The sequence below is a fragment of the Colossoma macropomum genome, unplaced genomic scaffold (genome assembly GCF_904425465.1).
Source record: "Colossoma macropomum unplaced genomic scaffold, Colossoma_macropomum, whole genome shotgun sequence".
Lineage (NCBI taxonomy): Eukaryota > Metazoa > Chordata > Actinopteri > Characiformes > Serrasalmidae > Colossoma > Colossoma macropomum.
Genome location: NW_023494786.1, coordinates 33084082 through 33228260, shown reverse-complemented (window position 1 = coordinate 33228260; position 144179 = coordinate 33084082). Strand labels below are relative to the sequence as shown.

Sequence of the window (144179 nt, the reverse complement as noted above, 5' to 3'; positions counted from 1 at the left end):
TAATATGTGAACATTAAAGTTTCAAAAAGTACCATTCGTCCCCATCCATACAGTCCACATACTGAAACTAATCTACAAAAACAGCCCGTTTTGAATTCATTGTTTCTGTAATGTCATGAAAACCAGACACGTTTACATTCATCCACCTATTCAGCCTTCAGCCCTTTAGCCACAGCCATTAATACTGTAGTTTATGCCAGAGCCGGTTTATAAGGGGCCTGGCCACTTCTTATTTATACCAAAAACAGGACTGCTAAACAGCAGAGGGCACCCACGAGCAAGTCCTCAATAAATGGGAGTGAATGGAGCTCAATGGCTAAAATCGAAAAGTTTAAATAGTTTCTAATCACTGAACCAGAACTTTCCTCTAATTTTAGAGAGTAGAAGGATGGATTTCACTAAAAAAGCAAAGAAATCTCGCCTGTATGTTTCCTTTTTTCTACAGTAAACGGGTTTTGGGCAGCAGGATGCTAACATTACTGCTACTGAGTGCTGATTGGTTAACATTACTGCTACTGGTTGGCGAGCGGAGCAGCTCACTGGCTGTTTGCACTCACAGACATCATAGACGTACATGAGGCGCTGTTTTAAACTCGAGTTTAAAAGTTCTTAAAAATATAACAGCAGTGTTAAAATGTTTTATGCTGCTCTGTGTTCAGGAAATTAATGAATTCTTTCACATTAAAAATGTTTAAGCATTTATAAACTATGATTTTGCTCTAATTCTCCATATTAACCCGTTCATTTTGGACTCGCTTGGGAGCGCCCTCTTGGGTTTGAGAAACCCAGAAGACATTACAGAGTGGAAATTCTCCTCTCTACAAGTTCTCTGGTTTCAGGCATGATACAGGCCAGCCAATCAGAACAGAGCTCATTTATCGCACATCAGCCTTAAAGGCACAGTAACAAAAACAGCCTGTTTAGTTGTACGGGTTAAAGAGAGGCTGGAAAACAGTCATGTAAAAATGATTCATGACCATTTTTGGTACATAAAACTACTCAACTGTTATAAGTGGACCTCAAAAAAAATGTAGGTTGCTGGGTCCTTTAAGAGAAAGTTTCCCAGAGCGTGTGTCCCTCAGGACTGGAGTCATCCCTTAAACTCTTGTCCAGAAGTTTTGTATCTGCATATAAAGCTGCAGTGATCAGAAGAGATCAGCAGTTGGCTCTCGCTGCGTCCTCTGCGCTCTATTGTTAACTGAGGTTATTTTTACGGTCTCTCCCGGCTCTTATTATTGGGTAGTAAGAACAGCGGATTGGAATGGAGCTCGCCCCTACCCTTTCCTACGAGTGCTTGAGATTTTACTGGCTTGTCGAGCGCCGACAGTTCTAAAAATACTCCACAAGGGCCGGCCAGGTTCCATATTGAGTTCCGGCTGAATACACTGGGAACAAAAACGCAGGGCAGCTGCGGCTGTGCGAGGGCTTGGGACGGGAACGGCTGGGACGCACTCTTATTTCCCTGCGGTCTGGAGGGATGGGGGAGCCGAAGGTCGAGGTGAAGGCGGTGGAAGAAGAAGCAGGTAGAGAAGCTCTGCTGTTAGGAATAACCTTTAAGACGAGGGATGATGTTAACTGCCTTTTGTGTGATTATTATGAATCATTCAGGGTTTTTTCCTAATTAGGGCTAATTTGTCGGTCAAGTTCATAGTTTAGTCCACTTGATAAAGAAGCAGAATTGTTGGGAGCTCCATTATAAAACTTCATTTTCAAAAGAAACTTCAGATGAACAGGAAAAACGGATATAAAAACAGCGTCTCTTCTTTTCGGTGTTGCGAATACGTCCCCACAGCTGGTGAACTGACATTTGTGTGCCAGATTTGACCTAGTGGAGAACACAGCGGACGTGACACCTGTTCTTTCTCTTTCCAGACCTCCTCCTCCTCAATGCAAATGTATTTATACCATGGCTCTAGGAAGAGAGTCAGCGGCACCCAGAATAACCTGTTAAATGTTTGAGCCGTCCACTTACTATCGTTACACGTAAAATAGCAGCGAGTTTAGACATTTCAGTTTTTTGTCTAATTCAAATCGAGAAATCACATACTACACTCTTAAAAAGAAGGTTCTTCGAGGGCTCGTTAGTAAAGACAATGGTTCTACATAGAACCATGAACACTCAAAAAAACTACTTGAATGATTAAATGGTGAAACTGTTCTTCAGACTGATGGATAATGTGTTGCATTTAGAACCCTTTTGAAAAAAGGTTTACTACACACTTAAAGTGGTTCTTTAGTAAAGAAAATGGTTCCATATAGTACTATGAACACTTAGAGAACCCTTTGCATTATTAAAGGGTTTTTTGCATTGTGAAAGCATTTTTTTTTTCAGATTGATGGAAAACATGCTGTAGATCTTTCTATATAGAAAGAGGGTTCTATATAGCACCGAAAAATTTTCTTCTATTGTTACAAGATTGACAGTAGAACCCTTTCTGGTGCTATACAGAACCCCCTTTCTATATAAAACCATCTACAGCACGTTTTCCATCAATTTAAAAAAGAATAATTCAATGATGTAAAGAACCGTTTAATTATGCAAAGGGTTCTTTGAGTATCCATAGTTCTATATAGAACCAACATTTTTTAAGAGTGTAGCTTGACACTGTAACAATAGAGAAATTTCAACCCTTTCAAATAGGTTCTGTATAGAACCATACACAAACATTCTACATCAACCTGAACAATTCCACCAAGCAAAGAACTACAAGCATGCAAGTGGTTTTTAGAGAGTTCATGGTTCTATACAGAACCACTATCTTTACTAAAGAACCCTTGAAGAACTATCTTTTTTAAAAGTGTAGGGAAAGTGTTGAAAAAGCACTGAAGTCCCTGAATAACGTATATCTGGAATGTTCTCTGGTGGTGAAAATCTGTGCTGTCCAGATTGTCGTCTCTGCGGGTGTAACATTCAGAACCAGACCTGCTGTTGCCTCAGGTGAAAATTCAAAAACCATGTCTTTTCTCTTCATTTCAGGGCGAATATCTTCCATTCTTCTTCTTTTCTTCCCTGCAGCCCACAAACAATGTTTGTGTAATTTTATACGCCAAAACCAGTCCTACTACTTTTACGTGATCACTTTCCGTCCTCTTTTTATCCCTCAGAATTAAACAGGCTGTTTTGTTACTATGCATTAAGACTGTTATAAATATGTAAATGAGCTCAGTTCTGACCGGCTGCCCTGTACTGGACTTCTTTCAGAAAGCAGTTCAGGCTTCAATATACATACCGAATGAACAGAGCAGACGATGGTTTGTTTTTAAACGTATACACTCTTAAAAAAAGATGGTTCTTAAAAGGCTCTTTAGTAAAGGTGGTTCTATATATAGAACAATGAACACTCAAATAACCCTTTGCATGACTGAAGTGTGCTTTGCATGGTGAAATGGTTCTTCAGATTGATGGAGACTGCTGTAGATGGTTCTATACAGAACCTTTTTAAGAAAGGGTTGTTCTATTGATATGATGCCAAGCCTGTAACAATAGAAGAACTCTTTTTGGTGTTGTATAGAACCATTTTCAAACAGGTTTGATGTAGATCCATGTTTTGAGTGTTCATGGTTTTATACAGAATCATTTTCTTTATGCAAGAACCCTTAAAGAACCATCTTTTTTTAAAGCGTGCACCACATTGAACTCTTACTTCTAGTGAAAACACAGAAAATTCAGTTTTCTGTGTTTTTACCCCACAAAGGTTGTGATTTCAACTCTTAGCTGTTGAGTTACTTCTGTTGTTTTTGCTATACTGTTACATCTAATTATGTAATTTATATTACAGGTGTGCAGTGAATTACATTTACTCTCTGTATATGGACACATTCGAGTGTGGGCTTCGTAATTTGTTTGTTTCAGTGTCATGAAGTGACAAATGTGAGAAAAATGTGAAGCACGTCTTCTTTTTCCAAAGAAGACGAGGCACTGCAACAGCTTCATATTCAAACCAGCATCACCTTCCTGACAGAAATGTGGTGTGGAAGTTCATCTGAAGTTTAGATCCTGCAGTTTTTTAATGGAACTGAACCTGTTTGTCAGTTTCGAAGGAGAAATAATATCAAATTACAAGATGCTGCATTACTATTGATAACTGAACCCTAAAGGCTGAGCTACTCTATCTAGTCCACTGCATGTCTTTGCTCCTCACTTTGCTCTAATGTGCCTTTTTGCTGAGTCTAACTCTTACACTCATAAAAAGTATGGTTCTTCAAAGGTTCTTTAGTAAGGAAAATGGTTCTATGTAGAACCATGAACACTCAAAGAACATTTGCAAGATTAAAAGGTTCTCTGCATGCTGAAATGTTTCTTCAGATTGATGGGGAATGTGCTGTAGATGGTTCTACATAGAATCTTTTTGTAAAGGGTTCTATACAGCACCAAATACAGTTCTTCTACTGTAACAAGTTTGACATCGTAATGATAGAAGCACCCTTTTTGATGCTATAGAACCCTGTACCGCACATTTTCCATCAATCTAAAGAACTCTTAATCACACAAAGGGTTCTTAGAGTTCCTGGGTTCATAGAACCATTTTCTTTACTAAAGAACCCTTGAAGAACCATCTCTTTTTAAAGTGTGTACCACACCAAACTCTTACTTCTAGTAAAAAACACAGAAAATTCAGTTTTCTGTGATATGGCCCTACAAAGGTTGTGATTTCAACTCTCACCTGTTGAGTTACTGCTGTTGTTTTTGCTATACTGTTACATCTAATTATGTAATTTAAATTACAGGTGTGCAGTGAATTACATTTACTCTCTGTATATGGACACATTCGAGTGTGGGCTTCGTAATTTGTTTGTTTCAATGTCATGAAGTGACAAATGTGAGAAAAATGTGAAGCACGGCTTCTTTTTCCAAAGAAGACGAGGCACTGCAACAGCTTCATATTCTAACCAGCATCACTTTCCTGACAGAAATGTGGTGTGGAAGTTTATCTGAAGTTTAGATTCTGTAGTTTTTTGATGGAACTGAACCTGTTTGTCAGTTTCGAGGAGAAATAATATCAAATTACAAGATGCTGCATTACTATTGATAACTGTGAACCCTAAAGGCTGAGCTACTCTATCTAGTCCACTGCATGTCTTTGCTCCTCATATTGCTCTAATATGCCTTTTTGCTGAGTCTAACTCTTACACTCATAAAAAGGATGGTTCCTCAAGGGTTCTTTAGTAAGGAAATGGTTCTATGTAGAACCATGAACACTCAAAGAGCATTTGCATGATTAAACGGTTCTTTGCATGATTAAAGGGTCTTCAGATTGATGGGGAATGTGCTGTAGATGGTTCCACATAGAAGCTTTTTGTAAAGGGTTCTATACAGCACCTAATAAGGTTCTTCTATTGTAACAAGCTTGACATCGTAATGCTAGAAGAACTTTTTTTGATGCTATAGAACCCTGTACAGCACATTTTCCATCAATCTGAAGAACTCATTCATCACGCAAAGGGTTCTTAGAGAGTTCATGGTTCCATATAGAACCACTTACTTTACTAAAGAACCCTCAAAGAACTGTATTTTTAAGGAGCGTATAATACTGCTTGATTGCTTTTGATTTTCATGGTGTATTTCTTTTCTGTTCAGAGGCGAAACAGCAGGCGAATAAGAATGGGAAGAAGTCAGACGGAGCAGGAGGAACCTCCTTCTTCACCTGGTTCATGGTGCTGGCTCTTCTGGGAGTGTGGACCTCTGTAGCCGTGGTCTACTTTGACCTGGTTGACTATCAAGGCGTCATTGGTGAGCACGTTTGACAGTGTCGCAGCGTAGGTTCAGGACTAATGTGTGGATAAATATCTGCTGCGGTGTGATTTCATCCAGCTGAGCTGCTGTTAGATGGAAGTTTACTTCTATATAAATACTTTCATCTGTATTTTCTTCCTTGTCTGCTCTTAATTTTGCATGCAGCCAAGGCAAAGGACTTGCGTTATAATCTTTCAGAGGTGTTACAAGGTACGAGATCATACCTGATGATTGAGCTCACTGTCATTAACTTCATTTCATTTATGAAATGACTCATTGTGTGTCAGTACACAAGGTCACCCTAAACCTTATCCCCTTTATTAATGTAATAATGTGTAATTATCTTATATACAACTTCATTTCCTAAATGATGCAGTACTAAAATTCTACTCATTGAATAATGCAGATTGAAAAATGAACCAAAGACTTTTCTAGTTTAATTTCCCTAGGATATTACTGTGTAATAGCTGCATTATTTATGTCTCAGTGACATTATAATCATTTATTTATGTACTGAACTCAAATGATTTATGCATTTATGCAGTTTGTAAAGAAATATTTATTAATATGTTTGATTTTAGCTACAGTGACTACCCTAATGATTAGCAAGACTATTCAGTATTATTCATGAACATTATTGTCCAGTAATCAGCATAACTGTGACCTTATATACATGATACATGATACACAAGGCAAACTTTTGGTGCCATCATTGTTCAGCTGAACTGAATAAGACCAATGCAAAGAAAATACTCGTCATCAGCAAAAAGAAGTGCCATGAAAATAATGAGTTAATAATAATGAGAAACAAAATACTTACCATTAAGTATAATCCACAAGTATGCGACTCCATTTTTTCATTTTTTTAACACGTCAGTAAATATGTTGTGTTTTAACAACTAAAATCATTCATCCTCATCTTTTCATACTTGCTTTCTAGACTCAAACTGCTCAGTAAAGTTACTGTCTGAATTACAGAATTAAATTACTGCGGTTCGTTTTCCAGGTAAACTTGTTTCCTACGACGCTGACGGCGACGGTGACTTTGACGTGGAGGATGCCAAAGTACTCCTAGGCAAGTGCACTAACTTTTCTCTAATTGTCAGATTTGGGTTTTTATTGCATGACTGACTTTGGTTCACTTTTGTTCCTCGAAACAATGGCGAGGGAAAACGGAGGAATGCATGTGCATGGGACTGCAGGGTTTTCAGTGTGTGTAATCGTTACAGTGTTTAAAGCCACAAGCCTCAAACCACAAACCTAAGGAAACTATGTGATGAGTGAAAAAGAGTATTTTCAGCATGCCTTTACAGAATGTGTTTCAAACTGGATGCACAGGGATCAATGTGGAAAGAGAGAGGGTTAGCATAAAAACCGTTTCATTGTTGTAGGAGAGAATGTTTTTAGATCATTTTCTTTACTCCTTTATAGGACACTACAGATTGTTATGATTTTTTTTATGAATATTCAGTGATACAAGCTGCTCCCTTTATTCACGCGGCTGCCGTTTTGCTCATTACATCATACACACTGTCACTGTCCTGCTCCCTTATTGGTGATACAGGGGCAAACTATATTGCTTACTAAACAGCAGTAAAAGTGTAATAATCAGTAAATGAATTCAGACTCTCGGCAGCATGCGTCAGTTGCATAAACAAAACACCATTAGCTGCACAAGAAGCTGAAAATGGCTTCTTATTTGTAGCCGTACACAATTGGAAAAATGCTTAAAGTGTTGTATGTGTAGTATGTTGGTACACGTTCAGCTTGTGTAGTGATTTAGTGTCCACTACATATTCGGTGTTGTCGGAAAGAAAACCTTGTATCTCCAAAATGGTAACTTTACAGGAGAAGGAAAAAACCTACTTTACTTTTAATGTAAGTCAATGGAACCAGACTTTTCATTTTGGGTCGTTTCTTTTAGTCCATTCATAATGAAATTTACACACAATGTTAAGAGAAACAGGCATTTTCAAATTATGTCAAAAACTGAAAAAATGTAGATACATGCAAATTACAAGTGCCCTGTGGGAGACTGTAGTGCACTAAAGCAGAAAGATCAATCATTTTATATTGAAATCGCAATTGGAAAGAGTGCAATTTTTATTATATAATTCATTATCAACAATGTTTTCTTACCTTTTAAATGGAAAAAAATTAAACTAATAACACAGCTTGTAAGCTGCCTGTCTACGAGACCGATCAGAAACAACAAAACACCCATGTTCTGTATATGTGACATCACAGCCATCACAAATAACTCTTAGTCCGAAGCACTCAGCCTGCAAGCTTCATGCCAGAGAAAGTGGACATTCTGGTCTTCTTTTATATTATAACTATATATTTATAATTATAATTTATAGAAAATTACTGCATTTAAATTGCAATATTGGTCAGAAAAATCACAGCATTTTTCCCAAATCGTTTAGCCCTGTGATGCACTCAAAATCACTCTGGAATTTTGTAATTCAGACAAAACATACACTCCACACACCCCGTCTCATCTCCAGAATTTTTATTTTACTGTTCTGTTTTAAAACATTCGGTTATGAAAAGGTACAAATATGTATTTTTCACCTGAAAAACTTATTTAAGCTTCACAGTCAGACCTTAAAACCACTTTTGTACCTTTTGAGGGAAAATTTACACTGTTTGTATCTTGATGAACGAAAAATGTACCTGAACAAGACCTTTATTTCTAACAGTGTAGCGCCCTAAAACAAATAGGGATCCGTCACAGCTACAGTGTTTTGAATAGAGTAGTCTATCAGCACCTAAGACAAAGTGTCTTTTCAATGCTTTCAAAATGCTTTGCATCAAATTTGTGCTCCACTTTCCCACAGCTGCTGACTAATCGCCCCGTTCCCACCCAGTGTGTGACATAATAAGCAAAACGGCTGCCATGTGAATCTCAGTTTGGTATGGAGACAGATTTTACCCTTCAGTTTTGCCCAGTCACGTCAGCCCTGCAGGGTGTCGAGGCCTGTAAAACGACCTAATTTTAGAAGCCCAGTAGTGTCTATGCATGTCCCTGTCCTCTGCTTCCTTTTCACACTCAGCTTTGCTTTAAGCTGCCTTATCTTTAGCTTCTCTTAGATGGCACTAGTTTCCTTATCTACTAAACCTTGCATACAACTTCCACTCCTTTCTTTCTCCATTTTCTTGCTCTACCGCTGTTTTTTCTCTTTCTCTCCCTCTCCCTCTCTTTTTTCCTTTCTTTGTTTTCCCATTTGCGTAGGGCTGAGCAAAGATGGCAGCAAAGAAAACTCTGACTCCCTCGAGGAAGTCCTCGATATTTTAGCAGAAGAGGGCTCTGATTGGTTTCAAGGCTTCTTCACCTTCCTATATGACGTAATGAGTCCGTTTGAAACGCTAGAGGACGAAGAATCCGAGGCAGCAGCGGAGGACGTTGCTGGCACATCACAGACTGACGGGGTTCAGGGTCAAAAGACGTGCGTGATTTTAGGCCTTCAAAACCAGTAGCCACGTTTCCTTCGGCATTAATGGCAAACGCACTTTACCGGAGGAGAACTAATTCCCTAGACTCAGAGATTCCGTTCTGAGCACTTGACCAGGGAAAAAATGCTTGGGGGAGTTTGCCAGCAGTTGCTTCAGAGGACCTAAGAACCCTTAAGAAGATGTTACTGGGAACATTCAGCTGTAAATTTCTTGTGTAAATATCAAGGCTGTGTCGTTTATGCATTTATGCAATTCTTTTTGTAAAAAATTTCAGTATACAGTCATATTATACACCGATAAGCCATAATATTATGACCACCTCCTTGTTTCTACACTCACTGTCCATTTTATCAGCTCCACTTACTATATAGGTGCACTTTAGTTCTACAATTACAGACTGTAGTCCATCTGTTTCTCTGCATACTTTGTTAGCCCCCTTTTAACCTGTTCTTCAGTGGTCAGGACCCCCATGGACCCTAACAGAGCAGGTACTGTTTGGGTGGTGGGTCATTCTCAGCACTGCAGTAACACTCACGTGGTGGTGGTGTGTTAGTGTGTGTTGCGCTGGTACGAGTGGATCAGACACAGCAGTGCTGCTGGAGTTTTTAAACACTGTGTCCACTCACTGTCCACTCTATTAGACACTCCTACCTTGTCAGTCCACCTTGTAGATGTAAAGTCAGAGACGACAGCTCATCTGCTGCTGCACAGTTTGTGTTGGTCATCCTCTAGTCCTTGATCAGTGGTCACAGGACGCTGCCCACAGGACGCTGTTGGCTGGATATTTTTGGTTGGTGGACTATTCTCAGTCCAGCAGTGACACTGAGGTGTTTAAAAACTCCAGCAGCACTGCTGTGTCTGATCCACCCAGACCAGCACAACACACAAACACACCACCACCACGTCAGTGTTACTGCAGTGCTGAGAATGACCCACCACCCAAATAGTACCTGCTCTGTGAGTGTCCATGGGGGTCCTGACCACTGAAGAACAGGGTAAAAGGGGGCTAACAAAGTATCAGAGAAACAGATGGACTACAGTCTGTAACTGTAGAACTACAAAGTGCACCTATGTAGTAAGTGGAGCTGATAAAATGGACAATGAGTGTAGAAACAAGGAGGTGGTCATAATGTTATGCCTGATTGGTGTACAGTCATATTATATACTGTCCTCATTTAGCATACCACCTCTACTATGTGTCACTGCGGAATTTATATAAAAAAAAAAATCACACGTTTTACTATATCGCACATCGGGTTTAAGTATGATTGTCATTTTCTTGCCGTAATGTTAATGTGTTCTCGAGCCCATCTGTTCTTGTGGTCCAGATAATTTGCCTTCACCATTAACACACATCTACACAACATAAACTGTACACCGAGCAATAATCGTGGATTCAGGTAACTCGCTCTTTCAGCAGTCTACTTGTAACGGTACTATTTTTGCTATGTGTTCCTGACCCAGCTTTTAGTAAAGATGATTACACTGGATAAATATGTTGATAAGAGAAGTTGCCACGTCATGCTTACAGCGGCCTTTGCTCTGGTTTACCATTCTGGCCCTCTTTTATCTGAGAAATGAAACCTACTAGCACATACTGGCTACTTTGAGAGCTGACAACAGCATTTTGGCAATTATATCCAATATTGTATCAGATAATATATTTGACATATAAAGGAACGTGCACTGAAATCGTTCACGTAAAGACGAAATCTGACCTCAGTTTAGCTGTCGTAGTATTTAGTATGCGGCAGCACTTTATCATCCTGAACCCCAGATTTCTGTAACTGTCAACAATGAGTTCCTACATGCCAATAAAATAATACTGTCGGAAAAATACAAACATATTGGATATTCAGTTTAATGTACATCACTTGGAAAGAAGCTGAAGTATGATGGGCAGAGCTTTGGCATGATAGGCAGCTAATTTAGCACAGCATACTGTGCTTATTTACTATTTCAGCTCCTTATTCGGGAAATAATTTGCTATAAGGGGCCTTGCAACCAAAAATTTTGTTTTCTTTAAGAATGACCATTAATTTTGAGACAGCAATTGTTCATACAGACTGTTTCCATATTCTACAGAGTATAAAATGCAGAAATAACAAAGAACAGCCCTATATAGTGGATTTTGTAAACTATAAATTATACTCCAAAGTATATCTAGAACACTGGGGGATGTCATCAGTGTCTTGTCTCCTTGAATCCTTTACTGCTTTAAAGCAATTTTAAAAGCTGTTTCTAAATGTTCCATAGTATTAAGTGATTATGCATAATTGCTCAGCACATAAGTACCTTAATCCCAGGCTCAAAGCAAAATATTTAGATGTGAGAACCGAGGTGAATGCATGTGTTCCTTTGATAAGTAGCAGATAGCTTAGACTAAATTAACGGACAAATTCAAGTCTAACTGCTTTGTTGTCATTTTATAGTTCATTCTTTGCTTACTGTTCAAGACCAAAGAGGATACCTTTTTATGTGGGAAAACAATATTGTTAATATGGCTGCTTTTGAACAATGGGACCTGTGTTACATATGGATGAATGGAGTACATACTCCTCACCCCTCGCATCAAAGGAATGCATGGAAAGATGAAAGACAGGAGGATTAAGTTGTCTGAATAGTTGGCTTTGCTCACTTTTTAGGAAAGAAGCTGCTTGGCGAAGCACACTAATTGGGTTGGCAGATCTAAGATTATTATTATATATAATTTGATGTGTTTTTTTTTGTTTGTTTTTTGCGTATACCAGATGAGAAGCCAAGAGAGTTGTCCACAAAAAGAGGTATTCTGTACTACCACTTAAATCTAGCTTGCGATGTGGTATGAGATGAGAGAAAACATTGCAAGTATGACAGATTTTGTTTTACTGCATGGTGGGTTTGAGTTAAAAGCTTTGTAGGTGTAATTAATAGATTTTATATATATATATTTTTTGGTTGTTCACTGATTAATGTAACACAGAACGCCAAAAAGTGCATCAAATTTTCTCCAGTAACTTTTCCACGTGGTAATATGAGAACTTGCAAGGTCGCATGGCTTTACAGACAGTCTTAGGCCCGAAACACACTTCACGCAAGGACGCGAATGCAAATGACAGTGGTGCGAGACCACTTGTTCAGGCTTGGCTGTCGTTATAGCGCCCCTTGCTGTAACGCTCAGATTGCAGCTTGCACTTGCGTCACGCTATGAAATGCGTTATGACACATTTTTCAACGCAACTACGTGTGAAACCGCGTCTGTGTAGCTTGAAGCATCTGCGTTTGCTTCCTTGCGTGAAGTATGTTTCAGGCCTTAACCTCAGAACTGAGAAAGGAGTCTACACTCACTTTATTAGAAACTTCTTGTGGTTCCACCTTGCTAGTGTACAGTACTGTAGTCCAGGGTTTCTCAATCTGTGGGCCCCCGGCGCAGCCGCTGGTGCGCGGTGCAGACAGTTAACCAGAGATGGAGCGGTTCCTCAGGGCATTTTCTCCTACCTTGCTCAGCACTGACCTATCAAACTTTTTACTTTAGTTCACTCCGTTGTGACGCGTGAACACTCCACCCATATTCAGGTCTGCAACCAAACCCTGTTCAGTTCACTGCTGGTGGGAACGCATTTTATGATCAAATGAGCCACAAGAGTATTTTCAGTGAAAACGTGATGGACTGCAGCTCCAAATCACAGTCCACACCTACAACTACCTTTTTTTCCCCCTGCCCTTTTTTGACATCTCTGCACATGATATTTTTTTAACGGGTTATTTTTTTTAACATGACTGCAAATTTAGATTTCTGTGATTGAATGAGAAGGGTCTGACTGCAGAGCTGTGGATTTACTCTTGCAGTTTCACTCCAGCAGTTTCAAGCTAGTGTAAAGCATGCGCAGTAGGACAGCGCAATTGTGCCATGTAAACAAAGTCCTTATAGGAAAGTACCATGCTTTATAGTTATAAACAGGTGGGCCTTGGAGTGGAAAAGGTTGAGAACCCCTGCTGTAGCCCATCTATTGATGCACAGTGTGTTCAGCCCATCATCAATGGTCAGTCACTGCTGTGCTGAGAGTGGTCCAAATAATATCTGGTCAGCTGTGGTCCTGTGATCAGAAACTGACCAGTGATCAGTGAGGGGCTGTTACACTGTACAGCAACAGATGGACTACAGTCTGTAACTGTACACCTACATAGTGGAACTGTACAGTAGATACAGGGTAGACTTTTCTAATAAAGTGGATTGTGGGTGTGTGTAGTTTGCTTTTCTAATATTCTGCTAGTTAAATGTGTAGAGTGCCTACACTCTTAATGACGGTTCTTCAAAGGTTCTTTAGTAAAGATAATGGTTCTATATAGATCTATAACACTCAGAACCCTTTGCATGCTTAAATGGTTCTCTGCATGGTGAAATGGTTCTTCAGATTGATGGAGAATGTGCTGTATATGGTTCTATATAGAACCAAAAAGCATTCTTCTACTGTAACGTCTATAGGAGAACCCTTTTCGGTGCTGTGTAGAACCCTTTTCAAAAAGGTTCTATATAGAACCATATACAACACATTCTCTGTCAATCTAAAGAATGATTTTACCTTGCAGAGAACCATTTAAGCATGCAAATGGTTCTTTTGAGTGTTACAGTTCTATACAGAACCACTGTCTTTACTAAACAACCCTTGAAGAACCAGCTTTTTTTTTTTTTTTAAACAGTGTATGGTAACTTGATCAGTGTGTATATTACATGTAATGTTTTCTTAGCCCTAAAAATAACTAAATAACTTTTAATTCTATATAGAACCACTGTTCTTTTTACTAAAGAACCCTTTGAAGAACCATCATTTTTAAGAAAGTATGGTAGCTTGCTGAGTGTGTTTACTACATAGTGTTTTCCTAACCCTAAAAATAACAAAATAACCTCGTACTACTCTTTGTAAGCCATTAGACCTTAATATCACATTAGAATGTGAAAGAAAGGAGTGTATGGTCTTCACATTGCGACGACTTTGATCTGACCAAACTCATTATTTAAACTAATGGCCTTGTGGCTTGAGTGGCTTGAGCCTTCAGTGCTTGCATCGTGGCCTTCTGAAATTTAGCTGCAATGATTACATCAGCAACCAGGGCTTTCACTCCCTAGACCATTCCCACGCCAAGGACGCCGGGCTGAAGCTGAGGGAAGCGCTAAAGCAGCAACTCACGATCATCCACGAGAGAATTGAGGCCAGGAAGATAGCCAAAATGGCCCTGGCGGAAGTGAGAAACATCATAGCCAAGGAGGAAGAGGAGAAGGCCTTGGACCGAATGAGAGAGGAGTCGGAGGCCAAGGCCTGGGAGAGGGCCGAGGCTCGTCTGAAAGAGGAAGGAGAGAGAATAGAGAAGGCGGATGTGGAAAAGGCCATGGAGAGGATCCGGAGGGAGAAAGAGGAGAGGGAGAAAATGGCAGAGAAGGCAAAGACAGAAAAAGATGAGGAAAAGGAAAAGCCTGAGAAGGATAAGAAGCCGCATGATAAGCCTGTTGATGCTGAGGGCAGAAAAGCTGAGAAGGATGGCAAGGGAAAAGAAGCCAAGAAGGCTAAAAAGAAACAGTAAAGCAGCTCTTAAAGGGGACCTGTTATGCTCATTTTCACGGTCAACTAGAATAGATTTACTCCAAATACGTTATTTCTCTTATACTGCTCATCTCTATTCACCCTCTGTCTGAAACGCTCTGTTAGAGCTCCTGCGTCTCTAAGCCCCGCCTCCCGATGAGCCCAGCTTGCTCTGACTGGTCAGCTCGCCCACTCTGTTCTGACTGGTCGACCTCCAGAGTGGTTCCGTCCTCCAGGTTCCGCCCCTGTCCTGCAGTCTGCAGACAGACCCTTCTCTCCTGAGCAGCTGTAAACTCAGCTGTGGCTGTTTCTCCAGCGGCGTCGGTTCTGCCGGATCAGTTTGATCCAGAGTGGATCCTGAAAGTCCGGTCAGTGTCTTCTCCACACGCTACAGCACTACACACTCTTCCTCCTCCAGTAGCTGCTGTGCGCTGTGTGAGGGTGTGCCGAGCTCGCCGGTAGGTGGGCAGTAAGGACTGTGTTACAAGATAATGTCATCTTGTAACAAAGGGAAGGGCTGGAATTCCAACGAGGCGTTTCAGGCAGCTGAGAAAAGAGGTTTCAGCTTTGTGACTGCAGGACGTTTACATGCACAAAAAACTATAACACACTAAAGGAAAGATTACGGAAAAGCATAATAGGTCCCCTTTAATGTGAAGAGCAGATGTGCCAGACGTTCTGAATATTTCAGTTCCATTAAAGATCATTTGGTCAGACATTCTGTATGCACATTTTTATGTTTTATTTTATATGGGGAAACAGGTTTAGCTGCTCAGTGCTGTAAGTGACCTGCACACAGCTCTCGAAGGATCTTAAGAGTTGGAAAAGAACAGGCAAGATGCTACATGCCAACGTAGTCCTTTTTATTGCTTCTGTTGAATGTTTTGCTATATTAGGGCGTAGCTGAATGGTTTTATTTTGGTCTTAGACTTATTTTGAGTTATTTGTAAATTAGGACATGCTCACTGATTCCACAGTTTTATGATGGTCAGAAACCTTATAAAGGATCAGCTTTTTGTGTTGCCAGTAAAGGCATCATCTGCGACTTGTTTTTCAACATTCAGCACCATGTTTTGACTACTGATTTTGAAAACCACAGAAAAACTAGGTAGACTTGACAGCTGATGCAGCCAAATGGTTATCATGCTTAAGACGGTTGACTTTTTTAATTAAAGGAGTACAGTATGCTCTTTCACTCTCTTCTCTATGTCCTCTCTTTCTATTAATCACTTTAATAAATAAATAAATATTATATATATATATATGCCTTTGCTACAAAGCTGTGAATAAAAAGACATGGAGCAAAAGTAAACCAAATGTCAGTCCATGTTTTAAAATGCACACAATTCAGATGGGGTTATGCAGAATACATTTATGAATGTGGTTATTATTGATTTGTATATGATTTTTTTTACACTGCATTTGGGAACCATGTATAATTACATAACAGCCATGCCTCATATATCTGCACATGCACATGTGAAACCTCAGGACTGAAAGAGAAGCCTACCGTTGTGACAAGTCCACCTGCTGAAGAAGAGCCCTCTACAGCACCTGTTGAAGAAGGTAAAAGTAACATCAAATTCTCTACATGGGTAGTAAAGTTCAGCTGATGCACATATTAATAGTTCAGTCCTAAGAATACTAATAATACTTTGTCAGAAATATCTGAAGCATAGTCTCCTATTCTAGAGAGGCAGCACTTCATTGTTTGGTTTATGCCAATAAAAGGGCACATACACTGACCAGCCACATAATTAAGTCCACTTCCTTGTTTCCACACTCATTGTCCATTTTATCAGCTCCACTGACCATACAGGTGCACTTTGTAGTTCTACAATTACAGACTGTAGTCCATCTGTTTCTCTGCATGCTTTGTTAGCCCCCTTTTACCCTGTTCTTCAGTGGTCAGGACCCCCACAGATCAGGTATTATTATTATCATTATTATTATTATATTATTATTATTATCCGTGTGTGTTGCACTGGTGCGAGTGGATCAGACACAGCAGTGCTGCTGGAGTTCTTAAAACACCTCAGTGTCACTGCTGGACTGAGAACCAAACATTCAGCCAACAGCGTCCTGTGGGCAGCGTCCTGTGATCACTGATGAAGGACTAGAGGATGACCAACACAAACTGTGCAGCAGCAGATGAGCTATCGTCTCTGACTTTACATCTACAAGGTGGACTGACAAGTTAGGAGTGTTTAATGGAGTGGACAGTGAGTGGACACAGTGTTTAAAAGCTCCAGTAGCACTGCTGTGTCTGATCCACTCGCACCAGCGCAACACACACTAACACACCACCACCACGTCAGTGTTACTGCAGTGCTGAGAATGATCCACCACCCAAATAGTACCTGCTCTGTGGGGCCACTGAAGAACAGGGTAACAGAGTATGCAGAGAAACAGATGGACTACAGTCTGTAACTGTAGAACTACAAAGTGAAACTATATGGTCAGTGGAGCTGATAAAATGGATAAGGAATATAGAAACATGGAGGTGGCTTTAATGAAGTGGCCAGTCACTGTATAAAATAAAGTAATGCACATATTGGTTGTGGTCGCAGTGTCTCCGAAGGTGCATTTGCTGCAGTGCTTAGGCCTTTTTATTGTTATTTAACTTAACTTAGTTGAGTCCGAGTTTAGACTTCTTTGGCTACTGACCACACAGCTTTGCTAGCTATTTGAGAGAAAGCGCTGAATGCTCTACTCTGCCAGACATCTGTGTAGATGTCCCATAAGCTGTAGCATCATATAGTAATGTGCATAAAATTATTCCTGCCATTGTTCCCTAGTGCATGGGATTTAGTGCATTTGTTTTCTCAGAAAAGTTACATTACACTGCTAGGACCCAAACCTGAATCTCTGGCCCATATGCATTGTTAAATAGGGCATTAAATGCTTTCTGCTATAATGTTTATACACTAAATATATACGGCACCTGTAATGCATATAAATTACAAAAACATTAATGTTTTGCAATAATGTATCAAACATTTCTGCCATAAGACGACTACATTTCAGACTTGTTCTTTTCAGAATACAGAGAGGAATCGAACCCAGTATTACTCAAACTGCAAAGTTGTCTATTACTACTGACCTTGGTGATTTCAACACCGACTGTGTCTATCAGACTGAAACAAAGAATTTGTGAAACTTTATCTAAACAAAAGTTAAACATTAACACTGTTCATAAGTGTGGTATAGACATGTGTGTGTGTGCCATCTGCTCTGTTAGTAGATTTTTCACTGATAGGTGTGGATTGGTTTGAGAACATGAGTCGTTTTATCGTGTGTACAAGCTCTGACAGTGCCGATAAGCTGGTCTTGCCACATACCACCAAAACTGTTGCGTAAATCAGCTATGAATGTAAACACTCCACCATCGTGCTCAGTGAACACGCTGACCTGATCAGTCAGTTAAACAACCTTGTTTCCAAATAAGTTGGGGCGCTGTGCAAAATGGAAAATAACAAAATGCAAAGATGTGCAAAGAGTTTCAACTCTTTATTTAACTGACAATAGTACAAAAACAACATATCAAATGTTGAAACAAATTTGTTTTTTGAAAAACAAAAAAGCCTATTTTGAATTTAATGTCAGCAACAAGCTTACAAAAGAGTTGGAAAAGGGGCAACAGAAGACTAGTAAAGTTATGTAATGCTACAAAAACACCTGGTGGTTAACTGTCAACAGGGCAGTAACATGACTGGATATAAAAGAGCATCCCAGAGTGGCTGAGTCTTTCAGAAGTAAAGATGAGGAGAGGTTCACCACTCTGTGAAAGACTGCACGATCAAATAGAGCAACAATTCAAGAATAACATTTCTCAATATAAAATAGTAAAGAATTTTTGCTTTTAATCATCTATGGTACATAACAACATTAAAAGATTCAGAGAATCTGAAAAAATATCTGTATGTAAGGGACAAGGCTGAAAACCAACATTGGCTGGCCGTGATCTTTGGGCCCTCAGACAGCACTACATAAAAACAGACCTGATTCTGTAGTGGAAATCGATGCATTGGCTCAGAAACACTTCTGAAAACCACTGTCTGTGAAAATGCTTCGTCGCTGCATCCACAAATGCAAGTTAAAACTCTACCATGCAAAGAAGGAACCAAATATAAACAAGACTTAGAAATGCCACCGCCTTCTCTGGGCCCAAGTCCATCTAAGATGGACTGAGAGGAAGTGAAAAAGTGTCCTGTGGTTCAAAAGCCAGTATTCATGATGGTGTAGGGGGGCATTAGTGCACATTACATTGGTGATTTGCAAATCTGTGAAGGCACCATTAATGCTGAATGATATATACAGGTTTTGGCAACATACGCTGCCATCCAGACGACGTCTTTTTCAGGGAAGGCCTTGATTATTTCAGCAAGACAGTGTAAAACCACATTCTGCACGTATTACAACAGCATGGCTCCGTATTAAGAGTCCGGGTGCTAAACTGGCCTGCCTGCAATCCAGACCTGTTGCACACTGAAAACGTGGTGCATTATGAAACTGAAAATACGACAAAGGAAACCTTGAACTGTTTAGCAGATGAAATCCTATAGAACAAGAAAACATTTCACTTTCAAAACTACAGCTGTTGGTCTCCTCAGTTCAGAAACACAGTGTGTTGTTAAAAGAAGTGATGCGGCACAGTGGTGAACATGCCCCCGTCCCAACTTTTTTTGGAACGTGCTGCTGGCATCAAATTCAAAGTGGCCATATATTTTAAAAAGAAGAAAACTTTCAGTTTCAACATTTTACTTGTTGTCTTTGTCCTGTCTTGAATTAAATATAGGGTTTAAGTGATTTTTCTCATCATTTCTGTTTTTATTTTACATTTTGCACAGCTGAGATGTGTGTAAGCAGGGGAAAAACAAAAATGTGCAATACATGATGCTCCCAGGACTGGACTCCCCTGAAAATGATCTTTTGGATCTGCACATTTTTCAGAGCTTGTTTTGTTTTCTCACAAAGTCTCTGTTCTCAAAACAGCTCCAGCACCAGAGCCTGTTGTAGAGGAGGAGATTCAAGCCGCCCAAGTTAAGGAGTCAGCTCAGCCTCCACCAGGTATGGGTACTCTTATACACGTTCTTGTATACACTTCAAGTTCAAGTTTATTTCCAATTAGTTAAGCGCAATGTTAAGAAAACGCAAATGCATTCAACACAGAGCCTGAGCCAGAGCCTGAGGCTGTGGAGGAGGAGCCTGAAGCGGCGGATGAGGAGCCTGAAGCGGCGGATGAGGAGCCTGAAGCGGCGGATGAGGAGCCTGAAGCGGCAGATGAGGAGCCTGAAGCGGCAGATGAGGAGCCTGAAGCGGCAGATGAGGAGCCTGAGGCTGCAGAAGAGGAGCCTGAGGCTGCAGAAGAGGAGCCTGAGGCTGCAGAAGAGGAGCCTGAGGCTGTAGAGGAGGAAGCAGCTGAGGTGGAACCAGAGGATGAGGACGACCAAGAGGTTCCTGAGGAAGAACCCGAAGTTGTAGAGGAAGAGCCAGAAGTGGAAGAAGAGGCTGAGCCAGTTCAGGAACAGGCCGCTCCAGTTGAAGAGGTAGTTGAGGAGGCTGGCAATGTAGAAGAAGCAGTCCAGGAGGTAGTTGAGGAGGTTGTTCATGCAGAAGAAGCAGTCCAGGAGGTAGCTGAGGAGGCTGTGCATGTAGAAGAAGCAGTCCAGGAGCTAGCTGAAGAGGTTGTCCATGTAGAAGAAGCAGTCCAGGAGGCAGTTGAGGAAGCTGTCCATGTAGAAGAAGCAGTCGAGGAGGTAGTTGAGGAGGCTGGCCATGTAGAAGAAGCAGTTGAGGAGGTAATTGAGGAGGCTGCCCATGTAGAAGACTCAGTCAAGGATGCTGCACCTGTTGAAGAGGCAGTTGAGGAGACAGTGGAGGAAAGAGCAGAAGAAGCTGCACCTGTTGAAGAGGCAGTTGAGGAGGCTGCCCCTGTTGAGGAGACCGTGGAGGAAAGAGCAGAAGAAGCTGAACCTGTTGAGGAGACTGTAGAAGAGGCAGCCCCTGTTGAGGAAGAAGCACCTGTGGAGGAAGAGGCAGAAGAGGCTGTAACGGAACAGGACGAAGCACTTCACGAAGAGGAAACTGAAGAAGAACCAGCGGCAGAATCAGAAGAGAGCGGTAAGAACCGTTTTAATATACAGCAAGAGGAAATCCACCAAGCCTGGAATGTTTTTCTTGGCTGTTGACACTAAATAGCTTCGTGCTTTTGGTCGCTTACTCTGCCAGGTGATTGTCCCAGAAAAAAATGCAAGAAGGGTCTGGCTGCAGACAAGCACTCTCAGCCGGACATGCACCGCCAGCCTATTAATGTCAGTGCTGCTCTGCCACGAGTGTTTTTGTCGGTTTTATGAGGAAAAACAAGGGCAACAAGAGTTACACTGATCATATATTAACATTGTCGTACTGGTAATAAGGTAATACATATGGAAACTTTCAAAATAAAACCACAACGATAAGACATGAATGTCGGGTTTATTCGCAGAAAAAACAAAAACGAACAGGCTACTGAAACTCATGAAAAACATCCAGAAAACTATTTGAACCATTAGTAATAAAACCTGATGGTTTTGCCTTCTAACGGGAATTGGCTTGATGGTTGCAATAGGGGCCACTAGGAAATGAACAAAAGTATGTGGAATCAGTCCCAAAACACCTGATTAAATGATATGAATTCTTTACACTGTGATATCAACCCATCAGGAAAACACAGAATACCATTAGCGACTACTGAAAACCACCAGACACTTTTAACGGGTTCTATGACTTTTTTCAGCAGGGAGGTACATTAAATGTAACACTCTAGCCGCGTTATGGATGGAAAATGGATGATGTCGCTAAGCAGCAGCAGCCAAAAGTTACTTTGCCGTTGGGCTGCTTCTGCCGTCGTGGCAGAGAGTGCAAGTGCACGTGACGTCACTGGGGCTGAGAGTGCATCTGTCTGAGAGTGCATGTCTGCAGCCAGACTCTATTGAAAATTGCTGGCATTCATGAGTCTGTCCTTTAGAAATGCATTATGAATAATCCTCTGGAAACCTTGTACATCTGTGATATAACGATTGTATAAAGTACATACTGTAGGTAGGTAAGTGTTAACATGTCAAGTGTTTAGTGTATGCACATTCGTATGTATCAAACAATGAAAATGCAACTGAAAAAAAACTGATTTTTCAAATACAAACAAGATAACGATAGTATCTTGATCCTGAAGTACAGAAGCTGGCTTATGGTCAGTCAGGATAACTATGACTTATTCATGTTGCTTTTTCGTTTATAGTACTTCAAAAACTTTACCATTTCCACGATGATACTAACTAAAAAAAATCTATTTTTTGAACAGAATATACAGAGGAAACAGAAGAGGACACAGATTTAGGAACAACAGAAGAAACAGGTAAGCTGAGAGATGTTATGCAACAAAGACCTGCTGGTCATGTCTGAGACTTGTGAGAAACATTGTCAGTTGTGCTTTGATTAATTTCTTTCTGCTGTTTAAACTTTTTTCTCAAACCACAGAGGCAGAGGAGACAGAATCACTAAGTCAATCTGAAGGTGTGAAACTATTTCAACAATATTTCTAGTGTTTACACATTTAAATTGATGCTGATGTTGGTCTCTGACACGCAGTGAACTTTGTGATGTTACAGATGAGGTAGCTGCTGAGGAGGAACAGCCGGAAGAAGAAGTTACAGGTCGGGCAGTAAATCAGTTTTGTACTTCTATTTGCTTGAAAGCTTTGCTTGGGGGTGTTTATACAGATATTTGCACAACATTTATACACAGACTTTTGCGGGTGCTGGTGCACAGGGAAAAGGTGCGCTCCGATAAGCTCTCTGGCCACACTGCTGATACATAAATGATTATTCGACAAAATGCATAAATGCCATGTTTGATAGTTACAGTTTTAGTGGAATAATCTAGCTATATTCTTCTGTCTACCCACTGATATTCCTCAAAATACAATTTTAAATGAAAAAGGTCAGTGTTTACTGCTCAATACACCGATCAGGCATAACATTATGACCACATCAGTGTTACTGCAGTGCTGAGAATGATCCACCACCCAAATAGTACCTGCTCTGTGAAGGTTCATGGGGGTCCTGACCACTGAAGAACAGGGTAAAAGGGGGCTAACAAAGTATGCAGAGAAACAGATGGACTACAGTCTGTAACTGTAGAACTACAAAGTGCACCTATATAGTAAGTGGAGCTGATAAAATGGACGATGAGCGTAGAAACAAGGAGGTGGTCAGTGTATAATTGTTGTTAAGACTATGGTCAGCTATGGCCATCCCTAATTTGCTATACAGTGGTATGCAAATTTTTAGGCGCCCCTAGTCAAAGTACATGTTTTGATTTTTTAAGTAAAAAAAGCACACAATGCACCCTCTACAGAGACCACTCTTCTGCACATTTTAATTCATGTATTTATTGTTCATTTGCTGAACCTAACATATTGGGGAAAATCAAAATTAAACATAAAATGTAGCCTGTGCACATTGGATATTTTATGTATTATTTTTATTTCTTCAATTCTACATGCTAAACTCAGCAAATAATTTTGCAGAAAAATGTTAATGTTTAAATGTTTTATTTAATATTTGTTTGTTATTTTCACATCAACAAAACGTGATTTAACCAGGGGTGCTCAGACTTTTGTTCACAACCATATGTCAGGTTTTTCGTACTGTGTAGGAAGGAACGTAGCATCTTTTCCATCACGTGTATTGTGGCCAGTACTTGAAATTACTTGGACTACTTGAGAGTCAACATAAGATGAATAAATAGAAGTAAATCAATTTTTTCCTCTTTGGTTTTGTAAAGAAACAGACAATCAATGTTTAACCATCTTTCTGCATTACCCAGATTCATCACTGGTTCACAGGGACACAGTTTAGGTAAGCCTGAACTTTGTACATGCTTGCTTTTAGTCTAATAGATTAGATAGCCACTGCCCTGAGCCTACATTCATGTTTGCTGTGCGTGGTCATGTGAGAATGTGTGATGGTTTCCCCTACGGATTAACCCTGCCTCCTATAGGGGAAAAGGGTTCTTCAGCTGTTACAAGCTTTATATCGTAACAGTAGCAGAACCATTCTGGTGCTGTATAGAGCACTTTTCAAAAAGGTTCCATATAGAACCACATGCAACACTGTGAAGGACCACATCCATCAAAATGAAGGACCAAAAACTCTTTGAAGAACCATCTTTTTAGCAGTGTTGTCCTGGACTAAAATCTACTGTCAATGCTTACTTTCTGCTCAAAATCCTTTTCTAAAATCCTGCTCTATGGATCAACGACAATGTCTACTCACGTATAGTCACCAGCTGCTTGTCTATTGTACACAGACTCAGTGATTTTGTATCAAAGAAGTTCATTCTTTGCTCTCACAGTGCAGTATTTGTAGACGCTAACTGTTTCAGCCGATACGTGGACAGATAGGAACATTTCTGCCCTCTTGTGGCTTCAGAAATACAACATGACAGTTCTAATGTTTGATGCTTCAAAATGGCAGACGCTGGAGCCCATGTTTATCAGTCTTTGTGCAGATTACACTCTTAAAAAAGATGGTTCTCAAAGGGTTCTTTAGTAAACAAAAAAAAAGTTTTATACTGAACCATGAATACTCAAAGAACACTTTACACGATTAAAGGGTTCTTTGCATCATTAAATAATCCTTTAAATTGATGGAGAATGTAATGTGGTTTGTTTTTTAAAAGGGTTCTATGTAGCACCAAAGGTTCTTCTATTGTTATAATGGTGCTCTCTCTCTCTCTCTCGCATGGTGTTTTTGGAAGAAAACCTCATATCTCCATTTTAGATGTTTTTCACTTTTTGACATAATTTGAAAATGCCTGTTGCTGTTTATATTGTGTGTAAATTTCATGATGAATGGACCAAAAGAAATGACTCAATTATTAAAAATATACTGGATTAAAACTATAAATTTTATTATTAAATGTTTAATTTTATTAAATAATTAATATTAAGGTAAAAAGTTTTTTCCTTCTCCTGTTATCATTTTGGAGATACAAGGTTTTCTTCTGACAACAGCTATAAATAAATAAATATATATATATATATATATATGTACACACACATTTTAAAAAGCTTCTGTATAGAACCATCTACACCACATTCTCCATTTTATTTGAAGAAGAAACATTTCTGTGTGTGTGTGTGTGATGGGGTCTGGTCATCTATCTGTACTTGACTTCATTTTGAGAAGTGGCACCAGCACTAGCGACAGTGTTAAGATTTAATGATACTGCGTATGAATATTACCATTAAACTTTACTAAAATTTACTTATTAGTTCTGTATTGATCACGTCCATGTCTGTACATGAAAATAATATTTAACAAAATCTTACAATCTACTGTTATGTAAGACCCTCTTCTTTCAGGAGCCTGATAGTGTTTCTTCTGTGTGTGCTGGATTCTTATTCTTATTAATGTCAACATTTATAAGTCATATTACAAGACATAAGTCACATTTTAATACAGTCACTGTCGGAGCAAAACTTCACATCTTCACATTAGTAACTTTACAGGAGAAGGAAAGCTTTAAGTTAATGTAATGAGATTTAAGTAATTTTGTACCATTTTTGTCAGTCCATTCATCATGAAATGTTCACACAATATAAAATGCTGAGCTTTCAAATTATGCAAAAAAAATTAAAGCTGACCCAAATGGAGGTAGAACATTTTGTCACACTCTCAGAAATAAAGGTACTAAACTGTCACTGAGGCAGTTCCCCTCTTGTCACTGGGGGTGGGACCCTCAAGGGTCCATCTCAGTACCTTTAGTCAGGGAACATAACTGTACCATAATCCACTGAAATGATATTTTCTAAGCTGTACTGACTCCACACTAGGGGTGCGGGAAAAAATTGATTCTTAGATGCATCACGATGCGGACGTTAACAATTCTGAATCGATTAATAAATGTCAAAAATCGATTTTCTAAATATTTAATTTATAACGTCATGTTGACGGAACGCAAAAGGCGGAACTTGGAAGTGGGTAAGTGCAGCGCCCGGACAGTCTGCGGCAGCACGTAACAAAAACACTACTGGATGAGCGAGAAATCCGACCGGCTCCCTCTGCATTAAAAGCCAGGTTAGGTCAGGAGTCACAACACAAATGATCAGAAGAGACATTTTGTCCTATCAACAAAAATCAAACCACCTTGGGAGCCACAACATTTAATGTCCAGTATGTGTCAGTATGTGCTAATGGTCTAGTATAGGCTAAAAATTATAAACGAGAGCACAGATTTACTTCGCTCTGCTTTAGCTTTAGCCGCTTTCCTCCCCTTTCCCTCAGGAAACTTTTATTCAAAACTAGAGCAGCTTATTGTAAAATGCGTTCGACTGTTTTACGAGGCTGAAGTCACTTCTTGTTCTCCAGCTTCTTGTTCGAATTTACCCGTTCCACCTTAAATTCTGACTGAGGCGCCGAATGTAAATGCGACACCACTTAAGTTGGAACGGGAGAATTCGAAAGAGAAGCGAGTTCATCTTAGTAACTGTTTAGTGTTTCACAGTCTCGCGTTGCAGATTTAACGTACCAGGAAACCAACTGCACTGCTTATAAATGCGAATAACGCATCGTTGCTAGGTGACCTGCAGTCGTTGCGAAACAGGGTTTTCGCGCTATGTATGTCTCGAAGATACTTTACTGACACAGCGATCCTCCCCGTCTCTACAACGAGACCGAAACCGAAGTTATAAAATCACTAAAGAAAACGTGTAGGACAGCTGTAACGTGCTGCGTGGTCGTCCATCACCACTGGATCTTATTTCACCGTAACTGCGCATTTTATCGCAGATGAGTAGCAGCAGCGTCTCATGTGCTCCAAACAAGAGCACTGAATGAGAGCCTTCTAGTTCACTTGCCACATCACTTCCATTTGATTTATTAATAAGATATTGAAAGTAAATTCATTACGGATCATTACAAATACTTTGGTTTAAAAGTACCAAGTCACTTTAAATAACAATAACACCAAGTCACTTAGTCACTTTAAAATGTATATTGTCTCTACATTCTGTGTATATTTTGTGTATATTTAATATGTCAGTTAGTTTTTCTTGTATTTTTATTTTTACTTATTTACTTTCTGTAGAGTGATTAGCTGAGCCTCACCACAAGCATTTCAATGCGTAAATGTCCTGACATGTTCTGCAAATGACAAATAAACTTGAACTCACACAGTGAGAAAATATAAATGCTGTACCGAAAAAAAGATGCATTGAGATGCATCGATAAATCGTTTTATAATCGCATCGCAGCCCTCTGTATCGTATCGATCGAATCGTGAGGTGCCTAGAGATTCCCACCCTTACTCCACACACCCCGTCTCGTCTCCAGGCTTTTATTTTACTGTTCTGTTTTCAAAACATTCGGTTATGAAAAGGTACAAATACGAACTTTTCACCTGGAAAAACTTATTTAAGGTTCACAATCAGACCTTAAAACCACTGTTGTACCTTTTGCACTGTTTGTACCTTGATGGACGAGAAATGTACCTGCACAGAACCTTTATTTCTAACAGTCTAGCATGGTGGGTTGTGATGCAGCTTGAAACTTGATGTAAAGTCTGAGCTGTGTCTAATTATCTCCGTTTTTTACAGAAACGTAAAGTTGCGAGGCTGCGTGTCCCGAGGCAGAGAGGAGCAGCCATGTGGCATTCCACTACGAGTGAGCAGCTGAGCGTTCCCACGACGGAGTAACAAAGGACAAAACTAGCATCCTGTTTTGTTTTTTGTATTTTTTTGAGGGTTTTTTTTTTTGTTGTTTTTGTTCCATTTAGACACTCAGATATTGAAATGATAATGTGGTTTTTTTGTGTATATGTTAAGTACACATTTTTTTTTTACTTTTAAATTGTTTTCTCTTTTGTTCTTTGGATTTTTGCTGTCATTTTTCTTCCCTTCCGAACATCTTAACTGCAATGCCCAGTCGATTCTTTTCTCCTTTCTTCCTTTAAAGTAGATGTGAAGGTAGCATTTTTTTTCACCACGTGGAGTGGTTTGGTTTGAGACTAGATTTTTTCTTTCCTGTGTATAAGAGCAGAGGTACATGTTGCTTTGTAAGTTTGATATCTTCACATTGTATCGTTTCTGATTTGTGAATTCATCGGTGTCTCTCCCTGTTGAGTTGTCTGTTAGAATATAAAGCAAACGTTGTTTTAATGTGAAGGTACTATGCAAAGCTGCACTGATCTTTGACAGTGGTTTCACTAAGTGTAGTATTACCGTTACGTATTGAGAAGACTCTTCTAACGTTGCATATCAAAGGCGAATTTATGCTGGCAGGTTAACTAAGACGATTTTCAGGCTGTGGTGCGAGTGCGTGCGCGAGTGTTGCTGTTAGTGTGCGTGTAAAAGTATAACCTTTGCGAAACAATCCTATGAGCCATGTTTTTTCGAATCTTTCCATGACACTTAATTCTCTTATTCTTAAATATTGTTTGTTAGCCTTTAGTACCTCCTTCGGTCCATTTAATCCAAACACTGCATGTGTTTTGCACAGAGCTCGATCAGAGGAAGGCGTGTCACATTTCATATTCTGTAGGCTGGCACTTATTTTACAAGCGTGTCGGGTTATTCGCGAGCACCAGTCTGTGTTGCCTTCTGATTGAATTCTTCTGAGAGATTCTTCTGTTGACTATGGCTCTGCAGTTTGACTTAAAAATGCAGTAGGGGGCGATCAAGAGCACATCACGTACCTCTTTTGATTGTAATGCTTTTACTGGCGATTTGACTCAAGCTAGGCATCACTGTTTCAGACGGACACTCCAGCTGCTGTGTTTGTGTACGAGGGTCTGTGAGACAGTAAGCCTGAGGGTCTTCCCAAATAGAACCGCTTGGTGGGAAAAGAAACGGGACAAAAAGAAAAGGGACAAAAACCTACATTATCTTTGCATATGCGAAGTTGTTTGTATATCATTCATTTCGACATCTAAATAATTTTGGCAGACTTCCTGCGATACCTGTGTCCTGATTACAGTAGGTCATTTATATAGTCTACAGAAAGTTGCACACCGAATGCAGCATGACAAAGCCGCATGAAAATGCGGAATATTTGGACAATTTTTTTCCCCCCACATCATGATACACACCGTACACGGTGAGATTTTTAATTTTTTTTGTAATTTTGCCCTGTTTTTTATATATCGCTGCTGTCGGAACAAAACCTTATCTCCAAAATGGTAACTTTACAGGAGACAGAAAAAACATACTTTACTTTTAATGCAAGTCAGAGTAACCAGACTTTTCCAGTTATTTTGGGCCGTTTCTGTTGATCCATTCATCATAAAATTTACAATGTAAAGGGCAACGGGCACTTTCAAATTATGTCAAAAACTGAAAAATGTCAGAAATAGAGATACAAGGTTTGTTCTGACAGCGATATGGGTGTATGTATATATCAGAAAGGGTCCTTTACTCTTCATAAAACAGTCAAACTGTGACGGTATGCAAATGTTTTCCGCTTTGGAAGAACAAAAGGAGAATGGAGAATTTCTTCACCTCATTTAGGAGCTGAAACTGTACGAGATCTTTCACCCACAACTGGGATCTCAGCTTTGAGCTGATTTTAGAGCCCCACACTAAACGAAGCACAAACCAAATGGGCTCAATGTCTTTAAGTGCAAATAAGATCCGATTATTTGCCCCCAGCAGAACGGACAAACGGTGACACTGGACTACTGTCCATTCTGGAAAAGTATAAGTAGCTTGAAGAGTTTCACCACTTCATTTAGAAAACGTTGAGCTCTTCCATATTTAAGCTGATGTTTGTAGGTCAGATTGAGCTGCTTTTTGGAGATTCTGATAGTTTTAGCTTTTCTAAAAAGCCCTATTTGCTGGAACACAGCTTCTGTCGTCTTGGTTGTTGTCATGCCAACACTAGAGATGGTCATGATTGGTCAGTGAGTTTTTGTCATCGGTGAAGGCTAATTACATGTCTCCAGTTTGCCATCTGAAAAAGCGCGTTTGGTGTGAAAGATACTGTCAGTAATACACATTTTCAAATTAATTCACTGTCGTCCGAATAAATCGCACACATTAATCGCATTTTGTGTGTAACAGCTTAAAGACTAAGAAAGGAAATGCTGTATTAGATCCGTTAGGGAATACGACCAGGTGCATTTGGTCACTCTTCAGTCTTAACAGGGCCTCAGTGGGCTGTGTTTACTCAATAATATTGTTGCTGTCATTATAATCATGGTTAGTCTTACAACATGGTTACACAAACAATAATGTAGCAAGTCCTGTTTTAAAGAAAAGTCATGTCAGTTTCAATTTTGGCTCTGTGTCACTGTGGATTCATCCTTTTTCTCATCCTCTTCTCTCCTCTCTCTCTGTTCTGTAGTGTTATACTGTGTGTACATTGCTGTCGTAAGGGGCCTGCCAGAATAAATGTTTTCAGAACAGGTAGAAGAGTTTGCAATATAGTTTTTAGGGACTATTTTTGTTTTTCTATAACATTCGAGGGTTTTTTCTACTCAACACTTTTGCAGTCAATGTGAATTTTTAAAGTGGTATTAACTTACGTAATACAAAATTTTACGATTAGATTATTTTTGTTTTGTTTTTAAGATTTTAAAAGGACTTTCTAGGCAAACGTTTGTAACTGAAGAAACAAAAGTGTTAACTTTTCAAAGCCATAAGTGAACAGTGGGATTCAGCAGCTTGCTAAGGATGATATTTCAAGGGAAAGTGTGGCATCGCACAACCAGCAATAAATCTATCTGCAAGGGGGTTTATCTTATTGCAGTCCACTAAACAGGAGTTTACCCCAGTGGCTTTTATTTTTTTTGTTGAATTAATAGGTTTACATGATTATTCTGCTGTATAGGCTAACACATTTTAAGTTATTGCAATTTTAGGGACTTTTGGGTGATGTCACAATTCTGTAAACAACTGTAAATTTTCTGTTTGAGTGCTGCAATAAAGGTTTGGGACAAAAAGAACTACAAAAAAGCTTTCCTTTCTACTGTCGTTCATGGCAGAAGTTTTCTGCCAGGCACCTCGTTTTCTCTTCTGAACATGCAAAACAGCCCCCAAGTGTCATATCAAGATAAATTAATAACTACATATGATTTTTAACTACTAAACAGTGTATCGATTAGCTTAATAATTCATCTGACTGCAAATATGCTCATATAACAGGCCCAAAAATGGAAAGGCTCTCAAGATTCTAGTTTCAAGAGTTTATATATATATATATATATATATATATAGAGAGAGAGAGAGAGATATTGGGTGTGTCTCAAAACCTAGTGAGCTCTCTATATAGACAGCATTTTACGTCACAATATGCACGCTCCCGACAAGAAGGCCGTCCCAATTCTTGGATATCTCAAACATGCTGCCTACTGAGGTCTCTCATTTTGGCCCAATATCGAGAGAGCATCGGATGTTTCCTCAACCGCTGAGGCAATCCCGCGATGCAGCGCGGCGCAAATTTTGTTTGAAGATGGTGGGTAGAAACGCTTCGCCAAGCAGCGACGTCATCTTCAAACGTGAGTTATTCTGATTTTCTGGGGTATTTATCTGTTTTCTAGTCATAAAGGTGCACAAATAGCCTATACTTTCCGAGTTTGACCACAACTATTGTCTATTTTGCTGTTTCATTCAGATCAAATACAATTAAAATCGCTATATAAACCGTCAGAGCAGATCCATGTTGGCTAACTGTGATTCTGACGGCTGAGGCAAGTAAACGCCGGTCTCGTGCAGTGGGCGGGAACAAGCGGCGATGTCACTGCTGTCTAACTAGAACATCTCATTTATCTGCCTTATAAGGATAGATGACGGTTGGAACGCTGCCTACTTAGACAGATGCCTATGTAGACAGTGGTTACTTAGAGAGCTCACTAGGTTTTGAGACAAACTCAATGTGTGTGTGTGTACACCGATCAGGCATTACATTATGACTACCTCGATTCTCCGCTCATTGTCCATTTTATCAGCTCCACTTACTATATAGGTGCACTTTGTAGTTCTACAGTTACAGACTGTAGTCCATCTGTTTCTCTGCCTACTTTGTTAGCCCCCTTTTACCCTGTTCTTCAGTGGTCAGGACCCCCATGGACCCTCACAGAGCAGGTACTATTTGGGTGGTGGATCATTCTCAGCACTGCAGTGGGTGGGTGGTGATGTGTTAGTGTGTGTTGCGCTGGTGCGAGTGGATCAGACACAGCAGTGCTGCTGGAGTTTTTAAACACTGTGTCCACTCACTGTTCACTCTATTAGACACTCCTACTTTGTCGGTCCACCTTGTAGATGTAAAGTCAGAGACGATAGCTCATCTGCTGCTGCACAGTTTGTGTTGGTCATCCTCTAGTCCTTCATCAGTGGTCACAGGACACTGCCCACAGGACGCTGTTGGCTGGATATTTTCGGTTGGTGGACTGTTCTCAGTCCAGCAATGACACAGAGGTTTTTTAAAAACTCCAGCAGCACTGCTGTGTCTGATCCACTCGTACCAGCACGTCAGTGTTACTGCAGTGCTGAGAATGACCCAAATAGTCCCTGCTCTGTGAGGGTCCATGGGGGTCCTGACCACTGAAGAACAGGGTAACAAAGTATGCAGAGAAACAGATGGACTACAGTCTGTAACTGTAGAACTACAAAGTGCACCTATATAGTAAGAGGAGCTGATAAAATGGACAATGAGCGCAGAAACAAGGAGGTAGTCATAATGTAATGCTTGATTGGTGTGTGTACATGTGTATATATATATATATATATATATATATATATATATATATATAATATATATATTATATATATATATATATATATATATACACACACACACACACACACACACACACATATATATATATATATACATATATATATACACATATATATATATATACACACACACACCTAAGATGGTTCTTCAAGGGTTCTTTAGTAAAAAAAAAAAATTGTCCATATGGAACCATGAACACTCAAAGGGCCCTTCACATGACTAATGAGTTCTCTGCATGGACAAAGTGTTCTTCAGATTGATGGAGAATGTGCTGTAAATGGTTCTATATAACACCAAAAAAGGGTTCTTCTGTGGTGTCAAGCTTGGTGCTATGTGGAATCCTTTTCAAAAAGGTTCTATCTAGGAACCATCTACAGCACATTCTCCATCAATCTGAAGAACCCTTTAATAATGCAAATGGTTCTTTGAGAGTTCGTGGTTCTAAAAAGAACATTTTTTTAACAAAAGAACCCTTGAAGAACCATCATTTTTAAATACGTAGCTAAAATTCATGTTATTTTAGCTTGAATCTGTTAAGTAACTAACTTTTATGAGACAATAAGTTGGCGATGCAGAACACTGACCATATTTACTGACCTGGCTAGAAAGGCTATTTCACTGCGAGGAGGGCGAAGCTGAGTTGTCCGTACAGACTGATGTGTTTTCTGATAAGCCTCAGATGAAGGTGGCTTCTCCAGCACCTGTCTCTCTGCCATATGTCTGCTGGGAGGACTGTCTTTTGTGACAACTTGGGACAATTACACTGTCTGACATCCAGCATGACACCCTGAACGGATCAAGGAGGAAGACAAGTGGATTAATGGGCTTTCATAATAACATGCTCTTAAACAGGAATAAACCAGAGGTTTCCATCTCTAAAACTTACTGCTGCTATTGCCATTTACAGAGGGGGCGAAGTCAAGGTCACTCAATCTATGAAACATCTTGGCTTTCCTTTATGCTCAGTCCTACTGACGAGACCCATGTGGAGCAGTCTGTTGGGGAAGAGCCAAAATGACTAGTTTATAAGTGTCCAAACTGGACGTAACTGCTGAGAAATTAGTACATGGCAAAAAAATATCTTAGCGAGTGTAAACATCTTAAATGTAGTCAATATATCTATTATTTCTCATTATGATACTGTTGTATGAATATTGTAAAATTAACTTATTACTAAACATTTTTACTTGCTTTTAAGCAATTTTATCTTATGAAAATGTCTTGTTCCACAGACAGATTTAATTGTTTTAAACATTACTTCTTGAAATAAGCAAAATTATATAAATTATTTCTCAAAACAAGTAAACTAATCTACCAATGGAATAAGACTCACTAGATAAAATCACTTAAAACAAGTAAAAAATGTACAGACACAGGTGGAATAATCTTATAATATTCTTACAATAGCTTAAACAACAGAACACGAGAGGTAGTGTTATCGTGAAATAACATCACGGCTGTGATTTGGTCGCCGTAGATCATCACAGCCGTGATGTTATTCGCGATAACACACTCCTCGAGTGTTCTATTGCTTTTATACAAGTTAAATAAATAAAGTAAGTAATAAATAAACTGGGCGGTGAACGCGGCGTTTAATATTTTTTAATGTTTGCAGTTCCTTCTGCCAAATTATAGTTCCTTAACAAGCAGCTTGTTGTTATGTCAGAGTAACGAACTCCGCTCCCTCGCTGCTCAGCCGGCAGTTTGTTCTCCAGCTCCCTGTTTTGTTCCAGCCAGTCTGTAAAGCATCTTACAGTCCATTTAGTTTGGCAAATGGTGTTGGGTTCATTTCTGGCTGATTCCAGGTTGTTTAGCTGTTCTTCTGTCACAGCTGCCGACTGAAAAGCTGCTCAGTGGTGATGACAGTTTGGGACTTTAGTGTCGTCTCATCTTCAGAGTCTGACCAAATCGTCTGTCGGTCAAATGTGATCTTAAAAGTGTCCATTTTCTGTTTGTGGCAAAGTAAGAAGTAAAAACGTTCGAATGGCTCCAGCGTCTCCTACAGCTGTCAAAGTCGTTGCTTAGCAAGAGCGTCTCAGCGGAGTGAAACGGAGTTTGTGAAAAAAACATTTAATAACAGCACGGTTAGAACGCTTCTCAACCAATCAGCTTGGGTGGCCGGAACTAACTGTTGTATAATGAGAAAAATTAGATTTATTGACTACATTTAAGAAATTTTCACTCTATTTGCAGTGTTACAATCTATACAACTCTTATCAGATCATGTATTGAACATGATGGGATAGTGCACCAAAAAACTCAAAGTTCTGTTGGACAGGCTGCAGATAATGGCCTTGAGCATTATTTGTGGAAATAAAGAGCAGAGAAGCAGTTAAAGCACAGCTTGTGAGACAGACTGAGATCACCCACTGCGTGACCTTTTCCTTCCCAAGAGAAGATAGCTGAGGAACTCCCATGAACTGCATGAACTGCAGTCTCCCACTCCATCTTACTCCAACTCACCTAAAGCATAAAACTAAGGTTAATTATAGTTTTTGGTGAGCAGAGCAGCTCATTGGCTGAGCGAAGCACTTTACTCTCACTGACGTCATAAACGTATATGAGGCCCTATTATAAAGGCTATAACTGAAATTCAAAAGCTCTCAAACATATAACAGCTTGGAGCCTCTGCACTGTATAGTTTAGTGTTTCTCTCTGCTGTTCTCACCTCATTCAGCTCAAGAAGGGATTAATTAGCTGATAATATCAGGTATTTTAACCAGGAAACCACAGTTATGCAGTGCAGGGGTTTCAGGACTGGAGCTGAACTCTGAACTAACTGCACTAGCAAACTTACAAAATCACGTCTGTCGAAACATGACGTCGTTTTCCGGCCCACGACATTCAGTCTGATATTTAACGTTTATGTTTCTCCATTCAGACGTCATTTAAATCTCCAGAAACAGAGTAAAATTATACCACGCTGTTTGCTAGTTATGTTAGGGGGGATGACTGTTTATCTCTCGGCTGTTAACATCAGCTAAAGCCAGAAATTCAGTCCAAAATATAGTGGCCACAACAGAAAAATCATGTGACTGAAACCCTGGGATAAAAAAAATGACCAAGCATTTCCAAACTATGATTTTGCTCAAACGCTCCATATTAACCCATTCATTCTGGAGCCACTCGAGAGTGCCCTCTAGTGTTTAACAAAACCAGAAGACTATTGAGCGGCAATTCTCTTCACTACACATTCTCTGCTGACGCCCCCTGCTGTTCTGAAGAAGAGAGCGCCCCTGAAGTAGCGCCGCTTAAAGAAAAACAGTTGTTTCACACAAATCGACATACTGTTCGATTTCACCACTTCATTTCCACCACTTTAAAAATGCATGTCATTTGTAACGTTGTTAAGAGTGTGTTTAAACGTAGCCAACAGCTAGGCTAGCATATTAAATTAAAGGTGAGCTCCATCAATTTTCCTAAAATTCTGCATAATCAAATGGTTAAGATGTAAACAGAGTCGTTCAGAGTGGTTTGGTGTGAAACGCCGTTCTAGAGTAACTTACCGCATCAGAACTGTTCACAGTGGTGGTGACAGGAACCAGACGTCCACCTCACAGAAAGTTATTACATGAAACGGTTATGAAGTCACTGCCTGACGTCTGAGGTGTTGCTTTATCATAATGTTTTGGCCTAAAATGCATTTTAATCCATTTATTTTAATCCATTCATGGTGGTGGGATACATTCAGGGTGTTGTGAGTCAAAATAGTCCCCAAAGAAAACTTATTACATCAGATTTTCTGCTGTTTTACCATCATCAACATTCCATATAAAAACTCAGAAGACACGTGCTGGTTCACCGGTGGTTTTTGATAATAAATAAAATGTCTATATTTGTATAGCAGTCATGGTGACCCCTGGTTCCTATCACCACCACTATAAAGAAATCTAAGTCTCTACAATCTACAAACCATTTCACACCAAACCACTCTGTTTACACCACACTGAATTATGCAGAAATTTTGAAAAATGGGTGGAATTCCCCTTTAAAGGTCACAGAAAGCTGGCCTGTATGCCCTTATTCCATCAGTTAACAGATCTGAGGTGTCGTGTCTATAAACTTTATGAGTGGAGATGTTTATACTGACCTCACAGTCAATAAAGACGTTATCTGTTGTGATAAAGCACAGAAATTTGGACTGAAATTCCTTCAGGTTTGCAGTTGGACCCACTGCACTCTGTTTTAAAAAGCCTTTAAGAGTGCTGGAGGGGAAGATGAGGAAGATTATAGGGTAAAACTTGAGCGCATGTCAAGAGTCCAGCAAACAGAATTATTACTGTGGCATTAAAATTTGCAAGTGGAAATTCTTATTGAGAACTTTAGGCAAAAAAATAAGTGCATTCGACATAAAACAGAATACCAGGAAGGACACATTAGCTGGACAGTTACACTCTAAGGCCCATGTGTCAAATAAAAAGGCTGCGGGCCAAGTCAGACCCGTGGCACAATCCTATTTGGCTCGCAAAATTGTTTTAATTTTCTACTAATATTAGCCCATCTCACAATGAGCTGCACTACAGTTCCCAGCATGCACTGCAATGAAATGTGTGCTCCCACCCCAAACAACGACCTATGGGCCAGCATCACAAAAATGAAACCAAGAAAAGATGCCAGGTGTCTAGTTCAAGCGAACAGGCAGTTTTAAAAAATTGGGGACATTTACAGAGGTTTATCTGCAGTTAATGTAGTCCATTGTTTTATATTAAACAATTTATTTTTATTTAAAAATGATTTTTGAATCGTTCAAGTATTCAGTGCCTATTTTTTGCTGTTGTACTTTTGGCATATTTTGAATAAACAGTGGTCCGTTCAGGTCATGGCAAAAAGTAAAAATAGAATAAAAACACAGCTGGCCCACAGATTTGGTGAGATTTTTTAATATGGCCCTTGTACTGGTTGAGTTCGACACCCCTGCTCTAAGCTTGCCATATTATTCAAGCTGGGTGGCGTGTGAGTTTTATTTTATAGTAGGAGAAATGCTGGAAGATAAAGACCTAAACTATTTTCGGGTGGTGGATCATTCTCAGCACTGCAGTAACGCTGACGTGGTGGCGGTGTGTTAGTGTGTGTTGTGCTGGTCTGAGTGGATCAGACACAGCAGTGCTGCTGGAGTTTTTAAACACCTCAGTGTCACTGCTGGACTGAGAATAGTCCACCAACCAAAAATATCCAGCCAAAAGCGCCCTGTGGGCAGCGTCCTGTGACCACTGATGAAGGACTAGAGAATGACCAACACAAACTGTGCAGCAGCAGATGAGCTATCGTCTCTGACTTTACATCTACAAGGTGGACTGACAAGGTAGGAGTGTCTAATAGAGTGGACAGTGAGTGGACACAGTGTTTAAAAACTCCAGCAGCACTGCTGTCTGATCTACTCGTACCAGCACAACACACAAAAAAAAACACAACCACCACGTCAGTGTTACTGCAGTGCTGAGAATGATCCACCACCCAAATAGTACCTGCTCTGTGAGGGTCCATGGGGGTCCTGACCACTGAAGAACAGGGTAAAAGGGGGCTAACAAAGTATGCAGAGAAACAGATGGACTACAGTCTGTAACTGTAGAACTACAAAGTGCACCTATATAGTAAGTGGAGCTGATAAAATGGACAATGAGCGGAGAAACAAGGAGGTGGTCAGAATGTTATGCCTGATTGGTGTATGTTGGTTTAGTTAAGTAAAACACACTTCTTAGCATGAAGGTTTCTTTCAGAGCTTTGTTCAGATTTGTGTTCATGCCGGCTCAGGCAACATATGGACCAACAGAAGTGTAAAACTGCAGATATGGACATTAAAAACACATAAGCTGCTTTTCTTAGCCAGCCAGCTAACGCTAGGGGGCTAACGTACCTGCTCCTCCAGCTTCTGAGTGAACCTCCTCAGCACGGACCGCAGTATTGCTGTCAGGAGTGGACTTTCTCCTCCAGTGTGTTCACCTACTTCAGTTTCTTCGTTACTTTCAATACAATTATTGCGTTTCTTTAACGTTTGGTTGTGTTTTTCCTTCATTTCGCCGCTGACTTCGGGAGCAGAGCTAATTCAGCAGAAATCCTCTTTCTAACGGCCGAATCCTAACGGTCAAATTCAAAATTCAAACAAAGGCTGGCGCGGTCTGTGATTGGCTGTGGGGTGACGGGAGTAATAGCGTCATTAACTAAGAATAGACCACTGTAGTCGTGCTTCATTCTGTAGTCCTCGTTATGCCCATATTAGGAATTCCGGGTCTGAGCTCCATTTCTCTATGGCCAGAATGAATAGGGTTTTCGTAAAATCGCCTCTAGCGCCCCCTGTATTAAATACAAATGTTCAGAACCCGATACGTTTTGTCCTTTTTCTCCCGAATACCACTGGATCCTCCGAATTACGAGGTTGTTAAAGAGCTATAATACTAATATTGCTACATGCGAGCTAAAGTTACTGCGCATCAATTTTATATAACTAAGCTAAACGACACTAAGGCGGGCTGTGGCAGAGCTCTGACCAGCTGTGCTATCTTATCAAAATGTTCTACTGTAGTGCATAAATACAGGTATAGGTTACCCGTAAATAAAACCTCTAGGTGGGATATTTTGATAGGTTAAAACTCCTTATCAAAAATATTGCCCGTGTTAAACTACGAGGCTGAATTTAGCTTCTTTTTTCGCAGCTTCTTGTTTGAATGTCCCCGTTCCACCTTAAATGGTGCAGCAGCTGTCACAAACAATAGCAAACGAGACAAAACACTGACCTGTCGGTTCTGTGAAACAGCAAAAATCAGTTAATGTTACTCAGCTGTTCAGCGGAAACAGAGAAATTTCCTCATATCAGGCCTTTCCACCCTTCATGAAGCTGAACTCAGCTTCTTTTTCGCCGGCTGCTTGTTCGAGTTTTCCCGTTCCACCTTAAATGGCGCAGCATTTCAGAACGTGACTGCTGCGCCATTTAAGGTGGAACGGGGAAAGTCAAACAAAAAGCTGGCGAATTTCCCGAGAAAGTGTCCTCAGAAAAATATTACCAGCATTAAAATAAAAATTAGGATGTTCTGAGAGCCTAAATCAGTTTATCAGGGGGTGATAACAGAGCCGGTTTATGAGGAGCCTGGCCACTCCCTATTCCTCCCGTTATAACACAATCAGGACTGCTAATCAGCAGAGGGCGCTCGCGAGTGAGTCCTCAATGAATGGGAGTGAATGGAGTTCAACGGCTAAAAACGAAAAGTTAAATAGTTTCTAATCACTGAACCAGAACTTTCTTTTAATTTTAGAGAGTAGAAGGATGGATTTCACTAAAAAAGCAAAGAAAACTCACCTGTATGTTTCCATTTTTCTACAGTAAACGGGTTTTGGCAAGCAGAAGGCGGGCCTTACTGCTAGAGCGTGATGATTGATTGGCGAGCGGAGCAGCTCATTGGCTGTTCGCTCTCACTGACGTCATGAATGTACATGAGGTGCCGTTTTAAACTCCTATAACTCGAGTTTAAAAGCTCTTAAAAATATAACAGCAGTGTTAAAATGTTTTATGCTGCTCTGTGTTCAGGAAATGAATGCATTCTTTTACATTGTTTATAAACTATGATTTTGCTCAAACGCTCCATATCAACCCGTTCATCATTCATTTTGGACTCGCTCGGGAGCGCCCTCTAGGGTTTGAGAAAACCGGAAGACATTGTAGAGTGGAATTCTCCTCTCTACAAGTTCTCTGGTGATAACCTGCTTAAGGAGGCTGCCGGTCTAATGACGTGAATTCAGTGCGCAGTAGCTTTAGCTCGCATGTAGCAATATTAGTATTATAGCTCTTTAACGACCTCGTGATTCAGAGGATCCAGTGGTGTTCGGAAGAAAAATGCTCACAGGACAAAATGTATCAGGTTCTGAACATTTTTATTTAACACAGGGGGCGCTAGAGGCGATTTTTCAAAAACCCTATTCATTCTGGCCATAGAGAAATGGAGCTCAGACCCGGAGTTCCTAATATGGGCATAACAACATGGCGCCAACTACAAAATGACGACACGACTACAGTGGTCTATTCCTTAAGAGGATTTTTGGAACTTTTTCTAACTACATTTAAGGACATTCTTACGAACGCCTCAGTAGCCACGTTTACATGCAGCCTGATAATCCATTAATAATCCAACTAATTGCTCAATCGAATAGAATACGTCCATGAATACAGCTCAATTGGAATAGACTAGTCCGAATGAGACCATTACACTGGCTGTGTATACATGCAAAGATTTTGCCAATCCGATTGAATACATTCCGATCACAGATTAAGACTGAGGTGTTTATTCTCACTCTACTCAACAATGATGGAAAATCTTCATTTACATGCTCACTACAAGTAATCAGATCCAAAATGACGTGCGTGCGTGGAGTACTACTTAGAGTAAACGTTACCATGACAGCGAGCATCACATAAGGTCCAGTCAGATTGAGATGAGCAGCAGTGAGCAGCGCTTGTGTTTTTAATCAGCTTTAAAATGATGTCAGACTCAGGAAAACGTCCTTCACATGTCCTTATTAAAGAAGGCCGAGAGGAAGACGTCGTGTTCTGAGACACATAAGATGGACGTCCGTGCCTCCGCCGTCTTTTAAAGATCAGAGCAGAAACTTCGTCTCCTCTGCAGACCAGCTTCTGCTCCGCCATGTTGAACGGTATAAACTTTCACTATGACGCGGCGAACATGATCAGAACGCACTTAAACTTTCTGATAGGGAATGTAATCAGATACAGGCGTTTACACGGATATTATTCTTCTATTTAACAGATTATTTACAGGATTACCCACCTCGATCAGTTGGATAGAAACTGTATTCCGAATGGCCTCAGTCAGACTAGACTGTTCCGATTGATGTGTTTACATGGAGTATTCTATTCTGATTGAGCTATTAGTCAGATTATTAATGGATTATTAGGCTGCATGTAAACGCTAATAAACGAGGTGGGTAATCCTGTAAATAATCCGTTGCTCACTGCTGCTCACTGCTGCTCATCTCACTCTGACTGGACTCACGTGATGCTCGCTGTCATGGTAACGTTTACTCTAAGTAGTACTCCACGCATACACGTCATTTTGGATCTGATTACTTGTAGTAAACAGATTTTCATCAGATTGTTGAGTAGAGTGAGAATAAACACCTCAGTCTTAATCTATAATCAGAATGTATTCAATCGTATTTGCAAAATTCTTTGCATGTAAACACAGCCAGTGTTAAAATCCTTTATAAAAAATAACATGTTGACAGTAAAACTGCTTTTTACAACGGCATTTTAGGGCCACTGTTAATAAAAATAAAAATAGCAGACTTTGAGAATAACTATTACTTTGACTTTGAGAATACTATTTTGAGACAAAGTCGTAATATTTCGAGAAAAAAGTCGTAGAATTACGACATTGAAGTGGCATTAATACCAGGAAAGGTCGCAATATTGTGGTCAAAGGCTTTGCAAAGTGAAGGCAGCACCTCCTCGTGTTAAATGAGGGGTGGTGAGTTGGTGGAGTTCTACTTTCATATCGATTCACCCATAAAGAAACACTCAGTCTCCCTGTCTCTCCTGCACATCAGCACCAGCCTGTTATTAGTATAAGAACCGGCTGAAACGGCTGAGCAGGAAACTGTGTTTATCTAGAATAAAGAGCCAGACGGACTCGGAGGAAACTGTCTGTCTGTGTTGTTGAAGGAGAATCTCAGGCAGGGTCGTCTACACGCTATCAGGGGCTACATCTCTACACTATTCAAAGAGGGCATGAAGTTTCACAGACAGTGAGAATGATGATCAAAATGATCCACAGAGAGACAGGAGTGAGTGGAGCTCCGGCGCCAGTACAGCAACCGAGACCCCAACGCGTTATGGCAGCCCCCTTCAGTTAGCCCTCCTATCTTTAACCTCCCTACAGTACAGCAACCGAGACCCCAACGCGTTATGGCAGCTCCCCTACAGTTAGCCCCCCTACAGTACAGCAATCGAGACCCCAACGCGTTATGGCAGCCCCCTACAGTTAGACCACTTTATCCTCCAAATATTACGACTTTTTTCCTTAAAATATTATGACTTTTTTCTTGAAATATTACGACTTTATTCTCAAAGTCTCTTATTTTTATTTTTATTAACCGTGGCCCTAAAACGCCGTCGTAGCTTTTCCACTGCATGGTACTGGCTCGACTCTACTCTACTCAAATCTGGTACCTGTTACCGGTACTATTTTTGGTACCACCTCCTTTGAGGTTCCAAGTGAGCTGAGCCAATACCAAAAGGTGACGTAAAAACGCTGCAGATTGCTGATTGGTCAGAGAGAATCACTAAACACATATGCTAATGTTAGCTATCAGGTTAGCGTATACGAGTAACCAGAATCATCTCGTTGTCTGAACTCTGATGTAATATTTCCCAAACTCTCCTGTCTTTTGTCTTGCTGCCATTAGCATCTCCTGAGCAAAACTGTCTCCTTCACATCACAGCAGCTTAATTTGGCGTCACTATGATGACCAGCCACATTGAGGGGGCACCAGAGACCTTGTAGAGAGGAGAATTACCACTCTCTAATGTCTTCTGGGGTTCCCAAACGCATTTGAGCATTTGAGGAAAATCATAGTTTTAAAAACCGAAACATTTTAATATAAATACATAAAACATTTTAACACTGCAGTTAAATTTTTGAGCGCTTATGAACTCGAGTTATAGGAGTTTAAAGCAATGCCTCATGTAGGTTCATGATGTCAGTGAGTGCGATCAGCCAATGAGCAGCTCCGCTCACCAACCAATCAGCACTCAGTAGCTGTAATGCCAACCAACCAGCACTCAGTAGCAGTAATGCCAACCAATCAGCGCTCAGTAGCAGTAATGCCAACCAATCAGCACTCGGTAGCAGTAATGCCAACCAATCAGCGCTCAGTAGCAGTAATGCCAACCAATCAGCGCTCAGTAGCAGTAATGTTAACCAATCAGCACTTAGTAGCAGTAATGCCAACCAATCAGCACTCAGTAGCAGTAATGCCAACCAATCAGCGCTCAGTAGCTGTAATGCCAACCAATCAGTGCTCAGTAGCAGTAATGTTAACCAATCAGCACTCAGTAGCAGCAATGCTAACCAATCAGCACTCAGTAGCAGTAATGCCAACCAATCAGCACTCAGTAGCAGTAATGTTAATCAATCAGCACTCAGTAGCAGTAATGCCAACCAATCAGCGCTCAGCAGTAATGCTAACCAATCAGCGCTCAGTAACAGTAATGCCAACCAATCAGTGCTCAGTAGCAGTAATGTTAACCAATCAGCACTCAGTAGCAGTAATGCCAACCAATCAGCGCTCAGCAGTAATGCTAATCAATCAGCACTCAGTAGTAGTAATGTTAATCAATCAGCACTCAGTAGCAGTAATGTTAACCAATCAGCGCTCAGCAGTAATGCCAACCAATCAGCACTCAGTAGCAGTAATGTTAACCAATCAGCACTCAGTAACAGTAATGCCAACCAATCAGCGCTCAGCAGTAATGCTAATGAATCAGCACTCAGTAGCTGTAATGTTAATCAATCAGCACTCAGTAGCAGTAATGTTAATCAATCAGCACTCAGTAGCAGTAATGTTAACCAATCAGCGCTCAGTAGTAGTAATGCCAACCAATCAGCGCTCAGCAGTAATGCTAATCAATCAGCACTCAGTAGCAGTAATGTTAATCAATCAGCACTCAGTAGCAGTAATGTTAGCGTCCTGCTGCCCAAAACCTGTTTGCTGTAGAAAAAAGGAAACATACAGGTGAGTTTTCTTTGCTTATTTAGTGAAATACATCCTTCTACTATCTAAAAGCAAAGGAAAGCTCTGGGCGAGAGATTAGAAACATTTTGTCTTTAGCTGTTTCGCTCCATTCACCCCCATTCATTAAGGAATCGCTCGCAGGCGCCCTCTGGTGTTTTGCAGTTCTGTTTTTGATATAATGGGGAAAATAGGAAGAGGCCGGACTCCCCTTAAACTTGCTTTGGCAGTGGAAAATTAAGCAGCTGGTATCAAAAGCGAGTCGAGCTGAGTCGACTCAAGTCGTACCATGCAGTGGAAAGTGGCTTAAGTTAGCATATAGCTTTTAAATGACAAATGGCCTCATCCAAGTCGGTTTAACCCCTTAAAATCCCAGTCTTATTACATTCTAAGGCTTAATATTCAGTAACTACATGGATTTCAGTGCAAACTGTCTGAGCTATTCTTAGGTCCTATGAGTGTGTAGGGTGTAACTTTGGACCCGTCAGTGGGTCCTGGCCACTGAATGGGTTAAATAAACATCTCATGAAGCGGCTACAGCTAAAAATACATTCGTACAAAGGGTACATAAATATCCATGCTGGAAAAAAAACAGTACAGACCAGCATGAATTCCACGATGGTCTAAGTTGGTAAATGCCGGTCTGGTGCTGGTTTAACTGGGCACCCGAGCATGGTCATACTGGTTAACCAGCATACCATCATCTAAAACACGTGGTCGCTGCCCGAAGAAAAACAAGTGTCTCCAAAATGTCAACTTTTCATGAGAAAGCAAGTACATTCTTTACTTCTAATGTAAGTTTATGTAAAGAAATTTTATGTCAAGCAATTTTGGAGCTTTATGTTGGTCCATTCACCATCAAATTTTCACTGTAATGTAATGTAAAGGGCAGCTGCTGTGCTCAAATGATAGAAAAATGATGACAGAAACATAAAATTTGAAAAAAATAAATAAATAAATGAAGATACATGTTTTTTCTTTCGTACAGTGATGATATGTTGGTTTTTCTGGTGACTTCAATTGCTGCTGACCAGAGTACCAGCATCCAAAACATGACATACTGGCTTTGCTGGTGGTCTAACTAGCAGGGATGGCTGATCGTGGCCAGTGAGCGCTAACTATGAGGACCCTCATAACAAGGCCCAGGGTGGCTAAATTTGTTCTTTCAGACTGAATTTGGTTCTACTTGGATATTTATTAGCCTTATCAGCATTTATTTGTCTTGTATATTGTGATTCTGTTATTAAAAAGAATATATTCCAGATTACACTGAGGTACACTGATCAGGAATAACATTCTGACCACCTCCTTGTTTCTATGCTCATTGTCCATTTTATCAGCTCCACTTACTATATAGGTGCACTTTGTAGTTCTACAGTTACAGACTGTAGTCCATCTGTTTCTCTGATACTTTGTTAGCCCCCTTTTACCCTGTTCTTCAGTGGTCAGGACCTCCATGGACCCTCACAGAGCAGGTACTATTTGGGTGGTGGATCATTCTCAGCACTGCAGTAACACTGACGTGGTCTGAGTGGATCAGACACAGCGGTGCTACTGAAGTTTTTAAACACCTCAGTGTTGCTACTGGACTGAGAATAGTCCACCAACCAAAAATATCCAGCCAACAGCGTCCTGTGACCACTGATGAAGGACTAGAGGATGACCAACACAAACTGTGCAGCAGCATATGAGCTATAGTCTCTGACTTTACATCTACAAGGTGGACTGACAAGGTAGGAGTGTCTAATAGAGTGGACAGTGAGTGGACACAGTGTTTAAAAACTCCAGCAGCACTGCTGTGTCTGATCCACTCGTACCAGCACAACAAACATTAACACACCACCACCACGTCAGTGTTACTGCAATGCACCTATATAGTAAGTGGAGCTGATAAAATGGACAATGAGCATAGAAACAAGGAGGTGGTCATAATGTTATGCCTGATCGGTGTATGTTGTGGTCCATGACAATGCGCTGCAGTGTCCAGCAGAGGTCGCTACAGCCCAGATTTTTCTTCTTTGATGAGCGACCATGTGCTATATTCAATCTTCCTACAGTTTCAGAGAAAACAGTCTTTCGGAGACTTTCCTGTCAAAAAAGGCAGGAAATGAGTCACTTAGTGTAAGAACTGTGTTCAGTTAGACTTATGAAGAACTTGTAGTTCTTATTTTGCTTCCTTTGTCCACAGCAAAGACTCTTGACTTGGCTCTTCCTGCCTTGTCTTCTGCTCTCCACAGTCTGTGTGTCCAGTCTGAAGGCGGCCGCTTCATTATTTTCAGTCAGCACATGCCATAATGGATGCGGCTATTGAATGAATTTTGAACAGAACTCTTCTGGCTGAGTTGGGAGGGTATCAAATGATGCAAAATGGTCTCTTTGCCAAGAGATAATTGTGTGAACCAGTAGATGATTCCCTCACAATGGCCCAGAAGACAGCAGGAGGATGAGATTACAGAATCAGTCCAGAGACAGTTACAGCCGTGTTATGGACTCCATGTTAGGGATTTAGATTTTGCTTGTATGGAGCCAACTTCACATTCATTATGAAGCATAAGTTGCCGAATCATTGACTTGCCTTTCCGTGAGTGCATGGCTTTCCCTGCTGACCCGCATTGTGCTCTCACAGTGTTCTGCTTTGGCTGTTTTCACAAGAATGTTTTTTTAGGGATGAAAAGTTATGATCCCCAGCCCAGCCTCTGTAGGTCAGTGGTTTTCCTGGTTCTGGAATACTCCTGTTCGAACACACTTAAAATACCCTGCACTTTTCCAAATCTAACAGATTTTGCTGTAACAGTTAACCCCTAAAATTACGTACATGGGTCTACTTTTCTATTCCTCACTCTCATAACCACATATATTCTATTATCTCTAGCTTCACATTGTAGATACCAAATAATATGTTTTAAAATTAACTACTAACTGATCCATAAACCCGGGGTAAAAGTAGTAAACACTTTACATGGCCAGTACTTGCTGGTGGGTCCAAACTTAAGAATAAACCAAGAAAAACTCAGCCAGTTGGCATTGTTTTCCATTTAGTTGCTGAATAAAAGGCCTTAGGATGTACTACCCCTGTGAATTTACAGGGTTAGTTAGCAAATTGGTTGGATTAGATGTGTTGAAGCATGAAAAACAACAAAATACGCAGGGCGGGGTACTTCAGGGCTCAATATTGGGACCCACTGCCGTTGTTAAAAAGGGCCTGCTGGCACACTGTTGTTCAGCCGTGCCGTCAGTGGAGATCAGTGGAGATCCACGAGCATGCACTTTTCAATCCATGACGACATCCGTGGACGCTATCCTTCCCCCTCCTCCACCCCACACCAGCGCGGAGAGAATGGGGGTGGGTCAGAATGGGAGGTGGCCGGTCTGTGTGGGGGGATGAGGCTCTTTTGTCCTGAGCGGTGATGCAGCTAATCTGAAAGACCTGTGATGGACGCCTCTCTCCAGCAGCAGCACAGGCCACCGGACCCCACCCCTGCGAGCTGGGGGATGGGGGATGGCGTGAGGCCACAGTGGGGAGGGAGAGAGGAGAGGAGCGGAGAGAGGAGGGGAGGGCTGGGGGGGAAGGGGGGAAGGTCATTAGTCAGTGAGAACAGCAGGACGCTCTAGCGCATATTACAGCCCCGACCACCTTGCATATTGTCCTCACTCGCAGGCCGAAATGAGTGGAGGAGGATCCACTAGAGTTCGGTTTCTAATCTCCTCCGAGGGGGGTGGGCCACCCTGTTTTGTAATGCTAATCCAGGCTGTTGGGGCAGGTAAAGATATGTAGGGCGTGTTAACGATCGAGCTTTTCCCCTTGTGTCTCACTTTGGGTTGATAGGGGGGTTTGTTTTAGGTCCCTTTCAGTACTTTACACTACAGATGTGTTAAAGGGACTATCTCAATGTTTTCAGCCTGATTTTTATTTGTCCATCAATTACTATGGACATTAATTTTGACATGTTTTACTGAACTTATAAAAAAACAGAAAACCTGTTGACTCAGAAAGCACTTATAATACAAGCCAGTGGGCCTTGGAAATTGTGTTGCATTTTTGTTCTAAATTTGTATTCATTCTTTATATATTCTTCCATTAATTCTTTATATATACTCTTTAAGCACCAAATCTGTGTAGCTTGTTTTTTTCCAAAGGTCGTTACTAGCGTAGTGGTGTGGATGAAGCTTTCAGGGAATTCGGCAACTGCCCGAGTAATTTTCAAGTCAAGAGATTTCAGGTCTTGTTTTAAGTACAGGGAGCTGCGCTCATTACTGCCCATAGTACAGTACTGTGAAAAAGTCAGAGACCTTTCATTGATTTGATTTCCAGTCAAAACAGCCATTAAGTACAAGTTATTCATTTTTCAGGTGCGAGGAGATCAGACATGAGACAATCCACTCGGAAAGAAAAAAACTGATTAAAAACTCCAGAGAAAATGTGTCTCCTAACAACCACCTGGAAGAGCTGGTCGACCCCAAAACTGCCCCCATCAGATAAACAGCACTTAAAGCTTTCATCTTTGAGAGAGAGGAGAAAATCAAGCTGCTTTAGATCTGAAAACATCCACAGGTGTTTCTGTCCATCCTTCCACTGAGAGACGACTCAGCGCTGTGGGTCTGAAAGGATGTGTAGCTGATCAAGAAGAACCTCACTGAGAAAAGGAGACGGACACATCAAACAAAGAAGCTGAACAATGGACTGACCACCCCAGAGTCCAGACCTCAAGACCACTGAATGTGTTTGATTACTTAAGAAAATGATCAACCGGCTTCTAAGACTGAACTTTGGAGGTGTGTCTGCAGATTCTTTGAGGAACTGAAAGTGAGTCTCATGAAAAGAATGGAAGCTGGAATAAAGTTGAAGAGCGACTCACTGAACACTGAAAAAAAAACTATTTATTATTATTATTATAGGCTGACACAACTAAAACCTTTTCCATGCGGTTCACTGACAAAAAATGATGCCTTATCAAGGGTAAATGTTTTAAATGTAGTCAATAAATCTAATATTCCTCATTATGAGTCTGTTGTAAGAATATTATAAGATTATTCCACCTGTTTCTGTACCTTTTTACTTGTTTTAAGTGATTTTATCTAGCGAAAGTGTCTTATTCCATTGGCAGATTAGTTTACTTGTTTCAAGAAATAATGATTAAAACAAGTAACATGATCTGCCAATAAAATATTACACTTTTATAAGATAAAACTGCTTAAAAATGAGTAAAAATGTTTAGAAATAAGTTAAATAATCTCACAATATTCTTACAACAGTCTCATAATGAGAAATAGTAGATTTATTGACTACATATAACATGTTTACACTCACTAAGATATGATTTTTTTGCAGTGTTGAGACTGAAAAATGAATAACTTGTACTCAATGGCTGCTTTGAACTGAAATGAATAATTAAGGGTGGTCTCTGACTTATGCACACTACTGTATCTGCTACAGAAATGAAAAAGCCTGGAATGTTTCTTTAATGTCTTTTTAGCAGTGTACATTTCTAATGCAGTGTGCGAGAGGCTGAGGCAGGCGCACAGAAAATGGCTGAGTGAAGAGTGCAAATGTAATATTTTCGTCCTCAGCCCCATCAAAAAATGACCTTTAAATGTGTTAGTTCCTCTCAGCGTGGCAGCGCAGCAACAGACACCTGCTGTTCAACCCTGGAAGAGCAGCAAGACTGTCGCGCGCTGCACGCAGAGACGCCCAAAAGGACATTACTGACGCTCCCCGTGGAGCTCAGTCACTCAGGAGGAAAAGCGCTCTGGTTTAGGAGCCTCTGCTGATATTTAGCTGCAGATGAGGGTGTTTGGGTTCAGGTACGAGAAGCAACACAAAAACAACAATAACAGCATAAACAATCATAATTTAAAAGCTTGTTTTTTTATTTCCCAGTTACCTTTTTTATTCCACATAAAAAAGAATATATAATTAAAGATGATGATTATTATTATTATTAGTAGTAGTAGTAGTATTTTTACTAACATTATTATTATTACTATTATTATTATTAGTAGTAGTAGTACTAGTAGTAGTAGTAGTCGTAGTAGTATTTTTACTATTATTATAATTATTATTATTATTATTATCATAATAACCAACTATTGTGTTCACACAATTTATCACTTAGAATGATGTATATTCTCAGGGAAAAGAAAGATAGATAGATAGATAGATAGATAGATAGATAGATAGATAGATAGATAGACAGACAGAATGACTCTATTAATCCCAGAGGGAAATTCTTCTATTACAGCAGTACAAAATACAGTAAGAGCACAACAAGAGTAAAATGAACAGGAGTACAAAATATACAAAAGGAAAGTACAGAAGAACTATCTTTTTTTTTTTAAGTGGTGAAACGCTTCTTCAGATTGATGGAGAATATGTTGTATATGGCACCAAAAAGGTGTCTTCTATCAGTACAAGCTGGACATCTTAACAAAAGAAGACCCATTTTTGGTGTCATATAGAACCACTTTCTAAACGATTCTATATAGGACCATCCACAACACATTCTTGGAGTGTTCACACACATCCTGTCTTCACTAAAGAACCCTTGGAGAACCATCTTTTTAAGAGTGTATGACTGTTGCACCGTCCTCATTTCATATTTTTTTCCCACAATGTGTTAAATTCACTAAATAAACAATGATTGTATATTAAATTGTGCAGAGGTGTGTTAATTTATTCACACTCAGAAGATCAGCAACAATATGGAATTTGATCAAGAGTGCCTAAACTTTTGCATACCACTGTAGGGAAACTAAGATGCAAAAACAGTCCAATTTGAATTCATCATCTCACAACCATGACCACATTAATGGAGTTGAAGATGTGCAAAAAAAAACCCTTAAATGACCGTCTGGCCCAAAGTTTTATTACACACTTCTATAACCTAAGAATAGGTCAGCCAGTTTGCATTGAGGTCCCTGTAGTTACTGAATAATAAGCCTTAGTATGTAATAAACCTGAGATTTTAAGGGGTTAAACGTTGTGCTGTTCATGGCTGTCAGGAAGCAAATGGATCATTGCAGCTTCCACAACATCCACACATTCAAAAGGAGAAGCTTCTTTACCCCCTACATCCCTGAGGACATCAGTGCTAGCTTAATAGACGGCCTATTTGACTGAGACAGCCAATCAGAACAGAGCTCATTTACATATATCAGTCTGAAAGCCACAGTAACGAAAACAGCCTGGCTTATTACGTACTAAGATTCGTTATTCAGTAACTACAGGGATTTCAGTGCAAACTGGTTGAGCTATTCTTAGGTTATAGACGTGTAATAAAGCTTTGAGCCTGCCAGTGGATGCTGGTCATTTAAGGGGTTGACTGTAAGGGATGAACAGAGGTTGGAAAATGGACATGTACAATGAATTAAGTGTAGTTAAATGTTAATAGTGACAGTGATGGAAATAACTCTACCCTGCACTGTATGTCCATCCTGAATGCTGTACAGTGAAGCGGCTGTGAATAAGCGTGAATGTAAAGGCTCAGTGAGGTCAGTGCCAGTGACACACAGGCTCTGAGCCCGGTTTGTGTGGGGCCGATAAGAACTGCAGCTGGAGGAGAACCAGCACGGCCCAGCCAAACACAAACACACACACACACACACACACACACACACACACACACACACACACAGAGGTTTGCTTTTATACTGTGTGAGGACATGGGGTCAAACTTTATCCGATATTTTATTTCCAAAAAAGTTGGGACGCTGTGAAAATGTAAATAAAAACAAAATGCACTGATGTGCAAATCATTTAAACCCTACATTTAATTGAAAATAGTACAAAGACAACAAATCAAATGTTGAAACTGAGACATTTTATTGTTTTATGAAAAATATGTACCCATTTTGAATTTGATGCCAACAATTTGTTCCAAAAAAGTTGGGACAGAGGCAACAAAAGACTGGTAAAGTTGTGTAATGCTAAAAAACAAACACCTGGTGGTTGATTGGCAACAGGTAAGTAACATGATTGGGTATAAGAAGAGCAGCACAGAGAGGCGGAGTCTCACCACTCTGTGAAAGACTGCACGATCAAATAGTGCAACAATCCAAAAATAACATTTCTAAACATAAAATAGCAAAGAACTTTTGCTTTTCATCATCTACAGAATATCATTAAAAGATTTAGAGAATCTGGAGAAATCTCTGTTTGTAAGGGACAAGACCAAAAATCAGTATATGCTGGCCGTGATCTTTGGGCCCTCAGGCGGCACGGCATTAAAAACAGACATGATTCTGTAGTGGAAATCACTGCATGGGCTCAGAAACACTTCTGAAAACCACTGTCTGTGAACACAGTTCATCACTGCATCCACAAATGCTAATTAAACTCTAAAACGCAAAGAAGAAATCATATATAAACAGGATCCAGAAACACTGCCACCTTCTCTGAGCCTGAGCTCATTTAAAATGGACTGAGGGGAAGTGGAAAAGTGTCCTGTGGTCCAACGAATCAACATTTGAAATTCCTTTGGAAATCATGGACGCTGTGTCCTCCGGACTAAAGATAACTCAGCTTGTTATCAGTGCACAGTTCTAAAGCCAGTATTCATGATGGTGTAGGGGGGCATTAGTGCGCACGGCATGGGTGATGTGCACATCTGTGAAGGCAACATTAATGCTGAATGATATATACATGTTTTGGCAACATATGCTGCCATCCAGACGACGTCTTTTTCAGGGAAGGCCTTGATTATTTCAGCAAGACAATGTCAAACCACATTCTGCCTGTATTACAACAGCATTGCTTCGCATTAAAAGAGTCCGGGTGCTAAACTGACCGGCCTGCAGTCCAGACCTGTCACCACTGAAAACATTTGGCGCATTATGAAGTGAAAATTATGACAAAGAAGAATCTGAACTGATGAGCAGCTGAAATCCTGTTTCAAACAAGAATGGAAAACATTTCACTTTCTAAACTACAGCAGTGTCTCCTCAGTTCCCAAACACTTACAGAGTGCTGTTAAAGAAGAGGTGATGAAACTCAGTGGTAAACAGGTCCCCGTCCCAACTTTATTAAAAATGTGTTGTTGGCAACAAATTCAAAATGGGCATATATTTTTCAAAAAACAATAACAACTTTCTCAGTTTCAACATTTTATTTGTTGTCTTTGTAGTATTTTCCTCATTGCGTCCTATTTTTATTTACATTCTGCAGAGCATCCCAACTTTTTTGGAAATGGGGTTGTATATATATGATATGTAATATATATTACATATCACTCTCAGCACTGCAGTAACACTGACGTGGTGGTGGTGTGTTAGTGTGTGTTGCACTGGTCTGAGTGGAGTTTTTAAACACCTAAGTGTCACGGCTGGACTGAGAATAGTCCACCAACCAAAATGTCCAGCCAACAGCTTCCTGTGGGCAGCGTCCTGTGACCGCTGATGAAGGACTAGAGGATGACCAACACAAACTGTGCAGCAGCAGATGAGCTATCGTCTCTGACTTTACATCTACAAGGTGGACCGACAAGGTAGGAGTGTCTAATAGAGTGGACAGTGAGTGGACACGGTGTTTAAAAACTCCAGCAGCACTGCTGTGTCTGATCCACTCGTACCAGCACAACACACACTAACACCCCAACACCATGTCACTGCAGTGCTGAGAATGACCCACCTCAATAATAATACCTGCTCTGTGGGGGTCCTGACCATTGAAGAACAGGGTAACAGAGTATATAGAGAAACAGATGGACTACAGTCTGTAACTGTAGAACCACAGAGTGAAACTATACGGTCAGAGGAGCTGAATAAATGGACAATGAGTGTAGAAACAAGGAGGTGCACCTAATAAATATCTCAGTGAGTGTATATATGTATATAGCATCTATGTAGCAATATGTCCCATATGTATTATATATACATAAGTATCAACATGTATTCAAAATTTTAAGGAACCTCAGGAACTGAAAACAAAAGGATTTTGCTATTTTAGTTTTTGCACAAAAAAAAAAGCTCTTTATAAAGTCAGGGCTATTTTGTGGCGCCTGCTTTCCTGTTTATGTCCTCAAAATAAATGAAAACAAACACAAACAAACACACACACACACCACAGACTGAATCAACGAGGCTGCAGGAAGTGTAGAAAGTAAGTGAAAGCATCTCACTGCTTTAGTGGTTTCGTTTTCCGGCGACCACTTCACAAGAATCTTCTGCTGACCGACAGAGATACGATCAGAGAGATGCGGCCATTTTTCACACCTGAGTCATTATCGGATTCAGTCTGACAGATTTCTCTGAAAACCTTACCCCCCCGCCCCTCGCACCTCACTCCCCCGCCTTCAGCAGAACTTCAGCAAAACGACCACAGCAAATCTTCCAGCGTAAACGGGGCGTAATGAGGGCGTATGTGTGGCGGGCAGGCGTTTTAATTTCCACGGTGAAATACAGCCCCTCTCTGGGGTCCCACCGCTCACCCTCACTGCCTGTGGGTAGCACAGCGGCGGTGAGTCACCCCCTCGGGGAAATATCTCTGTCTTCATCACAGCACCGACAGCACAGTGGACAGAGCGCAATCGGAGGGGACTTTAATCTCTCATTCTACCTCTACATCCCTGCTGTCAGGTCAAAACCTCCTCCTACCTCCATTTCCCCCTTTTTATCTGTTTCACTTCCTTTGAAAATGTCAGCTCTATACCTTGTGAATGTCTAGCAATGAATGGACCAAAAGAAATGCTCCCACATTACTAGGAATAAAACCTCTTACATTGACTTCAGTGAAAGGTTAAGGGGAATTCCACTGATTCTACATAATTCAGTGGTTGAGACAGTGACACACTTAAAAAAGTGGGTAGGCCCTTTTGTTAGGAACCACTTCCAAATGCACTACTGTCCCGGAGGCTTTCAGGGGTGGATTTAGTGATTCTGGGACTCGAGACAAAAGACCTGAGCCCACCTGATGCACATTGTTATATTAGTTCACGTATAACACGGTTTTATGTACCGAAAACAGTCACTGTTCATTTCTACATGACCGTTTTCCAGCCTCTCTTTATACATCAGAATTAAACAGGCTGGTTTTGTTACTGTGCCTTTAAGACTGATATGTAAATGAGCCCTGTTCTGATTGGCTGCCCTGTATTGTATCTCATTTAAAAAGCAGTCAGGGCTGAACTTCAGTGGGTGGGGTTGGGCTGCGTTGGGCTAAAAGGGGCAGATTTGGGCTGCTCATGACATCACAAAAACAATGAATTCAGAACAGCTGGTTTTGCAGCTTATGTTTCAAAACTTTAGTAATGTCTGCACAAATCTTTTTTATTTCAAAAAAGGCAAAGAAAATTGTCTTTAACCCTTGATAAAAAATGATGGAAACACACACACACACCACACACACCACACACACACACACACACACACACACACACACACATATATATGTATATATGTGTATGTATGTATGTATACATGGAAATTCCACTTTCAAAACTGGACTAGTTTGTGTTTTCAGTCCACAAGTGTTTACTAAGTGCTGTTAAAGGAAAGGTGATGTAACACAGTGGTAATTATGCTCCTATCCCAATTTCCCAATGGAGACATGTAACATGTTACAGGAATCAAATTTGGAATGAATGCATATTTGCAGAAAACAGTAACATTCATAAGGTAAAACATCAAATATTGTGTTTGTACTGTTTTCAATTTAATACAGATTGTATGTATATACATATATGTACATTGTATAGCTGTTATTATTATTATTACTATGTGAAACTACATTGGCAGATAATTTAGCACATTTCTTAAAACAAGGAAAAATGACTAGAAATATGTTAAAGGGCCCATATCATGGAAAACCACATTTTCCTACATAGGTACTATATTATATATATACATATATAATTATATATATATATATATATATGCTGTCGGAAACAAAACCTTGTGTCTCAAAAATGGTAACTTTTAATGTAAGTCAATGTAAAGAGACTTTTTTCCAAGTAATTTTAGGCTGTTTGTTGTTTTCCATTCATCCTAAAATTTATACTCCATATAAAGAGCAACAGGTATTTTCAAATTATGACAAACACTGACAACCACAAAAATGGAGATACAAGGTTTTGTTCCGACAGCAGCGATATGCAGTACCTATGTAGGAAAATGTGGTTTTCCATGACATGGTCCCTTTAACATATTTCTAGTCATTTTTTCTTGTTTTAAGAAATGTGCTAAATTATCTGCCTATATAGTTAAATTTTAAATAATAATAATAATAATAAGAGCTATTTCTACAATGTATCTATATTTCATATTGGGTTATTTTACAACAAGACTTACTGTACATCTAATTTTATAGTTTTATGGGGCTCTTGGCTCATGGGGGCCCAAAACAGCTGCATACCTCTGCTTAGTGGAAGGACCACCCCTGCAGGCTGTAGGCTACATCTGACAGCAGTGCAGTCATCATTATTCCAACACTTCTGCTCCCTGTGGTGACATCACAGAGTTCTGTCAATCAAACAAAAACCTGGATTCACATTAACCTGCAGCAGGTTATTGTGTTTATTTAAAAAATACCTTTTAGGCCAAAAACCAGTTGTAAAACAGGGTCTCAGTCATCAGGCAGTGAATTCATAACCACTTCATGTAGTAACTTTCTGTGAGGGAGCTTTTAGAGGTGGACGTAAGTTTGGGTGTCCTTGGTCAAATGTTTTGTTGAAGTGAAATTAAGTTAACACATCCTCTACAGCAGCGGCGTCAAACTCACACATTGAAGCCACATTAAAAATTCTCAAGAAATCCATGGGCCAGCCATGACCCGAACTGGCCACGGTTTATTCAAACCATGCCAAAACTGCAACAGCAAAATAGGCACTGAATTCTTGAACTATTCAAAAATAATTTTAAATAAAACAAATTGTTTTATATAAACAATAGACCACATTAGCTACAGATGACTGTTAAACCCTTTTAAATGTCTCTAGGAAGAAGGTTTTTAAAAATGCCTATTTGCTTGAACACCATCTTCTCTTTTAACTGCAGGCCCATATTGTTGTTGGTGGAAGGTGGTTAGAGCACACGTTATGTTGCAGTGCATGCTGGGGATTGTAGTGCAGCTCATGGTAAAACGAGCTAATATTAATAGAAAATCAAAATAATTTTGCGAATAGGATTGTGCCACAGGTCTGACTTGACAAATGGGCTCTACAGAGAACATTTCTGCACATTTTAATATACAATTACTGTTTACTTGCTTAATATAAATAAAATAAAATGTGGCCTGTGCAAAAGTTATGGCACATTCCATGGTTAATGTTTTTCACAAATTAACAGTAACTGTACTAAGCTAAATTTAAAGCTACACTATGTAAGATTTGGGGATCAGGAGACTTCCCTGGTGTAAAAGTGTAACTGCACGCAACGGGCGGAAAAACATTTAGTAACATTTGTTGTGCTTTGCCCCCTTCCCTGATTGGATGAATCTGACGATTGAAAGAGAATTCAAAAAGACCTCAGTCAAAACTTGGTGAAGGTGCATCTCAGAGGATGTGAGTGAATTATCCACTACGGTCATCACATCTTTATCAGTATGATGTTGATTTTGAGATCATTTGAGGCCGAAACATCGAGCCGGACCTTCTTTTTGAGTTTGTGTGTGCTGTTAAGATGTAAAGACGTACGACATGGTGTGAAAAAACTCCTCACCCAATGCCTCTGACTTTTTTTTGGATTTTCCCCCAATTTTCTCCCAAATTTTCTTGTTTCCAATTTCACCCACTACTTAGGGCTCACCCAACCACACAATACCACCAGCAATAGGACGGAAAAGACCTGTGAGGCCACCGCATCTTTTTGAACCGCCGCTCACGCAACGTCATTGGACAGCCCAACGTGCTTGGAGGAAAGCGCCAACCGCCAGTTCTGTTACGTCAGCTAACAGATGCCTGCGCTGACTAGCATCACGCTGAGTGATGGGGGAGACAGTGGGCCATCCTACCCACCCAGAGAGCGAGGCCAACTGTGCCCTCTTGGACTCCCGGCTACGGACAGCTGTAGCATCACCAGGGATCGAACTCGCGATCTCCTGATGAGCCTCTGACTTTTAAATGATTATTTCAGGCTTTACAGGGCGACTCACAGCAGCTCATGCTCTCCATATTTTGTTCTCTTCTCTCAGTAATAAATTTTTTTTTCTCTTTTAACTCAAAAAGCTTACATAGTGCAGCTTTAATTTGTTCCCAGTAGAGGATGTTAACTTATTTTCATTTAGAAAAGTCAATGAGACGTAATTTGGCCAGTGGTGCTCAAACCTTTGCACATGACTCTGAGAACATCTTTATATTTGATGTATTGTTATATTTCATTAATATCAGTCGACAGAGCTATGTTTCTTTCTGTTGCTCTTTTTGCAGGATTCCTCAGAAGCTCAGAGTGTGAACCTTCTCTGTGTGTGTGTGTGGGTGGGTGTGTGCATCTGTGTGGGGGGATGAATCAGTGTGTGAGAGTGTGTGTGTGACACTCATCATCCAGTCTGCGATTGATGCTCTGCCTCTCGCCCTCAATGTCACGAGCGACACATCCGTCTCCGGGGGAAACGGGAGGTGTGAGAGTGTGTGTGAGTGTGTGTGTGACAGTTCTAAATCCTCTGCGTGGCGCAGAAGGACATGCGGGATTCAGCTGCCCCCCACGGCCCCCCCACCTGTGTCACCAGCGCAGGTTACCGTTATCAATCACAGCCGAAAGATGGAGAGGCCTGGGGTCGTCGTCACGGCGACCGCAAATCGCTCTTTATCGGAGAGCGGTGGAGACAGCCGGACTGACCGGAGGGCCGGGAATAACATGTCTATAGGCCTCGGAATAAAAATCAGCTGCACATGAACAGAGAAGCCTTAAAAACACAGCAGCTTCGGCTTTTCACTGACTCTATACACAGACTAACAACCAGTCAGCTTTAAAGAGACAGCTTGGCCAAACCCCCCCCCTCACAAATGTGGCCAATGAGCCGCCAAGACACATTTTGTGTCAGAAGTTTGCTTCAAGGCTAATGTAGCTAACAAGTAAAGCTTATGGCTGCCAGATTAGCATGGTGCTAATTGCATGCCTAAAGCAGCTCTTGACTCCAAGTGTGTGGAGCTGTTCAGTATCTCTAGTAGACTTGATTATGTGGCTTCTGACACTCATGGTACACTGTGATCTATAAACATAGACTAAAATACAGACACAATTCAGACATCAAGATGGCTGCTACTGTTTTTAGCCATGCTAACATACTTTTGTCCATGTTTCGTAGATGACAGTGTGTCATACAGTCTCAGAAACCATATAATTCAGTCTATTTTAGATTAACTAAATGAGTTCCAGTGATTTTTCTAAATTTCTTTAGTGTTCAGATGAGATTCAGAGAGGTTTGGTGTGAAATGGTTCAGATTTCTTTACAGTGGTGGTGATAGGAACCAGGGGTCGCCATGACTACAACACAAATATAGACATTTTATTTACTATCCAGAACCACCAGTGAACCTACACAAGTCTTCTGGGTTTTACATGGAATGTTGATGATGGAAAATAGTGGAAAATCTGAAACATACAAGTTTTTGGTGGACTATCAGGCCTGGTGTCTGAACTAAATCACACTGGATGCTGAATGTGTGGTAGATCTGTCCAAACAAACCACACATTAAGGAGAGAATCAACAAGAGAGCCAAATCACCTCAAAGTTTCTACTCGTTTAGAGAATCGACTTATTTAACTTTACACAACAAACAGAGCATCTCTAACATGCAGCCAATGCAGAGAGATGCATTCAGACTCTCCTATGTTAATGAATGTAGCCTTTTATATTAGGGACTCATGCAGCAGCAGCAGCACAAAGCTTAGCTTCACTTTATTGTTTGTCGCTTGCCACTGTAGAAGTGTATATAAAGAGCAGTGGGTTTAGTGGGGTGTGATGATTGATTGGTGGGGCATCGCCCCAGCACATAACCCCTGATGCTATCTGGGGACCATTTAACCTTCACTGAAAAAAAATTCTCAAAACTATCGTAAAACAGTGTCTCAGACATCAGGCAGTGAATTCATAACCACTTTGTGTAACTTTCTGTGAGGGAGCCTTAAGAGGTGGACGTCTGGTTCCTATCACCACCACTGTGAACAGTTCTGACTCTGTAAGTTTCTCTAGAACAGAGTGTTTCACACCAAACCACTCTGAATGACTCTGTTTACATATCAACCATTTAGTTATGCAAAAATTTGGAGAAAGGGTGGAATTCCCCTTCAACTCGACATGGTTTGAGGCAAGTGTGTGAAGACTTAGGCATGCAGTGAGCACAATGCTAATGTGGCAGCTCTGAATGGAATTACTTGATAGCTACATTAGCCTCATAGCTCCAGTGCTAAAACTAAAGAGGTGAACATCAGACACCAAACCCGTCTCGGCTGGTCGACTACACTCGAGGTGAGAGGGAGGAAACTGTGTGAATCAGATTTTGTCTGAACTCGATTTTAATGTCTTTCATCACCTCCTGAGGGATCACGCAAGTAAAACAGAGCGCACGCTCAGCGCTGGGTCCCGTTACCCCTGCCCCTCGGGCCCTCCGGCTCTCAGACTGTGTCACAGTGGCTAATGAGTGTGCTTCATTAAGGGAGTGTCTACAATTACTTGATTATGGCTGATTATGTAATAATTTCAATTACGTTTCGGGTTCCCCTCCATCACTCTTCGCACAGATCTAAGTGCTGTTTTGGAGGAAAGAAGAAAAGCCACTCTGTAATTTTCTGAATGGACGCTCTACAAGCTCAGCCAGAGACCACCAACATCGCCCACTCAGTCAGATGAATGATTTTTTTGAGTTTTAGCGAGAGTGGGCTGAAGGACTACAAAAAACAAACAGTGAACTCCACCAAATATTCCGTCTAACTTAAGGTGGCCGGATTTTGGAATGGAAAACTGGGGGCATTTCCACTTTGATGGCCAATATATCATTAAAATATCCAGTGTTTCTCTGAAATAAGAAAGGGGGACAGTTCCAGTTTCCTGTATTTTGGCCATGGTAACTGCTATGCTGTAATAAACTATGCTGAAGGCAGACTGATAAAAGTCCTAAGTAAGTCACTTTGTCACCCTAATCTAACCACCCAGATAGCAAACATATCGCTGTTGTCGGAAGAAAACCTTGTATCTCCAAAGTGGTAACTTTACAGGAGAAGGAAAAAACCTACTTTACTTTTAATGTAAGTCAATGGAACCAGACTTTTTTCAAGCCATTTTGGGCCGTTTCTTTAAGTCCATCCATCGTGAAATGTACATACATTGTAATGGGCAACAGTCATTTTCAAGTTATGTCAAAAACTGAAAAATGTCAAAAATGGAGATACAAGGTTTTTTTTTTTTCCAACAACAGCGTATACTGGTCCACTGGCTTGATAGGGTTGGCACTCCATTTATTGTTTGCCACTGCTGGTCCACCCTCGGACCACCCAGATTACTATCCTGCATACAAGCTCTAACTAGTTTTTAATCTCTTCAAACAGATTTGAAATGCACAGAGACTTTTATTAGAAAATAAACTACGTTTTACAAACAATTGAGAGAGAAAAAATAATGACTGGGCCTGATATAAAATGATTTTATAGAAAGTGTTGCTGACACTTTAAAATTATTTACGAAACTAATTTACAAAGTGTAACTAAAGAAAAGGAAAAATCAGTAAACTGGACTGCGAGTGGAAAATGAGTGATGATAAGTGGACTTTTGTCTAATACTCTGCTTAAACACCGGTGGGCCGCCCAGAAAACACTGATCAAAACACCAGTGGACCACCAGCTCTGCCATCAGCGGACCACAGCTTTGCCATCAGTGGGCAGACAGTGGTCCACTATCCTCTTGCTATCAGGGTAGGATTATAACAGCGTCTCTATGAAGGAGACAGTTCAGATAAGACATGGTTGATGTTTGAAGTTGGCTTCTTTAGTGGAGCTGCAAGGCTAAAAATTAGGCTAATGTAAGCATACAGCTATCAATTAGCATGGTGCTGACCATACGCCTAAATCGTCACACTCTCGTCTCAAACTGTGTGGATTTGTTCAGTAACTCTGATTATGAGGCTTCTGACACTCACAGCACACGGTTATCTATAAAAGCACAGAAGGAATTCAGACTTCAAGATGGCTGCTGCTGTTTACCCTGCTAAAAACACAGCACAGACCATGTGAAAACCGTGTGTCTCCATTTTTGTCAATTTTTATTTTTCTATATCTTTTCAACACACCAGCTGTCCTTTACGCTGCGTAAAAGTTTCATGATGATCGGATCAATAGAAATGCTCTAAAATCAATTGGAATAAAATCTTTTTACATTGACTTACATTGAAAGGTGAGAGTGTTTTTGCTCTCTCCTGTAAAGTTACTATTTTGGAGATACTTGTTTTCCTTTGGACAGCGATGATATAAACGTTGTCATACTGATAATAAGGTAATAAACATGGAAACTTTCAAAATAAACCCTACCACGACGAAAAGACATGAATGTCGGGTTTATTCACAAAAAAACATACAGGCTACTAAAACTCATGAAAGCCATGCTGGTGATGATTAGAACCGGGAGCTGGCTTGATGGTTGCCATTAGAGACCATTAGGAAAGGGTCTAACGTATCTGGAATCAGTTCCAAAACACCTGATTAAACGATCAGGATCCTTTACACTGTGATATCAACCCATCAGGAAAACACAGAATACCATTAGCGACTACTGAAAACCACCAGGAACCAACAGACACTTTTAATGGGTTCTATTACGTTTTTCAACAGGGAGGTACATTAAATGGAACCTCCAGCTGTGTTATGGATGGAAAGTGTATTAAGTGATGATGTCGCTAAGCAGCAGCAGCCAAAAGTTACCGTGCCGTTTGGCTGATTCTGCCATTGTGGCAGAGCTCGTGTGCAAAATCGCTACTCAAATCGGTTGTGAAGGCAGCGCCGCCTTCGAGGTAGAATGAACGTAATTGGTTACCAGCCAACAGGCGGGAATGATTGTGATTGGTTAAGCAGAGCAAGTTGGAATGAGAGATATACTATAAGGTTTGTCAAATATAGAGGCCCATGTGTACTTTGATGTGTTCATAATTCACAGCACGTTGAAAACATATTATCACTATTACTTTTATTACTAGTTTGTCCCAAAATCATGGGACATAAGCTGGAGCCATGAACGCACAGTATGCATGTTCTACCGTAATACATTTAAGGTTTAAGCAGTTGTGATTTAGGTACGGAGAGCTTGACCACAGCAACGTTTGGAGGCTGCACGCCACCATCATTGCAAGAGGTACGTCTTCAGTTCCAACATGTAAACGCAGCGTTAGTAAAGAAGCTGCCGTCGCTCATGTCTAATAGCTAGCATTCTTACTAGTCTCCTTACATTACTTTGCTAGCTAACAAGCAAGCAGTCGAAGAAGACGCTGCTTTAGAAGCTGCTAGTTTTCCAGGCAGGTTTCTGAGAAACCAACACAAATGTAAAAAGAATTTCCTGAAAAACAAACAACACCAGACACCAGAAGTTCCACACCTTTCATGCACTGCATCCACATTAGCAGCACTGAGGAACAGAGGCTACGTTCACATTACCAGGCTGAAGTGGCACAAATCCGATTTTTTGCCCTAATGTGACTCAGATCTGATGTTTTCAGAGCTGTGTGGACACAAATCTGATCTTTTCAAATCAGACCTGAGCCACTTTCATATGTGGTCCTAGATAGGATACGTATCCGATTCATGGCCATGTGACCTTAATGTGACACAGATCGGTGTTTTTTTTCCACTGCACGTGAGCTGCGGCAGAGAGTGCATGTGCACGTGACGTCACTGGGGCTGAGAGTGCGTCTGTCTGAGAGTGCAGGTCTGTAGCCAGACTCTATTGGGTTTTTCTAGCAGGGTTTAGCTACGCTAACGTACTTCAGTCCATGTTTACAGATGACAGTGAGTCACACAGAGTCAGAAACCACACAATCAGGTCTATTAGAGACACTGATAATATTTCACTGATTGTTACAGTTTTATGTGTAATTCAGTGTTCAGATGTAATCAGAGAGATTCAGAGTGGTTTGGTGTGAAATGGTTCAGATTTCTTTACAGTGGTGGTGATAGGAACCAGGGGTCGCCATGACTACAACACAAATATAGACATTTTATTTACTATCCAGAACCACCAGTGAACCTACACGAGTCTTCTGAGTTTTATATAATAATAATAATTATAATAATAATAATAACAATAATAAAATTTTATTTATATAGCACTTTTCATGCCGGTGGCAGCTCAAAGTGTTTTACAGACAGGTGATAAAACATAGTTATAGAAAAGATCATTAGTGCTTAATTAGAATCAGAAGAAAATGAAGAAGATTAAATTACAAGATAAAAACTACGAGACATTCAGTTTTAGTTAAATGCAAATTTAAAGAGAGACGTTTTTAGCAGCTTCGTAAAAGTGAGCTCTGAGCTTGACTGTCTAATAAAAGGTGGAATTGAGTTCCACAGTTTAGAAGCAGAATAACTGAAAGAGTCTCTCCATGTTTTCTGTATTTTACAGAGCGTATCTGTAGAAGGCCACTATCTGCAGATCTTAGATTACGTGCTGGAACATAAACAACAGACACTCTGTGATGTAACCAGGTGCTTTAAGGTTGTTTTGAGCTTTAAAGACTGGTAGCAGAACCTTAAAATCTATCCTGAATGATACAGGCAGCACAGTGCAGCTCTTTTAAAGTGGGAGTGATCTGATCTCTCACTTTTGTTTTTTGTTAGGATGCTGCTGCATTTTGTACGAGTTGTAAGGGACGTATAGTTTTCTTAGGAAGTCCAGTCAGAAGACCATTACAGTGATCAACTCTGCTGTAACAAATGCATGAACAGGTTTCTCTGCGTCGCTCTGAGAGAGAAAAGGATGAACTTTAGTGATTTTCTCACGTGATAAAAAGCTGCTTTAGTGTCTGTGTTTACATGCAGATAAAACAGAGCTCAGAGTCTAAGATCACACCCAGGTTTCGTACTTCAGGTTTGGTAGATGAAGCTAAAAAAACAAGTTTCTCATCATTTTTCTGTACCAACAATCAGTATTTCAGTTTTCTTCATGATTTAATTGTAGAAAACTTTGCAAAATCCAGAAAGAGAAATATCCGACACACAGCTGGTCAGTCTGTCTACAGAGTCTTGATCTTCAGAAGGAATAGAAATGTATAGCTGGGTGTCGTCAGCATAGCTGTGAAAATTTATACTATGCTTCCTAATGACTACACCTAGAGGTAGCATGTACAAAGAGAAAAGCAAACCAGAAATGGCAAAGAGAAAAGCAAGGCCCTAAGACTGAACCTTGGGGGACTCCACAAGAAACGGCAAACCGTTTTGATGAATGATTTCCAAGTGAAACCATGAACTGCCTATTACTTAAATATGACTTAACCCATTCTAAAACTGTGCCCGAGAGGCCAACCCAGCATTCAAGACACTGGAGTAAAATCTTGTGGTCAACCGTATCAAAGGCTGCACTAAGATCTAATAAAACCAAAATAGAAGGATTTTGTGCATCAGCGCTGAGCCTGAGGTCATTCATAACGCGAATCAATGCTGTCTCTGTACTGTGGTCAGAACGAAAACCTGACTGAAACTTCTCATATAAATTGTTTGACATTAGATTTGCATTTAGTTGTTTGAAAACAACTTTTTCTAAGACTTTACTTAGAAAAGGTAGGTTTGAAATTGGTCTAAAATTATTTAGTATGGAAGGATCCATGCTACTCTTTTTTAGCAGAGGCTTCACCAGGGCAGTTTTGAAAGCATCTGGAAAAACACCTGTTGACAGAGAACAATAGTTAAAACATTGTGAACACAATCAAAAACCATCTTAAGGAATGAAGTAGGAACAGGGTCAAGATCACATGTGGATGAACTGAGTTTGTTTAAAATAGTTGTAGCTCCTCATAGTTGATAACAGAGAAAGATGTCATTACTGATGTAGGTGGCTTATCAGGAACATTATAGGAGCTTGTTTGAGTCAGCTGAGCTACACCCTGTCCTATCAGGTCTATTTTATTTTGGAAATGAATTGAGAACATGGAATGTTGATGATGGAAAATAGTGAAAAATATGAAATAATAAGTTTTCTTTGGGGACTATTTTGCCTCACAGCACCCCGAATGTATCCCTCCACCATGAATGGATTCAAAAAAATGTATTAAAATACACTGTATGTCCAAAGGTTTGTGCAAGTTTGTGTTTCTTCACAGTGGTGGTGATAGGAACCAGGGGTCGCCATGACTACAACACAAATATAGACATTTTATTTACTATCCAGAACCACCAGTGAACCAGGAGTCTGAGGCCTTCTTTACAAAACGTCTTTACAGATCTTCAAATGACCGTGAGAGAGAATTCACGCTTAGGTAGTGATTTATAAAAAGTGAATCTGACACAAAAACGTGCAAAGATTATCAGCCTGATGGCGCTACAGGCATCAGAGCTCGACTAGTGAACGTCTTGTTTTTATAAATCGTACACAATCCTACACAATCGCTGGGAGATCTACCTTAAGAACAAAGTTAGAATGAAATTCTATGTTTAATAAACGAGGCCCTGGTTGTGTAAGAGCGCAACAGACCAAATCCTCATTACTACAACACAAAGATGTGAAGATAAATCTGTAATAATGTTTTTCTGTTATGAACTGTATATTGTAGTCAGACTAAGCATTTTAATGCCAATTTAAACATCTATTTTGTGAAATGAAGTATTTAGCAATTATGTCTCATAACCACAACACACCGGCAGCCATTGGGGTTTTTCTTTTTCTGTTGTCAATAATAATAATACTAATACTACTACTACTACTACTACTACTAATAATAATAATAATAACTATTTATGTAGCTTGTTTCATAAATAAAAATGCAGCTCAAAGCACTTCACAATGACATTAAATAATTATATAATAATATATATATAATACAATAATTAAATAAAAACATCAAAAATAAAACATGTAAAACAGTAAAAGCAAAAATAATAAGTGCTTGTTTAATAAAAATGGCAGCAATAATAAATAAATAAATAGAAATACAAACAATTAAACATTAAAATATAAAGAAAATAGAATAAAATAAACAGAATGAGAAAGAAAATTAAGAACAATAAAATGAATAAAATAAGATTTAAAATAATAACAAAAATAAATGAATAATTAAATAAGAAAATAATAATAATAATAATAATAATAAATGAAAAAAAGGAATCTAACAAAACACTAAGCTAAATAAAAATGTTTTTCAGCTGTTTTTTAAAGCTGATGAATATTAATCAGTAAAGAGCTGCAGATTTTTTGTGCTCTGCTTCACCGTCTTTCTCTGCTTCATCCTCCAAACAGTCACTAAAGCAGCTCTTAAAGCCTGATTTGGAAGATGTTCTCTCAGCATTCAGAGCTGTATGTAGGGGCTGATCCACTAAGAGGTTAATAAACCAGTGAAAATTTTAAAATCATCTCTAAACGTCAGGTTTTCTCCCCGAGTGAGTAACCGAGCGCCTCCTGCTCCAGAGCAGCTGCAGACGTTCACACTGAGAGCGACTCTGAGAGAAAAGGCCGTCTCTCCAGGGACACGCCGCCAGCCCTGAACCCCACAGAGCCGCACCACGCTGCCCGGTCCACTGCCCAGCGTCTGACCGCAGCCTGCTGACCGCCCACCAGAGCAGAACTCACATAAACACGAGTCACGATCAACACCAGAAGAACCGCTTCATAACGACGCTGGTCAAACGCTCACAAACAGCTGCTGAGTGCATACTCATCTGCACTTACCTAGTACACAGAACGTTAACATACGGCACTGTTCTGCACTGTAAACTAACATCATAAAGCATCGTTCTGCTGAGCTGGTTCAGAGTCAGAGCTGAAACACATTTGGGATTTTAACTGATTTAGACTTTAGACTAAAATCCTTTTGCTCTGAGTGACTCTAAACCTTAATTATGATTATTTTATTATAACTAATGGCTGAAACATCCCATGTTCTCACCACCAAAACAATCATAACACCCAAACTTTACCAAATGTTTCAGTAATGACTGTTTCAGTGACAATTTTAGTTCATTTTAAGCTCAAAAACTCAGCCAGTAAACCAGCAAACACAGCTCTGAACAGCTGTTCACACAGAAAATCATCATATCTCTGTTGTCGGAGGAAAACCTCGTATCTCCAATTTGTGTCGTTTTTCAGTTTTTGACATAATTTGAAAATGACAGTTGTCCTTTTCATGATGAATGGACCAAAAGAAACGACCCAAAATACCTTAGGAAAAATTCTGATTCCATTGACTTTCATTAAAAGTAAAGTGTGTTTTTTCCTCCTCCTGTAAAGTTACCATTTTGGAGATATGAGGTTTTGTTCTGACAGCAGTGATATTTTACATTAAAACACAAACAAGTTACTTAAATATGGAAAATCTGTGTCTCGGTAGTGACGATTCTTAATGTTCCACCCTGATTTTCAGACACATTTACTTCAAAACAATGGGATTTAACTGCTCACCATGTGGCCATGAGGGACAGGGATGCAGCCTCACTTCCTGCTCTAAAATGCAGGGGCGTGGCTAAAGTAAGGCTCTACCCACAGACCAAAACTCTGTGTTTCGGTGGTGACATGAAAACGTGGACCAGCATTTCTTGTTTAAATAGGGTTCTTATACTGTATACGAGCTTGACATCATAATAATTGCAGAACCCTTTTTGGTGCTAAACAGAACCCTATACAGCACATTTTCCATCAACCTCAAGAACCTTTTCACCATGCAAATGGTTCTTTGAGTGTTCATGGTGAATCAGTCTGCTGAGTGTACAGGGCTGATGGGAAATGACAGTGTGACTCGACACACATACGGAAATGAATATCTGAAGTGAATAAGTCTGTAAATCTCTTTGATCTGCTGATAAATAAGCGTCTGAAACCGAAGGTCACTGTGGAACCGTGCGGCCGAGACGCCCCTCGCTCTCTCCTGAGGGTCTCTCACTTACTGTATTTCAGGGAACTGCCAATCATCAAAGATACATATCTGACTGGAGCCTTTTAGAGTAGAGGAGGTGGGGCTTATGCTACAGACACGCCCACTCTCAAACAACCAAGCTCTCCACCTGAGGTTTCTAATAAACTCTCTATCAGGGAGCTGTAATTCAATAACAGAGAGAGAGAGAGAGAGAGAGAGAGAGAGAGAGAACAGATAGAGGAAAAACAGAGAGAGAGAGAGAGAGAGAGAGCGAGAGAAAGAGAGAGAAACAGAGAGGGGAAAAAACAGAGAGAGAGAGAGAGAGAGAGAGAGAGAGAGAGAGAAAACAGATAGAGGAAAAACAGAGAGAGAGAGAGAGTGAGAGAAAGAGAGAGAAACAGAGAGAGGGGAAAAACAGAGAGAGAGAGAAAGAAACAGAGAGAGGAAAAACACAGAGAGAGAGAGAAAGAAACAGAGAGAGAGGAAAAACAGAGAGAGAGAGAGAGAGAGAGAGAGAGAAAACAGAGAGAGAGAGAGAAAACAAATCAGGGAAATAAAACAGAAAGAAAACAGAGAAAGAGAGAGAGAAAACAGAGAGAGAGAGAGAGAGAGAAGGGGAGAAAGATATAAAAAGGGAAAAACAGAGAAAACAGAGAGAAAACAGAGAAAAAAAGAAAGAAAAACAGAAAAGAGAGAGAGAAGGCTCGAGTAAGGGAGCGAAAAAGAAAAAAGGAAGGGAAAAAGAGGGGGTGAGAGATGGAAAGAGGGAGAGTGAGAGAAAAATGGAGGAAAAAGTAGAGAACAAGGGAAAAGAGAGAAAGGGAGATAAACATGAGTGAGAGAGTGAAAGAGTGAGTGAGAGAGAGAGAATGAGAGAGAGAGAGGGGAAAGAAGGCTGTCTGCTGTTCCAGGCGCTGGGCTCATAATGGCTGGTCAGTGGAGCGGACACAGAGCCCCTGCCTCGTCCTCCCGGCCTGTCGGAGCGCGTTACGTCAGACGCTCCACAGGACTGATGGTGTTTATGATGGTGGAGATAAACAGGCCTGTCTCTAACCCCCCCATCCCTCTCTCTCTCTCTCTCCATGCCCCCTCCCCCTCTCCCTGTCCCTCTCTCGGCGCTGAGGCAGGGCTGCGTATCAGACAGCAGGTTAATAATGCTAAATTATTCAGTTTGAAGTCGTCCATACACGCTCCCCTCTTTTAATTCAAGGGTTTGATTGCAAAAAGCAATTCAGCCGCCACACCACACTGCGTAAGAGGGGAAACCGCTTTAAAGCATCAGGGCTACATTTCAGCTCCCCTCAATCCACCCTACAACGTTCGGTATCAATATTTAGGGATAATATGATTAAAAACAGTTGTAATCATAAAAAAGGAGGAGAAAGACTAAGACTTGATTCATATGTGATTATAAGTGCGCTTTGTACCTGGGTAACAATGTTAGTTACTATGTAGTATACTAAATATAAACAGCCCCTATAACACACACTCACTGAGATATTAGGAACACCTCCTTGTACACCTACACCCTGATCGTACACACTATATGGACCAAAGTATTGGGACACACCTCTTAATCACTGAATTCAGGTGTTTCATTCAGTCTCATTGCCACAGGTGTATAAAATCAAGCAGCTAGCCATGCAGCCTGCCTTTACACGCATTAGTAAAAGAATGGGTCTAAAGAGCTCAGTGAATTTGAGAGTGGTGCTGTAATAGGATGGCACCATTGAAACAAGTCAGTTTGCCAAATTTCTTCCCTCCTGATTTTCCACGATCAGCTGTGAGTGTATTATTGAAAAGTGGAAGCGTTTAGGAATCACAGCAACTCAGACACGAAGTGTCAGACCACGTAAAGGTACAGAGCGGGTCGCTGAGTACTGAGGAGCACAGAGCATAAAAGACACCAACGCTCTGCTGATCAATAACTACAGAGCTCCAAACCTCCTCTGGCATCAACATCAGCACAGAAACTGCACCGGGAGCTTCATGGCAGGGTTTCCATGGCTGAGCAGCTGCACACAAGCCTTACATCACCAAGCACAATGCCAAGCGTCAGATGGAGTGGAGTAAAGCGCCGCCACTGGACTCTGGAGCAGTGGAACCGTATTCTGTGAAGTGACCGATCATCTTCTCTATCTGTCAGTCTGATGGACGAGTCTGGGCTTGGAGAACGTTACCTGCCTGACTGCACTGTGCCAGCTGTAGAGTTTGGTGGAGGAGGGATGATGATATGGGGCTGTTTTTCAGGGGTTGGTCTAGAACCCTCAGTTCCACTGAAGGGGAATCTTAATGACTCAGCACCAAGACATTTTGGACACTTCCAACTTTGTGGAACAGTTTGGGGAAGAACCTTTCCTGTTCCAGCATGACTGAGCCCCAGAGCACAAAGCAGCTCCATAAAGGCCTGACTGGGTGAGTTTGGAGTGGAAGAACCTGACTGACCCTCACAGAGCCCTGACCTCAACCCCATCCAACACCTTTGGGATGAACTAGAACAGAGACTGTGAGCCAGACCCTCTCGTCCAACATCAGTGTCTGACCTCACAAGTGCTCTTCTGGATGAATGGGCAGAAATTCCCACAGACGATATATTATAGCGAACACTGACAGACATGAACGGTACAACGTTTAATACTGAAATGTGAACCTAAAGCACTGCTCACTTTTCTTTGAAACAGTCAGTGATGGCATTTTAAATGTTCACAGTGCTGGTATGTATTATAGGTGCTTTATAATTCAGTACAGGCAGTGTGTGAAATACCCCCTGCTGTATCGGGACGGGGGCTCACATTGGCTGGCTCCTCCTGTGTTGACAGGGTGCTAACTCGCCCGCCACAGCGGCCTGGTTTGGTTTAACAACTGTTCTTCTGTAAAGTCTCTGTTCTAGTGTGGTTCTGCGCTCTTCCTCACAGTAACTGTCTCAGTGTGAGAAATGAGGAACAGTCACTCTTCACTCCAAACTCTTGGGAAACTGGGCGAGTTTTCAGATTTACAGATCTGCTGCAGCTCATTGTAAAGTTTCTCAGAGGAATCCAGGCAGAGTTACAGTTTCTAGGCTATGAAGGACCAACTGGGTGAACCAGTCTGCTACAGTGCCACCCTGAGGCGCCCTGAGGGAGAAGCTGATTGTGGGGGAAGCAGCTAAACAGTGACCTTTCCCTGAGTTTGGATTTGAGTGTCTAATTTACCCTAATGGACAGCATTACATCATAAGTTTATTTTCAAGGACCCCAGAATTTTGAGACATTCAGGGGGTCTAAGAGGTTAATTAAGGGGTCCTGGCCCCACAGGACCCCCTGTATTTCACACCATGTGTACAGGTTGTTATCAATTTGAAAGGCAACATAATAGACAATGACACGTTTCAGTACATTACAGCCTTACGAGGCATTCTAAGAGTTTATAAGCATGCTTACAAAGAGTAATAAGCACATTTATAACTAAGAACACAGGCTTCTTCGAAAGCAGTATCAAAAAACCTGTACTAGCATTCAAGCCACTAAACATAACTGTCGAGAACAAGTCAGCGATCAACAAGTCGCTCTCAAAATCACCCGGAGCGCCGGCCTGCCTGCACCTGTGTGAAATTGCTGTGACTCAAATGTCAGGATAAACTGAACAGCTCTTATAATTTCTTTGTCTTGAGGAAGCCGTTCAAAACACAAACTCAATTACAGCAACCGGAAGCTCAAATATTGTCTATAAAGAAAGAAGTTATACACAAAATGGACCATTTGTTCTTTCCTCTGAGGTCCAATTGGTACATTTGTATAGCTTTATTTATTAAAAAAAGTGATCATTTTTACATGACCTCTATCATTTAAACAGGCTGTTTTTTGTTACCCTCCCTTTAAGACTCATGTAAATGAGCTCTGTTCTGATTGGCTGTCCTGTATTGAGCCTCATTATAAACTCACTCCTGCTGGAGACAATACATCGCTGTGGTCGGAAGAAAACCTTTTATCTCCGAAAATGGTAATTGTACAGAAGGAAAAACATACCTCACTTTTAATGTAAGTCAATGGAATGAGAATTTTTTCCAAGTCATTTTGGGTCGTTTCTTTTGGTCCATTCATCATGAAATTTACACACAATATAAAGAGAAACAGGTATTTTCAAATTATGTCAAAAACTGAAAAACGTCAAAAATGGAGATACGAGGTTTTCTTCCAACAGTGATAAGCAGATGTATGTAAATATTCTGGTTTTTGTGATCTGTTTTTGCATCTGCCTTTCCACATGTGGACAGAGAAGTGAACAGTGAACTTCAGCCATGCTCACATATGCACTTTTTTAAAAAGCTGTTTCTGATGGTTGAAATCTTTTTCATAGGAACTACAAAACTGAAAATGGAAACTCAATGAAAACCTTACTGCTTTGACCTGGTATGTAATTAGAGCAGGGCGATATGACAAAAATAATAAAATAAAAAATAAATAAAATAATATAATAAAATTATATCACAACACTTCAGGAAATTTTTCAGTTAAACGTCACAGTATTTTTCTGCCATCTGAAACGTCAAACCAGGGGAAAAAAGAGCCAAGAAATGCAGTTATTGTACAGACTGAACAGTCGCTAGACGGTTGCTAAGGGGCTGCCAGATGGTTACCATGGTATTCTTGGTGGTTGTCAACAAGTTGAAAGCCATTTGTTATGGTTTCCCACTGGCTGCAAAGGTATCACAGTTGGTTGCTTTGGTATCCCTGATGGTTGCTAGGGAGATGCTATACTGTTTCTAAGGTATCCCACAGGGTTAACAGTGTGTTGCTAATGGTCTTAACTCATTGTAATAATTCCTATTTAAAAATTGTACGAAAACCATAATTTGGATCAAAAAGCTGTACATCAGCACACCATTCCCGCTCAAACTGAACGTTCCCGAGGTGGGCTGGTGTTGATATCCTGAAAACTGTGGGACAAGTTAGCGGCAAAAAATCCAGTTGCTAAGGCGTTGCTAAGCAGTTACTATGGTAATTTACATAGTTGCTAGGTAGTTGTTGTGGTATTCCAGGTGGCTGATATGGTGATACTAGGTGGCCGCAAAGGAGTACCAGGCCGTAGCAGAGTTGTTGCTAGGCAGTTCCTTATGTGTTGCTAGGCAGTTGCGAAGTTACACAGGGTGGTAGCTGAGGTGTTGCCATGTGGTCCCTAAAGTGTTGCTAGGTGGCCGCAAACGAGTACCAGGTGGTTGCCAAGTTGTTGCTGGGCATTTGCTTGTGTGTTGCCAGGCGACTGCTAAATTATACTAGGTGGTTGCTAATGCGTTGCTAGGTGGCTGCTATGGTATGATGGCTTGGTTGCTAAGGTGTAGCTAAGAGGCTGCTGTGGTGTACAGGGTGTTTACTGAGTGGTTGTTAGGGGATGCTAAGTGGTTGCAAGGTGTTGTTGAAAATAAACGAGAGTGTATGGGAGGAACGAGGGATGAAAAACAACAGAAGTGCTAGACAGTATGGCTGTGGATTAAGAGCTTGAAGACCTGCACATTGAAATGCGCAATCACTAAAAATACACACTCCATCACACTAAAGCCAGTTAGAGAGAACTGAGCTCTCGGGAAGTGTTAATGCTGATATCCATGACGTGCTCAGAAATGCTTACAGTGACATAGTAGATCATTACATCGTCATACTGTCCAGCCCTCTGTGTAATTCTAGTTCACCATAATAGATCCTAATTAAAAACAATCTCACAGAGCAAAGCAAACACAGTTTTGGTTTCCTAGGCGAATATCATGAGTCACTTTTATTAAAAGCATCATTACTACAGTTGGCAGCAATTTACAGTTCATCATACATGATGGTTTCAAAAAGAAAAAAAAGAGGAAAAAAGACACACAAAAAAAGAAGAAAAAAACATTTACAACGTTTATGTCTGTAAACTTCAAGGCTAGTTAGAATTGAGGTAATGCTGTTCAGCTTTGTGGCTAAAGTAACAAAAGTCCATTCAAATAGATAAAGGTACCTGATTTAATTCTTACACCAGTGCATTAACGTGGATATAATGAGACAATTCGACTGCAGTAATTAATGTCATGTCGTTTTCCTGTTTCCACACTTTCCGGTGTCTAAGTCAGAGTAAAATCGAACATTCAAAAGCTGCCTTCGTTATTGCTGTCTCCACAGGCCGAGATGTCCCCTCACCCGTATAGATTGTCAGTGTGAGAGACTTTTGAACAGTCAGAGTGTAGGCTATGATATGTGAGAACTTCATCCCTCTCCTTTCAGCAGAACAGTACAACGAAAACCAAAAAAAGTTCCTTTTGTTTTTTGTTTTTCAGCAGCAGAGAGAGTTGCTTAATGCCGTCAAAGTTGTACGCCACTGAATATTACGAGATGCTACTCATTGTTACATTAACAGTAGAGAGAAAAAATAAAAACAAAAACTCAACAGAAGAAGCAGCACAGCACTATCGGAACGAGTAATTCCTATAATATTTCAGGATGTTTCCACCTCTCCTAGAAAGAAAGCACCACCCAGTGCTCAAAGACATGATAAAAAGTGGGGAAAAACAAAACAAAAACAAAACAAAAAAAAAACAACAAAAAAACAAACCCTTTTGACATCCACAACTCTACTACTGCCTGTGTTTTCCTCTGCCTACACTAGCGTTTGCAGAGACAGTGTTGTCGTGTTCCCCTTTGTTACCTGTCAACAAAACTAAACCAAATTCATAAAAGGTTTTGGGATATTGAGTTGGCATTGTAAACAACTGGACTAACCACATTGTCGTATAGAGTTTTAAAACGGCGTCTCCACAGCCCACCAGGGAAATGGCAGAAGGCCAGTTTTATTTAATTCAGTCATTCGGTCGGTCAGTCACTTTTGTCCTCATCCTCCTCTCCAGGTTCTTCCTCATCATCCTCCTCCTCATCCTCTTCTCCACCTTCCATCGAGTCCAGTTCCTCGGCAGGTCCGGCCAGGTCCTCGTCCAGCATGGATGAGTCGGCGGTCTTGTTCTGGCTCTCCTCAGAGTCGCTGTCGTCGAGAACATGTTCGGCCGGGTCGGCGCTGGCTCTTAAGGCGTTCTGGTCCCGTTCTGGACGGGCCTCTTTGCTGGATTCTTTGTTTTCCTCTCCGGCGGCTCCCAAAGATCCAGACATGGCGTTCTGGAGGTCAGCCAGGGCGGCTGGAGAAAAGCCTGGCAAGCCCAAGCCCGCCAGACCTGGGGGCAGGAACATGGAGGGGTAGAACAGGCCTGGGGCCATGGTGGAGAGCAGGAAAGGGTTAAAGGCCAGCGGATTGGTGGACATACCGGCAGCAGCGGCGGCGGCTGCAGCAGCCCCTAAACCAGCCTCGCCGTTGGTCTCCGCTGACTCCGCCTCTGCAGGTTTCTCCGCCTCCTTTCCTACTTCCTTCCCCGCCTCCTCCTTATTCTTGTCCTCTCCTGCCTCCTCTTTGCTCTCCTCGCTCTTCTTGGGCTGGGTTTTCTCCTCGGACTCTGCCTGCTCCGGAGCAGCCGTGTTGTTTGCTGTAGCCGCAGTGGCCGCCGCCAGATTGCCCCCAAACAGCCCCCCGAGGCTGAACATGTTGGGCAGGCCGCCCATGCCGGGCAGCATTAAGGGTAGCATGGCCGCCGCGTGCTTGCCGTCCGCCGTACCACCGGCCAGCGCCGGGGGGAAGCCCATGAGACCAGCTGCCAGCTGGAGGCTCTGCAGGCTCTGTAGGCTCTGCAGGCTGGTCAGGTCCATGCCCCCGAACAGACCGTTCATCAGTAAGGGGTTCACGCCGGACGTGGAGGCTGCAGCGGCGGCAGCTGCCGCTGCCTGAGCCGCCGCAGCTTTTGCAATCTCGGACTTGGGTCGTCTGCCTCTGCGCCGCACGCCCTCTTCTCTGACCACCGGCCCCGTCAGAAGGCGGTCAAACATGGACTCGGGGAGGAAACCCTGAAGATCAGAACATGGCAGTTTAAAATGAGGGATAAAACTAATTATTTGATCCAAATAAACACATCTGACCATACAACGGCTCAATTATGATCCTTTAAGAAACAAGTCAAAACATCAAGAAATGTCGATGTTCAAATTTTGATATGATTCAAAATGTAAAAATTACATCAACACCAAGGTTTTTTGGGCGGTTTTAGCCTTAAATGACAGAATTTTATTCTGGACAAAAAAAGCAGGTTACTGAATTTTTAAAATTATAATTGATTCATGATCTAAAATGAATGCATTTGAATAGACAGACACTTTCAGAGCAACTCATTTCTACACCTTCAATGAAACAGGCAATAGGCCAAAGCTCAGACACATGGATAGAAAAACAAGGCAAACTCAGTCGTTATAAAAATATAGATGTAATTTTATAAGCAAACAGAACTGCAGCACTGGATGTTAACAACAACTCTGAGGAACTTACCGACTGTTTGACAATATCAGTCCAGTCTGGAGAGACGGAAAATTCAGGATTTTCAACCAGCCAACGTGGCAAATCCTTCATTGGAGGAGCCATAGCACCACCCATCTGTAGCCATGAGAGAGAAAACAAACATGTTAGATTAAGAACTTTTAAAGTGAAGAATATTAAAACACACAGACATGTATAAATAAAAACAAAATATTGCAGTAATACTTGCCTTTCTCCCGTTCCTCTTGTTGACCACAGGGACCCTCTCCTCTCCCGTCAACGTGTTGATGTCGATTTTGTTGGGGTTGCGACAGCGGTGCCTCTTCTGCTTCGGTTTGGCCAGCTGTGAGAGGAGGACTTCCTCATTCTTCTGCAAATAAACAAGACAACAAGGCTTTAGACAGAGATCTTGCAGTCGTCCAAAACCGTTTCTGGTCCTGGATTTCATAACCACTGAAAGGTACAACCCTGTGGCCAACCAGTTACATCAACAGTTTACCAGCGTTTGAAGGTCTGTGGCTTAAGATATAACAAAAAATTAACGAGAAATTCAATCCTTTTACTTACACTGATATGAATTAATGCTGTGCCTATTTTTTTTAACATAAAAAAAAACAGACCAAGGTTTAAGACAGCTTTTCAAAGATTTCATAATACTAAACTGTAAAAATAAACAGGAGCCGTTAAAAAGGTCATGCATCATTATGCACTGTTGTTTTTTTTAAAATAAAAGTTTAAATTGAGTTTAACTGAGTAATTGCGACACCCTCAATAACAACAACAACGCAGCGTTTTTCCCCTTCCTGTTTTTCCTGGACTGATTCTGAGAACATACATCACCAACCAAGCCTTGAAGCAGCTAAATCAGATCCGTTACTGATCCGACCCCCACACGTTTTTGTGGTTGAGCATATATCCACTGTGCTGTGAAGCAGATTAAGACCAGTAGAGACTGTGAAGGCTGTATGCAGTGTGAAGGTCACTCACTGGTATGTATCCAGGCATGTCCATAGTGTAAGTGGGGTGCTGTCTCAGCCACTCCCGTAGGTCCTTAGTGCTTGTCCCATCCTCCGCTTTAAGGCCGCTCTCCTCCAGGCTGGCACTGGAGGCTTTCGGTGCAGGAGCTGGAATGTGTCTCTGTGCTCGGCTTGGCACATGCGCCCCTTCTACAAAAGCTTTGGTCCCGTCTGAATCCTCCTGTAAAGGAAAAGAACATGTAAGGGATTATAAATCTGTCCCTTTCCTGCTTTCTCAGAGAGCAGAGGAACACATCTCAAAGTTGTTTAAAAGGGTGTGAAAATCTTTTAAGGTACAATTGCCCAAAAAGCTAAATTGGCCATATTTATCAAACATCTCAGAGAAAGAAAGCTAACCTGGAATCAGTTCATGCCTTTAGCACAGTTACAAGGACTGATTTTAGATCATCATTCCCACTTTGATAAGCATGATAAACACGGGCCAATAAATGCACACTAGCTCACATTTGTATAATTTTAACAGAATAGAACAGAACTTCAATAGAACTAAAATACAAAACAAAAATAAGTTGTTTCATTTATTTCAAAAATAGCAAAAAAGGCAAGCTATGATAGCTAAAACGTCTGGAAACCTTCCTAAATGAGCCAGCAAAAACGTTTTAAAAAAAAGCAGATGCCCGTACCACATTCAACTGTCCCCTCTTGCTGCCCATGAAGAGCAGCTCCAGGCCTTCCACGTTTTTCCTGCGGCCTCTCCTCCTTCGGGTGGGGAGTTCAGGCTCCAGCAGGGAGCCGTTGGCCCTGGACGCTCCACCCGCCTGCAGCAGCTCCATCTGGGCCTTCAGGGCTGCTGAAGAGGCCATGGCTCCGGGGAACACGGCGGAAGATGAAGAGGAAGAGGCTGAAGGGGTCAGGTTGTGCAGAGCCTTGGTCAGGTCCATGGCTTGAGCTTGACCTTCAGCAGCGTGCGACTCCCTCAGCTGAGCTACCATCTCCATCAGGTTACGGCGCTTGGCAGCCCGTTCCGCCTCAATCTCCACCTTCCTCCGCCGACGTCTGCGCTGCCGCGGGACGGACAGACTCAGAGCCTCATCCTGTGCGGGAAACAAGCAGACGGGTCAGCGTGGAGGCGAAGAACAAAATTTGTCAGTGTTCCCATTACAAACGTGAGCAGGCACACGGAAGGATGATAGAATGCCTTTTAGAGTAAGTAAACTAATCTTTTTGCAATAAGCAACTTGCTGCCATAAAAAACAGCACAGCTCTTCCATTAATCAATTCATTACAGAAAGTAATGCAGATGGATTGTATCAAGGCTCCAGACTAATTTCAAAACTGCCCCTGAACAGTCTCGAAACATTGTCAGCCGCCCCAACCGGCTTTGTTTACTTTACCTTTCTTACTTGAATGTTTGTACTGTCATATTACAGATTCGGTGCATTACAACTGGCATCAAAGCTAGTAAACAGTAATTCAAGAATTAATTAACAAAAAAGAACATACAAAACTGTTAGCTTGACGCTAATATAACAGGAATTCCCACTGACAGGCTAATGAACTTTGAAATATTTAGGGTGGGTATAAACAACTCATTCAAAAATTTTTGTGTTAAATTACCACGAATTGTCCTGAAGCCTCACAAAACTGTTTGAACATCGCATCGTGTGCCGTTTTTATCATCCCCAGGACGGCACTAGCCTGCAGCCTTGTGCATGAAGGAATTTTACATTGTTATACTGTATAGTTTTGCTTGGGGATGCACTTTTACAGCAACCAATGATTAACAGCTAGCCTGGATTAGAAATGGGCAGGGGCAATTTCTGCCCTCAGTGACCGATATTTCACACACAAACGGGCAACTTTGCGAGCTGTTTAACATTTTAACTTAACACAACTAGCAATTTAATCTCAAACAGCAGACAACATATAAACTATGCAAAGATGCACTGTAAAGTGTTGGCTGTTTCACTAACGTGATTCTCATTCATTTGAACTGACATCTTACATTAAACTTGTTCTGGGGCCTGTACTTGAATTCCAAGAGCCAAAAATCTTGATTGCTGAACTTCTGCCTAATCAGACCTTGTAATTTCTGACATGAAATGCTCAGCCTCACCCTGCGTGAACTATCAGGCTCTCAATTTACGTTGTCACCAAAATGGCATCAGAGGTGAGAAAACTAGTGGAACAGAGACAGACAGTGCTGAGTCCGAGAGAGCAACTGATCTGCTGGGGGCAGGGTAGGTGACTTGCCTTGTTGACCTGCGGTGACATGGTGAGGTCCTCACTGCCACTATAGCTGGTCTGGCTCACCATGGAGAGATCGCCTAGGCCCCTCCTTGGCAGGGGGCTGTCCGTTGCCATGGCGCTGTAGCCAGGCAACAGGCCTGGGAAGTCAAAGAACTGCCTCCTGTTGGAAGGCCACTTGCCCTTGATGACCGCCTCACAGATGTTGTCCATACGATTGATCATTACCCTGTCCTGCAATACAAACACAGCAGAGATGCACACAAAATGTGAGCGTGTGCAGGTGCATTTGTAATGAACTACTGAGTACACAAAGGAAAACTGAGCACATCTGCACATCTTCTGCCAGGTCCTCCACCTTACAACAGTTTGATCTGGCAAACTTCTCCCCTCCCACATATAAAAATCTCATAATTTTACAAAAGTAAACTAAGTTTACTAAGCACATGGATCAAACAATAATGGTTTTAACAGATCAAAGCTGACTTAATACCATATTTTATTAGTTTTATGAGTGTGCATGTAGGATGCTACAAGTGATGTCCATTACATTATAGTTGTAAAACTGATCTGCAATCTCAAGTCTTTAGTCCCATACTAACCTTTGGCCAGAAGGAGAACATGGCTCTTTCACCAAACATCTGAGAAGCAGATGCTTCGACGTCGTCCACTCCGAAGTAGTCACGTGTCTCGTCCCGTGCTGTGCTCAAGGAGGCATTACTCTCCTCGTCAAAGTTTTTCCTCTCAGAGGACCCCCCGGCTACAAAAGAAAAAAATTTGATTATTCCTTTAAAAAGTGCTGGTAATCGAAATTTTTATTGGATTTCATTTTTTCCTTGAGGTCCACTTATATTTGTGTGGCTTTATGCATCAAAAAACAGTAATACATCACTTTAACCTGACAATTTCCCAACCTCTCCTTACCCCTTAGAATTAGCATGTGTTTCCCTGCCTTCAAGACTAATAAAATCAACCTCTGTTCTGATTGGCTGCCCTTTATTGTGCTTCATTCAAAAAGCAGCCCAGGCTGAAACTCTATATAACATCAGTGTTTATGGGCAGAGCTAAATAGTTTGTATGCTAAACTGGCAGACTGATCAATCGATCTATCTATCTATCGATCTACAAGGTGTTTCCTGCCTTCTGTCCAATGAGCGCTAGGGCAGGCTCCAGTAACCCACCCCCCCCACCCCAAGAGCATTTATCCATAGATTAGTGAGTTATATGGTAATAAGCTGTTTTTTTGTGACAACAATTCATTTAAAATTCATTGGGCTGTTTGTATGGGGGAATCACACGTGATTAATAAAAATAATGGCATTTGTTCGCAGCTTCATTGCCACATATGGACTCCGAATAGGTTTTCCATGAGGGGCTCTTTATCAACACTGCTGCAGCATTTATTCAGTATCTTAGTCATCATTTTCATTATTAACAAACTGCATGAAAAAAAATTATAATCTTACTTTCTACTTTTTGTTTTAAATCTGTCACATATCGCCAGGTTTACCTTCGGCCTGAGAAGACTTTTCTGATTTGTCATCCTCGTCCATTTTCTCCTCTTCCTCTTCTTCTAAGGTTTTGTCAGTGCTGGTTTTGCTGTCGCCAGGAGCTCCAGATGACTGCTCCTGCTCTTCAAGAGCTGGGACAGGGAGTGTGTCTGTAACCTCAGGCTCAGTGGCCTTCTCCACTTTAGCTGTTTCAGGAGCGCTGTGGCTTTCTTCAGTGTTCATGTCTTCTTTTTCTTTGTCCTCTCCCTGTTCCTCTGCCTCCATCTTCTCCTCTTTGGATTCCTCCTGCTTCAGCTCATCCTTCACCTCCTCTACAGGCTTCAATTCCTCTTCAGGCTTCTGCTCAGGCTTTTCCAAGTTCTCCTCCTTAACTTCCTCTTTAACCTCCACTCCGGTTTCCGCTTTTACCTCCATGCTGTCTCCTTGCTCCTCCTTCAGCTCATCCTCTTTAACCAGAGCCAGTGGAGTTAGAGGGTTTGAGGCAGGTGCAGGTTCGGCTCCTTTGCCCTGGGTGAACTTGCGGTGGGCCTCCAGAAAGCCCAGCTCAGGGTCGTTGAGGATGTGGTAGTCCGTGCGACTGACTCCATGTTTTGCGGCTCCGCGGAGAAGGTCGCGGTCATGCCGGCCAGGTTCCCACCAAGCAGGGAGATCCTGGCTTGGCTGGCACAGACGCAAACGCTCCTCCAGCTGTGGATGTGGCAGGACCTGCTCTCTGATACGTCGGAGCAACTCGATACGGTACAGAGTCCGTGATGCTCTTTCCTCCGTGATGGGATCGATTATCAGGGTGGGGTCTGCTAGATCTGCTAAAAAGAGAGAGAGAGAGAGAGAGAGAGAGAGAGAGAGAGAGAGAGAGAGAGAGAGAGAGAGAGAGAGAGAGAGAGAGAGAGAAGGGATTTAGAGAGAGACAGGAGAAAATGAGAGGAAAAAAAGGAAAGAGAAGTGTAACAAAGTACTGCGAATGGGCAGGAAAAAAAAAAAACTGACACTGAAAGCTTATAATAAATCCTAAATCTAATTAATCTGCAGAATCTAAAATCAAAACCTCACTAAGGGAGCACAAAAAATAAAAACTAGTCAAACTCAGATATTCAATGAAAAATAAACAAGGCCAAGTGTCCTATAAAAAGATGCAAGTTCTTGGGGGGTGGGGTTATACCTTGGTCTCCTTTGACTTGCATACGGCACACGCGCTTGCACATGGCCACGAAGGCGTAATAGTACTTTTCCAGACTCTCGTCCGTCTTCTTGTCTAGACGAGCGAAAGCACGGAACTGCATCCAGTCGAAGCACTGGCGGTGGACGTCGTAAACCACTCCGAATGTAGACACCACGCGGTAGAAATCAGCCTCCTCCCGCCTGGTCCATCTGGAGAGCAGACAGTAGGAGAGAAGTTATGAAAGTGGTCATAAGTGAAATATGAGGGGAACTCACCACAGTCTAAAAGACAAACCTCAGAACTTCAGAGGAAAACAAGAGTCCAGCTTAATTTAAAAGGAATGGTTCAACTTCAACAAAGCATGAAATTACTGGCTCTTTGAATTATGGTCAACAGAAGCTTGCTTTACAAAAAAAACAAAACACAAAAAAGAAATGTACAGTTTCTAAAAAAGGTGTCTTGTTTTATGTAGACAAACAAAGCAAACATTGATGCATAGATTATATCGTGAATTAAAAAAATAAATAAAAACAAAACAAAAAAAAGTTTATTGGTATCTGCATTTTCTAGAGCAACATGTTATCAGCTGTTATTGGCCAAAAAAAAACCCTACACTGATGCCTTACCTCTGCCGTCTCTCTTTAAAGTAGGCGGCACCGTCACCCAACAGGGCGGCGCTCTCGGGCAGGAACGGAGAGGCCTTCATGAAAGACCCACTTTCTGCCAGGAACGCAGTAGCCGCCACATCCTGACCGTAAGCCCCTGCTTCGGTTACCATGGAGAGTATGTCATCACGGTGACGGCGGCGTCTCCGGCCATCAGGTTTGGTCAAAGCTTCCTGCCTCAGCTGCTCCCTCTTGTGGCTGCGCTGGTAGGCAGTGATAAGGCGGCGCAGGCGGGCAGTCAGCGCAGAGGCTGGAGGCCAGTACAAGTTCCCCGCCTTACCGTTTTCACTCGACTTGGGGGACGGCTGGGACGACACAACAAAGACGTCAGTGACGGCATTATATTAAGTGCTGCGTATCTAAGATTTCAATTTTTTTGGAAGTACATAAAGGACTGACCCTACATCAGCATGTTTAGTCTGACATTTTGGGATTTGTCTCAACATACTTAGTTTTCAACAGACAGTTTATGCAAGTAATGCTGAAGCGTGAAAATACCTTCGCCACTCTCGATATCCATAGTCTCCTCTTTGTCATCAAGAGGAGAGTTTGTAAAGTCCTGGAAACAATAAGAACAGAGTCATCAAACCAATCCTCAAATATACACTTAGACACTCTGTATAAAAGACCAGTTTACAAGTAAACTTACATCCAGCTCATCTTTGAAGGGCATCCGGAGTGGTTTGTACTCAGGGTCCTCATCCTCACTGTAAAAGAAAGTGTCTTAAAACAATTTGCCAATACCGATTTCCCACATGACCAACTAATAATGAATGCCTGAATAAAACAAACCAATACTGTCCCTTACTAGCAACATTATCAATGAGATCTAACATTACGTTTAGTTTTATCTAGGTCATGCACTATGTATCAGTCTCAAAGCGTTATCGGAGCCTGTGACTCGGACAACAAACTCGGATGCATTACTCTCAAGCATATTTCATGTTAAATGTTCTAGATCACATTCAGAAGACCAGATTCAATAAATTTCAACGTTGTTTTACAACTTTAGCATGGAACTCAGAACAAAGGGAAGGGCAGAAGAGTTAGAGAGAGGGAGACAGAACGAGAGAGAGGGCAGAAAGAAAGAGTGAAGAGGGAGAGGAGTCCCTCTTGCTGAGGCTGTGATTTCGGGCCAAAATTACCCCTCGCCACCATCTGCCACCATGTCCGCTCCCCTCTGCTCGGCTGCGATGGCTTTGGCATCGGGCATGCCCACCCTCTCCAGGAAACACAGGGTGGGGTCTGCACGCATGGAGTTATACTTCTCATAGCCTGGTGAAGAGAAAGAGAGAGAGAGTCTCAATATCACTCCACCCAAATCACTGGCTGGGCTGCAGGGTTCCAGGTTGAGGAAATACTATTTGGAAAACTGGGGAAAAATATATATGGGAAAAAGAAGAAGACACAACAAAAAAAAACAAACAAAAAAACCCATTTTGAACAGACACCGAAACAAGCTACCAATAAATTATGATAAAGTGCAATGACCAAGTAAAACGCCCTGCAAAAACTTGTCAAACATGAAGTCTTCAGTCTGAATGACTCAGTACTACAACTCAAAGGCCCTGAATCTAATAATTAAACCAGAAAATTGTAAAAACTAAACAAGACACTTGCATCAGAGGAGGAAAAAGATAAAGCTAACAAATGAAAAATGGTAAATCAAGTAAAATGTTGTCTGAAGTACAAAGCCCTCAGGCTGACTGACATTTAACCAAGTGCTAAACTCAAAAACAAGCAACAGTCTGAAAAAGCTTATCAATAAAAAAATAGCATAAAGCAAAGGGTCCAGAAAACTTCCCAGAAGTATGAAGCCCTTTGAATGAAGTGCAAAAATTCACTTCTAAAGCATAAAACCAAAACAACAGAATCCCAATCAGAATATCACTAAAGGAGACACTCAATCAGAAAGGGGTCAAAACTAAACCAAACCAAAAAATCACAAACCAAAGTAAAGCATCCTGGAAAAACTGAAGCAAGTTCTCTGAATGAAGTGCTACAATTCACACTTCTAAAAATAAATGCTAAACCCAGCTACAGGATTTAAATCATAACCTCACTAAGGAGGGGAAAACATTCACGAGAAAAACCAAAAAGAGTGCAGTTGTGGAGGAAAACGCCCGTTGAAACTGTCCAAGCAGAACAGATTTGAGGCTGCGGATCCTGGCCGTGCACGGCAGGGGAGATGATTGGCAGGCTGGACCCACTTCAGCTGAGAGCTGCTGATCCCCCCCCCCCCTTCTCTTCTCCACCTCCCCTCCCCTCCCCTGCCAGAACATCACATTTCAATTAGGATTTATGCGGTGACACATTGTTCCTAACTGCCGGCACGGCCCGAGCCAAACTGTAATCATGAGGGGGTTTTATAGGCTATCATTCTTCCCTCTGCAGCGCAGGACCCGCCACCTCTCTTCTGCTGCTTCCTCCCGAGACCTCCCCGCTGAATTGGGATTATGATTAAGAACAGGCTGCCTGTGTTGTACACACGCTTGCATGTGTGTGTGTGTGAGTGTGGGTGTGTGTAGGGCAGAGTTAACGAGGCTGCTCAGGGCTCTTGGGAGCGAGAGAGTGCGAACAGGAGCGAGTGAGAGAGAGAGGTCTCTGCATGGACATTCAGAGGAAGCTCACTCGGAAGCCTCTTGTCTTAGATTAATGGCAGCGACGAGAGCCAGTGCCTGTTATTGAATAAGAAAAAGTGCCTATTACTACATTTAATATCATTACAAGTGAGCTGCTGACAATTCCAGCCTCGACTCGCTCTCTCTCTCTCTCCGTCTCTCTCTCTCTTTAGAACGTTTACTGCCCCAAAACAAAAAGATGCATTAAAACAGAAAAACAGGAACACACAGAATGTGAAGGGCCCACATGCAATATTTCCCTTGTATTTTACTTCTGTCCCCGAGGTCAACATATGACGTAAGCTTGTGCGCCAAACACAAGCAGTTCTTTTCCAATCTCTATTAATCTCTTAGAATTAAACCAGCTGTTTGACACTTCCCCTTTAAGACTGACATGTAATGAGCTCTATTCTGATTGCTTTTTAAATACAAGGCAGGCTTGAAAGACTTATGAAGCACTTTTGTAAGTTGCTCTAGATAAGAGTGTCTGCTAAACGCCGTAAATGTAAACGTAAAGGAAACACTCCTAATAACGTTAGCATGAATGGATGGGCTAAACTGGCAGGTTAAAGGCAGATATGTAACTGTTGATTTTGCTAACCTGAAATTCAAAACAGACCATTTTGGCAGCTTAGCTTCCATATATGGGCCGCATGGACTGTGGAGGAAACGGTACATTGAAACCTTACATTTACAAACTACATCAAGCTAATTTTTAGGAAATATGAGAAAATCCAGCTTTCCATGATACAGGTCCTTTAAAAGCCCACATCCCAAATTTCTTGCATTTCCTTTTTCCCTTGAGGTCCACTTAACGTGTGGTTTTGTGTCCCAACAAGGCCATAATTCATTTTACCTGACTGTATTCCAACCTCTCTTTATCCTTTAGGATTAAACAGGCTGTCTGTCGTCACTGTTGCTTTAAGACTGATGTGTCGATGAGCTCTGTTGGGATTGGCTGTCCTGTACTTAACATTCAAAAAGCACTCAGAGCTGAAACACTCCTTATAACTTCAGTGTGAATGAGCAGGGCTAAACTGTGGTAGGTTGAGTGTTGGTGACATCACCAAATTCAAAACAAGCTATTTAACAAGTTCTCTTGGAGCTTTTCTTATCCTTGTCGGTCAAGGTTAACAAACTGTTGATGGATTAAAAAGTGGGGTAACTCAGTTTCAACACAGACACTCATCTAGGCTAGGAAGCAGCCGTGTGGGAAACAGTGAATCAGTTTTCTAACGATATTACAGTGGGTCAGCGCAGGCAATTAGAGCCCCCTCAACTGCCTGACGCTGAACCCCAGAGAGCTTTGGGATCTGAGGGGGCGGAGCTTACCATGCTTGAAGACCCCAATGAGGAGAGACTTGTCGGCCTCCAGGTCCCACCAATCGGCAGGGACTTCAGCGTTCAAGGGCTGTGGGATCCAAACATCCAATTCGCTGCAGCCAAAGAAAGAAAGAGAGGAAAAAAAAAGAAAAGTAAACAAACACAGGAAGTGTGATTAAGCTGGAGATGGCTGTGGCCGCGGCCGTGAGTAATCTGATGAGCGCGGCAGTAATGTCTATCCACAGACATCTGGAAGGAAACGTGGCCATTAACACGCCGCATCTCATTTAGAGGCCATTTCTCAGCCTGGCTGTCCAGGGCCAACCTGATTATGGCCAAAGATCTGAGCCACTAGCTTCTCTCTCACTACCAACACACGCACAGTGGCTCAATTAGAACTTCAGTCAAGTCCTCGAGAGCATCAATATGGCAAGCACGTCTGCACATTATCCATGCATGCACATCTGGGTGGAGGGGGGGAGAGGAGGGGTGAGTGGGGGAGGGAGGAGAGAGAGCGGGAGGAGAGAGGGACAGGCAGAGGGGGGGATGGGAGAGGAGGAGAAGGTGATGGAAGGAGAGAAGAGATAACAGCAGGCAGGCTTTGGAGTGAGGGACGAAGAGAGATGCCAACCTTGAATCCGTTCCCTCCAGGATCCGGTCTGCCAGGTCTCCAATGACTTCCTGTCGCAGATAGTACAGCATGCGGACCCGCAGCAACACTCTGTGAGAGATAGTGGGAGAAAGATGATGAATGAAGGGAGAGAGAGAGAGAGAGAGAGAGAGAGAGAGAGAGAGAGAGAGAGAGAGAGAGAGAGAGAGAGAGAGAGAGACATTGGGTTAACTTAGCAGCAGGCAAAATGATAGATGGGGAAGGGAGAGGAAGAGAGAAAGAAGAGAAAAGAGGGAGAGAGAAAGACAAAAATGAAGACACCAAGGAAAGGAGGATGAGGAAGAGAAGGGGAGAGACAGAAAAAAGAAAAGAAAGGGACAGCGACAAAGAGAGAAAAAAGAGGAGGGTGAGAAAAAAGATAAGAAGAAAAGTGAAAGAAAGAAAAGGAAGAAGAGTGAGGAAGGAGTGAGTGAGGAAAAAAAGCAGAGGAAAGAAAGACAAGAAGAGAGAGAAACAGATGAGAGGCAGGAAGAAAAAAAGATACATGAAGGGATGGAGGGAGACAGAAAGAGAGACAGAAAAAAGACAGAGATGGAAAGACACAAGAGGAGAGAGGGATGAGGATGTAGACAGAGAGAGAGAGAAAGAAAGATAGAGAGACAGACAGCGAGGGAGCGAGACACAGACACAGAGAGAGAGAGAGAGAGAGAGAGAGAGAGAGAGAGAGAGAGAGAGAGAGAGAGAGAGAGAGAGAGAAGGCAGAAAACAAAAGCCTGAGTAAGTTTGGCCGCTGTGCTCAATGCCAGCAGCAGCGGTGGAGGCAGAGGCAGAGGCAGCAGCCGCTCGTTGGCGTGTGCCACGGCTCATCCATCATCCTGCCAGGCCTGATTAGCCACGCTGCGCGCCAGCCTCCGCGCCTGACAGATGGCAGCACATAATCACCTCTGTGTGTGCCGCCTTTCACCCGCTTCCAACAGGTCTGCCTGGCTGGCACCTGGCCTGGCACCATGCCGCTCCTGCACGGGGGGAGAAACGCCCGCCAGCCCGCAAACCCACCGCCTTCCCTCTCTCTCTCTCTGTCTCCCCATTATACCCTCACTCCATCACGCTCCCCTTCCTTTCTCCTCCCTCACCCCTACCTATCTAACATCTCTCGCTCCATCATACCCTCCTTCCACACTGCCATATCTCTCTCCCCACCCTGCATCTCTCCTCTCTTTTACCACCCCCCACAACGCTTCATCGCTTTACTCCCCCCGCGTTCTTCTGCCCCTTCCTCTCTGTCTCTCCACATCTCTCTCTCTCTCCCCTTCATTTCCTGTGTAAACGCTGCTGAAGTTGTGAGGTGTGAACGGGACGAGGGAGAAGTTTGCGGCGCAGCAGGCAGATGGCCAGCGGTCTGAGCGCCTTGAATTTATCGACTTGGAACGCTGCTTCCTCAGCTGCTGCTCCGCTCTCTTTCTTTGGGTGCATACGAGAGAGAGAGAGAGAGCAAGCGAGCGAGCGAAAGAGCACGAGAGAGAGAGCCAGCAGTGCGCACCCCCCTCGCCCTCCCTCTGCCTAGGCGAGACCCAACAATGCAGGCCTGGCAGCAGAAATTATTTATCAAATGAAACCAGAGAGGCCTCACAAAACAAAAGAGGGCAGACGACAGCATGCGGCGAGTGACGGACAAGCAGGGCGAAAGACAAAATAACCCATCCTGGCGCGATGAGAAAAAGGATGAATTATTGAAGAGATCTTAAAATCTTTAATTTCAGCAAAGGGGGAAGATGGGGGGCAAAGACTATATATATATATATATATATATATATATATATATATATATATATATATATATATATATATATAATTAAAAAAAAGAAAACAACAAAACCACACCACCTATCGTCTCAGTTTTACCCTCATTATTCCAAAAACTTTGGCACGCATGGTTCGCAGAATCAGGAAGCTCATCACTGCCAAGTTTAGTCTTTTCTACTACTAGAACTATTTCTATTAAACCACACACACTTCAGTTCCAAAACAGTGACCATCTCAAATAAGGGTGTAATGTTTTCAGCACAGTATCAAAAACGAACACAACCATTCATCCGGGTGCCCTCTATTAGCTTAAAGTGGGTAGGGTTTATGCTATATCCAAACTGAAAAAGCTGCTATTTTATACTGGTCAATTATAAACTCTAGTAGTATATTAGAGTACAATCAAGACAAAACATAAAAAAATTAAATGAATCTCCACCTAAGAATCAGAAATCAAACTGAATATACTACACCCTTATGCTACAACCAGTTTTAATTGGTTGATTGTAACGTCCTCCATCACTTCCATCAAAAGTCTTGTCTACCCTTTATGGTGACTTAGACAGTCCACTTCAAATAAGCCCCAGTTGCAAGTCGAGCAAGTTTGCTTGTTAAGCACTCGGCAGTCCCAACAAATGAACACTAATAGACAAAAACATAAATGAGTGTTTTTTGATGGTAAGTCAGGCTTAGGGTGCCTACACAGACAATAGCAAATGCATCTTAATCAATGTATTTTGGTAAGACAGTTGCGTTTGCTCTGCCAGACTAGAGCATCTAAAAAAGTTTAAACCACTTCAACACTTCCTGCAAGGGATTTTGACATGGGAAATGAACACCAATGAAAGCGTGCATGGACAGGCAAAGATAGACTTCTGATTTGCTTGCTCGAATTTGAACTGCACAAACCCCATCCCTACTCCGGCATGCGCCTCCTAGACGGCCAAGATCTGCATGCTCCGGTCTTGTGCTGTCTACTGTGTAATCATCCTTACTCTGACTAGACCTGTAAGGTTGCTGATTTCTAAAACAAGACTACACAGAAGTTTTACCAGGGCTGCATGATATAGAGACAATTTCAAAGACAACATATTGCCCTATATCTATACATACAGCACTAAAATACAACAGTAACATACTGCTTCTGACCCAGCTTGTTGGGCTTTAAATAAATCACGGTTGCACCCCCAGATTGCTCAGGACGCTAACAGAGAACAGTTGTGTCTTATTTTAATATTTTAACCTTCTATACTGCAAATCCAGTTGTTGCAATAACAAGTAATACCGCATAGCCTTAGCTCTTACTTGTTGCAGTGATGTTTCAGATGCCTCTTGTAACTGTCCTCCTGGAGCAATACGTCAGGGTTGCAGTCGGCCAGCCAGTCAGCCTGGGGCTTGTGGGGCTGTGCCACCGGCAGCTTGCCCTTTTTACCTTTACGGCCTCTGGGCACGGGAGCAGACAGACCTACACAAATACAGAAAATAAATGTTAGTAATACTCCAGCATTTCAACCTAATCTGCACCTTCAGCATCCATATCATATGCTCAACTACCATCGACAATTTTCCTGTACAGAAAAACAGCTGACTCAAAACACTCATAATAGAAGTGAATAGACAATGTGCAATAGCTTCTATTAAGGGGTCTAATGTTATCCAAGCTGTTCTTGTCCAATTTCTTTATTAAAAAATGCAGGACTACTCCTTTAAGGCTAAGCTAAAGCATATCTAAACATAGCCTTCTGATTATGCCATGGTAATTCCATCGTACCAGAGTGGTTGGTGAGCGTGCGGCTCTGGCCATCCTCCGTGGGAGCGATGAGGTCCCAGATGAAGCTCTTGATGTTCTCGTCCCCGCGGTAATGCAGCAGGCAGTAGGCCAGCAGTGAGCGGCAGATGATCTCCACGTCCCGCTCTCGCAGAGGACGCTTGAAGCGCCCATGGGACAGGATGTCCCTCCAGCGACCCCAGCTAGACAGAGGGGAGAGCACAGAGAGTCAAGTCACAGCTTCAAAACAAAACAAGAACCAATGCTACAGTTTCAAGCTCTGCATGTTCTGTTCAGACATTTCTAAAATTCTGTGGCATTCATAGGTTGCGGATGCGAGACTACTTTTTTTGGTCAAGAAGTTGTGGTGCAGTCAAGCTAATTTTAGGATGAATGTTGGGGGGGGGGAGTAATGGTGTTAAGTAAAACCTATAAATAATGAGTCATCAGAACAAACACAAAAAAAATCCATGTCAAACTGAGTTCATGCATCTTTTGAACATTTTTGCGCACAAACTTTACATAAGATTATGTGTTTTCATGCTGGCCTCGAAGACGCTGTTGCCAACAACTGTGACCGAAATTCAAGGTAATAAAAGTATGGAGGCAGAGTAAATTAAGGGAAAAACAAATCTGTTCAAAAGATGGGAAACGGGGTACGAGAAACCTGAATATAAAATTTAAACGTGACCATAGCCTGATCTTTCAAAAACGCTGCTTGAACCATACAAGAGTAGTCAGATTTCATAGTTTTCAGACAAATATTTCAAGCTCTACTCCAGCCTGAGGGCCACTCAAAGTGGAATATTTGAATTGCTGTAGCTCTACTGTTCGTTACAGACTGAAGGAGGCAGGGAAAAAGTACAGGCTCTAGCTTCCTGGCACAGTCAATGACCATGGGGAGACCCAATGCCCTTGTTATTTGATGGAAGCACTCAGGCTCTCTGAGGAGAATGGAGCTCTGCCCTGCGGGACTTTCTGGAGAGACAGTGAGAGCATGAGCGAGAGAGCGCGAAAGTGTCTGTGAGAGATGGACAGCAGAGAGAGCATCAGAGAGAGAGAAGAGAAAGAGGGGGGAGGTCTGCTCTGAATCCACAGCCCTACACTGCTTTTCATAAAAACATCAGATGAGACAAAGCCCTCAGATTTGATGGATCTAATTTGCTGTGTAGCCCAGGGGTCTAGACGTGTCTGACTGAAAAAGGGAGGGGGAAAAAGAGGAGGGAGGGAATTTTAAAAATAATAATACTGGTCAGACATGGTGCGTGCAGCCAGCCATGATTAGTGCCGGGAGCACTGAGGCCTGGCGCTTAATTAACTGTGCGCGTTAGATAGCGCTGCAGCTCCCGCCGCCCGGGGACAGGCAAGCGTGACAAACTCGGCCACAGCACTGGTGGGCTGCAAGCTACCAGATATCCGCATCCCAAACGGAAAACTAAACGGGACAAGGGGGTATTTGGGTGGCGATGAAACGATGCAGGAAGCAGAATATCCTGTCTCGTGGCATTGGGATGGACTTCCTGCAGTGGTGAGTTTCCATGGAGCGCGCTGGCTCACAGCTCCATCGAGGGATCTGAGGGACGTGGCCTGGAAAAGGCTGAGTGGAGGTGGGGCTTGGGGGTTGATGTGGAACTGGGACAGGAAGAGTGCATGTTTGTGAAGATAAAGCTGGTGTGGCATTTTCACAGTCTGAGGGCGCAGGGCAGCATCTTCCACACGTTTAAGTAGCTGAATAAATGAAAATGTCAAAGAAATCCTGCTCTGAAAACACCACAAGCTGCACTCACCCATAGACCAGCAGGTTCTTCTCCACTCTGAAACACTCGCTTCGGGGATACCCCTGGGTTTTGTCCTGGGGCCTCCGTGGTTTCTGAACAGGCTTGTCCTCAGAGTCGCTCTCCAGCTCCGAGTACTCCATCATCTCGTCCTCCTTCATAGAGCTGTAGTGACGTGTCTGCTTCCTGACCCGAGGGGTGTCAATCACCAGGGTATTCTGATGAGATACAATCTGCTGTTAGAACACCCCCAGAACACTTTAAAAAAATAAATAGATTAAAAGTGGACCCGTGCCGTTATTGTCACTAATCCTTCAAATAGCCTGCAGTCAACCACATACAGACAAGCGCTGGACAGATCTGTCTGCTCACAGTATCCACTTATACTGTTTAGATTAAGAGCTTCGCTCAGGGGCACAGGCAGAAAACAATATTGTGATAAAGCACTTTTGGTTCGACGTAAAGCGATGTTTCCCTTCAGCAGCCGTAAGCTGCTTAGAGCCTCAAATTCTCCCGAGTGGAGAGAACAGCGGTAATTACAGAAAACGCTTCCCATGGCCAAGTTTAAACAATTTCGCCTTTGCCCAATTACGACTACATTCCACGCACTGTTAGCCTGGGGAAATAAGCCTCATTAATTATGCTCAGATAGCATATTTATGAGGAGTGACACCATCGAGTGCTGGGGAATCTACCCAGACCTGGATTCTCCCCGCCTTTAATTATCAATCTTCGGCTGCAGCTATGAATGCGATACCCATCAGAAAGCTGCTAATGCGTGACCCCGGAATTAATGAAACAATGATTAACAGTCAGCTATAAATCCCTCACACATCGCTACACAAGTGAAAGTGCCAGAGATTAGCGCGTAGATTTAACTACATTTCCCACGAGGCGTTTCTTCACACAAGCATGCGTCCTCGTTCCATCTTTAAACCCTGCATGATGAGTGGCTTACCCTGCCATTGATGACGGCCAGGTCCAGCTCTGCTTTCTTTGCCCATTTCTGCCAGAAATCTGGGTCCTCCAGAGAAATATCTGTCCTGTTCCCAGAAGACACAAAACTCGCCTGGAGAGGGGAAGAAAATAAATTTACATGAACATTTTACTCCTTAATTAGTTTTTTTATAGGGCAACACAAAACAAGTCAAGCCAGCCCAAATAAGGGTAAATGTATTAATCTACACATCTCCGCTAACAAACATTGCCATTACCTTAGCAAAAGTAGAGCCTTTCCCCTCGGACTCAATAGTAATTGTCTGTGTGCGTCTCTGTAAGATCTGGTCAATGTCCTCTTCACAGAATTTAGAGCCCTCGTCCTCTTCATCCATAAGTGCACCATATGCCCCTTTGCGCAGGAGGTCCTCAATCTCCTTCTTTGAGAGTTGCTGAACCTAAGACAGCACACATTAAAAGTACAGTTAGTACTTACAGATTTCAATAAATATGTTCTTTTTTAGGCTTATTTTATAGATCGGCAAAGGTTTTTGCTATATAGTGAAAAGGATGGAAAAAAAGATGCAGTCTAGAGGCATTAGAGGCCCATCCACCAGCTGCCAGCATGTGGAAAGTATGTTTGATTAATGAACCATCTGGAATAGAGTTTTGAGCGCAGCTCCATAAAAATGGAGGTGCTGTGAGCAGTTCGTACCCCATTGGCAGCATTCTCTCTTCCGCTCATGGACTGAAGCACAGCTTTGTCCAGCCCCAGCTTCAAACTGGCCTTGTCGAACATCTCCCTCTCGTAAGAGTTTCTGGTGATCAGGCGGTAAATCTTCACTGCCTTGCTCTGTCCGATCCTGTGGCATCTAGCTTGTGCCTGAAAGTACAGCGGGAGTAGGGAGAGTCAGACAAACACAACCTGACTGAGCAGACACTCGCTGACAACCAAGAAAACTGCATCGGTTGCATAATACGAGAGCCACATTCCATCCACTCACTCGGCTGGAAGTGTTCTATTATAAAAGGGCTTTTGTCGAATAAAATAGTTTCCCACAGAGGCTACTGGCAGTGTAGACCGTTGCTAATGACCCGCAGCCCCGGAGCAAAAAAAAGGCCTTTGCTTACCTGCAGGTCGTTCTGAGGGTTCCAGTCAGAGTCAAAGATGATACAGGTATCAGCAGCAGTCAAGTTAATGCCCAGGCCTCCAGCTCGGGTACACAGCAGGAACACAAAGCGGTCTGAATCGGGTCGAGAGAAGCGGTCAATAGCTGCCTGCCGGAGGTTTCCCCTCACTCTGCCGTCAATACGCTCGTATGGGTACCTGCAGAACAGCAAAGAGGCTTTAGAAATAGCACTTTATTTCCACATTTATTTCCTAAACTCACATCATAAACCGAAGTGTAATGCTGAATTTGAACAACTAGCCAAATTATGTCAGGGCTTATGCTCATGATTTGCTATTTTGTCAAAACCAGGAATGTTTGTAAACTAATAATAATTGATAATGGCATTAATTTATGCACTGTTTTCTTTTGGTCTTTGATGGTAGTGTTTTGTTTGGCAGGACTCCTACCGTCTCTGGATGAGGTAGTCCTCAAGAATGTCCAGACAGCGCACCATCTGGGAGAAGATGAGTACACGGTGGCCACCAGCTTTGAGCTTGGGCAAGAGCTTGTCAATCAGAACCAGCTTCCCTGCAGCCTGGATCATGGCCTGTAGGTGGAAGTCTGGTTGGTCTGCAGGGTGGGTCTCCCTGAACTCCTCCATTATCTTCTCCTCAGCACCTACAAAATGTAAAAAGAATTTAAAACACTGCTTTTCCAGGATGGACTCAGGACCTAGCTTAATCTTAACTTCAACTGATTATACCTTAATAGTACAACCCAGAAAAAAGGTCATTTTGTTGTATGACATTCAGCATATGAGGACAATCCTTATTTTTTATTTGTTAAACACCGCTGTGATTTTTTATTTCTGTTTTCTCACCGTTGATGAGGTAGGGGTGATTACAGCATTTTCTCAACTCCATCATGGTATTCAGCAGGTTGGGGACATTGGACCCTCCACCTCCTCCACCTCCACTCTTGGACAGGAAGGCGAAGTTTTTCTCCAGAATAGCACGGTAGTATTTCTTTTGCACGTTGGTCAGCTCCACTTCAATAATAGTCTCCTCTTTTGGGGCCAGATTCTTCTCCACATCCTCTTTCAGTCGTCGAAGCATCATGGGCTTCAGAATGCCCTGCAGTTTTTGCACCTGAGAGAGCAGAGATGGACAACACTTGAAACAAACACTATCACAGAAACTTTGCATTTAATACTAACTAGCGCCTATAGCTTTTATTTGTTATCATTCACATCTTTGGTGGAAATATTCTTCCTTTCAAAAATAGCATGTACCTTTACAGTGAAGATTAATGCTCAATGCCTAATCAGCACAGACTAATGGTTAATTTTTCATCTGCCCCAGTATTAGCTATAAGCTAAAGGTCAATCTGTTGTTCCTGTAAGTACCATGCAGCAAAGCGGTGAGAAAATGATAAGAGCTGATAAACTGCACCTGTTCCTCAGTTTTCAGGTCCCCAAACTCCTGCATGAAGGTAGACTCTGAAGGGAAGCGTTCTGGCTCCAGAAAGTTGAGGAGACTAAAGAGTTCCTCCACCGTGTTCTGCAGTGGCGTTCCTGTCAGCAGGACCTTGTGTTCCTGCAGGAGATGAAGAGGTTTGTTAAAAATCACGACCCACTGTCTCAGGTGAATAAGAAATTCATTAGAGGGGTCATCTGCAGCCCATTAATCAGAGCTCCTCCTCAGCTTCACAGCCAAGGGTCCCTCAGTTTTTTTCTTCCTAAGGCTCAGCAGGACAGAGATTAGGGAAATGCGGCAGAGCCAGCATAATTTCGGTCACTCTAATTGACATGATGCGCCAAACACGATAGGTTTCTGTTAACTCGTCTGATTCAGGGTCTCATGGAATAGGAATTTATATAAAAAGTCCTATACAAAAAGAACCAGCAAGATATCTACCATGTCCATCATCTTTAGTCCCTCCAGTAGTTTGCAGTTCCTGTTTTTCAGTCGATGGGCCTCATCAATAATCACACAGCGCCATGGAACACTCCGAAGCTCTGGGCAGTCAGTCAGGATCATCTCGAACGTAGTGATGATGGCATGAAATTTGTAGGCTCCCTTTATCACACGACCCTGGGTAAGGGAGGGCAAAATGCCAGAAGTGACTCAGGGCTCCACAAAATGACAATCTCTCAATGGACTTGACAATCATCAGAATCATGAAGAAAAAAATAAATAAATAAATAAATAAATTCAAAACCCTCAAACCACAGCGCTAAAATAGAGGCTTTGGTTTTTTTTTACCTGTGCATCTCTGTAGTTCATCTCGTAGGCCTGGATGGTCCTTCGGCTGGCCTGACTGCCGTGGTAGACGACCACATTGAGTTCAGTCCATGTCCTGAACTCCCTTTCCCAGTTCGGTATGGTGGACAGAGGTGCAATCACCAGGAAAGGGCCGTGGATACCCTTCAGGTAGATCTCATAGAGGAAGGTGATGGACTGGATAGTTTTTCCCAGGCCCATTTCATCAGCTAATATACAGTTTCGTCTAAAAAGGTTAAAAAGAAAAAAAGACGGAGCGGGGGAAAAATAAATTTAAAAAAATTAGACGTGACCTCTTAATTTAGTGCTTGCCAAAAGGAACACTGGAGCTTAAGTGGGATTGGAGCAGTTCATTAAAATTCTTTAATTTAAACAGGGAGAACTACAAAATTGTTGGTTTACTTGCAGCCTTATGGTCTGTATTAATGAGGGTGAGAAGCAGTGCAGCTGGACGGCAGAGTAATTGCATACATACGTGTTGTACCAGTTGAAGAGCAGCCAGTTGACTCCTTCCAGCTGGTATTCCCTGAGCGCGTTGCCGTTTTTATATTCCCTGGAACTCTCGGATTTCTGCCAGTCGCTGGCGGGAGGTCGCTCCTGTTTCAAATAAAACAATTCCCGTTAGTGGTTTTCAGCAACCGCAAGAACGTGGCCCTTTTCCTTTCGCCCCCTGTTTTGCTCTCTCGGCAGTCACAAGAGAAAACAAAGCTAGATGGAGCAGAGTGCCAGTCCTCACCACGCGCTTCAGCTGCGGCTCCCGTGCCATCACTCGCTCAAAATCCTCAATCTTGCCCTGGTCAATGTCTGCCTTCAGCTCCCACGTGCTGTCCTCATATGGCAGCGAACACCACTTCACCAGGTACAGAGTGACCGGCTGCGGAAGATAAAATTGTAAACAGTTAGAACTTTGCTTAGCTTGCAGGTTCTCTAAGCATGAGTTTGCTTTACAGCACATCACAAACGAAACAAAATAAAAACAAAACTGTTACACACATCTCCATTTTCGTCTGTGCTCTCGGACACGTCGAGAACTCTGTCCACCTCCACGTAGTCTGGGTTGAACGGTTCGTCGTCAATCTGAAAATAAGAATGGTGGAATTTATGTATGCACCAGTTCACCAAGCATATGCAAGCAGGGGTAGAACAATAAAAATAAAAGTCAACAACAATTACAACTTTCTGGTCAGAATTACAGAAACAACATTGACTAACAATAACGCTTCCATACCCATATTTAAAACACAACATTTTGAAAAAGAAGACATCTAAAACTCTACAATAAAACTGCACGTTTTTGGTTAAAACTAAAAAAAAATAAAAATTAAAAGTCACAAAAAAATACTGCAAGCAATGGAAAGCCTGAAAATTCAAAAGTCAGGTGTCAGGTCAGGGGTTTTTCACATCACATGCCTTTACGTATAAAATGTCACACGCTGACTCAAAAAGAAGATCTGGCTTGATGTTTAGGTCTCAAACGCAAAAACCAACATTATACAAATGAGGAATGACGACATTAGCAGATAATTCACCCACATTCCCAGAAGACATGGCCTTCGCCAAGTTCTGAATGAGCTCTCTCTGAATTCTCTTTTAATCATCATTCATTCAATCAGCGAAAGAGTACGAAGCACAACGCACATTTCACACTGCGTGCAATCACACGTTTCCACCAGAGAGGTCTCTAAAACTACCCTAAAACTTACATAGTGCAGCTTAAATTATGACACTGCTGTCCAGTTATCTATTGCAGTGGCAAGTCTGAACTACGCTAAAATCTAATTTGACCCGTTACAGGTCTGATCAATCAGCCTCTGCACATCGCATAGGAGGACAAGTAGCCATTTCGTTATAAGGGTGGATGTTTGTGAATGTGTAAAAATTTGACTGGTCTGTTGGTGTTTTAAAATTGGAGGTTGGATGAGTTTAGAGGACAAAATGTGAAATGTTGTGGTCAGGGAATAAGCAATATCTACCAAAATAAAAGTGCACCTGACCAATAATGTGATCAACTCTGAAGTGCAGAAAGACACATAGGATATGCAAAAAAAAATCTAGGTGCATCCCAACGGTACTGATGTGGGTGGTGTAATTCTGGGGGGGAAACCCATTTACACTACAATACTTTCACACAGGGTGAGAAAAGCTCTCAGACAAGATTTTCAAAAGTGAATTAATACAAAAGTACTCAGCTCCTCAGCTACCTTAACACCAGGAGCAGAGAGTGAACTTGGTGGAGATAAGGTCATGAAATGCTCCATTTTATTGCCTTCACCTGAGTCTGTTCAAAACGGCACCATAAACATATGCAACCACTACATACAGCCACCATTATCAGTGCAAGCTGTAAAAGGGGGGGGGGAAGGAAAAAACAAAATGGCGGACAAACCGGGATATGGAGGATGGGTACTGACCTCGTTTAGGAAGTTGTTGAGTGCCTGCTTGGCTTTGAACCTCTTGACCTTCTGGTGGATTCTCTTGTCCTTCTCCAGATCCTCGAGGTCCGCCCAGCGACAGTGCAGGTACGAGCTACATAACACCAACAGCACATAAAGCCAAAGTTTGTTTAAATGTAAACAAACTACACATGGTTGGCTAACATGGTTGACATGGGCCTTTGGACAAGGGAATAGTAGAGAAAGGTCAGTGGGAGTATTTAAAGTAGCTGTTTTGACAAAAATAAGGTCTGTGTGGCAGGCCTTTGGTTCTTAGAGGAAAAAGATATGAGGTAGAATTATCTAATTTCTTAATCCCACTATGAATAACCTGCCAAATACAGATATAATCCACTCATAAGATAAGCCTGTAGATCGACTGCAAGCTGGACAGCGTTCTATTAAATCAATATAGAAGCAACCATATGTACAAAGCACCATATGAACGCATTATGTGCAAGGTGGAAAGCTGGTAATGTTAACTAGCTGGGGACCCAAAGTCTGAATGCCCTAGTGAAAACTCTATTGTGGGGGACGATATTACAATATTTAAAAGACATCGCGATAGTCGATATGTATCATGACATTTTGATGCAGTGCAATAACAGTGTCACATGTAAAAACTGCCTTCAAAATCTCAGGGCATAATGCTTTTTATTTAACATTTCACACAACTGCACTAAACCCAGTAAAACAGGACTAATTACGCTGTTTTTAATGAAACACGGTGCTGGTCAGCATTTTTTTAAGTGTGAATGATATCAATCATTCACTCAGAAAAGCTTTCATGGCAGCATGTATTCAAGGTGAACTCCGCAAACTTGTGTAAAAGCCTCTGATTAGTAGATGAAACCCAGCTGAGGGTCTGAACATGAGCTTCACTGGAAGACTTAAAAACAAATCTGACCTTTTTGTAGAAAGACCTCAGCATAGTCAATGTCACAAATTTGCCTAAATTTGAATAGCAATCTAGAAATAATGTTTCTTCACTGTTTCACTCGGTTAAAGCATATTTTATATTCTTTAAACAAGTGGTCAGACACTTGGACCCCACATTAACGATTACATAGCTGCTACTAAACTTGAGATTTATTCTTTAGCTACTAGCAAGCCTGGCTCTTGCTTGTTTCTGATGGCACTGTCAGCCAACACCCTTTCTTCTTGTCCATTTCTTTCAATACGGACACCTTTCGACATGCACTGTCTTCCAAAGTCTATGGGCAAAATCAAATAACCAAAAACAGCATCTAAAACTTTTTAATTCAATTTAAGTTGTGCAACAGCAAACACGGTTTCCTTTTTTTCCTCCAAAAAATTAAAGGGTTGAATCTGATGAAATTAGTCTTAAAGCTACACCAAGTTGTTCCAAAAAGTACAAATGTAATCTATGCAAGGCAGAACACGACCACTTTCATACCATTTAATAATTACCATCATCCCCCATTAAACACAGGTCATAGTAAAGCTGATCTAAGATGGCTAAAAGCTTTTAATAAGATTACATCTTTTAATATGTTAAAATTATTTACTAATTCTCTTTGTTTCGCACAACGGAGACAGTATTATGCTTTTTTTTTTTAAAGGGATACTCACAAACTCTTGAATTTGACGTAAAATTCCTCAACCTCCACTTCCTCTCCAGACTCCAGCTGTAAAAGGGAAAGCAGAACGGATTGATTGGTTTTTAATGTAGCCGAGTGTTTGTGTAACTTAATACTTTTAAAGTTCATGAGATCCTACAAATCACAGCTGAAGAGGTGGAAGGGGGGGAAAAAAAAAAGAAAAAAAAAAACCCACACAACCTAACAGTTTTTTTTGGTTCTCTCCACGCTGCACGCTTCCTGTGACGCAACACAAGAAGTTCTCGTTTTCTTGGCACGCGTATTTCTGCTCGCCTGTACCGCCCCAGGACGAAGGCAGAAACGACAATAGAGAGACAAGGGGAAAAAAAAAAAAGAAGTTCCCTCTCTCTGTAAAGAGCAGTGCGGTGTGCCTGAGTCATGAGTCATGAATCACTTCAGCCCCTCCACCGCACACAGCTTCGCTCACAGGGAGCTGACCCGGGCCTGGCTTCCTGCCAAAACCACAGTGCTACGCCAGACGCCAAAACCTACCATTTCCTCGGGCGGGAGCCCATTTGCAGCTGCGCTACTGAGAGCCGCGTGCGCCGTGTGTATTATTTTTGGCCGGCGGACTCGCAGTGCCGTTGTGAAAGGTAGTAGCGGTGCGCGCCGCCCGTTTTCTGCTAAAGCTGAAAGTAATCACTCTGATAGGAGGTTTTCTCACTCAGTACTTGTCACCAGCTGGCTCACGGATCTATTACTACACAGCAACGGCAGAGAAGCAAAACTGGAATTCCTTACAGGACTAAAACTTCTGTCTTTACAGTGGAATAAAACCTCTGAAGACAGACTCTGGGGCTACAGCACAGCTCAGTTGCTCGGCTCTGAGGAGGTTTCTGAAGCAGATGCTGGGCTCTAGGGCCATACAGTATGTCGTTTGTTAATTATCATCACGATGTTGGCTGCGTGCACCTATACGGGAATTGTGGGCCATTGCTGATCAATATTTGTCATTTATGTCTCTGCTGAGGCCAACACAAACATCTATAACATGCAGAAACAGGGAATGAATCTACGTGGACTGGCATTAGAGAAATGTAATTATTTGCAAAGGATTAAAAATAAAGTAAAATTAATAAAATGCAGGCAACTAAGTGCAGTAACCCAGTGTTTCCTAAATTCTGCTCTTCTGGAGTTCAATAAATTCATGATCAAAACTGGTTCTCAGGTTAAAGATATTATTCCAGATTGTTGTATTTTTCTATTTGTATATATGTCTGTAGATAGGATCTTTATATGTTTAGTCTTCCTGTTACATTGTTTACATCCTTATTACTGTCCTGTGTTGTGTGACTGCTACTGGCTGCTAAATTTCCTTTGGGATCAGTAAAGTGTCTGTCTGTCTATATCATAGTGTATCCATTATACCGACCTCTGTGATACCGGTCTATGCAAATGAGCCTCTAGATGTTTTCATACATGTGCCTTGAGCATGCTGACCAATCACAGACATTTAGGTATTTGAAAGAATCTTAAACATAACTCCTTTGCTTTAATTTGCAGTCCAATGTTTATGCAAGCCTTATCAAAATGTTTATAACACATTTTAGAGGCATACTGTCCATACTGGCGTCCAAAATAGGGGGTTTGGGTCAGTAGTGAGGCTAGAGCCTGAAATATTGGTATGTAACTGACAGGACCTAACTCTTCACACTTTTACCCTGGATTTCCCCCACTCTAGTTTTTTTTCTTCCTAGTTCATTCTTTCTCTATTTGCCTTTTGAAATCATGGCATGCTGTAGTACTCACTCATGTTTTTGACAAGCTTTAGCACTGAGATGCTAAGATCTCCGCTTGTAAGAAAATGTTTGGGACAGAATAGTTTAGTGCAGCAAAAAGGATGTTTATATTTAATTTGATTGGCCAAAAATATTTGTAACATTCTATGTTAAGAAACAGAGCTTTAGGATTGAACGGGTAAAGGCTCAAACCTTGCTATATCAGCACTGTACAGTGTTTAGTCACACTAAATTCATTTGAGATGTCTGAAAGCACTTTTTGATAAATAAATCTGTTAAAGCATAATGTCCACCCAATACTTGTTTGAACCTCCTATGAAGTTTGTGAAGAGTCTGTCTTGTTTTGTTGTGTTTACAGTACATGTTTGTCAAGATAACAGTGTTATGCTGCACTGGTATAATAACATGTTGAAAGTTGTAACAACTTGGGACAGTTGATTCTTTTATTATCGAGTATGTACTTTTATTTATCCACAATCAAATGATTGCTAGGTTTTATTCAACACGTTGTTGGAGTTTCAGACTCTAGACCTGATGCGGTCTAGACACAGACTGAATCTTGGTTGTGTGGTTTAGGTCAGGTTGGACTGACAGTTCTTGGGCTGTCTGTGGGTTTAGGGCACAATTAAAGGTCTAAGCTGAATATGTAACGACTACTCAACTCTCACCTGTTTCTTTACCATACGCATGCCCATAATCTTCTCCACAACGGGACCCTCTGCATCAGGCACCTCCTAAAACAGACACAGAGGAACAAATGACAGTGATAAATCAGTCAGGGAACATTCCTCCAGCAAAGCAACAAACAGCAGGTTACGTCAGCAATTTTCCACCTCCACTGTGGTGACACCATCGCACACTTGTATCGTAACAGCTTGTGGCACTGACCGTCTGTTCTGAAGTAGTCGAGGGAGATTTGGGTCCCGGAGAATCGTCTCCATCGTCGTCCTCGTCAGAGATCCTGAACTCCAGGTCCTCAGTGTAGCGCTTTCTTTTCACCTGCCGGCTCGAGCGCCTTTTCTGTGACCACAACACACAAAACACTAAGTAAAATGGCAGCAATCCTTTCTAACCTAACTGTGTCTACAAATTACAGTCAAGTGACACCTGACAGGTAAGGGTCATGGAAAATCTTATGTGCAGAGATCTTTGCAATTAGGTCATTGTTACGCTTTTATTCCATTTCCCACTAATTCGTAGCATATGCTACAGGCATTTCATAAAAAGGAATGTTAATAGCTGGTGTAATAAGAATCCAACCTCAGTCTACGTTCATCTGAACAGTAGTGAGTGCACCAAGAATTATATTTGTGTTTAGAAATGTACAATGCTCACATTACACTGGTAAACCACCTACATCATACCTAAAATTGGCGTGTATGTATATTTATTAATATTATGCTGATTAGTTACTGACAATTACATAAGCACAATGCCTGTTTATTTGATTTTGTCTGAATTTAACTTGTTGGGAAAAAAATACACCATAAAATGAGGCCTGTGCAAAAGTTATGGCTATTTCATGATGGTACACCTCCCCAAAACAGCAAATGAATTGTAATTGTGCCCCAAAATTATGACATGTTCCTGCACTTTAAATGTGCTCCATGTAGAGAATGTGTTAACTTATTTTCACTCCAACAAAACATTTAATTTAAACAATGTTTCATGCAACTGTAGCTCTATACTCGCCACAACACGAGTTTTCTAATATTAAGTGTCAGTTTAACTGCTGAGACCTTCTCAAATACAAGAACTTACTCATGAATCTGAGGCATTTTGTTTCCGCAGTATGAAGTGACTGAAGCATTTTTAATCATTCTGGATGACAGCAACATAAAATGAATCATGCTGACCGGTTTACAACAGAAACTACGGACTTAAAGCCATATTAATCATTCTGTAAACACGAGGTTTTGGATAGCGGCCCTCAAGTCAACGGCCAAATCTGGCAGTGCACATTTTTTTGAACACAATATGGGCGTTTCGTAAAAACAACCCCCTTGCTAACCGTGGCTACGTCCACATCAGCCATGTGTGGCAGGCATGTTGATAATGTCTCATCCACAAAACAAAGGAAAGCAGCCAATCAGTGAGCTCGCCCAAGATTTGGTCCAGAACAGAAAACTGCAGATGGTCTGATTTGGCTGATCCTGCCGCTGCCTAACGGGGCGGTGGAGCACAGCAGGCCGTAACCAGAATGGCACTCAGGCAGCCGTCCAAAACGAGGTGAGATTAAATCACAGTAGATCAGCAAAGTGTAGCTCTAAAACCCTATACAGATACAACATAGCTTGAATGCTACAACTGAATCCATGGAAAATAATATTCCTTTTTTTCCTTTTTTAAGGGGGTTAATTGAGTAAACCAACATCGCTAAATTTCACTGGAAACTAAACTGCAAAAACGACTCGTTTTTATTTTTGTGATGTTAAAAAATGAGGTGCGCTACAAAGCAGCCAATCAGAACAGAACTGATTTAAATATGTCAGTCTGAAATGCACAGTCTGTTTAATTGTAAGAGATAGAGAGCTTGGAAAACAGAAAATATAAATTGTAAAATTGATATATACAACCAAACAAAGTGTCATAAGTAGCTATCACAAAAAAATAAAATTGAAAGAAATCTTTTCGTCTCTTCAGCACAGCCAAACTCAACCACATTCGGTAGAGCAACGTGTCTGGGTAACATTCTGGGCTACAAAACTGAATCTATAGGCTTGCTAACCCTATCCATCTTTGTAGCATCCCCTCACACTCTGCAGATAAGTTTGTTACCTGAACACCATCATCATCCTCTTCCTCTGGTGATGGGGGAGGCGTTTTCTCTGTATCGGAAGTGATGGAGGACTCTCTCTTGCGCTTGGCGTCCTTCTTGGTGCTGCTCTCCGTGTCAGGCTTCTTAGCACTGTGAATGGACAGTGGTGGTCAGTTAGTGCACACAATCAGCACAGGCAAAGTGCGCTAACCACTCAGTGTCAGATCAACAAATTTACTACTCGATTAATGTTTATTCATTCTCATTTCATTTCTTTAAGATGAGTTGTAGTCATGTAAAAGGTGGGGTGCTTTTTGGCCAAACCAGAACTTACGAGCAACAGCTCTGGAGCCCAAAAAAAGCAAAAATGGTTTTGTTGGCTATAGATTGTATTTTTTTTTTAACCAGACATTCCATGAAGTAGATTATCTATTGTCAAGCAAAGTGCTGGGAGGGGACAAGAAAACAAAAATAGCAGAAAGAAGTGTACACTCCCTTCAAGTTCCAGAGAGAGCGCAAAAAGAGAGTGAAAAAGAATCAGTATGAGAAGAAAGGATGAGAGAGAAAATTGTAATGCAGGAAGAAAGAAAAAGACAAAAGGACAAGGCAGAGACAGAGAGAGTAAGAAAAAGACAAGAGACAGAAAGAGATAGTGAGACAAAGGGGAAGAGAAAGTAAGAAAAAGACAGAAAAAGTCAGATACACAGACAGAAAGAGAAAGATCAAGAGGGAAAAAAAAAGACAGAAAGAGTAAGAGAAAGAAAGACAGAGTGAGACAGAAAGAGAGACAGGGACAGGGAGAATAAGAGTGACAGAAGTGTGCAGTAGAGCAGGCGAGCCGAAACTCCACTTCCAGTTCCGAGTGCCGCTCTCCCTTCCCTGCCACAGATTACTGGATGCCCTGGAGGCTCCGGCGCTCGCTCGCCGCTCAGGGCCCCCCTCTCCTTTCATTCGCACGCCAAGAGCAATCAAATCGCCCTGGTAACCGGCGGTCACGTGACCCGCACCTGTTCCTCTGGCTGGACGCCACTGGCTAAAGCCATCTGCTTGCCTCAGTCAGAGTCTCTCTCTCTCCCTCGCTCCCTCTCTCTAGCACCTGCAGCAACGAGGCTGGCTCTGTGGCTTTGGGTTTCATACTGTCACCGTTCAGCAAACACAGCCAGAAAGAAAGAAAGGAAGAAGAAGAGATGCATACAAAAGGAAGAAGAAAAAAAAATAAGACAGAAAAAATAGCAAGAGCTATAAGAGCATGAAGAGCAGACTTGTAGAAGGAGGGGTGAGGGGATGGCGCGCTCGTTTCTTTCGATGGCCTGACCTTTCTGAATAATCACAGCGGTCAGGGAGCAGTTCAAAGCTCTAAAGGCCGAGCGACTCTGCTTTAGTTGAGGATCCAGCCTCCCTCGCTGCAGAAGGAACAGAGAGGATCACACCGACCCGTTTGCAGGACGGGTGGGCGATATAGCAAAAACGTAACATCACAATACCAGTAATGTAACGGCACAAATTTCCTATGGCTAGCATATTAGCTTGTGGCTAACACATCAGCTCGTAGCTACAAGCTAATAAGTTTAGCTAGCATGTTATCTCGTGGCTAACATTAGCTTGCAGTCAACACAAGGATATAACTGGGTTGAACACTGGAGGGGTCAGTGGATGTCCTATGGGGGTCCGGAGGGCATGTAGCCACGGAAAAGAACCGGTTTATATAGGATCTCTGGTTTAAGCTCCCGTTTCCCGCTCTGGGCGCAACCAGGAGGGTAAAAGAATATTTATCAATATTTATTATGCTGATATTAGTTACTGACAATTATTTAAAGCAGCATTCATTATATAAAAAAAAGAATTATAAAAAAAATAAAAATAAACTATTGCCATATTCTAACAAATCATGATCAAAATGAATAACTGGCATATAGACCAGTTATTAATCGTCAGGAGGGGTTGCATCCCCTCAGAGAACGTTATTACATGATGGTAAAATGATGGTTATGAATACAATATCAAAGACATTGTTTTATGACAGGCTGGACAAAAGCTTTCGTGCTAAAACTATTTTTTTTTAAAACTTCATTCATGGTGGAGGGATACATGCAGGGTATTGAAGCAGAACAATCCCCAAAAATAAACAACTTTCAGATTTTTCCACTATTTTATCATCTACATTCCATATAAAAGTCAGAAAAGGTTCACTGGTGGTTTTGGATAGTAAATAAAATGTTTATATGTGTGTTGTAGTCATGGCGACCCCTGGTTCCTATCACCACCACTGTAAAGAAACCTGAGTTTCTACAATCAACCATTTCACACCAAACCACTCTGAATCACTCGGCTTGCGACTCAAAGAGCAAATTATGCAACAAAATATTCCTCTTTAACACTTCCTGACGGGTAATAGGGTTCCATTTAGCTCTCATCACTACTAGCACTACCACTACTACTACTCATACTGTAATATACTGCTATTTTCCGGTTTTTGTCCATGAAAATATTGTGATATAAATTACAGACCATGATGCCCATCTCTACTGGGAGCATGTGAGGGTCTGCAGGATGTGCTGTGTGAGTGTAAAAGAGGCAGAGCTGGAGGGTCTAATTGGCATTAGGTGGGAGTGCAGGCAGGGGTAGGGGGCAGGACGCACGGCCCGGTGCCGATTCCATGAGCCCCGCTGCTCCACACGCACACACAGAAGGAGGAGAGGGCCAGGGGGTTAATGGGACACCTGCCGTTGCCGGTGAGATGACTCATCCTCAACTGGACACCCCCTCCCCCCAGTCTCTCTCGCTCTCTCTCTCTCTCTCTCTCACACACACACACAGCCAGCTCTAACAGCAGCTGCTCTCTTACACACACAGAACTGTTTACACTCCTTAGCTCTTTTGCAGTCGCCATCACGCGAGTGAAACGTAAACAGACACACAAGTGAGAACGTAAAAAAACAGAGGGGGCAGTGGGGGGAAAGAAAGAGGACGCTGGAACAGGCTGCTAAAAGACACCTGGGCTTTCAATTTATTCTACAGGGATGCATCACTATGGGAACTGTGGGCTGATATTTAATATTTTTTTTTTTTACATGTATATCTGCCAATGCTGATCCATAGTTTCTAAAATATAGAAACTGGGACCAGATCCACCTGATTTGCATTACAGAGAAATATAACGATTAGTTTTGTAGGGTTTCAATTGCAATAAAATGTAGCCCAGTGTGGCCTAAAGAGAGTGTAACATCATTAAATATCAATTTAAAATATTAGTTAAATCTTAACGTCTTTTCAATGCAGATCCAAAGCAAACATCTGCTGATATATGATTCAGACATTGGTTTGTATTATGGAAGCATGACATTCTCAGTGTGCATACTCTGCTTGGGGCTTTCAGAAGAGTACACAAAGGCACAGAGGACAGCGAGTGCAGGTTAGTTAAAACTGGTTATCACTTGGGAATCAACAGGGCGTGGGAACAAAATTGCTCAAAAATGTCACTGAATTAAAGGAGGGGAAATGCCTTACTAGATATGAGCGAGAAAGAATGAGGGGGGGGAGAAGCACAAGAGAGATTGAGAGGGGGAGAGCGAGAGAGATGAATGAGCGAGAGAGAGAGAGAGAGAGAGAGAGAGAGAGAGAGAGAGAGAGAGAGAGAGAGAGAGAGAGAGAGAGAGACAAGCTAGATATAAGAGAGTGACCAAAAGAGTAAGAGAAAGAAAAAGAATGGAAAAAGGTGGCATGTGGGATATTGAGGAAAAATACAACAGAGAGAGAGAAAAAGAGAGCGAGCGAGCAAAGCAAGTGAGAGAGAGCGAGAATATGGCATCGCGCCGTGGGGCCGTCTAAGCAAGGTCACCCGCACTGTGGAATCACTCAATTACTCACTATCACTGACAAGGCAGGTTTATTACCCAGACCTCTACTGAGATCAGGATGCACATCGGCACCCGACTGACACAAAAACTGGCACTAATATCCTTTTTAAAGAGCTAAAAATTCTTATAACCAGTATTAGTAAATACTGTTTAACAGTAAAAACTAAACCAGACGGCAAAAGCTTTAGTTAAACAATGTTTTACTGATAAGATCTGAACAGTGAATGTTTAAAGATAGGGGTATAGTGATGCACTTGGCCCACAGTTCAGTTCTCAGTACTGGGTTCGTAGTTTGATATTCATGGTATTTTGAACAAAACTGAATTAGGAAAATTGATGACTAGCAGATCATTAGTAAGCTGTGCAACAACATGGATGAACAGTGCTGCAAGTTCATTTGCAAACTTTGGAGTTCAAAACAATGAATTCAGTGTCAAAATTAACAGAGAAACTACTCTACGCCACAGCTTCGCATCACAAGATCACGATGCCACAATGCAAGTATGTTCTTAAACGGAACAAACTCTTAAAATACAGGGGAGAATCTTCACAGAATTCTTAGCAGCATTGGCTGTTTCCATGAATCGGCTTATTTTTCCCTTATGGCTTTTCAGTATTATTCACAGAAAGTTCACATTACAAGGTTATCCACACGCTAAAGGTTAGGTTTGGGTGCATTCCACTGGAGATGTAAAACAAAGTATGCACTGTATTATACTACTTTGAGGCTAGCAAGCATATTAGTTTGCGATATTACAAAGCACAGCTTTTGCTTTTTCTGTGCTGCTATGAAACCAGTCTAAATGGTGCAGGTACTTGTTACATCTCAAAAGTTTTTATTTTGACAAACCGTTATTTATTAGAACGCTATTAAACTACTAATTTTTGCTGTATTGGAACCGTATCATACCGATCTATGAATTTTTGCCAATCACTGCACCTACACTTTGTATTTCTTATTTTTATTTCGTTTTACATACAATCCAGTATGTATCGCTGCGTATGGAAGTAAACAGGTTATTCTAAGTCTCCTAAAAAGAGGGGCACACGAATACGAAACCACCGAACCTTTTAAATTGTCACCACAACAAGCTGCTCTACAACTCTAAATGCTTCATATCTCCCATCTTCTTCAAAAACGAAAGCGAAAGGCACCTCTGAGAGGTGAAGGGGCGATGAGGACAGGAAAAGTAGTGCAGCGGTGGCTGCTTAACTAACTTTCATCAGCTTTCTAAACAATGCCTGCTCAGCCAAAGGTCTTTTCATATGCGTGCTGTGGTGGTGAGAAAGGAGGGGTTAGGCTGCTCTTTGTCTTTCGCATGCTGAGCTTTGATTGCAGAAGTTTAGTGGTGACAATGTGCCCTCTTCCTCCCATCACTCCTTCCTCTCCCTTATGACGTGTACGCAATGCATGAGGTGGGTTAACAATTAACATAAGCGTTAGGACTACGTTCAAATCTACTGACTGCTTTTTTCCTTTTCGTTTCTGAGGAGAAGGCCGCGTCTGATCACCAAAGCAGGAAAACAACTCCTCGTAAGAAGCAAAAATCTCCTAACCAACCCCTGGTGGGACGATGTGCCTGGCAGGCAAGGAGGGATACAACAAAAGGGGAGGTGGGGAGGAGGGGATGAGAAGTTAGTTAGATGCTGAGTGTTCACTCTCTTTATAGTGCTATCTTCCTCTCAGCATTGTCTTTGAGGTTCAATGTCACATGAAACTTTCTGCCAGACCCTGGAGGGTGGGTGGGGAGGGGGGGAGGAGGCGCTTGTTTGAGGACAAATAACCAGTCAGGCAACCAGGCATGTGGGTCCGACTGAGCTAAAAAGTGCAACGCACTTGCTCACTCACTCTCACTCACACGTGTTGCTGCACTTCCTATGCAACCACCACTGTTGTGGTTTAGCAGATCTGAGTGTACAGGATGTACTTATGAGATAACCTGTGTCTCTGCGTCAAGGCGAGATCAGATCGGAGGGCCTGCAGAGCCAATGGCTGCACACCATACTCATGCTGTTAGAAGGGGCGAGGAGGAAAGAGAGAAAGAAAGAAAAGGTCTCGGTGACTAAAATGGGGGATTTGCTGTAGTTGCTTGGGAACCTGCCAATGAATCGAGGATGAGAGAAGTGTATTTGCATTGCAAAACACTTTAGTCGTCTCACTGGGGGACAGAGCCACACGCACACACACGGGTATGGTGGCGGAAGGAGACTGGGAAGTATTTGATGGCTGCGTGTACAAAAACAAAACCTGCGCACACTCCTGTGTAACCCCTGGGTGTGGTCCCACACAAGGCGGAATAACTATTTATAGTTTTACCTTCCCCCTGGATGAAAAAGCCAACAAAAGCAAGGTCAGAAGCCCTTTGAAAATCCAAAGTGCTCTGTTCTCCCTCACTTCCTGCCTTCCCTTGGTTTAAACGTGGAGTAAAAGGTTAAGAGAAAGCTGATAAGAGGGCTGGCGAGGCATTTGTAGCATTTGAAAAATGGCAAGTGGGAGTAAAACTGAACGACAAAGGCCAATCACATGTGCGACTTGCTTTGCTATGCTATGCAGATTCAGCCTAGTAGCCCACTTTCCGAGTGGGGGAAATGAGGCCACATGGCTACCAAACCGGCCTGAGGTTCAGCCCCCAACACTACATCCAACACTGGAGCAGATCTGGTCCAATCCAGGGCGGCATGATTAATGGCACGGCCTGATGGACTAACCACCATTATGTGCCATTTTGAATGGAGAGATACCCCTCCCCCCCGATGCTTCCCTCCACTACCCCACCCCCTTGAGATGACCTACTGCTCTGGCTGTGTGCTGCAGAGGCACCGCCGACTGCTGGCGTTGGCCCCACCCTCTTCCTCTAGATGAAAGAAGTGGTGGAGTGGCAGGACTGCGGAGGGGAGGGGCATGGGGGGGGGTTAGGGGTTGTTGCACATTCCTCAGCAAGCTCATATTACTACCTTCACTAGAGAGGGGGCAAAAAATGGCAGTACTGACTGCTAATGCATATTCAGTCTTGACGCAGACTGTTTTCCGTGTTTGGAAGGGGCTGTAATAAGTGCAGTGAAAAACACACTATACAGGAAAAAGTATCCTTCTAATTGGTGAATTTGGCTCCTTTCCTATAATCTCTGGAGAGATAAAGCTCCATCCAATACCTTTGGGATGAGCTGGAGTAGAGTTTGTGATCCAGCAACAGCATTTGACTTCACCAATGCTTCTGTGGCTGAATTACGAGTGAGCGATATGGCAGAAATCACACCACAATATTTATTGTGATCTTTTGACAATGCACTAGTAGTGCCATATCAAAAAACTCTGGACACAGTGACTTAACACTTCACATGCTGTGCTGCACTAATTCCAATTAAACAGGACTAATTATGTTCTCCTTTTAATGAAATGTGCAGTGTTTAAGTGTGGACCGTATCGCAATATGCTCACAGAAGTATACTAATTATCACAATAATAAAATACTATCATATCGACCAATTCTAGGCTGAAAGCAAACAAATCCTGCTGGCAAATGTTCCAACATCTCGCATAAAGCCTTCCAAGAGAAGTAGATGTTAGATGAGCAGGTGTTTACTTTTGGGAACACAGTTCAAATTTGCTTCTATGCGGACGGTGATGTGCACCTTGAGAAGAGGCCAACATAGAAAAAAAAAAATAAAAAATCCTTCAGGCTAAAGGAAGTGGTTCACTGACACTGCACAGCTTTGAACTCTCGGCAGCACACGGATGACAAATATAGCACAATGGAAGCTCAGACAAACAATTGCACCAGGGCACAGACATTCAAAACTCAATGCTAACCCTTTGCATTTTAATGTGTGGCTTGGCTCAGTTTAATGTGAAGTACCCATGACAACTACTGTGCCATGAGAGGCTTAATATTTTTCCCCAATCTTGCTAATACTAATGCTGGACCATGTTAAAATATCCACTACATAACTACTTTAGACTGTTATTGTCATCTTCTGACAGCAGCTATGGTTCATTCATTGGCTGGGATAATCCTGGCTTTCCTAAAGATAACGCTGTACAAAAAAAACAAACAAACAAACAAACAATAAATAAATAAAAACTACATATTTTATCAACATTGCTACTTCTATAAGCTATAAATCCATGACTTCTGTTTGCTGGCTGGAGACAACCATGCCACCATCGGCACTAGACGGTACCAGACGACCTAGAAAACATAACTACAGTTCAGTGAACCGGATGATCACATGATCATCAGTGCTTCCACTGAATTGGATGCTGGAAAACAGATCTCTGAAAAATCAAAGACCAACTGGTCACATGACCACACTTTATGCACTCTGTAAGGTCATGTAACTGTGGGAGATACACAAGCTTTTTTTGCCACAGTTTATTTTACACTGGAAGACAAACATCTTTTAAAAGTATGATATTATGATCAAGAGGTTGGCGGGGGGGGCAGTAAATAAATATATTGATATCATACCTTGGCTTCTTGGAGCTCTTCGGCTTAGGAGTGGTTGTCTTGACCTTCTTCTCTTTAGGTTCCTTGGGTTCTTTGGGCGTTTTTGGAGTTTTCGGTGTTTTTGGAGTCTTGGGCTCTTTCGGTTCCTTAGCCTCCTTCTCCTTTGGTCTCTTTTTGCTCTTCTTCTGACCGGGAGACTGGTCAGTGGGGCAAAGCCCAGTCTCTCCATCACCCCCAAAGCCTCCTCCTGCATCCAGCTTACAGACCTCGTCCTTTCCTTCCATTTCCTCGCTCACCTTAGCTTTCTTCTTCTTCTTCTTTTTTGGCTTCTGCTCACTCTCCATCTGTTGTGCGTCACAACTGCCTGGCTGGAGGTTCGAGCCTGAGGCAGGTGTCTTGCTGGATGCCGTCATCTCTGAAGAGGAATCCGATGGGGAATGCTGCGACAGAGAAAGGAAAATCTTAGTTAGCACTGGGAAAACGGACAGGAAAGAGACACTTGTTTTAATAAGGAAAATAAGGGGTCAACTGCATTTATTTGCATTTTTTAAATATATTTGCCATTATACAGCCATGCATGAATCCTAGATAACTTATGCTCTTGAAAAAGGAACCAAAAGCAGCTGAACTTTGAGTGTTCTCAAATAGTCACCAGATGCCATCACCTCTTCAGACTTGCAGTGTTTTCCAAACTGCTTTAGGGTTCAAAAATGAGAACGCTGCATCTCTACTAGTGATCAAGCAGAATATGACTCTACTTGACTGATCCGACATACTGTGGTTATATATTAAGTGCTACTGTGTATTTATGGTGGTTTGCAAAGAGTTAGCGTTACTGCAATTATATTCGGTCTGAAGACAAAAACACTCCTGCATTCCTTTGAGCTGTCATTACTAAATCGGGTTTGCTAAAATAGTGAGGGAAACAAACTTAGCTGCTGGACAGAGCATTACTACAAGGGACAGTTGAGCTAGCTAATAGGGTACAAATGTAATATGATAATTCAAGATTTCACAATATATACGATGATATTTATCTTTTCAGATAAGCTGCATATCAGAATCCAGAAGTATCAGGAGAGGAAAAACTGGATCGCTAGACGCATAGTTTCGGCCTACTCATGCAGAAGCAACACTAGCAGCTCCGTTTAACTCTGCCTCTTTCTAGGAGGAGAGTTAGCTCAACTGCCTTCTACAGCAAAGACAGACTGACAGGAAGCACACTGGCAGCTGTGCAGAGCGTCCAGCTGCCCAGAGGCCCAGCAGCAGATGGGCCTGAGGCATTATGGCACTAATAAATTATATCTATACTTTAAAAAAGGAAAGGAGGGGTGGGGAAGGGTAGGCATTTATGGACATCAGCAAAATTTACCGCAATATGCCACAACTCTCACTAGGCACATGTGTCTTAAAAATCCTCACCCCCTGTCAGAACTGTTTGGGATGCATGGCTTTTTTCTTTTAGAGGGCGACGACGATTCTAGGAACAGACTTCACAGACGTGCTGTATGATGTTCTTTTATTGCATGGCATGCATGACGCTTTAAGATAAAAGTCTTTCAAAACCACACCACTGTGGTGGTTAAATGCAAATTTCCTGTAACGTACTAAAAGAGGGGAAAAGGGTGCACCATGCATGAGAAACAATCGCAAGGTCACAGAAAACACCCAACACCCAGCCCAGCAGCGGTCATTAGACCAGCTGGACCGGAGGGGAGGATGCTGCCTCTGCCGCCGCCACTGCTGCTTTAACGGATAAATGTCTCGTCTCTTGCCAAGCCTCCCCAATAATCAATTGCATGAATGACAATAGGCCCTCCGCACGCGCTCTCTGCATTTCTAATTTGACAGCCGCAGTCCAGAATGCGATATGCTTGATATAAAGTTTCATCTCTCCAACGGGGAGACTGACGTGTCAGTTAATCTAGCAGGCAAAGTGCTCGCTCCGAGAGCTAAATACTCCCTGAAGGAGCCCCATGCTGCTGCTGGCTGCTGCCTTGCAGCAGACTTTTTTTCCCCCTGCATAGTGAAAACTAGCGATGAGCTAACACCCAATTCATCTGATGACACTTGGCTCCTATGCACTGAGCCAAACCCCATCTAAATGCTATCTTAGAGATTCACGGCTTGAACTTCAGCCTGCCTCTGTCAAAGAGCAAAAGTAAATGGGCTTCTTATTTATGAGGTTACAGCAAGCTACTTTAAACATACTCACTGCACAAGAGCATGCAATTAAACAAAGTTCTGAGGTTCGCAAGGAAAGCTTTCCTCCAAATCATCCACATGATCTGTGCAACATCCCAGTTAAACGTAATACATTTAATGAATAATATGAAATGAGTAATAAGCTCCTTGCAATACTGTTGATATCGTGGTCAAACCACAACACTGTTTCAGAGGTACTGATACCAAAAACTTGCAAAGTAAATTTGCTGGCTGCTTCGAATTGCTTTAAAAGAACAGTTCATAATGCATAAAAACCAAATAGCTTCCTTTCTGTATATGTAATTTGCATCTGGTTTAACGTGTTCAGTACTGCATAAAGTTTCCCTTTGGTTCAATTTAAGTTACACAGAACAAAACGGTTAAAAACAGGAGCGAATATCTTTGCCAAGGAGTAGCAGTACTCAAGAACTCTGGAAGCATGAGTTTGTTAACTTTACGAATGCAAGGTTAAATATCATAAAATATATGCTGACTGGTATACCAGGATATTTTCCAAACATTGCAAGTACAACTGACTATTTAGAGCAGTATTTATCAAACCCATGAGATCTGGAACACTGCTTTATGAATGAAAAATTTGTTTAGAAGAGAGTAGACGGACAAACTTTACACTAAAATAAACTGCTAAGCACCAACCAACTATCGTGCCTGTCTTGCTATTTCTACTTTATGTAAATAATGAGGACGTGTATGTCTGTGAACTGTTACGCTTGGTACCCATTTAGCTGGTGCAGCAGAAGCCACAATAGAGAGTCTGTTTCAGGAGAGAAAACCCCCCAGTCTACTGAAGGGTTGGTCTCATTTATTTCTCATCAGAACGTCTCAGTGCTTCATGGGGAGGACTGGGGTATTTCACAATGCAGATTCTCTCAGTTTTCGCCAGATAACTTAAGCTTAAGTCAAGCCTGTCCAAAAGGACATTCTCAACTTTGGGTTCAAGTTAACTCAGAAATCCTGCTTTGTGAAATACTTCCCACAACAGTAGCCCAACAAATCCAGGGCCTGAACCTCTACAAACTTTAAAATAAAAGGCTCCTAAATGGTTCTAGAAAAAAGGCAAAGATCCTTTACAGAGGTGGTGTAAAGGACCCCCAGATTGTGTAAATGGAGATTTACTGCTTTAAAGAATTTCTACATTCTGTAAAGTTTAACAAGCATCTTTCCACACTTGTACATCTCACTTGCAAAAACAGTTCTTTAAAGAATTAAACATTTTTTTACAGGTAACCAATGTGGACTATAACTGCTTCTTGAACCCACTGAATGAAGCTCAAGCTTCAAAATCAAAAAAGGGAAAACAACCCCTCTGTAATAGCTATTCCCTGGTTCTGAGAAGGGCTAGTTAGCCAGCTAGCAAAACATCGCAGGGCACTCCCATTCATCATACTAAGTGATTCTTGGCACCACCTTCAAGTTACCCAAAAAGAAAAAAGAGGAAAAAAAACAAAACCCACAACTTACATTGAAGATAAATAATATGACTTTGGCTAAGGGGCTGGGGGGGGGTGATTGCTTGGGACAAAATACAAAATAAATCTATTAATGTATAATAATTTTAATATAGGATTGAAATACTGGGGAAGTGTGAAAGCAGAGTATGGAAATGCCAAAGTGCACAGCTGATGTGTCGCTCACTCTCTTCCAAGCATCTCATTTACCGCCTTTTCTTGAACCCATCGGCAGTTATCAAAACTGGGCAACGGGTTCAGCCTATCTATTTCTGCATTGCTTACAGCTCAGCTGTTTTAAAAGACTGCTACTTTGCACGACCCTCAATCTTTGCTTCGGCTCTGATAAACAATTTATTTTAAAACAAATGTGTAGCATACACAGTTAAAACAAGGCATATGCATAACATTAAAAACTGAATCCTGATCTCAGAATCAAAATTAAATATCAAACATGACAATGTGTGTACTGTTACACCCCCAAAAGCTATACAGTCTATTCTGGGCAAAACTGTTCATGCTACTGAAGATTAGCTTGCATAGTTTTTTGATAACTAAAGCGCCAAATATTGCAACGGCTAACATTTAACTGACTTAAAAGTGGGTATATGTCCATAGCATAAACTCTGCCTCCTGCCACCCACTTTCCTCCAATAGGCTGCACCCAGATATATAGTTTATCACTGACCGTGGTGTCCAAAAAGAGATGGAAGAGATGCATGAAAGAGAGCAAATCGAATTTCCACACACTAATTTTATGTTTTTTAATGTTCAATGTTTACAACATGCACACCAATGGTTCAACATTGGTCTGACTAAGACTGACAGTCGAAGACATGATCATGTAAACAGGACGGTTTGATTGTCAGTATGAACAAGGTCTTAGCCTTAAGCCCAATTAAAACCTGACTGATATTAGATGGGCGATTTGAGAAATTCGAACATGTAACTGCTTAGCTCACCAAAATGACTTACATTTTGGGTAATAACAACAGCTTTTTAACAAAAGGTTAAATGGTGTAGACTTTTGTGGAGTGGAAGAGACGTACCTCATGCTAGCATGCATGTAAACAGGACTACAACGGTCTGGTCTTTTATACAGCTCTGGTAAACGTCTTGGCCCTGTCTAGTTTCTTAGACTAACTAACAATTACTTAAGACCAGGCTACTGTGCGCTTAAAACAGTTACTGCTACACTCTTACTGTACATGTCTGTTAAATCTGAACTTTGTTGTACTGAACTGACAAAAGAACTGCTGTAGTAACCAGTGCTAACCATACAGAGAGGAGCACATCTGTAATAAGCCTGTGTTCTGCACTCCTGAGAACACAGCCTAACCTGTACTGAACATGAATGGCGCGCGTATCCCAAACCAAATATTTGCCTAAAGCTGCAGAAGCGCCATGACGAGACAACCAAACCTCAATAATTAAACACCGCCACAGCTGGTCTGAAGGTGACTATTAAATCTACCACATGAGAAAGGAGGAAGGTGGGGGGGGTTTAGAAAATGATCCAATACCTTCAGGCACATTTTGTGAACCAGACAAAAGGAACGATGGCTTATTAGCCCTCAGCCAAAGACGGAGATGCACTGAAGCGATGAATACTGCCTTACATCTAGGTCATACGTGAGGTAAGACAAATTAAAACTGACATCTTAAATGTCAACCACCGAAGTTTATAATCAGGACACTATTTAAAAAGAAAAAGAAGAAAAGAAAAAAAAGAAGAGCAAATAAGTGGTGGAGTGAGGAAAAAAGGCAGATTAAGTATTTGCTGGATAGGAGTGGTAGACTAAGAGTGGCCATTGTGTGTGAATGGGTCACCAGAGAAAGAGCCTTTCAGTGCAAAACAAGCTAATGGCACAGAGATCACGTGACCCGTGCGGAGCCGGAGCGATCGAGAGTTGCTTCACCACCGACCCCCTCCTCCACCCGCCCTACAGGACACATCCTGCTGAACGCCATTAACTCACGCATGAGTCCTCCGAGACAGACAAGCCAAAAAAAAAGAGAAAGAGAGGCAAGAGAGAGAACAGGAGAGACACAGAAAGACAGAACAGGAGAGACAGATGGGGGAACAGAGACAAAACAGGAGAAAGAGGGAGGAAGGGAGAGAGGGAATAGAGAGGAGAGAGAGAGAGAGAGAGAGAGAGAGAGAGAGAGAGAGAGAGAGAGAGAGAGAGAGAGAACGGAAGGAGTGCAGACGGGGGAGGAGAGAGATGCTTAGAGAGAGCAGGAAGGGAGCATTTCCCCTTCAGAGAGGAGGAGGGGGGTAGTGTGTGGTGCTGGTGGGGGTTGGTGGGGGGGACGTTGTTGGAGATTAGCGCAGTGGCGCCTGTGTCTCGGGGAGGGCCAGGATATGCACCAAAGAGGAAATAAACAGCTGTAAAAATCCATTTCCCACACACCCCTTACACCCGCAGGGGCAGCAGCAATGCTCCACTGTGGAACCCAAAAACACACACCTTCCACCACCCACCTGCACAGAAACAGGACTTTCCAAAAGTCACCCACCCACCCAGCTACCTAACAGAGGTGGGAATCTCTCGACTTCTATTTCAAGTCAGGGTGCCGGGATGCGATTCTTTACGCATCTTCATGCTTGATTTATATTGCCTACATTATGATTTTTCCCCCCTATAATTGCGCATCTTCACAAACAGTGTTGGCCAAGTTCAATCCGAGTGTTGCCTACACACTTCGGTTTAAAAGGGCTAATATTTCACATTTTTCTTCCATATTATTTTCTCTCCCTCAGGTCCAATCATGCTGTCTGTGTTTTATGTACCAAAAATAGCCGCATTAGTTTCTACATGATCGTTCTCCAACATTTCCTGAAATAAAAACGCTGTTACTGTGCCTTTAAGTCTGATAAGCTCTGCTCTGATTGGCTGTCCTATACTGTGCCTCTTTTAAAAATAGTACAGGCTGAAACACTGACACTTTGATGTGAAAAAGGGTCAAGCTAAACTGCTATAGGATGAATCAGTCGATATACGTAGATGTTATGACATCACAAACAGTGAATTTGAAAAAATGGCAAGGACTGAGGGACGAATATAATTTTTTTTTTAACTTTCAGTGCTTACATACTACTTCAGGCTCTTGTTTTCCATGATATGGGCATTCTGAACTACCAACAGACTATTAGTTTATTTTTCATTAGCAACGTTCAGTACTGTTGAAATTTAACAAGCCTGGACTAAACTGGATTTGTTAATGCTGTTAATATTAAAACACTACTGGCATTGTAATTAGTCTAAGACCAGGCTTAAGTCACTTCCACTGAACCAGCCCTTACATGCTCAGGCCTACGCTAGAATGTGTTGAAGTGATTTTTTTTGACCCACTCCTACAAGCTAATGAAGGATGTATGGATCATCTACCTGACTGACCTGTATGTGAGGCACTTGGTGGCTGGGTGGAGGTGACTGGTGCGTGGGGACCCAGCTGCCCTGCTGAGGCGGTGGAGAGCCCTGGTGGTGCGCTGCCAGGTGCGCCTGCGTTGCGGGTAGAGCCGGAGGGGTTCGCACCTGCTGGAAAGGCATCGCAGGTGTCTGCAGCTGCTGCCCAGGCCGTGGCACTTGCTGCGTGAGCGGGGCCTGTGCATCTGCGTGGTTGGTTTGTCTTCCCTGAGCACCCGCGCCTCTGTGGTTGGGCGACAAGGCCGCATACATCTGTGCAGGGGGAGGGTGCGGGTGCTGCTGTGGATGAGGGAGCTGCTGAGGGTGTGGATGCTGCTGGGCCGGGGTCATAGGCCCCGGACCCCTCTGTGGATGGGCCATGGGACCCTGGGGTTGGAGTGGGACACCAGGGTATCCGCCCACTTCTGGCCCCAGACCTGCGCTGGGAGGGCGCCCCTGCTGGGGTGGCGGGGTGCCTGCAGGGGTGGCCATGTTCCTCATGGGCGACATGGAGGGGGGAGAGCCATAAGATCCCTGAGGCGGAGGGGCGAGGTGCTGCTGCTGCTGCATTTTCGGCTGGGCTGAGGGCTGATTCTGCGCTGGATGCATAGGCTGGGTCATTTGGTTCACGTGAAGGGGCTGCTGGTGCATTGGTCCCTGCTGGGTCCCGGGTGTGGGGTACCGCTGGTTCCCCCCAGGGCCTGGGTAGTGCTGCACCTGGGCCACAGGGGCGCTGGGGCTGCTGTTGTTGCTGGTGGTAAGGCTCATGTTGGGACTCATCCCTGAAGTGTTGGCTAATCCCTGATTTAGGTTGCCGTATGGAGGATAGGGAGGGTACTGCCCTGAGCTGTTTACAGTGTTGCTTGAGACTGGCTGGCTGTTCATGTTAAATCCTATGTTCTGATGGGGTCTTCCACTCATGACTTGCTGGGGCGGCTGCTGGGGCTGTTGCTGCTGCTGCTGTCTCGACGGGCTCTGAGGGAACGGTGAGCCATGGCTGGCCACAGAGTCCGGATGCACAGGGCCTTGCGGCGTCCTGTGTAGGAACTGCTGACCAGGCTGCTGATGTTGCTGGGGTGCCTGTGCCGGGTGGCACATGGCTGACCCTGCCATGCCGGGGCTCTGTGATAGTCCCACATGGCCCATGAAACGGTTCGCCTCCTGAGGCATGCCTTGGGGGAAGTGGTTCATTCTTGGAGGAGTCTGCGTCTGGTTGTGCCCTTGCATGTTGTATTCGTTGTGGCCCATATAGGGCCCCATTTGGTGGCCATGGCCCTGTGGTCCTGCAGGGCCATGCTGATGAGAAGGTGGCTGCGCCGGCTGTTGCTGGAAAGAGGGTCGGCTTTGTTCAGGTACTTGCATGGCCTGTGTGCCCCAGGCACCTCCGCCATCAGGGAACGACTGGCCTCGTCCATCTCCTTGTGCTCCTTGGTAGACGTGGTGTCCTCCGCTGGCTCCCGGTCCTCCACTGTGGGCCACTGGGGCACCATGGTACCGTGAGTGAGGGGAAGACATACCATTGACCGGGCCATTTCCCATCATGCGGCCCCCTTGTTGCTCATACTGACCGAAATGATCAAAGTGGTGGCCAAGCTTGGGCTGCCCGGAGACAGCAGGCGTCGAGAGGTGAAGAGAAGAGGGGAGCTGCCCGTAGCCTTGGTGCTCATGGGTCATCTGCTGGCTCATGGGATTTGACTGGCCTTGGGGGTAGCCACAGTCCCCCAGACCCTCGAGCCCATCGGTGAACAGATTCCCATCGTCCCCGAAGAGGCTCATCATGCCTGGGTCGGCCATGGCCGCACGCCGGACCGGCTGCGCAACAGGGCTTCGGACGCAGGACAGGGGAATGTGTGCTCACGCAGAGGTGGATGTCCTCAAAGCTGCTAATCCGCTAACTAATCTGCAGCATGTCACTCCATATTTCCTTAATTCTCTCAGAGAACGCAGCGTCAGGCGAAGTCAGGTTACAGGGGACCTAGAGAGAGAGAGAGAGAGAGAGAGAGAGAGAGAGAGAGAGAGAGAGAGAGAGAGAGAGAGAGAGAGAGAGAGAGAGAGAGAGAAATTAGCACAAATAGTTCTAGGTGAGCGCCATCCATTTTGTCCACTTCAAACTGCGCTTTATTAAATCTTCAGCCACTGAGTCACAGCTGTTGAGAGATCTGAGCGCAGTTGAGAGTTGGCAAGCCTTTTTTTTTCCTTTTTTTAACCCCCCTTCAGTTAAGTCAGTTGTAACTGACTCTCGGCCAACCTATAATCCCTACCCCCACCCTTCTCCTTTTTGCTTCCAAACAAAAGGACCAACACACACACACAGGCACCAAGCCTAAATTCATTCATTCTTTACAATTCGTTGTTGGTCGGGAAAGAACAAAAGGATCCGGGAGTGAAGGAGCAGCAGAAGCAGCGGCGGTAGTTAAACTGGAGCAGCTGCCAGGCCAGGCAGGCAGATGTGGGAACACAAGCAAGCCTCCCACCTGCTGAAACCAAAACAGCCTCAAAACGGGCCGCAGCTCTCTCTTTGTGTAGCCATGCACATTTACACACACCTGTGAGTTTGGGGATCTTATTAGTAGGGATGTACCGATCCAATGTACTGGACTGGTTTTGGCTCATATACTGACCTTAATAAACAGACTTGATATCGGTCAGACATAACTGATCCAGATACACATTCTGGACTGGTCTGGTCAACACAACTGTAATGATGTAGCTAGGCCTGTCATGATCATCAATGTCTCGGGCAAAATACAACTACGTTTACGCAAATATTAAAGCGTAGGGGAAACGTGCCGATTAGCTATTTTGCGTATTAGCTGAAAATACTTAGTACATCCCAACTAATGATAAACAGCTCCAGCTCAAATAAACAAACATTACTCACTAACCCCCTAAAGGTGCTAACATATTTCAGTGCTCACCACAGCCCTCTAAAAGTATTCCAGCACCAGTAAGAAGTCAGAACTTTAGTTATTTTTGTAAAACTACTGATACATCTCAAATGCGTTGCCTGTTTTTCTTTATTTAGATTAATTTGCCTTGAACAAGCTGATGAACACTTCACATTCCGCATGTTGCAACGCAAACACAGCAGTGAAAGATAACAATCCTGATCGGCCTACCAGAAGCTCCTCAGACACTAAATTTTTATTTAAATATGCATTTCTTCCCTCCTCTTTATAGTTAAGACATGGCACCAATTTCACACGTTTAAGGTCTATATATTTTAAATCACCAGTGGAAAAAATAGCACAGATACCAGATTGGTACTCTGCAAGTGTCAAATATCAGAATCAGTATCAGAGAGAAAAAGGTGCATCCCTGTAGCGCATGTGTGGCCTTAACCTCATCACCCCCTGCTTGCTGTAATCAGATGAGCATGGTGGGGGGGTTATGGAGATGTGAGATAAACCAGGCAGAGGATGGTGGTGGTGGGGTGAGGGTATGTGTGTAGGGGGGTGAAGGGCAAACATTCTGTGGTAGGACTGGATGTTCAAGTCAACCTCTGTGTGGAGAGGCCCTCAATGAAAGGCTGAGAGTGCGCATGCAAGAGAGGGGGGTGGGTGAGGAATGCATCGCCTCAACTTCACAACCCCCTCCCCTCTGAATGCTCCTCCCCCTGCTCCTCATTTGGCCTCGCGCTCACCCAACCCCCATTTTCCCCTTTTCTCCAGCCCTCTTTTCGCCTCGTGGCTGCTAAAAGCTAACCTTCACTGACCACCCAGATCTAAAACACCATCTAGCCACATTAGCAAGGCAAAAAAAACCCTCCAGATCCATAACCAGAAGTTCAAAGACGGACTTCTTCCAGGTGGAGACGGCCAGAACCGAAACTTTCTACTGATATCAGACGACTCCTCCCCCTTGCTTACATAAAAAGTCTTCCTGCCACAGATCATGGAGACCGACAAAGAGGGTTGAGTAACGCTAGATAACTTCCCATTCGTAACGAGCCACTGGCAGAGTAGCGTGACAGGAGGTGTCAGAACTTCCTGTAAAGCAATATCACAGCACCCAGCCACCCTGGTGAAAAAGAGCATACTTACACAATACACAACATTATGAAAACTACTACTAATCATGGGTTAAACCAGTCCACCACAACTAGAACGCTGCAAAAACCACACAACTCAGCCTTAAGGGTGGGCAATATGTTGATATTTATAATTATGTTATGATAAGTGTCATAATATGCGTTTCTGAGCATCTTGTGAATAATTAGTGCTCAGACACATGAGAGCATAATTATTTGTTTCATTAGATGTAGAGTGAAATGTTTAATAACTTGAGTAAAGGTGAAATCACTGTTTTCATAGTTTGACAAAAACTAAACATTGCAATGCATGTTGTGAAAACGTCCGGAAGTATCATGGGTTTTTTTTTTGCCATATTGTCCAGCATCTCGGTGCAGGATGTTTAGGAAAGAAACATTCTCCACCCACAAAGGTTTCTTCTGCAGCTACTGTTGTAAAATTAGACGAGTTTTACAGAATGCTGGACAAACTTATGTTCCATCTAACAAACTGCAGCACACTTTATTTAGAGTCGCTACATAACGCTGAGTTTCAACGCTACACTACTAAGCTACCCAATTTATCCAGTGTGAGCCTTCACACAAAATAAAATCACTTTACCAAAGCTTATCCAGCTTCGCAACAGTAGCTATAAAAGAACACACTTGCAAGAGCAAATGCTGAGCCTCTTCCTGAGCCCAGGTGTAGGAAATGAGGCGAGAGACAACATGGACTGACTAGTTTGAACAGCTTTAGTATGAATGGAGCGAATGAGAGAGGAAAGAGGCAAAAACGTCTAAGCTTTTATGTCCCCACAGCTCTGGGTTAAGAGCAGGAAGAGGAGTTCCCTCTGTATTCTCCAGGCCTGAGAACCACAACCATAAATCAAACTCCATTCAGAAGATCCAGCTCAATAGCTCTGGCGCAGCTCCTGCCACACTGACCACCACACCGGGTGGTTGGGTGGAGAAGGCCAAAAGCTGCAAATTTGAATCCCTGTGATGAGATTTGGTGTCTAAGCCGGTGGTGTTGACCGTTCACCCAATTCCCTGGGTAGAGTGACAGCTGGCAGAGTGCCAGAGTGGCTCCCCACCCCAGGCCACGCCCCGCCGGAGGAAGATGAAGTGTGTGCATCACATGCAGAGGGAGAGCCGTGACGCAACCCGGTTACTCACTCGACAGCCGCCGGGAGTGGGCAGCCTCATCTGCCCTGAGCCAGGAGCATCTCACACACACAGAACTGGGTGGTATCATCCACACCACCACACTGTAGCTGTCGATTCATAGATACGCACATACATAACTGATTATTAATTTAATACTCTTTTGTGCATGGTACATAACTATTAAAGCATAGGCCTAAACAGGCCGAGCCGGCTCACTGGCTATCCTAGTTGTCGATATTTAGTAGCTCCCAACTGACGACAACCAGCTCAAGTTCAAAGAAACAAACATTACTCACTGCTGCCCTCTTAAGGTGTTAAACATGACGCATCGACGTCCTCTTAAAGTGGAGAGTAAAGCCTGTTGACGTGTCTCAAACAAGTATGTTGCGTGCATTCATTTAAAAGCTCGTTTTAAATTGTGAAAACTAACCGGGGAAAATAATTGCCGTCAGCTAAAATACTCACAATCTGGCGATCATGTAATTGCGACAGGCCTAGAGATAGAAATGTCGTTTAAACTTTCGATATTATATAAGCTTCTTTTGGTGTAATTTCAAGAGAAACAAAAGCAGTCCATTGAAAACAAGCTACATCAGGTTTGTAAGACATTTTTTGCATAGAACAGCAGGGCATCTTGGGAAGCATAGGTGCTCATTATTTCAATAATGCTGCCTTAAAATCAGGGCTGAAACGATTATTTCGTTAGAATCAATTACTTGGCTTACAAAAATTGATTAAAATTTGAATCTGCATAGTGATTAGTTTGCAATTTAAATGATAAACAGGGAATCCATATGCTATTATAAAGCAGTGTTTACCGGATTCGCCACAACGGGAAACACCCAAATCACTTGCATGAGCATCACTTACTTAAAAGAAAAAAAAAAATAAAGCTGAAGCTACACATTTCATATGAAATAAAATTGTGCTGTTAGGAACTATGATTCCTCAATCAATATTAATCACTAAATTACTAACAATTAATACTAACAGTACTACATAAAATTTAAAGATTTATATCGCCACGCAGAGTGACGCAGTTTTAAAATTAAACTGCAGAACTTCACATGCTAAATCCTCACTTATTCACATGCTCAGAAAGAAAGACAAACTTGTCTCCCAGGTAGGGATGCACTAATCTCATCATTGGCCAAGAGTTCCCATATCTTATGTATGTATCTGTTGGTTCTGGAGCTGATGCACACATTTGCAAAATGAAACTAGGATCAGATTTATCTGGATTAGCAATCAGAAGAAATCATATTTACTTGTAGATTACAAATGCAGTAAAGTGAATGAAATGCAGGCATTTAAGCATAGAAAATGTTCTGCGTATCCAGAATACAATAAATGTGCCAAATATTGGTCAAACCTAAGTGGTGGTGTGGTCCGATGCCAATAAGTTTAACAATAATCTGCCAACACAATCTTGACATCATCGTGCATCCTTAGTCCCAGTGATGGGGCACAATCCTCTCAGCCAAACACACAACTTGAGAGCCCTAAAAGCAAAATTTATGAACTTTTCTATATCTACAGTCACAAGAGAGGCCCACAGCTGCAACAAAACGACAACAGAGAAACCCCCCAAAAAAGAGCAATGTCACTTTAACTGCAAGAGGAGGATGTCCTTAAAAATGAACAGCAGGCATTTCCTCTGGGCATAATGGAGCTGGTAATGGCCATCTCACTTTCCATCCTCTCTCATTTTCACAACAATAACCGAGCTTTAAACAGTCTGATAGGCATACAATAAAAATTCCTACAGGTGACAGTTCAGACATCCTTTAGCTTCATAACAAGAGTTTCCTCTTTCTGGCTTGTTATGAACAGAGCAGCCCCTGAAACTGAATCTGGTCTTCACATTCTTTAAAATAAAAAGAGCAACTTAGGCCCTCCTAAACCCTGGTCTCTCCACAAATTGATTCCAATTACAATTGCAGAGTACTCCATGACAACTTTGTCACGTTCGCCAGTGCTAAGCAGGCTGCCTTCATTTTACAGTCGATTAATTTCACAGGTTGAATGCAAATTCAATGGAACACAATGAATTCAAGAATTCCTTGCATATACGAGCTAAATACATCTTACTAGTTCATTTGTGTGAGATTAATACAATGAACAAGTCTAATATGTGGCAAGAAGGCTTTATGAGGAGGAACAATCGAGTGCAAGATTAAGCTGTAACTGTCAAACAAGTAATGTGAACATGTGAAAACCATGGTTAACTGCACAACCACAGACTCAAGAGTTAATATGCTGCACAAAAGTCAAAACCAAAACAGTGCTATGTGGTACAGATAAAATTCAGCATCACAGTGTTCTTAAAACACAATTAAGTCAGAAATTAATAAAATGAATGAATCCATGCTTCCCGAGTGCTGCTACTCCATGCAACACATTTTGGATCATGCTCCTTTTTCTATTCAATTTTCTCTTTAAATTGCACCAAAAAACCACTGCCAACATTAAACTGAGAAAAAATGTTTTCTAAGTGGAAATCTTGACGTTTGTTTATTAATGGACTTGAAACAGACCTTTCAAAATGACCTGATGCACCCAGCAAATGACATACATTGCAGTTAAACAATCAGGTCCTGACATCGTGAGTACAGTGCACAAAATACAAAATAAAAACTAAAAGAGAACTGCCTGGCAACTGGAATATCATTATTATAATTATTATAATAAGTTAAAAAATTAAAAACAAACCACTTGGCAACAGTGGCGTTGACTTTAGGCTGGACTTGAATTTGGGGGGCATTTTTGAGCTTATCAGGGGAATATTACATTACAACACACAAGACACTATATTATCTACCATCAGTATCACTACAAATTTCGCTTAAACAGTGTTACTGCCAGTATCTCCCAGCACAGAGATGTCATTTCACCTCTTCCATCACTTCTCTAAAGCGTATGAGTAAAATGACCTAGTGACCCTTAAGTGTCCTTAGGCGTTACTATTCAGAAGACACTGTACGCTTATCAGTCTCTGATTTCTAGATGCATTCGTCATGCTGGTGTGGTCGCAGAGATCTATTAGATAATGTCAGTGAAACCAAGACGAAACCAAAAACCGGCCCTGATCTTCTAGACCACTGAATAAAAGCTGTATCACAACTGACAAAACACTGATTGAAAACACATACACTTCTTCATTACCCAGGAAATCTAATTCAGGCATGTTTCCTTGCAGTTAACCCCTAAAACGTCCAAATGAAGGAGACAAGAGGCTACAAACAGTAAGCACACGGTCATATTCTATACAATCTCCCTTAGAAACTTCCTGTGGGTCAATCCTTCAGGTTGATCTTGAAACAGAGTTCTGCATAACATGTTTTATAACAGTTACACAACACGTGACGATGGCAATCACTCCAAGTGCTAACTGATTATCTGCAGTCACATGGACATGAATAACTTCAGCTGCACTGCTTCCATACGATGCTTAAAGGTATACTTCACTGATGAATGCTAAAGTTTGCCACATAATGCTAAACGCCCTCTACTTGCCTTCATTCATCATTTGCAGCATTAGCAATGCTAAGCCTTGCTGCGTACTAAAAACAAATGGGGTGTAGCTAGCATGATCACGTAATGCTAAATGGTCCCTACCCGCACCCATTCATTATTGGCAATGCTTGCAAAGCTAACATTAAAAAAAGAATGGGGTGCAGTTAGCATGGCTGCATAACGCTAAATGGTCCTCATATGCCTCTGATCGTTATTTAAAACATTAGCCTTGCATCTCATTTGTTTTAAGCCACTTACGCAGCCAGGATAGAAGTGTTCAAGTGTGACATCCTTGTTAAGAGTTCTGGTATTCTGCCAATTTGGCACAAAAAACAAAAACAGGACATTAAAACTTTAACAGTCTAAAATAAAACCATGCAGAAAGCCAGGTATGTCTTGTACGTTGGGGTGTGATCTACAGTCCAATTAAAATGCAGGAAGAACTGCAAAGTAACTTTATACACTCTTATACAAACTTGCATGTTGGAAAAACTACTGCACCTCAAAAGCACCTGCTTTGGTCATACACCTCCAAACTGACTGTACAACTCCACAGGCCAGTACACTGTCAAAACAAAAGCAACATCATAAAATAAAGATTGATAAATTTCACAACCTGCATTGCTTATTCCTTGTGACTGAACCCAAGTCTAACCATGAATTCACCAAAAGAGCATTGCAGATTGACTGCAGAAATATATATATAAAAAAGAGAACCAAAGTAAAAGGAGGGAAGGAAAAAAAGGGGGGTAGGGGAGTTAGAGGAATGGCCCACCAAGTGTGTGTGATTGCAGTCATTAACACTGCCTACCTCTTTAATGCACTCTGCAAGTAAGTCACTGATTAACCAATCTTTCCTCCTCAATTTTCCCATTTCACAGAGAGCTTTAAAACCCTGTTAAGTGAGCGTAGGGTCCCGGACCACCTATGGCTCTGCTCTCTCTCTCTCTCGCTCCAGTTTGATCTCCACACACAGAAGGTGGATGGTAGTATAAGAGGGCAAGAAGAAAGGAAAAAAAGGGGAGGAAAGGAGGGGAGAGTGGAGAGAGAAGGAAAACAAAAAAAACCCAACACCAACAACAAGGGCCTTCCCCCCTCAAAACAGGGTCATCGCAACAAACGTTTACCAGGAGTGGAGCTCGTCCTTTTATTTCTCTCAGCTCTTCAGCAACCCCCGCAAGAGTGCAGCTGGGCATAATTTATATCACAGAGAGAGAGAGAGGAAAAAGAAACAAAAGAAAGCGAAAAAAGAGAGAACGCATTGTATATCTGGGCAGAGGAGGTGGGGGGGGTGCATCTACGGCGTGCACAAAGACTGCACGAGTGTGACACAGGATGCGAGAGGTTGGGGAGGTTGTGGGTGTGTAGATCTGGTGGGTTTCGCGTGGTCTCCTCGTTGATGGGCAAGATCTGTTACTCAGCGATAGAGGCGGGTGCGCGTGCAAGCTTGGGAGCAAGTAAGAAACAGGAAGAACTACACTTTTTACTACTGAGTGAATTTTATTTGTATTTCAAATTAACTGGAATACATTCTTGGCTGTTAGGGCTTAAAAATGAACAGTTTATATTAAAAGTATAATGTATAGAAGTGCAAAGTTTCAAACTAAGAGCTGCAATTTTAATTATAGCCCACAGTCTGCCTACAGAAAGTGAAACACTGAAGAAGTCTTTTTAAATGTGGCACTACTCATGCATTGTCTGTCAAAATGTGATATGCATCAGGATAACATCTCTGTGTGATTTTTAGTTGTCGTGGAGGTGATAAAGCAAAAGTCCAATATTGCAATTCAAGAAATTTTCAAAATACACACAATGCTGCAACATTTATTTTTTTCAGACATCTGATTAGTTGGAACCACCCTATTTTGCTATCTGGCTGACTAGTTCACTAAGCTACATGTTCAGACCCTTAAGACAGAAAAAGTGGAAATGCACTGAGCCCCTTGGCACAAAAGAGTATGTGCCTGTGGCCAGATGTATAAAACAATGCAAGGATTTAGCTTAAGATAAATACTAAATGAATCGAATTAAAGCTATAAATGTGCATTTAAGCTTTGCAACTATCAAAAACATGCGTGTTGAAACAAACTTCAGGACAAAAACTCAATTTACAATACAGATTTTTTTTTCCCCCACCTTCCACCGAAACATCTTATTTAAGGTAAAAGGGAGAGACTTTAGGCTGGACTTGAATTTGGGGGGCATTTTTGAGCTTTTGAGGGGAATATTACATTACAACACACAAGAATATTCATTTCTGCCCCACATTTAACATTTCAGTGGCATTTTGGTACATTTTGGGGGCAGGTTTGGGCCAACTACCCTGCAGTGAACAGTAAAGCTGTACAATGATACCGTCATCTTGAGTGTCAACTAACATTTTTATTTATTTATTTATTTTTTTAAATACTGCATTAGATGAACATTTAGATTCACTCTGTTTTTTTTATGTTTATTTACCAGCATTAGCAGTTATGTGCACAAAAAGCTTACAGGATAGTGAACACTGCAAAAGCGCCCAAAGCTACCTGTCCCATAAAGACAATATATATCCACTGTCTTCTTCCACTTGTTTGCTAAATTCAGAAATATAAGTTTATACTTAAACCACAAACCCGTAAGCAGAGAAGCAGAAAAGACGTCACAGACAGGAAATGAGGAAGAGGAGGAGACCCTCTGACCTCTTCCTGCCGGCCCTGATGTCACCCAGCCTGTTTCTGTGACTCGTCTGCTCAACCTGCCGCAGGGGTCAGACAGGGCAAGAAGGCACAAAGGCTCCCTCTTCCTCTCAGCGCAGGGAGAGCACTGGACATTCAGGGGAAAGGGGAAAAAAGCCAACACTACTGCTGTGTCCGAGTCGGTTCTGTCTCACCAGAATCCAGGGCTGGCATTCACAAAGCAGCCTGGAGTAAGAGGGCAGATTCCACCTGTATCTATGAGCAATTAGGGTCACAAAAGCTGATCCTAGATCAGCGCTCATACTCCTGAAGTGGTTTGCGAATACAGGCTCAGAGTGATGAGCTCATCTTTGTGAACACTGTGAATATAAGTAGAGGTAGGTCGGTAATATAATGCTCTTATCGTCATCATGATACACAATATAGTTTTTGAGCACAACGACCGACTGCATTTTCATTAAACAGACAACAAACCCTGTTTGATTGGACTAAGCACAGAACAGGATGTGAAATGTAGAATAAATCATTGTGCCAGAATTTTTTGCCGTTTTTAAATGTGGCATTACTCCTGCATTGTGTCTGTGTCGCGTTTTGTAACATCTCATTAATTGTGAAAAGAGTTTGAATATCATAACACATGAATAATTAAAATTAAATAAATAAGTCCTACATTAGCACTCACTCATGAATACAAACTGAGTGGCAAGCTTATTTTACAGTGAATTGCAGATACACGTGGGCAATATGAATGATAAATTATTAGTGATCAATTGTACCAGAGAGAGAATTTGTTAGTCAACCGGTGAACAGTGACTGCAGTAACAAGTAGCTGTTACTCTATATATAGCTTTTTATTCAAATCTGGCACTACAGTTTTTACACATTCGCAAACTAAATATCGCATATCGTGAACGTATTCCAGTACTGTGATGTTAGGTTTTTCTGCTATATTACCATCGTCCACCTCTGATATACCACTTTAGAACTAAACACTGGACAGCAACAGACCTCAAGCCCTCGAGTCACGCGCTGCCCTGTGGCACTGAAATAATTTAGTGTGGAAGTTTCAGATGCACATCCACTCGTGGATGTCTGTCCAGTCTGAAGAGGGAAAGAATCCACTCAGGACCACAGTAGGAGATTATCTGTCCTTCTCAGGGTTACAGTCACAGTAATCCCGTTGCATGTAACATTTTGAATGCTAAATCATTTGATTACTGCAGGACTTTGTGAAGAAGAAATACCTAAGCAGTTGGGGGCGGGGGGTAAACCTAATTGGCCCTACTAGAGAAAAATGACTATGAAAATCTACTTACTAAGGGTACACACACGCATAAATGTTCAGTCTGTCAGCATCTATGTTCATGACGAATAGATCAATAGAAACGTCCAAAAGTACTTAAGAAAAGTAATACAATCTTGTTAACTTAGAATGAGAACATTTTTCTCCTTCACGTCCTGAATAGGATTCGAGAGGTTCCTGTTACAGCAGCGACAACACGGTCGTGAAAGAAAAGTCCTACATCTAACTATGAACAAGTGAATGAGGGGGGAAAAAAACATCTAGCACAGAGGTTGATGACACAGCAAGATCAATGCACTCCAGGCACAGAGACATGTTTTGAGGCTATATACAGATTTGAGCTTTTCCCTCAGGATGGTTAGGGCTGTACATCCCGAGGGCTTTTTGCGTGCCCACGGTTGCCTGGGGCGAGAAAATTATCAGGGTGGGGGGGCTGTGGTGGTCAGATCGTTCATACTTCGAGCAAAGCTACCTTCAGGAATTAAAACGTAAGGTCAGACTGATGTATGTATGTGTGCTGCAGCAGAAGTGCTAATGCATCTTACACCTTCTAAAAATACACAGAATATCAATAATTTGACTTAAATATTTCCTACGACATCGATTATGTGCCGTTTGTTGTTTTTGCATGTCAACAACTCTCAAAACTCGATTCAAAGCAGCAAGAAACTTGTAATTCAAATAAGCTCCCAAAACAATAACGCTTTTTCCCCGTCAGACCAGTATGCTAGTACGGATTATCTGTATCACCATCATACTAGGCTGAAAGAAAAGTCCCAAAGATAACCATGAATATCCAAATGAGAGCAAACGTGTGGAACAGAGGCTGCTGACAGAGCTGATGTATGGGCAGAGAGCACACACACATTAAAGCAATATAAGGGGAAAGGGAAATAAGGAAATGGCTGGTGAGCAGTAAACATGCTTGCTGAAACTTTGGGCGTGGATTCATGCAGATAAAACACACACGGCATCTCTGAACTCTGTGACTGCGGGAAGAATGCACGGGTATGGAGGAAACGCTACACTTTAAATAAAAAAAATGGAGAGCTGCAATGAGTTTGTGTAGGATTCACCCACTGTGCAGCAGCTTTATCAGTTTAGAACACTGCACATTTTAATTTTTTTGGTGAAAATGTAATGGTCTGACTGACAAATGGTAAAAAAAACCCAAATTTAACTGACAAGTTATTTTTCGGTCAAGTTGCCATTTCCGAGGTACACAGTTTTGTTTTGACAGGGACATAAGCATTTTGGACAGGTGTTTTCAAGGAATGCAGTAGAATCGTTAATAAAACAGATATCTGGACAAACTTGGAACAGTTTTCAAAGACTCTGAACATGAACCAATTTCCACAAATACAAATTACAACTCAAACGTATATATTCTCACTTTAAATGACTGTATCCAACAATAAAGGCTGAGGGGCTTTCATTAGAATTAGACTGTCACTCCAATCTGTTCATCTAAAACTGTTCCTCCATCTTCTGTGTGTGTGGGGAGAGAGGGAGAGGGAGAGAGGGAGAGGGAGAGGGGGAGAGAGAGAGAGAGACAGAGAGAGAGAAAGAGAGAGAGAAGGGGGGGATGGTGAGTGAGGAGGAAAAAAAGGGCCGCTTGTTTTTGCAGCACAACAGGCCAACGCAGCCCTCCTGCTAACCCTCGGCTGGAGAGGAGGGGCGACAGGGCCGTGCCTGACGAAGACTGAAAGCATGTCACAAACCTAACACACCAGCTTTGAAGCTTTCTGTGATCTTAAAAAATAAAACAAAGGAATACAGAATCAAGTTATCACCTACAGTCATATGACAGCACCAGTCAAATTATGCATTTTGATTATTTTACATTAACACATACTCTAAACTTAAATATGCACATTTTAATGCACAGTTTCCATGAATCTGCTAAGTTGAACATACTGGAAAACAAACAAACAAAAAAAAATACATAAAACAAAATTATAAAATGTGCCATAACTTTTGCACAGGCCACAATGTGTTTTATTTTTTCCCAGAAAGTGTCAAATTGAGCAAATAAAGACTAATAGTTTATTAAAATGTGCAGAAGTGTGTTCTCCGTAGAGAATGCAGTAACTTATGTTCACTTAGAAAATCAACAGAACATGGAATTTGACCAGGGGTGCTCCAACTTATGCATACAACAGTATAAGCCCCACTCTAAGGGCCTATGATTATAATTGGAGGACGGCAGTGAGGCAATTATGAACTATAGGTATACTTAGTTTTACTTTTTTTCTTTTTTGGTAAAGACTTCCAGAACTCCCTCATCTTACACTGTGAATATACTGCCTAGATATCAACAATAAAATCTTTAAACGCCATGATATTAGAATCTATTTTTGGGTTATCAACTGCAGCAGACTGAATATAAACAGCTCCTCAAGTCAGGTAATAATATTAAAGTAAAAGGGATGTGCAGTTTAATAAGGGGAAGGTCAATTCTTTTGAATGGGGGATGGTTTACCCAGGCATCCTTCCTCAAACTGAGCTCTAATTTGAAACCTTCCCAAACTTTTAGTTCAACAGCATGTCACAGATAAAGATAGATCAGGCTAAACCATAAAACGTAATCTAATCCCTACATTTTAAACGTTCCACCCTGTTCACATGGTTAGAAAAAACAAAAAATGTCTGGAGAGTTCAATAAAGTTCAATAAAAGATATGCCTTTGAAGACTATGTGGAAAAACAAGAGGCATCAAACAGGCTAAATGCCTCCGTCAAGCCTAAAAAGAAGTCACTGGAGTTCGTACCACATGTCAAATCAAACCAAAATGGCTTCCCACCTGCTTTGAAATCAAAAAGAGGCAACTTACAACAAAGTTTGCCTCTTTAGCTGCAGTTTGGAGTGAAGAGGCTGATGTAACCAGTCACCATAACCACGTAGCTCCAGCGCTAAAACTAAAAGCAACACCAAACATTTTGCCAAACCACTGTAGATCCACATCTTGCCACCTGGTGACATCAAAACTCGAGCACCCACACCACATTTTCTCTTGATGGTTCCCCGTTTCAAAGAAAAATACGCCGATTCAAAGCAGCCCAAGCTTTAAATGCAGAGTGGAAGTTCACATACACAAATCAGACTTCTTGGAAAAGCTGCTTTGATGAGGTTTGTGTATTTGTGAGCTTATCTGAATCCATCTTCTTTCGCATGAGTCTATGCATTTCCTCTAATTCAGTTATTCACCTTAATATTTTGAACTTCATCCAATCCTTTACCACCAGCACTAGAGACAGGCATGCTGGCAGCGGTGGTTTGAAAGAAAAAGGAAAGTGCTGTGTGTTTGGGTGCCTGTTTGAATCATTCGAGGTTTCTAGCTGATATAAATCATTTTAGCACCACAGGTTAAGCTTTTGAAGGTAGCTGACATAAAAAAAAGAGAGCAAACAGCTCTTTTAAACTGGTGTAGTAGGAATCGATTTATTAACTGAGCAAAATAAAATACCAAATTGTTACTGCATGACCACAGAATGGCAAAGTTACTGACAAAACTCAGCCTATCTGTTTCAAAATGGAGGCAAAGCCCTTGCCATCAGGAATAAGATGCACTAGCACTTCTGCACCTGCAGATGGTCTTTGCAGTCGGGATTAAAGTTAAGCTTCTGCTCGGCACCTTCCACCTCCGAAATGGCTGCTGCGATCAGAGATGCTCTTCGGCTGGAGGTTAAATGGGCAAACGAGCAACAGTGTTCTCAAAAAGCATGTTCCTTAACAACTGATCTGACGGGTGATCTGTGTAGACCCGAAAACACGAAAGCAGGTAAGTTATGGAACAACTAGAAGTGGGCGATATGGAAAAAATAATATTGCTATAGGCTACTTCAAGCAATCCTCACAGAACTTAATTTTTCAGACATCTGATCAGTTGAAACTGAGAAAAAAATGAACTTATTTAACAAAAAATACTATCAAAAACTGAATATGATAATTTATTCAATATTTGGCAACCAGTGCTGCTCTAAATCCAGCTCAACATGACTAATTTTGCTGTCTTTATAATGAAAAAGGCAGTTTTCAGTGTTCAAGTACTGATATTGTATTGTGTATAATTTATCACAATAACAACATATATGTCATACTGTCCAGCCCAAAGCACAACTTCATTGAAACCTCTCTCTCTCTCTCAAAAGATAAAAAATAAACTTTAGGCTTTGGTAACAACTCAAAATAAAGATTTCTCCCCTCTACAAGCAAAAGATGACCCTTCTGAGACTGACAAAACACCTGGTTTGAAAACAACTCATATGGACCTCAAACCAGTGCAGAGAAATCAACGCTTTTACACAAACTTCTGTCTCCTCCAGGGAAAAGAGGAACCCCACATGGCCTGGTAACACTTTTCAAGCCCGATGCAACTAGTGAACAAGCCGCCGTGACCACAAAAGAAGGCAAGGGAGAAGAAAAGGGGGCCAAAAAGCCACTACAATGCAGCTTCTCATCTGCTCGCCATGCACTGCCCTCATATCTGCTCATTCACATTAAAAGCTGCCATCTTAGGAGGCTAAAGCATGGAGAGAGGGGGGGAAGGGGTGTTAGTTAGTTAGTCAGTCAGTTAGTGGCTGGAAACAATGCTAACAATACTAGGCTCACGTTTACTTCTATTCTGAGCTTGATAACGCTTTCACAAAGGAAAGGGGCTCGAAATAAAGTTGAGAAAGTTCAATTTGGACAATCCAACTGAAGGGATACGAGGAGCAGTCGGGAAAGAAACGTGTTGGGTGATAGAGAGAGGGGGAAAAAGAAAACTGCAGCCCTGCTGAGAGTCAGGTGTTATTTTTTTTTTAAACTAATTAAATACTGAAAGGGGAATAAATAGGACTAAAAGAGGTCAAACTTGCATCAATAAATGATAAAAACAACAAAATCCGTATCACAAACTTTTCAGAAAACAGAACAAAAACCATTTCCATACTCCACTGCTGCAAATAAAAGTGAATTTTGTATTAAACCACGTCTTATTTGAAGCGTAAGTGCAAATAAATCTACATACAAAGCCCAAGTAATTCACTGCTGGGTTAATGAACGTGTCGAGGCGAGCACTAGCTAACCTATAGCAGACAATGAGGCCAACAGCAAAGCCACACCGCTTTAGTACGAAAAAAGTGCTCAAAATTCAATTTTCAACACAAATACTACTGAGATGAACACGTTTAGGCTGCAAAAGGACCCGTATCACTCGATAAAACGTTTTAAAGCAAACTTAAACGGGGAAAAAACTGACCATCTGGCCTCAAGCAACCTCCTTTCTCCTCATTTAGCTATATTGTCCTTCTCCGGACACTTTTTCAAGCCGATGAGCCTTACCTCTGAAACCGGGCACTTGGCGTCCTTTAACCGTGAGCTAAACCACAAAAGTCGAAGTTTAAGAGCCGATTCAGACCTGTTGGGGTAGTTTTCGGTGAATTGTGAGGTGTTTTCACCGTGTATTGTGGCTCCGGGGGTCGGGGATCTCCCTCATTCGCACTGACTCACCTCCACCTCGTGTCTCACTCAACGCCAAATTAGCTTTGCTAACGAAGCCAACAGCAGCTTTTCGGCTTCTTTCTTTCGGGGCTGGTGGTCGATAAAACTTGCTGGTTCGAATGAAACAAAAGCAGAACCCTTATTCGTTCTTTAAAGGAACAGAAAAGATGTTCTCTCCCAGCCGACATTCCCATTTTCCCCTCATTACAACAACTAATCGGGACTCGCTTCCTAATTCGCCAGGTTCTCGTTCGAATTCAGCCGTTCCACCTTAAATGGGGCAGCAGTTACATTCTGGCGCCTGCGGCGCCAGAATGTAACTGCTGCCCCATTTAAGGTGGAACGGGAGAAACTCCATCGAGAACCTGGCGAATTAGGTTAAGAAGCCTCGTTTTACAACGAAGAGGACGAAAAAAAAGAAGGGTGGCGAGCTAAACAAGCTAACGCAACGTTAGCATCCGAGCGAAGCTACTTTCGACGACTTAACTGTAAAAATAAAAACACGTAAAAAAGCGAATTCGTTGATCTTCCGAGTTTCTAACAAGCACACGGATTAAATGGACTCCGATTTGGCCAAAATACGAGCACGTTTCATTGAAAAACGCGAAGTTCAGCCCAACTCGGCGAACACTTTTCGCGATGCGAGTTAGGTGAAAGTGAACGGGAGCGACTCTGAGGAGAAAATAGGCGTCAACGGACTTAACGAACAAGTTTTCGTTTAAAAATGTTTTAAACAGAGCCAAAGTTCGATTCCAGCGTTCGACTGGCGGCAGTTTCTCTCACTCACCTCCAACACAGCGCGGCTCAGGTCGCGGAGCTTCCTCACTAAATTAAAACTCCGACCGGCTCGTCCTGGAAACAAAATCCCTTTAAACGGTGATTATAAAGGTCGATGTTCTAAACTTCTCGCCCCGCTGGCGGCTCCTGCTGCTGCTCCTCGCCGGCTCTCTCTCTCTCTCTCTCTCTCTTCTCTCTCTCCCTCTCTCTCTCTCTGTGGTTAAAAAAAAATCCAACTCGCTTCGAGTTTTTTTTTTCTTTAAATCCGAATCGATCCAGGCGCTCGCGTTCACGAGAGCACGCTCTCTCTCTCTCTCTCTCTCTCTCTCTCTCCCCCTCTCTCTTACTCTCCCTCGCTCGCTCGCGCTCTCTCTCCCGCAGGGGGCGCGTTCACGCGCAGCGGCTCGCAGATAAACACGCGTGCGCGTGAGTGAAAGAGCATGGGGTTGGGGGGGAGGGGGCCGCGTGACGCAATCGCCTCTTAGTGACTTTTAATTGGCTAAAATTCGGTCCTCCGGTTTGTTTTTGTTTTCTCATGTTTTGTTCAATTTGGTTTTATTTATTTATTTACTTATTAAGTAATTAATTAATTAATTTATGTATGTGTGTATGTATGTATTTATGTATTTATTCATTTTCCCCTTGTTATCGGTTAATTTAATTTTTTGCACTTTTATTTTTAAAACCCCCCTCTGTGACTTTTATTTGGCTAAAATTCTGTCTGTTTGTTTTTGTTTTTTTATGTTTTGTACGATTTGATTTTATTTATTTATTTACTTATTTATGTATGTATGTATTTATTTATTTATTTTCCCACTATTATTGGTTAATTAATTTTTTTTGCACTTTTATTTTAACACGTGACTTTTATTTGGCTACAGTATATTCTGTCCTATGTTTGTTTGTTTTTTGTTTAGTTTTATGTGTTATTATATGTTTGTTGATTTTGTTTTTAGCTCATTTATTTATTTATGTATGTATTTATGTATTCACTTCCCCCTTATTATCAGTCTTTTCTACAACTTTTAATTTAAATGTTTGTTTTTTTTGAACCCATGCTTAAATGGTTCTTTGCATGGTGAAATCGTTCTTCAGATTGATGGAGAACGTGTATACGGTTCCATGTAGGGCCTTTTTGAAAATGGTTCTGTGTAGCACCACTAGGAGTCTTGTAGGTTCTATATAAAACCCCTTTCAAAAGGTTCTATATGGAACCATACAGAACATGATTTTTACAGCAGGGATACATTTACTATGATCTTAAAAAAGACGGTTCTCCAAGGTTCTTTAGTAAAGACAACAGTTCTATTTAGAACCATGAATTCTATTCGGAACCATTTCATGCTTAAATGGTTCTTTGCGTGGTGAAGTCTTTTCTTCAGATTGATGGAGAATGCGTTGTATATGGTTCTATGTAGCACCAAAAAGGGTTCTACTGTATTCAAGCTTGACATCATAACAATAGCAGAACCCGTGTTGGTTTTATATAGAACCCCTTTGGAAAAGGTTCTATAAGGAACCATACACGTTTTTTCAGCAAGTTTGGATTTACTACAATCTTAAATAAAGACGGTTCTTCAAGGGTTCTTAAAGAAGACAAAGGGTCTATTTATAACCATGAGTTCTATATAGAACCATTTCATGCTTAAATGGTTCTTTGCATGGTGAAATGGCTCTTCAGATTGACAGAGAACATGTATATGGTTTTATATAGAACCTTTTTGAAAATGGTTGCATGTAGGGTTTTTCTATTGTTACCTACTTGACATCATAACAGTAGTAGAACCCTTTTTGGTGCTATTTAGAACCATATACAACACGTTCTCCATCCGAAAAACCACTTGACCATGCAGAGGATTCTTTGAGTGTTCATGGTTCAATATAGAACCATTTTCTTTACTAAAGAACCCTTGAAGAACCATCTTTTAAGAGTGTATTTATCTGTTTACAGTCATATTTGAGGTGTACAGGGCTTTTCCCTTCAAATACGGTGATGGTTTGTATTCTGGTTTCCACGGTTCCTCCAGCCGTACGGCTGCTGTCACAGTGGGGTTTCTGAGAGGGTGGATTAAAGTACTGTCATTATCAGGTTTTTCCATACAAACTCCCTCCATTTCTGTGAACTGGTACACCTCCACAGATCCCTCCATACTGCTGTCCATTCCCTCTTTCCGTCCCCCATTTCAGGCTAATGTATTAAGTCTAACGTGTGTTAAGATTTGACTCTTATACATGCATAAAACAGTTTCACTACATCTGAACTATACGCTACCCTAAGCGCTTCTGTCAGGCCTGTAACGGCCTCACTTACACTTCTCACCTTCATTTTAACACAATGTCTCATCTGTAGACACTAATAGAAGTCCTGTTTTTCTAATGACACACATTTTTCCTTCTATTTTATTTCCGCTTATGACGTTCCTGTAGTTATAACACTTCAAAGACATTTCATTTTTACTCTGTCCAGTCTATCAGTGTCTCTCATTAACAACAGGATTGGGATTTTTGTTACTGTGCCTTCAAGACTGATACATACACTGCAAAAAATGGTGTCCTGTCAAGTAAAATTATCCTAAATCTAGTCAATATATCTATGAGATGGTTGTGTACTTACTATAAGATTATTTACTTCATTTCTAGACTTTCTTTACTTGTTTTAAGTAATTTTATTAAGTAAAATTATCTCACTATACTGGCAGATAATTTTGCTGGTATCAAGCTCATTTCTTACAACAAGCACCATTATATGCCAGTATAGTGAGATAATTTAAATAAAATTACTTAAAACAAGTAAAAAAAAAAAAAAGTCTAGAAATGAGGTAAATAATCTTAAATTAAGTTTACAACAATCTCAACAGGAGAAATATTAGATTTACTGACTATATTTTATATAATTTTACTTAACAAGACGCCATTTTTTGCAGTGCAGTCATGCACA

General features: G+C 41.8%; 2 protein-coding genes across 2 annotated transcripts; one reads left to right on the top strand and one right to left on the bottom strand.

Annotated features, from left to right (window-relative positions):
• The first annotated feature begins 1369 nt into the window (after positions 1 to 1369).
• asph (aspartate beta-hydroxylase) lies at positions 1370 to 30745 on the top strand. Its single transcript, XM_036565386.1, has 10 exons — positions 1370 to 1523; positions 5579 to 5731; positions 6741 to 6809; positions 16243 to 16317; positions 19747 to 19821; positions 19924 to 20874; positions 22094 to 22147; positions 22270 to 22305; positions 22401 to 22445; positions 27392 to 30745. Exons 1-10 carry the CDS (start codon positions 1478 to 1480, stop codon positions 27397 to 27399), a joined length of 1512 nt encoding a protein of 503 aa, XP_036421279.1. The 5' UTR covers positions 1370 to 1477; the 3' UTR covers positions 27400 to 30745.
• A 44524-nt stretch (positions 30746 to 75269) lies between these two features.
• chd7 (chromodomain helicase DNA binding protein 7) lies at positions 75270 to 141562 on the bottom strand. The gene is made up of 38 exons (XM_036565385.1): positions 141252 to 141562; positions 122299 to 124282; positions 115245 to 115663; positions 106939 to 107068; positions 105049 to 105180; positions 104829 to 104894; positions 102393 to 102448; positions 100779 to 100893; positions 99361 to 99444; positions 99104 to 99241; positions 98843 to 98964; positions 98350 to 98593; positions 98002 to 98178; positions 97537 to 97680; positions 96966 to 97233; positions 96553 to 96763; positions 96105 to 96300; positions 95689 to 95856; positions 95252 to 95431; positions 94996 to 95106; positions 94050 to 94255; positions 92266 to 92465; positions 91800 to 91959; positions 88713 to 88802; positions 88091 to 88194; positions 85283 to 85412; positions 84787 to 84844; positions 84636 to 84696; positions 84099 to 84438; positions 83473 to 83681; positions 82313 to 83116; positions 81405 to 81562; positions 80809 to 81036; positions 79239 to 79649; positions 78566 to 78775; positions 77808 to 77948; positions 77591 to 77695; positions 75270 to 77115 (listed from the first exon to the last, which is right to left on the bottom strand). Exons 2-38 carry the CDS (start codon positions 124099 to 124101, stop codon positions 76045 to 76047), a joined length of 9450 nt encoding a protein of 3149 aa, XP_036421278.1. The 5' UTR covers positions 124102 to 124282; positions 141252 to 141562; the 3' UTR covers positions 75270 to 76044.
• Positions 141563 to 144179: the final 2617 nt, after the last annotated feature.

Coding starts and splice junctions, on each gene's coding strand:
- chd7 (XM_036565385.1), bottom strand. CDS start 124,101: ATGGCCGACCCAGGCATGATGAGCCTCTTCGGGGACGATGGGAATCTG. Junction 100,894..102,392: donor TACGTCAAATTCAAGAGTTT/GTGAGTATCCCT, acceptor GGTGTTATGTAG/CTCGTACCTGCACTGTCGCT. Junction 96,301..96,552: donor GACTACCTCATCCAGAGACG/GTAGGAGTCCTG, acceptor GCTGTTCTGCAG/GTACCCATACGAGCGTATTG.
- asph (XM_036565386.1), top strand. CDS start 1,478: ATGGGGGAGCCGAAGGTCGAGGTGAAGGCGGTGGAAGAAGAAGCAG. Junction 16,318..19,746: donor TACAGCACCTGTTGAAGAAG/GTAAAAGTAACA, acceptor TTCTCAAAACAG/CTCCAGCACCAGAGCCTGTT. Junction 20,875..22,093: donor GGCAGAATCAGAAGAGAGCG/GTAAGAACCGTT, acceptor TTTTTTGAACAG/AATATACAGAGGAAACAGAA.